The sequence below is a fragment of the Equus asinus genome, chromosome 4 (genome assembly GCF_041296235.1).
Source record: "Equus asinus isolate D_3611 breed Donkey chromosome 4, EquAss-T2T_v2, whole genome shotgun sequence".
Classification (NCBI taxonomy): domain Eukaryota; kingdom Metazoa; phylum Chordata; class Mammalia; order Perissodactyla; family Equidae; genus Equus; species Equus asinus.
In genome coordinates, this window is record NC_091793.1 from 126,961,965 (window position 1) to 127,106,143 (window position 144,179).

The 144,179-nt window shown below is 40.4% G+C and overlaps 1 protein-coding gene and 1 long non-coding RNA gene across 7 annotated transcripts; one reads left to right on the forward strand and one right to left on the reverse strand.

The window, feature by feature from the left end:
* Window positions 1-32,394: 32,394 nt before the first annotated feature.
* On the reverse strand, window positions 32,395-62,116 carry LOC106828802 (uncharacterized). 2 transcript variants are annotated; one of them, XR_011502944.1, is made up of 3 exons: window positions 61,564-61,702; window positions 60,042-61,034; window positions 32,395-47,898 (listed from the first exon to the last, which is right to left on the reverse strand). It is a non-coding gene; the product is annotated as an uncharacterized lncRNA (long non-coding RNA). The 2 variants fall into 2 exon arrangements; XR_011502943.1 differs by lacking the exon at window positions 32,395-47,898 and having other exon boundaries at window positions 50,382-61,034; window positions 61,564-62,116.
* A 122-nt stretch (window positions 62,117-62,238) lies between these two features.
* On the forward strand, window positions 62,239-101,312 carry NAB1 (NGFI-A binding protein 1). 5 transcript variants are annotated; one of them, XM_070508254.1, is made up of 8 exons: window positions 62,239-62,375; window positions 72,461-73,295; window positions 80,969-81,102; window positions 83,471-83,522; window positions 93,239-93,328; window positions 94,941-95,103; window positions 97,100-97,216; window positions 98,754-101,312. In XM_070508254.1, coding segments are annotated over exons 1-8 (1,482 nt in total). In that variant the 5' UTR covers window positions 62,239-62,373; the 3' UTR covers window positions 98,843-101,312. The 5 variants fall into 5 exon arrangements, with proteins under 5 accessions (XP_070364355.1, XP_070364356.1, XP_014693042.1 ...); XM_070508255.1 differs by having other exon boundaries at window positions 62,288-62,375; window positions 94,944-95,103; XM_014837556.3 differs by lacking the exon at window positions 62,239-62,375 and adding an exon at window positions 62,465-62,780 and having other exon boundaries at window positions 94,944-95,103.
* The last annotated feature ends 42,867 nt before the right edge of the window (window positions 101,313-144,179 follow it).

Sequence of the window (144,179 nt, forward strand, 5' to 3'; positions counted from 1 at the left end):
CCAAGATGCACCCAGAGCCTATCAGGTGAATCTCTTCACCAAAAGACTGTGCACCTTTCTTTCTGGTGATTTTAGGTTGCTTTATGAAACAGGTGAATTTGTACATGGGCTCTTTAAGGGCCAGTTCTTTTCCCCTTGTGTCTGATAACTTTTCTGGGGGATATTACCTGTTGTTGTTAATAGCCAGCAAAGCCAGATATTCTGACACTTGTCTCAGTTTTGCTGAGTCCAACAGCTGCTTATAGCAGTAATGTTCCCCTGCTCAGATCTCCCACTCCTTCAGGGAAGGCTGTGTACCTTAGGATTGCTCACGGGAGCAAGGAAGCATGGCAGCTTGGGAAGGTGGCTTTTTTCCTTCCAGAAAGGAATTTCTGCCTCTTCCACCTCAGGCAGCACTGTCCCTTATTGCAAGTGGTTCTTTTTATCCAGTTTTCAGTTCTCTCTCAGGAGTAATTATTCCAAGAGTGGTTGTTAATTTGTTGTGTCTGTGGGAGGAGATGAGTTCAGAGTCCACCTACACTGCCATCATGACACCAATTTCCTATGTTTTTTTTTTTAAATTAACAAGCTCTATCCACAAATGAGTAGTTGATAAAACATTCTTTTATTCTTAGATTATTTTTTCAAAACTCCCTCATACACAATAATTGGATTTTTTATTTTTGAAAACTCTACCAAAATGTATGTATACTTTGAGTGTTGTAACTTTTTTTAAAGGAGCTCAGATTATATGCCACATGGTGTGAGCAGAATCTATTCTGGAATACTACAAATCCATTCTTTAATAGGAAATATGAGCATAAGAGTGGGTTTTTAGGCATGCACAATTTAATTTGTGTTGGTATTTTTTGTTTTGTTCTTGGGCTCTCTCAATATTATAATTGATGTGAACTCCTCAAAGGCAGGCTGGGACCATCTCTCCTCCTCATTTATCTCTCTGAGGTCTAGCATATGCCTGACAAGTAATGGCACTCAGTCCATGAAGGGAAAATTGCTTCCTATCTCTGATAATTTCTCTTATCAGCACTAAGCCTGAGGGCCAGTAGAATTTTATTCTACTTTATACCCACCAGTATTTTGGTCTTTATTTTGAATATAACTATTCTTTCCTTTAAATTTCCACAATACTGGATCTGTTCTCACATATATTTGTCACTTTCTCTCATATCATATTCAATCTTAGAACTCTTCATGGCTCCTAAGGACTTTTAAGTTAGATCTCTAAATGATTTAATTTTATATCCTAACATAAAGAAAGCTCCTTACATAAAAAACTCCTCACATAAAAATATGCAAGCAAGGTGCAAAAAGCAAGAAATAAATACTTCCTAGCCCATACAGTGGTGTTATGATTGCCAACAAGTTTCTGGCTTCTTGCTAAATATAGTAGAATGAACATAGGCATACATCTCCTCTCAGTAGGGACCAGAAGAAGGATTATGAGAAAAATTAAACAAATGTTTGGTGGAAAGAGAATGGAGGAGGGTTAAGTGGCCCAGTGGGAGAGGACGCCAGAATTGAAAGTATGCACTATGGGAGATACTGAAGATAAGATAAGCTACTTGAAGAACCTGAAAGAGGATCAGGACTTGGAGTTACCAGTTAGGCAGAGAGTGGGGGTGAGATGTGGGGTGTAAAGCATAAGATAAGTTGAAAGCTTATATATGGAACAGTCAACCACTCTTGTACCTGCTGGCACAGAGAACCAGCACTCAGGCTGTCCCCTCTCACCCCAGGAGGAGATGGGAGGTTTATTTTCTGGAGACACTCAGTAGGAAAGGCCTAGGCATCAGAGAAACCAGGCCTGATAGAAGACATGCATGAGTCATAGGGATTAAACAGAAAAATGAATTTGAAGTTCTACACTGGGAGTGGTTGGATTATCTGTCCTCTCTCCCCTGCCATAAAGTCAAAGCACTATTCATCAGTCAACTAACCCCTAGGCCAGTGTTTTACAAACTGTGGGTTATGAAATCAGTTATGATTAGCGGATTATGAAATTAGCTTAATGGGTCATAACCAACATTGCCATGGTTTGGGTTCCCCAGGAAGCAGACTGTGAGGTAGAGTTAAGAGTTTAGAATGGTCATTAGGGCACACCTTTGGGATCAACACCTATAGAAGGAAACAGAAGTGCGTGAAGGGAGAAGTGGAGCTTTGATTCAAGGCCCAGTGAACTCTTTGGTCAAGCCCATGGGAGTATTGAAGCTAGAATGGCTCCTCAGGGTTGTCCCCACTCAGGCCAAGATGGCCAGGCTTTTATCCTCTTTATCCTTTATTTGGAGGTAAGGTCTTTGAAGAGGAGATCAAGTTAAAATGAAGCCCTCAGGGTAGAGCCTTAATCCAATGTGACTGGTGTTCCTATAAGAAGAGGAAGAAACACCAGGGGCCACACGCACAGAGAAAAGACCATATGAAGACACAGTGAGGCAGTGGCCATCTGCAGGCTAAGGAGAGAAGCCTCAGGAGAAAACAAATCTGCTGACACCTTCATCTTTGACTTTTAGCCTCCAGAACTCTGAGAAAATAAGTTTCTGTTGTTTAAGTCAACTAGCCTATGGTATTTTGTTAGGGCAGCACTAGAAAATTAATCGCCCTCATTGGATGTAGCCATCCCAGGAAGTATGACCTTGGGCAGCTCTGCAATGAGGCAATCCCTGAGGGGCTGATAGCTGAAGATTGCCCCCCAGCAGCACTCTCAGTGACCGGGGCAACCAGTCCTTCATTGCAGGGGATCTGATGGGTACATCACAAGGCCTGTCATAAACATTAAAGAAAATAAAGTTCAACAGACTAGACTGAAAATATCAGAGTGCATTATATGTAGAAAAAATAAATATTGTTTCATGAAACTTGTGTGGACCTGGATGTGACGGAAAATTACTTCTTACTGTCAAAAATGTTTCAAAGTCACTTCCCTAGACAAGAAATTAGAGGAATGTTTTCTGACAAAGCTAAACCTAGAGAAGAAATTAAATGTTTTATCCGCCATCCAAAAGTGAAGCCCATCACTCTATAACTCCATCCACCCACAGAGAGTTCCTCCTCAGCTTTTTAGCACCCTATTCTTAAATATGAATCAACAACAAAAAAAGACCACCAGGCATGTAAGGCAACCTCTAACCTAAAAGAGAGGATTCAATATAAAAAGCAGAAAATAGACTACAAGAGGAAACTATGGAGAATAGAAAAAATACTATTTATATGCTAATTTATAGCTTCAAAATTTATGAGAAGATTTGTATATACAAAATAAAAGCAGAATGCTATGATAAAAGGGCAATTAAGAAAAAGCAGGAGAGGGCTTTTAGAAATTAAAACTATAATAATAATAACAATAATAATAACTTCAGTAGAAGAATTAGAAGAAAAAATCAAGGAAATTTGCTGAAAATAGAACCAGAAGATGAGTAGATGAACACTAAGAAAGAAAAGATATGAGATTTCAAGATTCAAATCAGTAGGCACAATATCTGACTAGAAAAACTTCCAAAAAGAGGAGAAATGAGGGGAAATTATACAAGAAAAGTTCCCAGAACTAGAAGGCATAAGTCTTAAAACTGAAGGTGTCTATCATGTACTCAGCATGAGAAATTTAAAAAGGCACATCAGTGAGAAGTGTCAGACCACTGGGAATAAGGAAAGACTCTCAAAAGCTTCCAGAAAAGGAAAAATGAGTGAGTCTTATGCTAGAAAGTAAGAATCAGAATGCATCAGAATTCCTAACTACCATATTGGACTTGAGGAAGCAATGGAGCAATACCTTAAGAATTATGAGGGATGATTTTTTTTTAACCTAGAATGCAATACCCAGCCAAACCATCAATGAAGTGTGAGGGCAGAAGAAAGATATTTTCAGACACGGAAGAATTCAAAAAATTTACCTCTCATGTATCTTTTGTAGAAAGCTACTGCAGGATATAATTTAGAAAAATAAGGGGGAAAAACAGGAAAGAGGAAGACATCAGAGCCAAGAAATAGGGGATCCGTGACATTTGAGATGAAAGGGGAATCCTTTTCATCATTGTGAAGGTGATTTGAGCACAGCAGCTCTGCAAGAAGCCTAGAGAGCAACAAGTCCAGATTGATCCAAGAGGACACAGGGCTTCAGGAAGGATGTCCCCCCCAAAATAAATTGATAGAATGCTTCATGAACCTGAATGTGTTGAGAGATGTACATTTCTGGAAGAGAATAGAGGTTAATTTTTGATGGGTACATAACAAGTAAGTCTAAAAATAAAATGAGATAATCATCAATTCCAGGGAAAACAAATTTGTACAAACAAAGGCAATATAATCATAATATATTAATGTCTCCCTCTTAAATAACATTTACATCATCTTAATTATGTAAAAAGTGACTAGTGATCTGAAGAAAACATTGTGATATAACTATTTTGGGAGAATAAGAGGAAGGTGTGAGAGACTAAATGCATATCTTCCATAGAAGAGAGGCGTAGATAAAATCTGGAACTTTGAAAAATCAAGAAGGGGCAGTTAGAAATGTGGAGATACACAGCAGGAGAAAGGGCTGGCAGAGCTGGGAACGGAAGAGGGGCTAGAACTCGCCACACAGCTGTACGGGGAAGGAGCTGCTCTTTTTCTTTCAGACTCTGAAGAGATACTTGTCTTCTTAAACTCTACACTTTTATAACTTATATGAAAATACAAACAATTTTAGAAAGAAAAATGACAATTTGGCGTGTTATTTTTGAGATATGGAGGCAACTGTCTTGAAAGCTAAAGGGAAAAGCTTGAAAGAGGGCTCCTTTGGGGAGCGGGCCTGTGAGCACTATGCAACCATTTGACTTTGTAGACTTGTGAGGACATTACATTGAAGAAAAACTTTAAATACAAAATAGGAGCAATTAACTAGCAGGACTGAATCCGGGCATGCAGACTCTTAGGAATGGCTTTTGATTTTAGCCCTGCTGCTTGCAGCTTCTTGATCTTTAAAATCTTTGACATCTTCCTTTCAAAAAATAAGGAATTCATGAGAAAACACATTTGGAAGGTCCTAGTAGATTGAAAATGTTCAATAAATGTTCCCTTCTTTCCTCCTACAGATAAAACCAGGGCACTAGTTTTCAGTAGTGTGAACTCATTCTTTGAAACCTCTCTCTTTCCCTGAACTCACAAGGGCCCTTCCATTGCACTTTAGATATGAAAGGAATACTCAGTGTACACCTGAATAATGAAGTCATTTAAAAAATATCCTAGGTGAAATAAGAAATGCCCTTTGTATAATCCAACTAGTCTTGCAATAAATCCATTTTTTCAGTTATAACGTGCAATACATGCTTTACTTACTTGACTTTTCCCAAAACTTAATGATCTTTCAAAGGATTCCAGATTCAAATTTTATCTAATGGTAATTAGAACCAACCCACCCATGGTGGAAGGCCATTAAAGCTGGGCTGTGGTGATCCGGTGAGAGTAGGAGATTGCAAAATTGATCCCCACATTTCTTGGGGTAGGCAGATCCTGTGGATCAGTAGCCTCTGACAAAGACTCGCCTGTTTTCCACAGTACAGTTAATATAATTTTTCTTTGAATGCCATGTCATGAAAAAGGTTGGGAAGCACTGCCTTAAATGGGTGCCATAAAAATCCATTATAAGGACTGATGGCCATTTAGGTAAGGTCTTTTTTCAGTGGCTTACTTATTCAATTTATAAGAGATGTAGTTAAATTCGCATGTCTTTAAATATTTTTTTTATGTCCTCCAAATCTGAATGGAAATTAGGTAATATTAGGTTTGTATGTGAGTTTGCATTAAGTTTGCTCCAAGTAACTTCATAGAGACTCCGAGACAGTTGTTTAAGGAAGTAGATTATTACTCTCGCGTGTAACAAGAATTCTGGAGAAAGCTAGCCCAAGGCTAGCACGGTGGCTTTATCACCATCAAAGATCCGGCGGCTTTGAGTTTTTCCTTTTCATGGCTGAGGCATGAGTGTTAGCACAGGGAGCAAGCCAGCACATCCACATCCCAAAAAGCAGGATGCAGGAGGAGAAGGGGGCGTCCATTCCCTGTTAGGGAGATGTCCCAGAAGTCACCATCCTATTTCCATTTAAGTCTCATTGTGAGGAACTTAGTCATGAACACATAGCTGCAAGCATGGTTGCAAATTGTGATCTTTTAGCTAGGTGGCAAAATGTCCAGCTTAAAATAGGAGTTTTATTAGTTAGAGAGAGGAGAATGAGTATTTGGTAGGCAAAGAGCCATCTTCACAATGCTTTAGTGACAGCCATGTAATTCATTTCAAAAAATCTGTCAATCAGTTATTATATATACTGCTAGAAAGGCTGACATAAGCATTAAGGAAGACCAATTCGCAAATTCATTATTTGTAGTCTTTGTTAGATATTTTTGTTGGATTTAATAATTCATTATTAAAGCAGTGTAGTTAGGGGATAAAAACTCAGATTCTGAAGCAGACTGCCTGGCTTCCATTTACCAGTTGTGTGACCTGGGGAAAATGGCTTAAGTGCTTTGTGCCTAGTTTTCTTTTTTGTAAGGTGGAGATAACAATAATAGGACCTATCTAATAGGATTTTGGAGGATTAAATAAGTTAATACATGGAATGTACTTAGAATAGTTTCTGGCATATAGTAAGTGCTCAAGAAATGTTAGCTGTTAACATATCTTTTACTTGAATTAAAACATTTTCCTTTAAAATCACAGGTAGCCTTGACAATCTGATTCTCTAGCAAGAATTCCTGGGTATGCCATATTTTCCTGGTTTTACATTTGTAGATAATATACTTAAACATGTTGATCCCTGGAGTCAAATCATAGGGCTTTACTGAAGTTAATAAATGCCATGTTCCTTTCCCACATTGGGAAAGGAGTTAGGCACTGGAAAATTGAACAATAACTGGTTTGTCTCTTTTCCCTTCCCTTTCTCCCACTCCTTCCTTTTCATAGACTGTGCTGATGATATCACTTCCCTACCCCCGACAGCCTAGCAGTCTCTTGTTGCCCCAGGGCATCCAGATCCTTGGTATCTCTACCCCCAGCATGGCAGCATGCCTCGTCCATCCATAATCTTCCCCAGTCATGCTCCCTGATCATTTCTGTCTGTTTAAAATTATAAGTTGCCCAGATTGGGGCAAAAATGTAATTTCCATGTTTTTCTCTATTATTTTCTGTTTTTCTTTATTCCCAGATTTTCCTCAAATATCTTCACAAATATAAGAGGATCTATTCTTCTTTTAAAAAAGCAATATTTAAGTGAAATGTTGATGATTAACTGCATTAAAAGTATAGCTAAAACACTTTCTCACCTCTTTTAATAATAAAAATTGTATTAAGGAAGTCTTAGAAAAAATTTTAAAAATCATATTTCCATTAACACATGGCTTTCATCTTTGGACCTACAGCAACTGCTTTGGTTGTTGCCATGTCCTTTCTCAAGGAAGGAGGGCGGTAAGGCTTTGAGAACATGCGCCTCATCACTTCTCTGGGCAGAACTGGGAAGTGGCACACATTCGTTCTGCTCATTTTCTCTTGGCAAGAACCTAGTCATACAGCAATACCTGGATTCAAGGGAGGCTGGGGAAAGTGGTCCGTAGCTGGGCATCCTTGTGACCGGCTTAAATTGGAGGTGGGGGTTCTATCACTCAAAGGAGGAAGGGGGAACAACTATGGAGTGTGTGAGCACTCTTGCCACGCAAGTGTATCGCACAGTTGCAATATAGGAAAAACAATTTTATTTTGCTTTTCTACTTAACATTCTATCAAAAGCTTTTTTTCCATGTTACTACATGGTCCTCATAATTGTTAAGCATTAGCTTTATAATAATTTATTCAGTGTATAATCAATAAATTCTTTAACTCTTCCTCATATTGAAAATGTAGATTCTTTCCAGTTCTTCGCTCTTATAAACAATGTCACAATAGATCTTTTCATGAGCATAATTTTTTCATCTTCTTGGGATGCTTCCCTTAGGAGAAATTCCCAGATCTAGGATTACTAGGTCAAAGGGTGTGTGAACAGTTTATGATTCTTAATGTTTTTCTTCCAGATTGGTTTCTGAGAAGGCAGTACCAATTTGTTCCCAAAGGAAATGTGCATATTTTTTCTATGAATATGAGAAGGGAGACATTCACGTATCTTTGTAGGTAGAATATTTTCAGTTTTCAGGGCCTGGCTGGAATGATCAGGAGACCACACAAGACTTGGCTTTAAATTTCTTGTTCTGCCACTTCCTAGCTACACAGGCAAGTACTTATGCACCTGTGCCTCGGATTCCTTATTTCAAAATTGAAGACAAAAATATTTCCCTCAGTTGTGTAGTAATCATTAAGGCTGTTGACAAATATTCTGTTTTATTATCTTTCATGCACAATTGAAAATGTAATTCCCTTCATCCTTGAGGATAGAAATGGCATGTGACTTGTTTTAGCCAATGAAATGGAAGCAAAAGTAACATGTGTCATCTCCAGGCACATGTTTTTAAAGTCTGCATGTGATTTGCTACATTCTTTTTTCTCTTTGCCTTGTGATAGAAAGTATTTTGGGTCATACCAGCTCTTTAAATGAGTCCTAGAGTAAGGATAGCCCAGAGTGGAGCCCTGAGCCAACCTGTGATGGATATATGAATTGAGTAAGAAATAAATCTTTGGGTGTTTTTTTTTAAGCCACTGAGACTTTGGGATTGTCTGTTATTGCAACATAACCTGTCCTGACTGCTACAGGTTTTTTCGGGATTAGTAAAATAATAATGTGAAAGAAGTTGGACCAATGGTAGAGCCTCAGTATATGTCCTTTACGATAATAATGACTGCCATTCATTCAGTGCCCTCAGATGCCAGGCATTTGAGTACATTGTCTCTAATCGTCAGAGCAGCCTTGCATGTTATAAGCCTCCATTTTATGAAGGAGAAAAAACAAAGCTGGGAATGGTTAGTATCTTTTCCTAACATCATCCAGTTACAAAGTTGCAGAGCTGGGATTCAAACCTGGGGTATTTCTTCCCATCTTTATCTTTGTTCTTTGTTCTTTGTCTTTGGAAGTTTATGGCATTATTTGTAAATTATTATTTACACCATTGTGTGAATTTCTTTACAACATTTGTTTATGAACTTCACATGTATTCCTGTAACAAAACCTCTATCTTCTTAAACTCGTTGCATGATAAACAGAAATTGAGTCAAAGGTACAGTGGCTTACTATTCAAGCCCCTGCTTGTTCCCCAGAAAAAAACCTCATGAACTCAAGTACATTTTACATTTTTCTTGGCTTGAATATACTTTAGAGCAGTTAAAATTTATATGCTTATGAAAGGAAAAAATAGTTTCAAAATTGGAGTGGAATGAGTCAGATTAGAAAGAGTTAGGTTAGATTAAATAAATTCTCAAACCCAACATTTACTGATCTGTCTCTCTCTCTTTCTTTTCACAGCTTTATTAAGATATAATTCACATACCCTACAATTCAACTGTTTAAAGTGACAATTGTTGTCACTTTTAACACTTTAAAGTGTTGTCTTTTAGTATATTCACGGAGTTGTGTATCCATCACCCCAATCAATTTTAGAATATTTTCATTACCTCAGAAAGAAATCTCACACCCCATAGCCATCACGCCCAACCTCCTCATCTACCCCCACCCCAACCCCTAGCCCTAGGCAACTGCTGATTTACTTTCTGGACTCTTTTTTTTTTTTACTGTGGCTCCCAGAACGTCAGTTTCCTATCATCCCCACCAAATAGTTCTTCCTCCTTCACACCCCAGCGCTACTCACAACTCTGCGAAGATTTCTCAATTATTTCTAATTCAAAGCTCAAATTCTGAAGCATCTGGTGTAATAAACTAACTTCTTATTTTCTAAAATTTTTTTTACTTGCTCTACGAAACTTAGAATTTCCTTGCAATGTAATACTAAAGGTTAAAAAAAAAGTATGATTTTTTTTAAGCTCTCATCTGTTCATGACCTGATTATCCAGTTTACGAAGCTTTTGAAATCTTTTCCTCTCTTTCATTGTTCTCTTGTGAGCCATTTCACATCTTGTTAGTACCTCGAACTCATTCTATAAAGTGGTCAAACAGATGAGATTAAATTAGAATTGCTCTCTTATATGACTCTGGTTTTTAAAAGGCATTGGTTAGGAGAAAGGCAGAAATTGAAATTAACAGTTAATAAGTGTATTAAGGATCATCTGTGAATTTTAGTGACTATCTTCATAATTACTGTGGAGTTTCTGGTTTACTTTTTATAATGTTCATTGCCATAAAAAATTATTGACAATTTGTTGAGTCAGGTTGTATTTGTTGTCATAGACTTAAATTGTCCTAACCATATGGGTGGAAACAATGATTTCTACAACTAGCACGAGCTTCCAAAGTTTGTTGATGGAAGGTAGTTCTGATTCTAATAAATCTGACTGACATCAAATAAAATAGGAAGCAACAAAATGCAGCTAAGCATTAAGAGGATGAGAGAGATGGGAGAGACGAATTGTTCCCTAAGAGGGAAGAAATTAATGAAACATGTGATAGCTTATACACCCCTGAAAATGACGTTTCTACAGCATAAGGAATTGAGGGTGAATTACCTCGTTTATGGGGGCTCTGCTTCTAGTCTCTACTTGTGCTGTGCTGACTTGTTTCCTGTGTGTTTTGGAAACATGTGGTGATAGCAACCTGTTAGTCTCTGGTAAAACCCAGTTCAAAGATATGTGAAGCCTGGACATGTGAGGTTGGATAAGTACATCCTAGAGCCATGAAACACATTAATGTTGTTGGGCAGTTATGGCAACGGAAAAACAGTGTTGATGAACAAGAATGCTTAAAGGGCGACGTCTTAATATAAGGAAAAAGTGGGCGCTCTATAGGCAAAGAGGACGTATACTTTTTCTTTATTCAGCAAGCTTTGCAAGTCTTAATTCTGCCCTAATTATAACTGCTCTGTTCTCATGAAGCTTACCTTCAGCAAATGTGTGTTCAACAACTACAAAATTATGTATAATTCACTGGGCTAGGAACTGTGAGGGACACAATATAGAAATGACAGGACCCTTGGCCTCAAGGTTGTCTGGGAAAGCGCAGGCTGTGTTTGGGATTCAATGTGTCCAGTGTGTGGAATACGATGTTACTGGGGAGGATGGAAGACAGAGTTGAAAAGGAGTATAGAATCAAATTGGCAGGTTCTTGAATGCCAAACGTACATGTTAGGACTTTACTCTTTGAAAGCAGGCACTCACTGATTTTTTTCCATTTAATGTGAAAACAAAGTGACCCAAGCTGTTTCTGGCTATTTATTCATATATTTTTTTTGTCCCATTGATGTGATCTTTTTTCAAATGGTAAATTTTCAGTGAACAAAACTATATCTATCTTACTTGCTTGTTTAATGTCCGATGCAATGTGGTAGGCTCTGCCTAATGTTTAGTTCATGTAAACAGCAGCTGTTATTAAAAATTAATGTATTCCTAGTATGGAAGTAATAAAGGACCCCCATTGTTCTTAATATTTTTTAGCTGAACTACCATCTGCCTTACCAAGGAAAAATAAGAAACCCAGACAAACTGTGGCAAATCATTTGCCCAAGACCGCTTTTAAATCCTAGTGAAGCTATCAGGTGCTCTGGAGCATGGAAGTGCTATAGACTGACATGTTTTGTATTTTATTGATTCGGCATTTTTTTCAATGTGATGTCTGTAGGTAGATTCCAGTGAATTAGCATATATTTAAATTATCTAAGATTCTGATTAAATATAATCAATCTTAATCCCCTCCTTCATTGTCCTTTATATCCTCTGTGGGGTCTCCCGGCCTGAGTAACTTTTCATAATGGGCAGGATGCGAGGACGCCACCACAGGCACCATGTTGTAAGGCTGTCAGGAAAACTTAGAGTAAGAGGGAATGATGGTTACTTTGTGGAGCCTGTACTGGCTCCTTCAGGAGTTTGAAGAGGGGGAACAAGAGTTTTCGTAGTTTCCAGAAATAGGACTGACTGCCAGCTTCTTTCCATCCTGTCGTAGCCTAGCTGTGAGAGAACAGGCAGGCACATGCAGGCTGACTACTTTCCTGCTTGTGACAGCTCCAGATTACAAATGTGCAGAGCAAGACTACGTACCGTGCCAGCATTCCCAGGCCCAGGGAGCAAAATGGGCTTGGTTGGGATGAGGTGAAAGAAAATCATAGAATAGAGGTGAAGGAGAAGAAGAGGAAGCCGGAATGGTAGACATGGTTTCAAGGCGCTCTGAGAAGGCTGAGTGGAGGAAAGGATGAGGGCAGGAGATAGAAAGCCTTGTGCTGCCTGGATGTGTGTCTGAGAGCCCCGTGGGTGTGTTTGCAGAGGAAGTTGTGGGGGCATGCGTGTGCGCAGAATGTACATTAGGGAGGGGTTTTATTGCTGTAAGAGTGGGAGGGTGTGTGCAGTAGGGTGTGGAGTCCGGGGGTGGAGAGAGAAAAGAGAGTGGAGAAAGGAGGACTTTTATGGAGTGCCAGGAACACCCATTTCACAAAGAAAATTGCCAGCTGCCAGAGTCAAATCTCCTTTGTGGGAACGGATCAGCTCCCCACGGTGGATTCTGGCCACAGATCCTACCCTAGGATATTTGCCAGATGTTTGACCCATGAAGGGAGGGACACAGTTTCTGGATTTTTACCACACCCAGATCCATGATCTTTCTCAGGGTTTGATGTTTTTGCTTATGTATTATCATAGTGTTGGCCACAGAGCAGCATTTCTTGGCAGACAGTCTAGTGAATAGAGCTGTAAATTAGAAAGAAACACGTTTTAGTCTTGGTTTCTTCATGGGCTTTTTGATGGCCTTTGGAACCCCTACTATAATATTTCTGTGTTTTGGTTCCCACTTTTCTAGTAACATGAAAGAATACATCGGCCAGCTAAAGGAAATATGGAGTAACATTAATAACTGTAATGAATAAATAATTATAGAGACAAATTTTAATCCAGTATGAGAAAGAACTTCCAATTAGAATAGTTCAAAACTGGAAGAGATTGATGTAGGAGGAGGTATGTGTCATGTCATGAGAAGTATTCAGAGGGAAGATGACCAGTTGTTGGGTGTTTAGGGGGACTTCCAGCCACAAATAAGAGGTGTACTTAAGACACCTTGAAGAGTTACGCAAAAACTCTGAGATGTTAGGATTCTAGGATTAAGCAGTTCTTTAAGCAATACAGATTTATTTCAAATATCAAAGTGTCTTAGATATGAAATAAGATATTAAATGATCAACCAACAAAGAGTGTCTGTGTGATTAGCACTGTTATTGGACATGTTGTATGTACAGCATATAAATGCAGAGAGAACTTGAGGCCCAAGTCTTCCCTGAAACAGTAACCCTGAAACAAACGAAATATGAAGAAGGCTATGCTGTGTACCAGGGAGAAGTAGTCGATAAAAACAGGCTAGGACTCTTATCCGTCATCCCTGAAGAGCCTCTATCTATTTCTGTGAATGATCCAGTCCAACTTTGTGCAACACTCAAAGAATGCTAGAAGTTTTCTCTTCAGTGGTAAAAACTTTCAGATGTTTGTTGACCGCCAGTTTAGATACACACTAGGTGCTTGTTTGAGAGATGGTGCAGAGGTGGTACCTCGGAGCTTCTTTAGCTTTCTAAGTACCGTTGGTAAGGCTTCTCAATATTAATGTGCATTTCAATCACCTGGGGACCAGTTAAAATTTGTTCTTTTCGCTTCAGACTTTGACCTTAATTAATTGTCTTAATCTCCTCTAAGGAATCAGATGGTAAAGAATTTAAGGTGTGACCTTTCCCAGGAAACTCTTCAAGATTCCAGAATTCCAAGACACAAAAGAATAAAGCTCTATCAGCAAAATGTCAGACCCCGTGACAGATGGAAAAGTATATTTTGATAGGACAGCTTGCTTAAATTGCCTTTTCATTCCTCCACATACTGACCTTACCCAGGATAAAAGAAGTGGGGAGAACTGGCAGTGTTGAGAAGAGTCCTAAAAAGGGTCTCAGTCTTCATTCTGACTCATCGTGATCGAGAAGGTTGTAGGATGAAAGTCTTGGTCCAGAGGAAAGACATTTGAGGACGTGAATTAGCTAAGATTATTAACCATTCTCTGAGTGGTGTTAAAAAACAAAATTAAACTGAGCAAATTTGAAGATCTAACTGGCTTTATTAGGAGACTCATGAATCAGGCAGCATCTCATCTAGCAAGCAGAGGGATACTTTGAGGAGTTGTACAAAACGGAAGGTTTTTATAGGAAGGAGGTGGTGAGGGGGCAAGGAAGCTATTGGCAAAAGAAAAGAAAGGATTATTTTTAGACCAGGACATCTTCTTTTGGCGGGGGGGGAGGGGGAAAGGAGGGGACAAGGGTTTTATAAAAATTGCCTCTTCTTCCTCTGAGAGATGGAGAGGGCTCACATGACAAATTACCTCATTGGTACTGGCCAGAAAATTCCAGACTGGTTGATTAAGACTACATTTCTGGGAGAGGTTGAAACTGCAATTAGGTTAGGTATTAAATCTAAGTTTGGTATTATGAGCTTTAGCATGAGTGACGCCATTTTGGGCTTGTGGTTTTCTCTTTAACAATGGTTACCTATTTATTTTGCATCAGTGAATCAGAAATAATTGGATTCCACCCTGTTCCTCACCTCAAAAGAGACAGTAACTAATATTGTAACATATATTTTAAACTATATTAGAAATGTAAGAATTATTTGCTTCAACCATCCACAACTTAGCTCTGCAGCAGTACAGTCCATCTGGTACACAACTACAAACCAAGAAGTACGCAAAAAGTTCCCTGAGCAGACAAAATAGATGTCATTAAATTCATATGCTAAAGCTTATAAGAGTTAAAGTTCTTAGTATTTATATAATCATCTCCCACTTAACATCGGTAATTCATCACTGAAAATCAGATATTCTACATGAAAAAAAGCTGACATTATTTTAAGGAAAATTAGTTTAAATGACTGATTATTTTAAATGAGAAAAATTGTAATGTGTTACACATCAGTCTCAAGCTCCCAACAAATTTCTTAAAAGGTAATGAAAGTGTAGTAAAATGTGTATCTGTAAGTTAACAAACTACAAGTTATGATGTAAAATGACTAAACAATGCTAAACAATGCTGGCTGATCATCAAAGAATTGACATGGCTGTTAAGAGCTGCTTGGTGTGCTGTGATGTCTCTCTTAGTACCAGCAACAGAGAAAGTTACTTTTGCTGACAATGTATACTTTTTAGAGTATGTGCATATCATTGTGAGTTTCCATAAATTATATTTCTTTTCCCACATATTGCTTTTAAAAATGTTCTATTGAATTTTGAGTATGTAAATATACATTTTTTTCCCAACAATATCAGTCAAAAAGTGATATATTGAGAGATATATGTTCTCTGAAGTTGAGTGTCAGAAACTAAGAGATGTTCTATGAGAAGAATGTTAACTGGAAAGATGTTTGTGGCATATGTCTAGTGGTATGCTGGAGTGCTTATATTAGTCTGCAAAAGCCAATTGTTAAATTTTCAGGAATTTAGAAAGCTGCCTGATGTTACACTGGTAGTTTGAAATTGGCCATGGTGGGAGTATTCATACCACAAAAATAGGCAAATGTTCCAAATCAAGGACTCCTCCCACCCCCTATGAAAGCTGCTTGTTAGGCATCTACCAGCACACCACTGAGTGTGCCTATACTATATTTCATCAAATGTAGGATATCACTGGTATTGGTGGATTATAGTATTACAGTTAGGATATGTTCAACTTATGTTGCAGTAAAAACAGCAGAATGAATCATTTACGTATTCAAACATAAGCAAAGGCCTTGTTCTGAATTGGTGATTTTCAATCAGAGTGACTCTGAGTTGCTAAACATCTCTGTATTACAACTCAACAACAAATGCCTATTCTGTAATCTGCAGGATTGCATCTCTGAACATTGTATTTCCCTTAGGTAAATGTTTATTATCTTCAAAGTGTGAATTTAGACTACAATGTGCCTGAAAGGTATTGTTTATTTATTTGGCGATTTGTGGGCATTCTTGTTCAGAAGTAAAATCTGGAGATTGCATGAAGGATGAGTAGGCAAGATCTGCATCTCACACTAATGGGCGAACCCCACAAAGGAACAGAACTGGACTTGGTAGGGCTCAGCCGGGCCTGAACTGTCAATGTCTGTGGATTATATAAGGTTGAATAATCTAGAATGTATTGATGTTGGACTGTTGTGTTTTGATACATTGTTCTACTGGGAGTCATGGGACAAGTTCATGATTCTGCAGGTCTGTCATCTTAGGAATAGTAAGATGCTAGTACCAATAAATGACCAATGGAGAAGTGGGCCTTGAGCTGAAGAGAGGAAATATCTCTTTCCAATCTCTGGAGCCTGGCAGTGGGTTTGTGCCTGGAGTTGTGGATACCTTTGACCGGCTTCAGGGATTGGATTGAGCTGAACAGGGATGGGAACTAAACAGGTCTATCTGTGGAGGATTCAGAATGAGTCTGAGCCTCCCTGGGTTCACGGGTAAGTGTGTCTGATGGCCAAATCCAGCAGCACTATTACAGTGCACTTTGATTATTCCCCAGCCTTCAGTTAAGCTTTTTAAAAGTGCAGCCTGGTCTCTGAGGGCTGTAGTGAATTAAAGAAGGTCTCTTTTACAGCTGAGATGGCATGACACAGAAGAGAGTGGGGCACTTTCCTCTGAAGTCAAAGAGGTGGGAGCAGTAGGAGTGAAAGGGTTTTTCCTGCAAGCCTACTCATGATAGATAGTGAAAACAGAAGCCTGAGGAACAAAATTTTTATTTAAAGTAAGCACAAATACTGACAGAAATGAAAAGAACAAACCACGATAACTCTGTGGAACCACCTTATAGTCAAATAGTGCCACCTATCTTAGTTGACACCTCGGATCCCGAGATACCACTGTCTTACAGTCCAGTACAATAATGTGTGTTTGTCATGGCAACTCCAAGTTCTCAAGAAAAGATTAAGTTTGGCAAACTCAGTTTAAGATTGCATAAAAGTTCATACCACTATTGAGATAGATTTTTACACAACTGGATAATATAAAGAAAATACTTATGATATAGTAGCTTAACCCTTGGTTATTTGGAAGACATGGTTATCGTGGGTGTTGGTTTCCCTGAGAAACCTGGATAGCCAGGTATCTGCCTGTTTGATTCATGGCCCTGGCACAACAGGACATTTTGAAGACAAACATGGTGTTTTCCCTGGAAGAATTTGGAGACGTTCCCTGTGTGTTTCTAACAATGCTCTGGCAGCTCATATGAATCTAACGAGCATGAATTTATCTAAATCTTTCTTTATCCTATTTATATTTGTGGACTACGCAACATCTTGAGGATAATGAGTTCCATATGTTTACTACCCACTGTATAAAGTAATGCCATCTTTTATTTATCTTTAAACTACTTTCATAGAATTTCAATGGGTGCCCTTGAGTTTTAGCATTCCACGATTTGAGAACGTTCTTCCTCCAGGGCTGCAGCCAGCACAGACGGGGCTTTATGCAGTATTTCTAAACCCTCCCTGGGGACTCGGTTTAGGAATCAGTGCTCCCTCTTTCAGGCAGATGCTGCCATGTGCCAGGTGCCTGGCTCGGTGAGCACAGCAGGGCCAGATTTCAGTCGCAGCTCTGCTCCCTCCCTGCTCCCTTTTCCTCACCGTGCCCTTGGCCAGATTCCCTTGCAGGGTACACCTGGTGCAATGCTATACAGCAGTCCTGGGCCTCACCACACAGGTCCTTCAAAGATTTTACATATTTTGATAATATCTTCTCTCGGGTATCGTCTTCCTAAGGGATCTTAGTCTTCCTATTAATTCTTAATTTGGAGCCTACTAACCCTTCTCTGCTTTTCTTGAAATGGGAGTTTGGGGCAGCTACAAAACAGAAGCCAGAGGAACAAGTCAATAATGGATTCCATTTCCAGGTTTTAAATGATTCAAATAATTCTGAGATGATCATCTTATAATCGTAGTTTAAGTTAAGTTGCCCTAGACTCACTGGCTGCTGGCTGCCCATGCAGAGAGTTATCAGATACATTTCTGTCCATTTTCCAAGCTTGATGAGCATTTTATCTTCATTAGCTCAGAACTGTACCACCTGTACCTGTCACCTTTCAGATTTCGTTCCCTATTTTCTTCCAAAAATATGTTCAAATTCTAAATACAAGAACTAGCAATAATATAAGGACAACACAACTTTTTAAAAAATACTGAAGATCATGAGTTTATTCTCCTGTCTTTAAAGAAAAAATCTTTGGGGCCAGTCCGGCAGTGCAGCAGTTAAGTTTGCACGTTCCACTTCAGTGGCCCGGAGTTCACCGGTTAAGATCCTGGGTGTGGACATGGCACCGCTTGGCAAGCCATGCTGTGGCAGACATCCCACATATAAAGTAGAGGAAGATGGGCACAGGTGTTAGTTCAGGGCCAGTCTTCCTCAGCAAAAAGAGGAGGATTGGGGTCAGGTGTTAGCACAGGGCTAATCTTTCTCAAAAAAATAAAAATACAAAAAATTGTTTAATTAAAAAATTTAAAAAATACATTATAAAGCATTTTAAACATACACATAGAGTGAATAGTAAAAGGAATCCCCAGATATGCATCATCCTGCTTCGAGAGTTTTCAACAGCTCTTCAATTTAATCTAGTTTTTCTTTTTTTAAACATGGCTTGACTTCTATTGTTCCTTCTATGCCTGAAATTCTAGATTCTTCCTCCTTTTGTGGGAATTTCTTTTAACCTGTTGTGGAAGGTTGAAAATGTACATATGTAATCATAAGCTCCCAGCACCTGCAGGTATATTATCCACAGAATGACCTGAGCTGTGGACTCAATTCCTAGTCACGGGGTATTTGAGTGCCATTCCACACTGTTTGTTGCTGGTTATTTCTCGATACCAACGGAGACATTTCTCCATGGGTCTCTCGTGTTTCTGCACACCTTGTGAGGAAAGCACCAACTTGCCCTTTGTTTCTTTAAAAGGACGTTTGTGTAGCAAAAACCTTTGAAAGTGAGAAGTAGTGCCTCTCTCTGGAACAAAGGGCAAGCGTACTTATTGGCCACTATAAAAAGATTCCAGGTCCCTGAGCTCGGGGGTTCTTCTGTAAGGTAACCTACTGCATGAGCGGATGTCACGTGATCCTGTTCTTGTCACGCCGTGGGAATTAGGACTTGAGGAACTGATGTAAAAATTCTGATGCTCTGGCTGTTGCTAGTGCTGTAATAATCTTCACCTCTGACCTAGGAATCTCAGGTTTTCTACTAGCATCCATGAAACTACGGTAGTCTAACTTATTGGTTTGAAAGTAGGGTAAATGTCAGATCCTTCACAGTTCTCGAAAGTTTTGGCAATGGTAGAGGGATGCTGACAAAGACATCGCTTTCTGGAAGAAGGGCAAGTGCCTCACAGGCCAATTCACAGGATATGAGGGAAGTCCATGGGAATCAGTAGTGAGTTGACCACATTTTCTGGCCAACTTGGAAATAAATGTTTTTGGTTTGTTTTTTACTTTATTGTCTGCTAATGAGAAGGAATTGGGAGGGTCATTGCAGACTGAGCATCAGGAAGTAGTGTCAGAGATACTGCCTGACTAGTGTCCTGCTTATTGCTAACTCTCCTTTGGGTGGGGGAACTTCCTCATCAATCGAGGGGTCAACATCAAATCTGCCCCATTGTAACAGCTGGTAAGTACTAAGATTCATCCTGAGTGGGCAGAAGTTTCCACTCTCGTTCAGACAATTTACAGAGACATACATCCACACTGAACAGGAAAGGAAGGAAATTTGCTGCCATTATGGGCAAAACCCAGATGAATCATTAGAGCTTGGGCTGTCACTTGGGAGACGAGAGGGTGAGGTGTGTAATGCTTAGTAAGGAAGAATGGCAACAGTCGGGCTTTCTACAGCTCAACCTCTCCTGTAATCTATAATGCTAACTTTAGATCCATTTGGAGATAGTAAAAGGTCTCAGAATTTTTTGGGCCTTCTTGGGGAGATTTTTCTGAGACAGAAAAACTCCTGTGGGAAACCATAGATGAGGCATTAACTAGGAGCCAGGCTCTTATTACTCTAGATTGGGTTTACAATGTTGATCAATGAGAATGAGAAAATGATTGCTCTCTACCCTCTCTGACCTCAGCCACATTAAGGAGAAACAGTTAGAGGTGGGGGCTGAGATTTCTCTGTCCCCAAGGAGGATCCAAGGCCATACACATCCATCTCAGTAAGCTAGGAAATCTTGGAGTAAATCAAAACTTTTAAGGCTCTGTTGGATACAGGAGCCCAAGTCACTATCCTACCTGGATGTGTGGAAAGAAAAGGCGCGCAGATTCAGCTAATGGAGTTTGGGCAGAGTTCATAGTGGGGAAAGGGAGCTAGTCTGACTTTGTGGGCGAGACCCTTTGAGCCAATTCAATGTGCTGTTGTTGTTGCTTCTACATCTTAATGTCAACAAGAATTGATGCTTGTACTTCCCTGTCCCATAAGTGCCAGAGAGGATTCTCTCCAGTTGAGAAGACTGCATGTAGAGAATACTAATTGCACACATGACCATTTTTAGTGATGTCTAGGGGATTTAGGTACCCCTGGAGGAGCACTAAAAACCTGCTGGAGGCCTTTCCCATGAGAATAGGACTGACCTTGATCTTCAAGTGCCAGTAGTTTGACGTGTCATCAGTCTATAAAATGGATTCAGTTGCAGTCATAGTGTCTGGCACAATTGACGCTATGGGAGCAACAACTGAATTCAGTTGCCAGTGTGTGTGTCAGCATTTCGTGACTACCTCTACCCTCTGATGTCCAAAGCTTTCATTATGTAGATGATGTCTTGCCAATTGGTGAGTTAGAAGCCTCAGTTTAACTCCTCTTCCTGCAGTATTATCACACCTTTATAATCAGAGGAGGCTGATAAACCTGACAAAATTCAGGGGCCTGCTGAACAAGTGAAGTTTCTTGAAACTATGTGGCTAGATTCACAACACTCAATTTCTCTGGCAGTCAAGGAAAACCTGCTGTCTCTTCGACCTCCTACCACCAAAAAGGAGGCCCATATTGGGTACATTGAGTATTGGAGACAGTATGTGCCTCACTTGGGGATTCTGTTTGGATCTTTATATGGGCTAACTTGCAAATCAGCATCCTTTGAGTTGGGCCCAAACCAACAAGCTGTGTCGGAAGCTGTCCAGAAAGTTATAACACAATCTCTAATTTGGGGACTCATAACTATTGACCCCTCTGAGCTAAAAGTCCCTGTGACTGATGATTTTGTTGATTGGAGCCTCTAGCAAAGAAAGGCAGCCTCTACCCAGAGATGCCCCCTTGGGGTTTTGGATTCATTACCTCCCTGATGCAGCTACCACGAACACTCCTTTTGAAAAGTAGTTATTAGCTTGCTACTGTGCTCTTATCAAAGCTGAATGCCTGACCCATGGAAGCCTTGTGATTCTCTGATGTGATATTCCTATTTTTGGCTGAGTCAACTCAGATTCAATGACTAACAAAGGGGGATGGTCCCAAGGAGTTTCACTTGTCAAATGAAAACAGTATATTCAAGAACACCACCAACTTGTCCTTAGCAGCATCTAGGCTTTACATGTAAAAGTGGTACCTGTTCTTTTGGGGAACATTCTATGCCCCACTATGCCAACTGCAGCAAACTCACTAGCTCTCCAGGACCCTCAATTCACAGCAATGGCCCTAAATGTCTGGGCCTGATTATTCTTTTAAGCTGACACTTGGTGGTATTCACTGGGCTGCTGGCTGTTCGCAGGCTGGCTGTTCAACTTCAGTGCCAGTGATGCAAAACCAAAGATGAAAGAAGTTGCTCCCCTCAGTGGGCAGAACTCAAGGCTATTCCCATAGCTCTGGACTATACTATCCTTGAAGAACTTTGTTAGATTTTTTTGCTAACATTTGGGCTATTGCCAATGCTCTAGCTATTTGATCTGCCGCTTAGAAAGACTGGCAGATTGAAGACATCCCTCTCTGGGGCTGCAAACTGTGAGAATAAATTGTGTCTGCTGATAGCACTGTCTGGATCAAGCCCATGCTAAGAGTCCCTTCTCTGATGAGAATGACCAGACTCAAGCTGGTAATTAAGCTGGTACCACCCAGATTTCTACCATCCCTGCCTGGATCCATCACAGTATCAGACATGGAAACACATCCATTATCATAGACTGGGCAGAAAGTCAAGGTCTCTATGTTTCTGATGCAGAGGCTTCTGTTGCATGACTGACTTTGAACTATTACTAAAAGTTGACCATTTATCTTGCAGTAAGGAAGGACACATCACATGGGGCATCACCCCCACCCGTTCCTGGCAGACTGACTCCATTTGACCTTTGATTCCCTCTCAGGGCTGTGCACGGGGCCTCACTGCTGTTGATACTTTTTCAGGTTATGATGTTTCTGTTCCAGTTTGATCAGTCAACTCTGGCCACACTCTTGTGGCCTTTGAAACTAATCTGTGTCAAGTTTTTGGCTGTCTGCACCATTTACTCTCTGACAGTGGTGTGCCTTCTATCGCAAGTCACTCAACAATAGGCTGATAGTCGAGGTATTTGATGAACCTTCCATGCTCCCTGCCATCCACGGGCATCTGGTATTGTTGAGCATTGGAATGGCCTCCTCAATAACTGACTTGACTCCACCTCCCTCACCTCCTCCTGGTCCACACACCCTAGTAAGACAATTTCATCATTGAATGCAACTCTCTCCAGAAGGGGATCATTTTCTCTTAGCTGCTTCCTGGGTAATGATTAGGATGCAAGCGGTAGGGAGTTACACTAGAAAATTTAGGACTCCGCTCTGACCATTCCCAGGTAAGATGCTTTTAGTTTTCTCTTAATGGCAACCCCAGGCCAGCCTGGTTGGTTCACCTACTATTGCCGTGAACGATAAACTGTCCTTTGTCTTTGATTTCTTCTTATTTTCTTATTTCTTCTACCAGAATGCTTGAAACTATGGTAGGCTAACTTATTAGCTTGCAAGTAGAGCACCACATCAGGCTCTTCCTCGTTCTGACACTATCCCCACACCGAACCACAGTCTGGACTGGAAAACAACAATCATGGCAGAGCGCTCTACAGCAGTGATGTCTGCTTTTTACCTTCCTGCCTAGTGCTGTCAAACCGATAGCGAAACTTTGTGACTCATTCTTATGGACTCTGCAAGATTATGCTAAGAACATTTTGACAAAAAATGGAAATGAGTAGGATTCAGGCACTATTTGTTCCCTTTGTATTACCATGCAGGGGAAGAAACTGTGTATTTTCTTTGCTAGTTGCCATCATACTTATAGGGTCCAGGGTGTGATTACCTATGGGAGAGTGTGCCTCTTAATGACCTTTCCTCGGTGGTGACACAATGGATACAACAAAGAATCTGATTAAAGCTAAGATTGTATGCAGCTCAAATCAGGGTTGCCTAATTGAATCTAACACCGTTGCTGATAGCTATGAATGTGGCTAAAGAACTTGTTCTGAAAGCTCCTCTTGTGTTTACTATTGTGCCTCAGCCTCCACGCGGTGAGACCACAGTTCGGGAGGTTCCTGATACTGTAGGGATAATGCTCGCTCGCACTGTGTGTGTGTGTGTGCATGCACACACACTTTTAACACACTCAAACCCAGGCAGAGCAAAAGAGCTGTTTCCTTATTTACTAAGAAAGGCTTCAGTAGTTACGATAAAGCACAACATCAAAAGGTCTTTGTTTATGTTAGTGGGTGATAGTTCTGACATGCAGTGCTTCACACGTCTTCACACATGTGTGACAGCTGCCGCTCATGGAAGGGGCAGCAGGCTTGGAGGCCTGGAGACTTAAGGTAGCTCAAAGACAGACCCGGACATGGTCATGGGCCCCTGGACTATGACACATTACTGCTGTTAGGGAGTTTGTGGAGGGTTCAGTAAACGCTTACCGAGTGTTAACTATCGGCAGACATCGTACCGCACACTAAGAACATGCAGATGCTAAACCATTGGCCCCCGAAAAGCTGTTTGTTAGTCCAGGGGAGGCAACCATAAATAGGCCTGTAAACTAACAGTTATTCTACATGGGGACGTGTATACAAGATGTTGAATGGGAACACAGAGGTGGAAATGATCAACTTCGCCTGGGATTAAAAAAGAAAATTGAGAGAGGAAAGTGGTTTTGGGGTCCACTACTGTGTATGGGAATGTGGCATATAAGCCTGCATTCTGTGCCCCATGAGACTTAGACCTCTCCAGAGGGGCAGGTAGGATGGTGAGATTGGAGTCATACAACCCTGGGTCTGAATTTCAGCTCAATCATTAATAACTACTGATTAGTTATGTAACTGAGTAAGGAATTTAACCTCTGTCAAACCCATTTTCTTCATCAGTAAAATAAGAATGATGGTATCACCACCATGTATTATGAGGATCAAAGGAAATAACCATCTAAAGTACACACATAGTAGTCGCTCCATAAACGTTGGTCTCCCTTTCCTCCTACCCTCTCCTCTCATTCCTGTACTGAGGGATGTAGAAAAGCAAATTACCCGTTAACTGGGTATGATCATTGACTCACTCTTTCAGGAATTCATGGCAGATTTCAGAATATTTTAGAATTTGAAAGCCAAATAACTGAGTGAGTATAGGAAAAGGAGAAACTAACAACAACAACAACAATAATTTTTGCTGGTTGCTTTACATACATTCTCTTTTTGAATCCTCAAAAAAATCTATAAGGGAGATTGTATTTCACCCACATTGAAGATTATTTTCTTATCTACCGTAATAATTAGTATGACTTCGTTTTGCGTGTGTGTTACCCCTCATGACCTTGAGGTAGCCTTTTTTTTTAATTAGTAAGGCTCCCAAATTAAGGTACACTGTAACTGGATGAGAAGTTGGCTGTAGTCACCCGGTACTCATAGAGCAACAAGGCCTTGTACGTAAATGTGCTTGACTGACTTAGAGCTTGGTGTATTTTCCATATTTGTTTAGTATATACATACTTCTTCACTAGGAGTAATTCATTCAAAATGTAAAGTTTCTTAAATAACTGGTAAAGAAAACAAATCTATGGGGGCCAGCCCCGTGGCCGAGTGGCTAAGTTGACGCGCTCTGCTTTGGGGGCTCAGGGTTTCGCTGGTTCCGATCCTGGGCGTGGACACGGCACCACTCATCAGGCCATGCTGAGCAGCATCCCACATGCCACAACTAGAAGGACCCACAACTAAAATATGCAACTATGTACTGGGGGGATTTGGGGAGAAAAAAAAGATTGGCAAGTTGTTAGCTCAGGTGCCAATCTTAAAAAAAAAAAATCTACATTACCTTTCGGTTTCTTTTCTATCAGCATATTACAAACTTAATGTTATACAGAGTTCATGATTGGAATTTTCCTTTATGAGTCACCCTGAATCTCAAGTAGGGGTCAGAGCTCTCCCAAGGCTTGGGTACGGCCAGAGGGCTTTGGAGTAGATTAATATCAAAAGAGCTTTTCTCTCAGTTGGCTGCTCTTTCTTCCTATCTCAGACAAGAGGGCACTGAAGAGAAGACATTCGCTTATCTTTTTAAAACCTCTGATCTTTTGGCTTCTCTAAAGTTTCTCATGCTACTTACAGTATGGGATAAGAAGTTCTAACCAAAAGACTCTAGAATATAGCACAGCTCTAAAAAGAAAGTTTATTTTTCTCACGTGCTATAGATTGAAGGGGAGCATTGAGGCCAGCCAGAGGGTTGTCCCATGGGGTCATTCAGGGAAATAAGTCCCTCCATCTTGTTTTCCACCATGCCCTTGGGTGATGTTCTCATGCCCTGGGGTCAAAGCTGGGTTGATCTTGTGTGAGTTTCAGCCCAAGGGAAGAGTGAAGAAAGTCTTACCAAGTGGCTGTGTCTTTAAGGAGATAATCTAGATGGTACACACATTACTTCATTTCCCCATGGTCTGAATTTAGTCACAAGGTCTCTTCTAGTAGTAAGAGAAGCTGGGAAATGTAGTTCATAACCTACTGGCCAAATGTCCAGCTGGAACTAGGGGAGGTCTGTTGTAAAACTGGAGGAGAAAGGATATTGAGAGAGAGTTAGCAATCTCAGTCACACGCCACAAGGGGGAAGTTGAAAGAGAAGTGTAGCTATGTAATAGAAGAGCAGAACCTCCCCCATTTTTTTTGTATCCCCAATCAGGAGGTATTCTCCCATTATAAAGTTTTTAGTGCCTTTCCTCAACTATCATCCCTATGTGGCAGCTTCCAGTTGCGCCCTCAACAGCACGCCTGGCTGGCCTCCCCGCCTCTGCTCTTGCCTCCCCCAAATCCACGTCGACACTGAAGCCAGCAGGATCTTTATCAAATGAAAACTAGGCAACATCACTTCTCTACTTAGAACTCACCAAAGACCTCTCCTTGCCGCAAGAATCGCGTCTGAACTCGGTACTGTGGCCTGGAAGGCTGTCCTGCTGGCTCTTGCTTCTCCTCCGTCTCTGTATGCTGCCACTGACTTTTGCTATTGTCGTTCCTTGACTATACCACATTGGATCTCATCTCGGGTCTTTCCCTCTTGCTGTTCCTTCTGTGTTGCTCAAGGTCCTGTCTTCACAAAGTTGTTTCCTTCTAATATCCAGGCTTCAACCCAAATGTGACCTCTTCAGTGAGGCCTTCCACAAACACCCCAGCCAAAGCAGCCCCACTCTCCCAGTCACTATCTGCCCATTACCCAAAAATATTTCCTTCATCACGTGCATCGTGACCACTATTATTTATTATTTATTGACATGTTTATGGTGTATAAGCTCCTGGAGAGAGGGACACTGTCTGGTTCACCACTGTGCCCGGGCTCCTAGCAGGCAGCTATGAACATGTGACAGGCCCATAACACCTAACCCTGTGGATACCTGTGAGCCAACAGGCTTGATCTTTTGAAAATAGTAAAACTATCTAACAGCTGTTAGCACAGGGCCTTGCACATAGTAGGTATTCAATATATATTTATCGAATAGAACTAGCTGCAAATTCCAGTGAATAAGAGGACCAAGGGGTGCCATTTGAAAAGAGCTTATTTACATAAACATTTTGTGCTTAATTAATATTTTTCTGGATATTAAAGAAATTAATAAGCTTTGTAAAAAATACAGATAAGTATAAAGAAAAGTCCTACCACTGAAAGAAAACCATTGTTAACATGTTGGTAAACATTCATACAGACTTTTTTCCTATATGTGCACATACACAATTTTTAAAAATTGGTATCCTACCATATATGCAGTTTCAATAGAAAACTTGCCAAGTATACTTGCCAAGAAATAATGCTTATTTTAAAATAAGAAGACAAACATTAAGATAAATTAGATTGTGTTTTATTTAGATATTTCAGGTGGTGATTATAGAAAATAGAGAAAAAGCTTTGCACGGACACATCTGTCAGCAGCCGGCCACATGCTCCATGCCAGGGGCTCTCTGCAGAGCAGAGAAAAAAAGATTGGCTAGAAAATTTTGTCAAGCCTGAGCTGCTGCTTATTTTTATTTAGCTCTGACTCTCTTTCCTTTCCACAGAGAAGCATTGTTTATCTTTTCATCTAGAAAAGGTGGTGAGTATCCCTGGAAGAAAACTGTCAAGACACGTATTTTCACTTTTACCATAAACTTGTATCTAATGCAAACCGCCACGATGGGACGGTCCAGTTACGGCTCTGCTATCAGAATACCAGAATATTTCTGGAACGTGAGGGAAAACAACTAGACCTGGAAATCTGGTGTAGGAATGTATATGAATATACAAATGGCATTTACAGATCCAAATATACCCATCCACCCATGAATATATATAGCTGGCATCTAGTCACTAAAGCATAAAAATGTTGTGGGTATTTACAGCTTTTCTTTTAAAAGGCATTATTTGCCTTAAAGATATGTTTTCTAATTTCCAAAATAGACTGTGTAAAGAGTTGGGAAATTTGGGTTAAAAGATAATGGAGAGAAAAAGAAAGTACTGGAAAAAAATTGGAAAAGTATGCATAAAAATATCACAGTCTTTTGTGTTTTCAGTCTTTTATATATGTGGAAGAATATGAACATTGTGTTGCCAGTCCTGACTTTGCCCAGCTCCTTGTATGAGTTTGGCCATGTCACTTCCCATCCCTGAGGCTTCCTTTCTTCATCACCAAAATAAAAAAGGAGAGAAAAAAAGAAAGAAGCCAGTACTAGGATTCTATGTCACCCATCTAAGCAGTTTAGAATGTCCCATCCAACTCTAGCATTCTATGACTATTACTGTTAAAAAGTATATTAATTGTGTTATTTTGTACAGATTAATTATATGGGTCACTATATGGGTCTCTTGCCTTTTTTGTTTGTTTGAAGGATGTTGGCAGGTAGTTTTGATAAATGGTGCTTTATTTGCTTAAAATTTCTTGTGTGGTATCGACCAACATGACTCCCATTTCTAGTATCTACCAGTTGTACTTTGAAAGCCTCTGATGCTGGTTGAAATTTTAGTTGAGCCAAAACCCTCCTCAAAGGGCTTTACAGTGGATGGTCACTGCTCGTAAAAGAAGGCAGTGAGTTGCCTCTATAGGACTGTGGTAAAGAACACAGTCATTTCAGAGCTGTGGCCAGAGAGACAGGGGACTGGATGTGAAACAGGAGTGTGCTGTATGGTTTTCAGGAGAGAAAAGGTTCTCTCCATAAGTGATCATTTGTATGTGAAAATAAGATTATGACAAAGTCCTCCAAATCTCGTGAATGCTGATAACTCCGTTACTTTCACAAAACAGCTCTCTAGAAAGGAAACACATTACCTGAAAATTTCGTGCCGTCTTGAATGAGAGCTTGTTGGGTGAGAAGAAAAAAACCAACATCCAATCGAAAGGGAGGACATAAAGGATGCCCATGTGTCAGTCATTGTTCAAATATACAGTTAAAACTTTCAGGACAGAAGGAAAAAAACTCATGAAGATGCCCCATACAGGACTTGAGAATCCCAGGCTCAGGTCCAGCCACAACTCTAAAACTTTAGAACAAAATCAACAATCTCTCTGATTGTTTACCACAATGCGTTCTTTAGAGCTTTTACTTGAGGAGCTGGGGCGGAGCAAAGAATAAAAAAATCCTTTCTAAGCTTGTCTCACATCTAGTTTGAAAGTAGAATTTCTTTGCTGGAACTGCTGATCTGTAAGGCCACCAGTTTATGTGGGTTTCAAAAGGCTTTTAGAGTTCAAGTATGGATGTATTCCACTGGTTTGTGCGCCAATGCTGCACGCGTACACACACACACCACATTTATACCCCCAAGCCAGGGCTTCTCAATCTCTGGGCTAGATGATTCTTTGCTGTGGGGCTGTTCTGTGCATTGTAGGATGTTTAGCAGCATCTCTGGCCCCACTCACCGATGCCACTCACCTCTCTCCCCTTACCTCCCCCAACAGATGTGACAACCAAAAATGCTTCCAAACATTGCCAAACATCTCCCAGGGGACAAAATCTCCCTTGGTTGAAAATCACTTCTTTAGGCTGAGATGAGGCCCTTTAGTGAGAGGGGAGAGAAGACTCAAAGATAGTGAGGAAAATGAGACTTTTTGTAGGATTCAGATATTATTCTCAAAGTTATTCTATCTATGAAAGTTATTCGAAGATTCTTATGTGTTTTTAGGAAATGGATTTTATTCCAAGCAAGTCAATATTACAAATATTATTTTAAAATGTAACTTATAGCTACTTTTCTACAGAAGTTCTTAATGGATTCAAGCCTTTGTCCTGGAGAATGCTGGTGGTTCATTCATTGTTTTCATAACTGCGGCACTGCCGGCCTTCCACTTGGAATAGCATTAAGTGGTATCTTGCTTTCTTCCCCAAAACTTTATAAACTGCTTTGATACACTGCTGAAAATACATTTTTAGCAGAATAACTTATTTTTTTTACTGTGATCCTCAAGTTAAAGAACCCACTTTGTCGTCTAGCTAGGAGAGCAACTGTTTTCAATCCGAATGTAACTGAGGCATGATTTTGTAGGTCTATTTTACCATGTGGCCACACAGGCTTGAAATATTTTGCTCCCAGGAAAATTTTAGTTTGCACACAATACTGACATTACCGAATAACCTGATAACTAAACTCCACATCTTAAGAGTGACTAGGAATTAATACACCTTAATCTGAAGCTTAAGAACATACCCTTATTTGGTGTTTACATCTTATCTTGACTTGTATTTTGCTCCTAAATAATAGAAAAACACTATAAATGGTGAGGGGGTTTTTTGGTGTGTGTTTGGTTTTTGGTAGCACACCCCAGGCCCCCTTCTTCAACAATTTATTTTGACGTCATTTATTGAACACTGACTGTGGGCGAGGATTTGTGCCAATTTTATGCAGATTTTATTTTGCAGCAAAATCAGATGCATTTCATTTAAAACTGTGCTGAATCTTTTCTCCATTATTTTGATATTAGTAAGGATTAACTACCACAAAAGTTATTGGTTTCTCCATCTATAAATGTAGGACAGAAATCAAGGAATAGGAGAAAGGGAATCTTCAAAAGGTAGGTTGGGTTTTTGTAAAGCCAAACATCTAGCATTATAAGATTAAAATATGTGGTGAAAATTCTGTTTCCTATCACTTTACTACTTGTGGACAAGTAGACAAAAAAACAGATGCTCTTGGGGTAAACTTTTATTTTTAGCTGGGTAGATGGCAAGCCCAGAAGGACATCATAGGTAAAACTCTTGAAATGTCTATAATTTCCGATGAGTTCTGGAAAAAATATATACTGTCTGGCTTACAAATGGTTCACCATATTTTCCCATATTTGCTACTGATTTATTAGTAATATGTTACATATCAGTAAATAGGGATAGCATAGATATCGCTCCTGCATTTAAGAATTTTAATTTTAACTTTAATTCACTTGCTTTTAGATTCTGTGTCTCTGATGTTACATGCTGGGCCTCTAATCTGGTGTTGATTTACTTGGCTGTGTAGGAGTTACATAAAATTATCCAGCAGATATAAGCCAGGTGCTCACAGCTCTTTACATATCAGGGACAACACTGGAAGCTTTCCAAGAGTAGGTGTCTGTGACCTATAGCAAGCATGACAAAGATGGCATGTGCGCTTATTTTCAGCGTCCCCTAGGCAAGTTGTCTCCACCCCACTCACCAGTCTCCTTGAAGCTCCCCCAACCCCCAATCCCAGTTACATTCCCTCTCTCCAGCCGTCCAAGAAAACTGTCTTTGGCAAGAGTCAGATCTATGGCCCCTTCCTGCACCAATATAGAGGATTTCCAGCAGCACCATGGCCCTCGTGCTCTTCCACTGCCGAACGCCATCCTCACTGCTGCCATGTGTGTCACCTCCTACACCTCTATCTGGTGGGAGTGGTACAAAGCACTTAGAACCTGGGAAAATTACTCTTCGAAGGTTTCTAACCTCAGCTCTATGTGTCACAGAAAACAATACATTTGCCATCTTTAACAAACAGTGTTATTTTAAAAACATTCTCTCTTGCTCTTCCTCTATTCTTTTCTTTTTATGTTGTTTCTAATTCTTGTTTCTTGATTATTCTTTTCAAGCAGGGAGAAGAAATAGGTGTAAACCAACTAGATTTTGGAGAAGGCGAGGAGACTCGCTAAAGGGGGGCACACGGGAGGATTATCAGCCTTAGTCTTGGAACAAGGCTGGTGCTGCCAGAACAGAAATTATTTGGTTGGCGTAGGAATGTGTAGCAGCAATCACAGAGCCACCAAGTGGCCAGAATCTTAGCAAGTGTTCCCTAGCTCTGGCAGCCAGCATTCCTGCCTTCCTGTCATTCACCGCTCTGGCGCCTGTGAAGCTGTGAGGCTGTGAAGGCTGCTGAGGAATGAATTGAGGAAGTACAAACAATTGTTATGGATTGAATTGTGTCCCTCAAATTCATGTGCTGAAGTCCTAACCCTAGTATCTCAGAATACGACCTTATTTGGAAATAGAGTCATTGCAGCCGTAATTAGTTAAAATGAGGTCGTCCTGGAGTAGGATGGGCCTGTAATCCAACATAACTGGTGACCTTATAAAAAGGGAAAATTGGGACACACACACATACACAAGAAGAATACCATGTGAAGACTGGAATTATGCTGCCACAAGCCAAGGAACTGTCAGAAGCTAAGAGAGAGGTTTGAATGATCCTTGCCTAGTGCCTTCAGAGGGATTAAGGCCCTGCCGACACCTTGATCTCGGACCTCTCGTCTCCAGAACTGTGAGACAATAGATTTCTGCTGTTTAAGCCACTCAGTCTGTGGTGCTTTGTTAAGACAAGCCACGTAAACCAATACAACTATGTAGCAATGATGGTGCTGTCCCAGTCTTGACTGGAATCTCCTTGGAGGGGTGCTGGTTCAATGGGGTTGAGAAGTGTGCACAGTCCAATCCAAACACCTAGAATGAAACCAGTGTGTATTGATAATAGACATATACATGTAAGGACATAAATAAAAATACATTTCAACAATTTCTAAGCAATTACATGAAGATAATAATTGCTGAAGCTACTTGCTCTGGTACTTAACGAAATGATAAAAACTTCTGGTTACTCTTGGTCTTCTTAAATGTCAAAGGATCTGTATCACCAGCTACCACGGCAATTCCAGGAGCCGAGCACTCCAGATCACCTCCTTCTATAATTCAGCTCAACCAACATTTACTAACCTGACTACATGCCAAGAATTCTAAGCAATGTCAGAGAATAAAGCAGCAGACACAATCCCAGCCCTTGAGTAGCTTGTTGTATAGTAACAAATAATTCAGGCAAAATTCTGGAGAAACTTTCATTTATTAACCTATACGGGATTCTATCCACTTACACCCAGGAATGTTTAAGACTCTTAGTTACAGGTGATGGAAGCACAACTCAAGCTGGCTTAAACACAAACAAATAGAACCCTGGGTAATTCGAGGGTGAAAAGATGACTCAGGTAGTGTATTAGTCAGGGTTCTCTAGAGAGACAGAATCAGTGGGAAAGAGAAAAGGAGGGAGAGAAGGTGGTAGAGGGAGGGAGGAAGGGGAGGACAGAAAGACAGAGAGAGAGAAGAGAGAAGAGATTTATTTATTTTAAGGCATTTTCTCCCGTGACTGGGAGGGTAATTTGTAGGGCAGGCCGGCAGGCTGGAAATTCGGGTAAGATAGAAGTTGTAGTCTTGAGTCTGAGTTCTGCAGGGCAGCAGGCTGGAAATTCTGGCAGTGTCTCGATGTTGCAGTCTTGAGGAGAATTCCTTCTTGGGAAACCTGTCTTTGCTCTCAAGGCCTTCAACTGATTGGATGAGGCTGCTCACTTCACGGAGGGTAATCTGCTTTATCCAAAGTCTACTGACTTAAATGTTAATCACATCTGAAAAAATACCTTCAGATAAATGTCTAGACTGGTATTTGACCAAACAACTGGGCACCATAGGCTAGGCAGGTCGACACAGAAATTAACCACCACAGGCAGAGGAGAGTCCGAGGAGTGCCCAAAGTCATCAGGAATACCCCCTCCCCATCTTCCTTGGAGGAGGCTTTGACTGACCGATCTTCCAGTCCATGCCCTGGTGAACCAATCAGTGTGGCCGAGGGAATGCATCTCCCTGGCTGCAGTGGAGAATGGGGAGAGAGGCTGCTGTGTTACAAAAGGGATGTTGAGCAGGCATCAGGAGCTGTTCAATGAGAAGGATCCCACCAACCAGGGGTAGGAGTGTAGTTTTGAAGGGAAAGAAAACATTTTGTGCAAATCTAGTGCTTAGGAACTTAAATGCGAGAAGGAGAAGGGAGAAAGGAGAGACTCTTTGGGAGAAACAAAGGGTTCTTGCTGGAATGCCCTATGTCCTCCTGCTGCTGGAGGTGGGGAGTTGTATCAGTGGTCACACCAGAGATCATATGCAACTGATGCACTTATATCTCATTACCTTGATTTAAACTCTCTTTGAATCTCAGGAAATTTTCCTTTGAGGAAAATTTATTTTTTCTCATTGATTTAAAGTCAGTAATTTCTGTCCCTCTCAGCACAGAATTGCTTTTAATTATAAACGCATGACATTTAAAATTATTTAAATACAAATATTTTTACACCAAGCGGTGTGGAATGTGGGGTGTGGGATGTGGGGATGGAAGCACTGAATTTTTTCCTGTGCAGAAACCCTGCTGGAAAAATATTTTCCCTTAGTCATCATTCCGAAAATCATTCCTCTCAGGGATGCTTGTTATTTAAAATTAAATGGAATTGGCATTTGGAGATTTCTGAATAATTTAGCTGGATTTGTTTCAGTGATTACCTAATGATTGCAAGTGGGTCAAGGCCTCAGTCATGTCGGGGAATTGATAAATGTCTTTGTTTATGTGGCCACTGTTCATCTGCCTTCCTCATCCTCATCTTCTGCTTTCACCCCCACAGCTGCTACCCACCTTCTCTCCACACTGGAAGCTCCTTGAGGACAGAGACTACTTGCACTCCTCTTATTCCCCAGCGTGTTCTCTCACTTGTAGTCTACACGCGTCAGTGTGTGTTGAGTTGCCCTGAACATTGATATCTGGGGAGCCTGAGCATTTAGGAAGGTAGAGAGTGCTATGATAGCTCTATGAATTCTCAGCAAACAAAGCTCCTTTAGAACAAAGTCAGCAGCATTATAACAACTACAGCTTTACAAATTTCTAGATGCACAGCTGCCACTGTTGGCAGCTGCATAGAACAAAAATCTTACATGCAGCTAATGTCTTGTGAAATACCGGAAACCAACTCTACCCAAAGTCTGAAGTGTGTTTTCTATATTCCCACTCTTCACCTGTTTTCTTTTAACTTCCCTTTTTTAACAACTCTCTCAACCATCCTTCCCTTTTCTATGTTCAAATCTCCCCTACCCTTTCCATTCCTTCCTCTGATCAAAATAGAAAGAACCTCATTTTAATCATTTTTAGTTGTAAGTTAATCAACTGATTATAATTTGGGATTAATGAATTTCATTTGATTTTTTATTTATTATAAAATGAAAGAATGTGTTACACTCTGAAAGGAAATCCAGGTATGAATAAGCAGGCGGGATGGTCCTTCTGTCCATCTACAGGTGCCTCCTTCCCTTTCTGCTTTCCTTCTTGAGGAGTGGGTGGGAAAGGGGCATAGATAGGGTCACCCTGAAGACCAACCCTAACAAGACAATGATTTTAATCCTTTGAGGGTGACTAGAGGGGATCAAATGGAAAACATGGTCATGGGCTTTTTCCTACCCCAAACACCTACTTCTGGGACCTGAACGGGGCTGTAGATCTTGACAATCCATTTCTCCACCTTGCCTTACTCCAGGCACTTTAAGCAATAGTCTCTTCCTTGGCCTCTTTTTCTTTCTTTTGAACACAGGCCAGTCCCCTCTCCCAACTTTAACCAAACTCTTTCCATCCATGAGCTTTAACAAAACTATCATGTGCCAACTCAGAGCATTGCAAATATTATTGCTAATCTGAACACACCTCTGCAAGATAGGTTAATGTTGTTTCCATTTTACACGAGAGCTTCAGAGAGGCAGGTACCATCTTCCTCCACAACACTAAGTGGCAAAATCAGGAAGCTTGGGTCTCTTCAGCTCCAAAGCCCAGATCTACTCCTGGCTGTGTTTTCATGCTGTCTGGGAGTCTGGCACTCATTTTTTAAAAATTTGATAACATTTTTCTACTGCTGCCGCCCTAACCTGACATCTTGGGCCACATCATTATGCCTCCTACATTATTTCTGCCTCCACCTGAATGTCTCTTGGGTACTTCACATTCCACGGGATGAAGACTGAGCGCAAAACTCAGTCTTTCATTCAATCAAGTCAGTTGCTTAAACTAGAAACATGGGACCCTTGACTTTTCCCTATTTCTCTTTCTCTTTTTAAAAAATTGGCCACCAACTCCTACAGATTCTTTTGCCCACATATACATACATATACGCATACATATATGCACATATGGTGCAGAGCCATGCCCAGACTCTCATTTTTCATTTTGCAAGAGTTCTGTTTTCTCATTCAACCTCCATGTTGCCATCAAAATATTTTTTTCTAAAATACACATTTAATTATGTCACTCTCTTGCTTATAAATTCACAGGATAAAGTGAATTTAACATGGCATAGATGACCCCTCACAATCTGTCCCTATTCCCATCTCAGTATTCCCTACCACAACTCTGACTCCCTGGCCCATCCCCAACCTACTACGTCCTTTGAGTCTATGCTTTTGCACCTGCTGAACTTTCATTTTCTTTTTCCACGTGGCCACCCCCTATTCACACACCAAATTCAAGTTCAAATGTCAGTTCCGCTATAAAACCCTCTCTGACTTCTCTGGAAAACTTGGTCCCTCTGCACTTCCACAGCTGTCGATACATACCTTGATTATAAGAACATGTAACATTGAACTTGAAGTGTCTGTTGATGGTGTACCTCTCGCCCCTACTAGACAGAGAACTCTATATGGGCAAAGATCTCGTATGGTCTCTGCTTGGAACTCAGACATCTTGCGCTGTTTCTGGCACATAACATCCACAATAAATATTGTTGGGCTGGATTTAATTGAGTGTATCTGAGGAACAAGGGTCTCGTAGTGTCCACTTTCCAGCCTTGTGCTTGCCACTTAAATACCTACTCACAATTAAGCTGAGGCCTGAGCAAAATAGGCAAGATTTCAAAGTTTGTGTGTCTGTGAACTCTTCTCTTTTTAGTTCCTTTTTCCTACCAGTAACAGCCCCTCTCCTCCTTTTAGATTCTCAGGAACCTCCCATATTTTTGCTCTGTCCCCTTTCCCAAATCAGAAAGGATCTAGAATCATCACTTGTATCCAAAAGGAAACTTGCAGCTCTGCTGCTGGGATCCTGGGCAGGTTCTTAACCTGTGTGAAACTGTTCCCTCACTTATAACATGGAGATGACAATACCTGCCTCCTAGGGTTGCCATGGAGATTCAATAAGAAACTCTAAGTAAAGCATTAGCACAATCCCAGACACATAATAATGGCCCAATTAGTGTTAAAAGAAAACTGCCTTATTTATACCGAGATGCTAATTCTTCCCAATGTATTTACTTAAACATTGCTACTTAACTGCAGAATGAATTATCTCTTATTAAAGAAACCTATTTGTTTAACTAATATCTCCTGATAACTTCCTTAATGTCTTGCTTCACACCTGGGAACACGGAAAGAAAGACTGGATCCCACCACTTGGGAGCGGGATTTCCCACCTGTGTGATAAGATCAGCACTACAGGGGCTTACATGTGAAGTGTTTCCAGAGTTCAGAGGAAGGCACGTGGCGCAGAGAGGCCCATTAGGGCTGGAGTCAGCCAGAGGACCATATTGTCAGAGGAAACGTGCAGAGACAGAAGTCAGACGGGGTTTGAGAGGATAAATGACAAGTCATTTGGTTCAGCTGTAGCTTGGGTGTGTGTAGGAGAGGGTGAGTCAGAAAGATGAGGCTAGAAAGATAAGCAGGTGGCCAATCCTCAGGGGCAATAGCAAGTGGATGGGGAAGGTGTGGGCTGGGGTTCTTCTAGCCTGGTAAATCTCAACCGTGTTTGCATATGGGGATCATGGGGAGCTTTTAAAAATACCACGGAAGGTAGGTCCCTAGACAATTAGATATAAATCACTATGGGTGGAACTGAAACACCATTTTTTTTTAAAGCTCCCAAAGTGATTCTAATATGCAGCTGAAATTGAGAAGTGCTACAATCTAGAGCCTGAAATCACACCAACCCAAATTTGGCTGCAAAGGTAACTAAATGTAGTCATGGACCTTTAGGATGGGGGAAACTGAAAGCACATCTGATCCTACCCCTGGATTTTCTTAATTAATTAATTTCTTATTTTGGTAAAATATACATAAAATTGGTCATCTTAAACATTTTCAAATGTATATTTCATTGGCATTAAGTACCGTCACATTATTGTGATCATGGCCACCACCCATCTCCAGAACTTTTTTATTATTCCAAAATTAAACTCTATATCTGTTCAACACTAACTCCCCGTCCCTCCTCCTCCCAGCCTCTGGCAACCACCACTCTACTTTTTGTCTCTGTGAATTTGACTACTCTAGGTACCTCATGTAAGTGGCAGTATACAGTATTGTCCTTTGGTGACTGGCTTATTTCAACTAGCATACTGTCCTCTAGGTTCATCCATGTTGTAGCATGTGTCAGAATTTCTTTCCTTTTTAAGGTTGAATAACATTCCATTGTATGTATAAACCACATTTTGATCCATTCATCTGTTCATGGACATTTGGGCTGTTTCCACCTTTTGGCTATTGTGAATAATTCTTCTATGAACATGGGTGTACAAATATCTGTTTGAGTCCCTGTTTTCAATTTGGGTATATACCCAGAAGTAGAATTGCTGGGTCATATGGTAATTCTATTTTAATTATTTGAGGAACTTCCACCATTTTACACTCCCACCAGCAATGCACAAGGGTTCCAATTTCTCCACATCCTCACCAATTCTTGCTATTTTTTTGTTTTTTGGTTTTGTTTTCTTTTATGATAGCCACCCCAATGAGTGTGAAGTGGTATCTCATTGTGGTTTTGATTTCCATTTCCCTAACAATCAGTTGAGCATCTTTTTATGTGTTTATTGGCTATCTGTATACTTTCTTTGGAGAAATGTCTAAGTCATTTGCCCATTTTTTAATTGGGTTGTTTGTTTTTTGTTGTTGAGTTGTAGAAGTTCTTGATATATTCTAGATATTAGTCCTTTATCAGATATATGATTTGCAAATATTTTCTCCCATTCCATGGGTTGCCTTTTCACTCTGTTGATAGTGTCCTGTGATGCACAAAAGTTTTTAATTTTGATGAAGTCCAATTCATCATTTCTTTTTTTGTTGCTTGTGCTTTTGGTGTCATAACCCCTGTGTTTTATAGATGCACAAGCTCAGTCCCGCAGGTTGGGCTCGCCAGGGAGCAGACTAAGATGGAGCCTGGCGCATAGAGTGTACTAGGCAGGGCTCTTACAGCACCACCCGCGGAAAGGAAGGGGAAGAAGCATGGGCAGCGGGAGAAGTTGGGCTGTGATGAAGTCTCAGGGAAAGCCTCAACTGAGCCCCACAGTGAACTCTGAAGCTGAGATGGACCTTCAGAGATGTCCTTTGTCAGGTGAAGGAGATGGCCTTTATATCTGACCAGTCATTGGCTGTGGAGTGCCACAAGAAAGAGCTGTGACTGAGGGGCAGGCAGCTCTCTTCAGCCCGGACAATTCTAAAGAAGGCTGACAACTGAGGGCTGTTGGCCATCAGCATGCCTGGCATCTGGGGGAAAAGACCTTTATTCCTGGAAGGGGATCTGGGTGACATATCACACCATTCACTATAGCTTCAAAAAGGTCTCTTCTTGCTCGCTTTGGTCTCCTGGTGCTGGGATGCCATTGGCACTTTACTATAATTTAGAGAAGAAGCTAAGGTCTCCAGGAATCCCCAGCCTATTCTTGCTGGGCCGACCCCTCCCTTCCCTTCTTCACCCTGCACTTGCCATCCTGGTCTCCCTCTTCCCGATCTACAACACAGTAATGTTACTGTTGCCCTTCTGTGAATGTTTAATGTCATGACCCAGAGTTCCTGCCGCCTCAAGCCTTTCGTCACCCAAGGCACAACGAGTGGAAATGGGAGCAGAAAGCAGTTTCCCAAATCCTGGAGTATGGGCGGATGGGATGAAGCAATAGCAGGGCAATGCCAGGATGAAATACTTCGGCACAGAGAATCCCAGGCCAGGAGCATGGGCTCAGGCACCGAGGGGCAGATGCTGAATCAAATAAGCATGCATATGACGAGAAAGCTAAGAAGGAAGAGGATGATGTTTAAATAGTGCTTGGCATTAGGAACTAATAAACACGGGCCTTAGTTTTAGATGTTGGAGAAATGGCAAAATGAGAAGAAAAAAATACAAAGTTAATATTTATGTCTATGATGCAGCACAATAATTCAGTATATAATAAACTGTGTCAAGACTTTAATGTGTTAAAATGAAATCCTATCTCAAGTTGTAATTGATTAGAACTGTAAACTCTTACACACAAATACGGGGCTTCATAAACTGTGGTTCACGTGGCCCGGCGACCTGCTCACCACCCCAAACCATCAGAGGGAATGCTCACCGCCGGGATGAAGGACTGTACTTCCGGGTCCCTCCGCAGGCCCCTTGGCTCTCACAGATACAGGACCCATGAGCTGACTTCCTAATCTTAACGCTGCGACTTGCTTCTCATAAACATTGCTCCTTAGTAACATTATCTGTGTACTATTACTATGTTTTGTGACTTTTTTCCTAAAAATAATTTTTAGGATATTTGAATAATTGGATTTATGAACACTTCAATTCATAGCCCTTAGGTAGCCCACTTCACTTCAGTTTTAATTAAAGTCCAAGGCTTTTATGTCATCTGAAGCCAGGCTCTATTTGGAGGCTCAGTAATATTTTTTTCTGAGAAGTATTGTTGAGAAAGTATTATCTATTTGGAAATGGTTTGGGGCAATCCAGATGGAACACCAAAAGTGGATTTTATGTTCTTCCTTTCACTTTCTACTCCTGTGGTTTTAAGGATGCCAGAATTGACCTCCACTCCCACCCTACAGCATCCTACCCACACTTGCCCACAACTAACTTACGCCTATCAGAGAGATTAGGAACATACACTGATTGGAAAACATTTCACCTGCACAGAATTCCACTTGACCTTGATTTAATTTGAATGTCATTTCCATTTCTTGCTCTAACCCTATGTGCCCTATCTACATCCTCAGACTAAGAGAACATAATATTTCTCTGGGGAAATTTACTCAGAAGGAACCCCCAAGTGCAAATTGTCTGGAAAATAACAAGACTATACATTTTTTAAAAACAAGTTTTGATGTTTCCTTTAGGCTAGAGTCTCATCTCTCTTAGGATAGCCGTGTGGGAACTCAATGATTTCTTTGGTTGCAGTACAGGCTTCTTTGTCCTCATCACCATGATTATCACTCTTAAGTTTTCAGCCTACATTTTTATGATTCAATCTTGGAAATGGTTTTTAGAGTTTCACGATCATTTCCTTAATTGTTTCAGTTTTCAGGCTTTTTCTATGACATTAGCTATTGTCCTTTCTTTAAACTGCCTGAAAATCAGGACTGAAATTTTATTGTCAAGTAGCTAAATGGAAAATCCCTTTCCTGGGATTTTTAGGGAGGCCACATGAGAAACCTCTGGGAATGTGCTGTTTCATGATAGAGCTAGGTCAGAAGCCCAAGACCCGAGAGCTAGGTCAGAAGCCCAAGACCCAAGCAGGTTCTCCCCTTTGCTCTCAACTTAGTGTGATAACTCATCAGGCTTTAGCAAAATCATCCTGTCTTTCCACTGCTTTGACTCACTGTTTGCTTAGTGTGGCCCAAATTACAAGTCAAGCCTCACCTCCGTTTGTCTATCAGTTCTTTACCCTTTGCCAGGTGTTCTAGGCAGTTCCTTGGTTCTTATCATCAGTTCCTAGCAGTACTTGGAGTCTCCAGGCCAGCATGGAGCACTACAAATATATTTCTCACAGACATCAATGGCACTTCATGAGAGATACCCAAACTCCCGCACTGAGACCCGAGGAAAGTATAGTACTGCTGTGCGTTTTGTGTATCCCAGTCCCTACTTCTTCCATCACCCCTCCTCTCCTCCCTCCCCAAGCAGGAGTTATTAGATAGGGATAAATGACATCATCTTTAGACAAAGGAGGTCATTCCCACTTACCTAACTTCTAACTTACTCTGAGATTGGGCTATAGTTTCATCTAAAAGCAGAGGAAGTTTCTTTGTTCTTTTAAAGTCCTTTTATCCCTACAATTCTTCCAAAAATGTTGGGAGTTGGAGGAATGGGAATAAACAAAGAATCATCTCTCTTCTATCAAAGGTAGCAAAGCCGGTTCTCAAAATTCAAAGGGCAGAATTGGTCTTGCTATTAAGACTCAAGCAACCCATTTGTTACTAGGCTCTGAAAGCACGAGGGCAACTTTAAAGATTTTTTAAATGTATGGTTTGCTTTTTAGAGTGTAATTGTCATACATAAATAATGCAAGGCAGAGTCAAAGCTGAGGTGTGTGCAGGATCAGTTCCAGAAACAGGAGACATGTGGTGTTTCTATTCTGCTAAGGGAGGTTCGTGGGGCAGCCCAGGGCAGTACTGATTGGTCCCCAGACATTACACAGAGCTAAAGGGGAAGTGCAAAAATCTGAGAGTGAGAGATGAACACTGACTACTGGGGAAAATGGCAAGCTAAGAGGCAATAGGAAGTTTGAGAATAGTTAGAAAATAGAAGTTAGAGAATAGCACCAAAGCCATTCAATTAATTCTGCCATACTGTGTCTTCCATGGCTGGGACTGTTTTTATCTGGGTGGCCTGTCCTGTGCTGGCTCTTGGGCCTCAGCTTCTTAAAGGTACCACTTAGCACCTGGCAGCTCGTATACTGTAAACTGATGATGTTGTCTCGTTGTTATCATTATCATCACCACCACCAAATCAGCAATTCTTTTTCCAGGATGTAGAGCAAGTCCTAATTTACCAGATCCCCTGAGAACTAAACTCTCAGTTGGATCTGATAATGTCTTTTCTTCTTAGAAGTTTGTTGAGATGGTTTTCTAGAGTTGACAGCTTTACTAACTTCCTGCAGCTTATTTTATATAATATCCATGGCATATGTGATATTGAAATTTATGTGCAAATGTACTGCATCCTACAAGCTTAAGGATAGTGCAGAAACAAGCTATTATATTTACCTACCACAATCAGTTGATTGCTCTCAAGTGGTGAGAGATAAGGAATGCTTGGGGGATAGGAAAAGAGAGATATAGAAAAGTCCTTCTGCAACATGCAGCCTTTCCCAGAAAAAACGGATAAGCTGTCTCCAGTGGATATTGTTTCCACATATTATTCCAATATGAAAAGGACGTGAAGTCCCAAAAGAACTTTCAGATCTCATTAGTTTTAACAATTCAGCCCTGCTCATCAATGGCGTTTAAAGAGAGCTATACAGGGAACTTCTTGAGCCTGATAAAGTTCATCTACAAAAAACCCACAGCTAACATCATAAATGATGGTGAAAAACTGCTTTCCTTCTAAAGCTAGGAAAAAGACAAAGATATCCACTCTTGTCACTTCTGTTCAATACTGTGCTGGAGGCTCTAGACAGGGCAATTAAGCAAGAAAAAGAAATAGAAGCCATTTAGATTGGAAAGAAAAAAGCAAAACTATCTCTATTTGTAGATGCTATGATCTTGTATATAGAAAATCCTAAGGAATCTAAAAAAATATTAGAATTAATAAACAACGTTGAAGGTTTCAGGATACAAGATCAACATAAAATGTCAATCTATTTCTATATACTAGCAACAAACAATGTGAAAGTGGAATGAAGAAAATAATTTCATTTACAGTAACATCAAAAAGAATAAAATAGGAAAAAATGTAACAAAATAAGTAAAGATTTGTACACTGAAAACATCACTGAAAGAAATTAAAGAAGATCTAAATAAATGGAAAGACACCCAGGTTCATAGATAGGAAGACTCAATATTGTTAAAATGGTGGTACTCCCCAAATTGATCTACAGAGTCAATGTAATACACAGCAAAATTTTAGCTGGCTTTTTTACAGAAATTATCTCACACTTCCCTATTTTAAAACCTACTACAAAGCTACCATAATCTAGACTGTGTGGTAGTGGCATAAGGCTAGACATAGATTAATGGAATAGAATTGGCAGTCCAGAAACAAACCTTTACATTTACGGTCAATTGATTTTCTGTAAGGTAGCCAGTCAAGACAATTCAAGGGGACAATTAGATATCTACCTGCAAAAGAATAGACTTTGCATCATACAGAATAACTGCCTCAAAATGGATCAGAGACCTAAATGTAGGAATTAAATTTACAACACTCTTAGAAGAAAACATAGGGATAAATCTTTGTGACCTTGGATTAGGCAACGGTTTCTTAGATATGACACCAAAAGCACAAGTAACAACAACAAAAGAAGATAAATTGGACATCTTCAAAATCAAAAACTTTTGCGCTTCACTTCAAGAAAGGGAAAAGACAATTTACAGAATGAAACAAAATATCTGTGAATCACATATGTGATAAGGGACTTAGATGAGAAAATATAAAGAATTCTTAAAATTCAACAGTAAAACGGGAAGTAACTCAATAAAAAATAGGCAAAGGACTTGAACAGATATTTCCTCAAAGAAGATATACAAAAGACCAACAGTCACATGAGCAGAGGCTCAAATCATTAGTCATCAGGGAAATGCAAATCAAAACCATAATGAGATCCCACTTCATACCCACTAGAATGGCTACTATAAAAAATTTGGACAATAACAAATATTGACAAGGATATGGAGAAATCTGAACCCTTATTTTTTGTTGGTTGGAATGTAAAATGATGCAGTCACTTGGGAAGACAGTCAGTTCCTCAAAAAGTTAAACACAGAGTTTCCATATGACCTAGCAATTCTAGTTGTGGATATACATCCAAGAGAATTGAAAACATACGTCCCCATAAAAGCTTGTACACTAATAATCATAATGGCATTATTCATAATAGCTAAAAGGTGGAAAAAACCAAATGTCCATCAACTGATGAATGGATAAACAAAATGTGGTATATTCATACAACAGAATATTATTTGGCATAAAAGAGGAATGAAGATGGCGCCAACCCGGTAGCATAGTGGTTAAGTCGCATGCTCTGCTTCGGTAGCCTGGGGTTCGCTGGTTTGGATCCCAGGTGTGGACCTAGGCACCGCTTATCAAGCCATGCTGTGGTAGATGTCCCACATATAAAGTAGAAGAAGATGGGCACAGATGTTAGCTCAGGGCCAATCTTCCTCAAAAAAAAAAAAAAAAAAGGGAATGAAGATGGGTGAACCTTGAAAGCATTATTCTGAGCGAAAGAAGCCAGACACTAAAGGCCACGTATTGTATAATTCCATTTATACAAAATGTTCAGAAGAGGCAAATCCATAGAGATAGAAAGTAGATTAGTGGTTGCCAGGAGCTTGGGAGAGGAGGAATAGGGAGTGCCTCTCAGTGGGTACAGGGCTTCTTTTTGGGGTGATGAAAATGTTGTGGAATTTGGGCTGATGGTTGTATAACTTTGTGAATATACTAAAAACACTGAATTGTACGCTTTAAAAGAGTAAATTTTTTGGTATATGGATTACATCTCAATAAACCTGTTGTTTGAAAAAAAGAAAGAAAGAAAAATAAAGGGAGCTGTACAGAACTAACCTGTGATGGCTCAGGTCACCGGCACCCCTGACAGTTTCAATGCTGTCAGGTATTTACACTTATTAGCTTGTGTTTAGTTGTGCTTTTTTTAAAAAAAAATTTTCAGCTTTAATCCAAGTCATCCAGCCAAATAGATTTTCAAGCATGTGTTTCCAACATATCTGAGTCCATGGCCAAAGGATCCGGATTCAGATAGGAAATCAAGACCAAATTCATTCTAGTCATAGATTAACAGATAGATGGCCTCTAGAAACCCCAATACTTCTCTCTTTCAAACATGGTGACATATCATTATTATACAGATGATAGGTTCCCTTTAGGGCCAGGTTAATATCCTGAAAATAATAATCAGTTTAAAAGTTAGAATGAATAACAAATGGAATGAAGCACATGCAGACATTCAAATGTACCCTGAGGGGTGCCCTTTTATGTTACCATATTAAGAGCATGTACAGAAAAAAGAGCTGTCCCTGTGGGTGTATAATAATTTTGGGTAGTTACACAGCACCCTTCTTTTGAATTGCTCAGAATGCTTTATAGCATCTACTTCAGCAATTGTCACAACATCCTCGTGGGTGGCAGGCATTGTGCTAAAAGTTGTGCTGCAGGTCAGACACCCAAGGGACACACAGTTTTCACTGGAGGCTGGAGCACAGGTAGGCATGAAACCCAGATGGTCCATCTAATAAAGCCTCATCATCCGACCCCAGGCGCATCTTCTTGGACTGATAACCTCTCTAACCAATGATGGTTTTGAGTCCCCATTGTTCTGGATTTTCCAAGTGTGTCTGCCATATCCTAAACAGATGGTCAGTATCACACAATATGACTGTTTTTGACGGTAATAGGATCACATGGCTAACACTTCCTGAAAAAAACTGGATTAGACATTGAAAATTGGACCTCGGGTTTTTTTTTTTTTCATTTCATTTCCTGTTTCATTTCCAGAAAAGCACAGGAATATTGAAAGTTTATAAAGAGTATCTTAAAATGGATTAATATCTACATTTGTAACGTGGCATACAATTTTAGAAGTTTAGAAGAACCTATAAGACAAAAAATGCTTCTTTTAGACAGCAAAAATAGAGAGGCGAAGAACACAGCCAGTGTCACCTATACAATATTTGGGTCTCAGCTTCCTCATTTGTAAAATAAAAGTTTGGATTAACTGACCTCTTGGGTCTTACGCAGCTATTTGATGTGGTGATTTTATGAAATTTTCCCTGATCAACTCAAAGTTTGGGTGGGGACACGCGTGTAGGGACAGCGTCCATCTTATTTACCAGGATATTCCCCGGGTTTACCACAGGGCCTGGCACACAGCATGTGCTCAAAAATACTTTTTAATAAATCAAAGTCTACAGCATCTTATTTTATATGATTTTCTTGACTGTGAGGCCCTACAGTTGAAGTTAAGTTATATAACGACCCCTCCCAGGAAGCTAGCTGTTGTATTGGCAATGTGTTTTTATTTTTCCAGATTTCTTTCATTCCTAATTTACTCTGACCATTCACAAAAGGATATTAAGCTTTGAAGATTTCCAAACACTTCTGGTGCGGGAATTTCTCCAAGCATTCGTACGTTTCTCACTAAATTTTAAAAGGTTATTTATATCTGCAGTATTTCTGGCATTTAACAAATAATAACATTCATAATACATCAACACTTACGTCATTGGTTTTCCCTTAAAAAAAAAAATTTCAACATCTTCCCTGGTTTTATTTCCCTCATCTCCATTAGTTACCAGGGCCGACTCTCTTCTTTTTATTGCCAATATTCCTCCAGAAAACTTAGAGGAGGTGACCTATTTGTCCTTGATTTTTGCTTCCAAAGATGCACCACTGAAGAATAGGAGCTCTTTATAGAATGCACGCGCTTCAGGGGCATCTGTCTCTGTCTTTAACTTGACAAAAATAAGATAATAAAGTTATGTGTTTCCTTCACACATTTAAAAGCCAGAAATAGATTTAGACGTACATTTCTCAATCCGTGTGCCAACCTAATAAGCAGAGCGAAACAGACTGCGCGAGGAGGCCGCCGCCGCCGCCCTCGCTCCTGCTCGCCTCCTCCCGGCCCAGCCCCGCCGGAGCCCCACCAGCTGCTCCCCTGGCAGCTGCACACTCGCCTCTGGGGCTGTCGGCCGCCTCGTGTTCCCGGGTGTCCCTGAAATCACAGCGTGACTTTGGAGTCCTTTGACATCACTGAATTTCCGCAGATTATTTACTCCATTTTAGACTCGTCACACTACACCATCCGGAAGGGCTTGGAGAAGGCGCTGGACCAGCAGACTGTGCTGCGATGTCCTGGGCACCCTCAGTCTCCCCTTAAGGCCGAGGTCAAGAGAAGTGTTCGAGGTGCCCAGAGAGATGGGCCTGATGGGGTACGTCCATCTGTTATGGCTCTTCACTCTTCAAGGAAGGAACCCTCAGAGACTTCTGAGAATATAGAGCCCAACAGTACAACTGGGTTTTAACTAGCAGTGTAGACAGTGCACATTTTTCTGAAGAGTATCCCCCTGGCCCGAGTTAGGCAGATCAGAGTCTTTCTGACAGGACTTTGGAATTGACACAGAAATGCTTATCTCTGTCTGTCCTCGTTACTCTGACAGAAAAGATGTACATTGGGCTGTGGATCAGCAGTGACTGGGGCTATGTGCCTTGAGGGAGCGAAAACATCTGCAGAAAGAGAAAGGGAAAGAAAAATAAATCTACAGAGAGAAGAGCAGAGAAGAGAAAGAGAGAGTGCATGCTTCCTGGCTTCCCACAGTTTTCCTGGCTCTTGGCTCTAGTCCCTCAGGAGACTGGGCTGCCTCTGCCCTCGGCCTGAGGTTCACTTCTCTTATCTGTAATGAAAAGTCTTTCCTAAAGCATTGACTTCGCAAGTTTTCTGACAACAAAGCACAATCATAGTTCTTTTATCAAGTTCAATTATCCAAACTGTCAACATCTGAAGTACAGTGAAGAACCCAGAAGTAATCATATGACATATTCAAGTAGTAGAAGGAATGTTTTGGTCCGAAATGATGCAGAGCATCACTCCCAGCTGTGCCTGACCCTGCCAACCTACCTTCCTCAAAAGACAGTAAGTCACCAGACATCTATTGGGCAGCCACTACATGCTCTGTACCAGGTCAAATGCTGAAGGGTTGAAAGCCATCAAGACACAGCCCTGCCTCCTAGGAGTTTCAAATCTAGTGGGGAAGTTAGATAAGCAGCTGATGTACACTGATGCACTCTGGTGAAAGAATCCAGTCTTCTTTAAGATTGCTCTCAAGGAAAACCTCAGTGTGGATTCAGAAAGGATAATACTACTTTGTGGATTTTATCTGTTTAATATTTCAAGAGGCCAAGCATGAGTTTCCGCTACAAAAATCTGAGGAATTTGTAAAGAATGACTCACTTAGATTCCCCTGAAGATGTTGGATGAGTTTGCAGAGTTCTAGATGAGGAAGAAACAGTGTCTTCCCAGACACTCAGCTACCCAACCAGATGAAGCAGATTACAGACAATTTAACTTCCCTCCGCCGGTTGTGTGGAATGGGTCACACAGCACACCACCAACTTCGATATGATCGTGTTGACTTTTTGACCAGGCTGCCTATGCTCACAGGATAGCAAAGTTCTTTTTGTCAAGGAAACAAACCTTATTTAGACACTTCGAGAGACTAGTGATAATATCAAGAGATTTTATAAGATTAATATATAGAAATCTCTATATCAATATTTTTACTACTTTTATATTGATTATGCATCAAAGATCATACACTCTGTTTTCAAGGTAATTTGGTATATAGGGCTTGTAAAAGTAACTTCTCTTTATAAAATAACACATATTTATTGCAGAATATTTGGGTAATATAGACCATATTGTATGGCCTAATCCACAAAACCATTTTATTCCTATAGTCATAACTTTTATTTTTATAATTCCTTAGATCCTTACTCACCCTATCAGCAGAAAGTCAAATACATACTTTCCCCAAATTGTCTAAAGACTCCAGAGGCTTAGTCCAGAGGAGGACAAGGGTGAGCTGTGTTTCCAATGCCAGGTCTAGAAGGAATTGGTCCAGAGAGAAAGGTCTAGACCCCTTTACTAGAGCACAGCCCATGCTGTGGCAATGCCCATGCCGGTTCTGGCCCTTGCCCAGACATGGTGTGGCCCGACCTAGGGCTCTGCAGTTACAGCGCTCGTGGAGTCCCTCACATACTCCGCCATAGTCACCATTTATTCCTCATGCACAGCACTGGGCCAGGGTGGCTGGTTCTAAGGAGCTTCCAGCTTAGCTGTGTGCTGGGTTTCCTCCACGAATGCCTAGGCCCTTATGTTTATGCCAGGGCACCCACTTAGGTTCGCCCATTCCTAAGGATAATTTTATTTCAGGACCTCATTTCTCTTCTCTGATAATGGGCTTTGGCCAGGCTACTCCGATAAATCTCAAAAAGGGCAGGGTAGAGTATTTGTCTTTGCCTTTCCAGACGGTCAGAGCTCCATACTCAAACTGTCCAGCTATTTCATCAGGGATCAATTTCGTGGTCACTGCAATATGTAGTCATGGCAGAATATGTTGAATATATAGAATGCTACAAAGAAAAAAATCGAAATTACCTATAACCTCAACCGTAGATAGCCACAGCTAATGGTATATAGAAGGATTCTTGTCCTAACTTACCTCCCCAACCCCCTCTTGCACTGCTCTACCATATCCCCCCAGACACAACAATTTGGACAAGTTGCTGCTCTCTGAACACGCCCTACTTTACTTCCCTGTCCATTGTATTTCCCTTCCCTGGAATGCTCTCCTCACTGTTGATATCCACTTCTTTCAAGGCCTAGATGGAACGGCACTTCTCCCTTAGAGGCGTTCTGATCTCATGCTCTGGTGGAAGCTCCACCCACTCTGACCTGCCATAATCTGTCCATCTCTAAAGGCACTTATTTTATGCCCTTGTATTCCTTTTATTCTTGCAGTAGTCTCAACTCCCCAGCTAAACTGCAAGCTTGAGAGTTAATTCTCAATTGAGAGTAAGAATTTTGTTTTGCTCAACTTTTCATTCTTCAAGTGAACTGGTGCAATGCCCTCTTTGCAAATAGTACGTACTCAGCAAATATTTGTTGAAAAATATATGTAGGCACCCGCAATAGAAAGATGACATGTCAATTTAGTTATCCCAGTCAAATTCTTTAACTTTATTAGGATCAAAATGATATGTATCAAGTGCCTGTTACATGTAAGACACCAGGTACTTACTATTTCAAACTTTTCTTAAATTTATTTCAAAAAAGTTCACATGTGAAAAATTATAAAGCATAATATATTAAATACCCATACACCTACCATCCATATTAAGAAACAAAACATTACCAACATAATTAAAGCCCTGTGAAGCCCAGCCTCAACATATCTTTTTCCCTCTCCACCATCGTGAGCCAAAATCCTGTACTTGGGGATTTCTCTTTCCAAGCATTTATTTATATTTTAACCATATTACACATGTATTTATAATGTGTCTTTGCTGAATTATTTAAGGACATCCAACTCTTCTATAGAAAATAAGAGAAATGAATACATAGGGAGAAAAATGAAACTAGGAATCGAAGGAAATAGCCATGAGAGAGGCAAAATTCATGAAATACATTAAATAAGAATAAGCAAGTTAGTAACCTCTGAGACATGTTAGAGAAACATAAAGTAAGTAGAGTATTTGTGTAAGTAACAATTAGAAAGGGACGGAAAGAGCAAGAGACACAATACACTAATATATAACACATATATACATTATAGTCCTAATACACTATATATGAGGCATGAATCATCAAATATTCATGATACCCCGAAGATACATGAGGCATGTGAGTCATTCGCCATTTATAACATTTTAATTTGGCCCACCACTGGCTCCTTACATCCTCTGCAAAATAAAAACCATAGCTGCTCACCAGGCTGAGCGGTAAGCTACAGCTACCGGCCAGATGCATCATGGAGCCTGTAGAGCGAGTGCGTGTTCTAGCCCTGGGCACCTTCTACGTGGTGGGCAACTTTGCTCAAATCTCAGCTCTGGTCCTTGCAAGCATACCCTCCTCGGGGAAGAGAGACACAGGACTCAGGATTCAGGCAGCGGCATCTTTCTATCCTGCCTACACCATATCTTCAATGTGTTAACCTACCCCATCTCTTTCACTTTGTTTTTTGCTGTGTTTTGAATCAACTTAATAAACCATGTGATCTAAGCATCTCGTTTTGGTCTGTAAGCCCTTCTGCTCTGTGATCTCTTGGATAGCTTGCATGTTATTATACTTACAGGCTTCTGTTGCAGCAAGGTAGTTTCTCACACAATAATCATATTTACAAGTTTTTAACCTGGATATAAATGGCATCATATTGTACATATTCATCTGCAACTTGCTTTTATACTTGACATCATATTTGTGAGATTTTTCCATGGAAGCTATGTAGATCTATTTCATTTATTTTCACAGCTATATCCACTGTATGAATATATCACAATTCATTCATGAATTCTTTTGTTGATCTAATGTAGGTTGTTTCCAGTTTTTTCCTATTGCAATCAATGCTGCGGTGAATATTCTTGTATGTTTCTCCTTGGGCACATGTAAGAGAGTTGCTCTGAGAATATACTTAGGGGTGCAATTTCTGGGTCAGAGTATGCACGCCTTTAACTTGACTAAATATTGCCAAATTGCTCTGCAAAGTGCGCCAATTTATACTCTTACCAGAAGTACCTGAGTCCTTACCTTCTTAATCCTAGCCAACACTTTGTCAGACTTTAAAATTTTTGCTGATCTGATAAATGGATGCACTCTGGTTACAAAGAAGTAATAATTGTGGCAAGTAAAAAAACCTTATGGCGTTTCCTCAGAACTTCAATTATGAGGAAAAAAATCTATGCAAATTCTATGTCAGACTTTTGCACTTTTCCATTCTCTGTTTAAGGCCAAGTAAAGTTTCCCTTTTCTTTTTCCATCTCTCTGAACACCAAAGGGAAAACAACTTTGCAACAAAATTTGTCATTTTTTTCCCAAAGGGATTAGGGTTTGGAAGAAAACTATGTTGGTTGCTTTATGTCACAAAAATATCCCTCTGATTATAAGGGACAAGAAAAAGAATTTAGCTGCATCCATGCAAATCAGTCATCGCTAAGCACATGCCATCATGACGGTGGGTCAGTAGCTGAACCACTATTACTCAGAGGCTGGGAATGCAGTCATTTAAAAAATTCTAGAAAGTCGCTCCTAGCCCCAAAACATCTGTCCCAGAGGCTTGTTCCATGCCTAAAATTCATCTATTAGAAATTAATGTACTGGGGTCAATTTTTTTTTTTTACAAATTGGTTTGTTTTATTGTTGTTTTTCTTTCTTTTTTTTTTTAAGATTTTATTTTTTTCCTTTTTTTTTCTTAACATGTAGGGGATCGTGTTTCACATATGATGCAAAAAGTTCCTGTGTCAATACATATAAACCCGTCTTATTATCATTATTATTATTTTTTTAATTTTAAATTTTAAAAATTTTTTAAATTGCAGTAACATTGGATTATAACATTATATAGCTGTTGGATGTACATCATAATATATTTCGAATTCTGTGTAGATTATATCACGTTCACCACCCAAAAACTAATTATAGTCCATCCCCTGACATGTGAGCCTAACCACCCCTTTTGCCCTCCCCCTCCCCCTTCCCCAATGGTAACCACCAATCCAACCTCCATTGCTATGTATTTGTTTGTCATTGTTTTTATCTTCTACTTATGAGTGAGATCATACGGTATTTGACTTTCTCCCTCTGACTAATTTCACTCAGCATAATATGGGGTCAAAATTTTTCAGACATAAGAGAACTTCCAAACAAAACACACCTCAAAAAATACATTTAGTACTGATAAATCATCAGCACCTTATTTGTCACATCTCTTTCAAAAGCTCAAAGGGAATGGGACACAGGACCTGCAAGTGCTGTTGGGTGTAAGATGGAGGCCACCCTCAACTTCCTCCTCTCCCTAATCCAGCACATTCAGACAGGCAAGTCTTTGCTCGTAATTTCTTGCTTAAAACTTTTGGGTGCCTCCCACAATACCCCTTGCAGTGTTCTCCGCATGTGTTTCGGGGTCCCTTTGGGCTTCAGATCCTATAAGGCAATTGTTTAAAAAATGCAGATTCCTGAGTCCTAGCCCAGGCTGACTCAGTCAGAATGTCTGAGTGTGAGGCCCTGGAATCATGTTTTCAACAAGTTACCCAGCTTTATTTTTTTTTAATTTTCTTTTTTTTTTTTTTTTTGCTTTTTGCTGAGGAAGACTCACTTCACCCTGTTGCTAATCTTTCCCTTTTTGTATGTGAGCCGCCTCCACAGGCAGACAAATGGTGTAGGTCTAGGCCTGGGAACCGAATCCGGCTGGGCCCCCAAAGTGCAGCGCCAAACTTAACCACTAGGCCACCAGGGCTGGCCCCCAAATTTTCTTTTTTACAATTGAGAAGTATAACACATATTAAGAAAAGCACTGAAAACGTAAGCATGCAGTTCAATAAATTATTACAAAGTGAACATCCATATAACCATGGCCCAGAACCAGGAAGAGAGCTCTGCCAGCACTTCAGAAGCCCCCCTGGGTCCCACCCAATCACCTCCCTCTTCCCTAATTGCAACTACTATTCTGTTGTCTAACGCTACCAGCCTGATTCTCGCGCTCACCGAAGATGAGAGCTACAGCGACAGGATAAAATCCACGCTGCTCAGTGTGTCACATGAGGACGCTGCACCGTTCGGTCTTTGCGGCCTCATCTTCTGCCTCTGCCCTCTTCACATCTCATTTGGAAGTCATTTGGAACCAGTTATGTTTCATTTTACAATTACTGCCCTAATTCACTGCTCACGCTGCATGCTGTTTCACTGCCTCTGTGCCTCTGTACTCACTGGGGAGTGCCTGTACTTCCTGAGTCTTTCTATTAAATTCATTTTTCAAGACCTGCCCAATTGTCACTTTCTTACAAGCCTCATGACCTTCACCTCCGTGCCCCGTCTAAGGCAGAACCATCACTCTTTCCATGATGTGACTAAGAACATCTCCTAACGTGGAACAACCACTCTATTACATGTCTATTTCCCGTTTTAAGCCGGGAATTAGAGCAGATTTTTTTTTTTTAATTCTCCTGAGCACACAGGCTTAGCGCGTGTCCTTCAGGAGGTGCTAAATTGTTGAACAAACATAATCTCCAGGTATAAACATCTTTGGAAAAGTAGCACACTGCAACATTAACACCTCCGGGTATATCTGGATCAGATCATGTTCTTCCTTGTTAGGAAACAAACTCAGACATCGGGAAGATACTGGGTGCCTGAGAGGGAGGTGAAAGAAAGTGAAGGAAGTAGGACGAAAGGCACAGGGGCTGTGGGAGCTAGAGGGCTCATGCCTGCTGAGCCCTGCAGAGGAAGGAGCAATTGGACTGCTCCAGGCAGCACTGGGGGACCTGCCTCACATGAGCTCTCCCTTCTTTCTCGGACAGGACGCCTAGTTGTCAGACCACTGTGCTGTGTCAGAAGCCTTGACTTCTTCACAACATCTTTTCCTGCCTCCAATTGTCCTCAGACTGCCCATCTGATTCTGAGCATTCATTCTTGCTTGCAAAATGCCACTTTATAAGCAACCTGCCTATTTCTTGACCTTGGCATACAAGGAAGGTGGCGTGTGCACTTAAGAACTCCTACCCATCCACAGTGTGTGTGACTAGGGGTGGAGGGCGACAACGAGACACACAGAGGGGCCCTGTGTAAGTGCCCTGGCAGTCAGAGGATCTGGATGGTAAGCATCTGGGCAGTCTGCCACGGGAACCTTCGCAGCAATGTAAATAGTCCTTACGCAAATGAACCTCAAGTGTTAGGCAAACTGAGAGGCTGGAAGAACAGGAATGAGAAAAATGACTCAAAATTTATATAATCCAGAAAAGATACTGTAAAACCAAATGAAAATCTATCAAAAAGTAGTCTGAAGGGCCGGCCGGGTGGCACAGTGGTTAAGTGAGCACATTCTGCTTCTGTGGCCCGGGGTTTGCCAGTTCAGATCCCCACTGTAGACATGGCACGGGTTGGCAAAAGCCATGCTGTGGTAGGCGTCCCACATATAAAGTAGAGGCAGATGGGCATGGATGTTAGCTCAGGGTCAGTCTTCCTCAGCAAAAAGAGGATTGGCCGTAGTTAGCTCAGGGGTAATCTTCCTCCAAAAAAAAAAAAAGTAGCCTGAAAGAGAGCCGTTGCCAGTGATTGGATCCCTGGGATGAGGGTAGCGGCGGCTTTGAGACTGGAGATGGTCAAGGCAAGCCTGTAGCCAGCACTCTTGGGAGACGGTTGTGTGTGAGAAGAAGGAAGAGCGGAGCCCTGCGAGCTGCAGTCTTGGAGGGAGTGGGCTCCTCTGTTCCACCCCAAAGAACCACAGCTGCCTGCAGAAGGGTCTCGGGCAGCACTGGACCAGCACTGCATTTGGTGGGCCCAGTTTTGGGCAGCCAAACAGGGGCAGTGAGAAACAGTGACATCAGAGGCTGCCCAGAAGCTAATTCCGTCACTGGATGTGGAAGCCCAAGGACTGAACACCACTCTGTGAATTACAAAAGTCCCCAGACTGTGCAAGTCCCTGGCTAGGGACATCCTCAAAAGATACAAGCAGATACATGTCTGAATGCTTAATCAGAAAAACAAAAGAGAAATGACTGGATTTGTAACATCAGATTAAAGCAGTTCAAGCAAGCTTTATCTACATCTCTATCTCTGTCTCTCTATAACTGACACATGGTAGACTCTCAAGGCAAGTAGTTATACAGGACTGATTACGTACCAAGGGCTCAATACATACTTGTTAGATAAGTTGCTATTTTTGTTGCCGTCTTCAAACAAGTAGTTAAATATAGTACAATTTTGATTTAACTTTTATTTCATTGTAAACCACTTTTTTTTGTGTGAGGAAGACTGGCCCTGAGCTAACATCTGTGCCAATCTTCTTCTATTTTGTATGTGGGTCGCTGCCACAGCATGGCTTGATAAGCAGTGTTGTAGGTCCACACCCAGGATCCAAACCTGAGAATCCCAGGCTGGTCCCCATTGTAAACTGCTTTTGAAGCAAGATCTTTGTTAAAAATAACATTTAAATTTTCCCCCTGATTTTCAAAGTAATACATGTTTGTTGTTGAAATTTTTGAAAATTTAAAAAGCATAAAGAAAATAAAAATTGTCTATAATACCCAAAGATAACTACTAAGAACATTTGGTAAATTTTCTGCCAAATTTATTCAGGTAGAGAGATTATAGATTGTTCTGCTCTGTTCTATTTTGACCAGTAATATATCACGAGTATTTCCCAAAATTATTACATATTAATTGAATATGTTCCATCAGATAGATGTGATATAACTTAATTCATTATTTTGGATGTTTTGCTTTTTAAATTTTATAAATGAAGTTGTGATAAATACCTTCTTCTTCAATGTTTATAAATTTAGGTTTATATCCTAGAAGTGAATCTGTTGGATCAAATCATATGAATACTTCAAAACTTTTGGTTGAATTTGCCAAATTGCCCTTCTAAAGGCTGCTTCTCTCTTTTACCAGCACTTGCATAACAGCCCCTAACCTTACCAGCACTAGGATAATTTGGGAAATTTTATTTAAGGAATATGTTTTATATTAGAAAAAACTCTCACTCCGTCACTATTAGAGATTGTTCTTATAGTAGGAAACAAAAAATTAGAGCAATAGATAGAAAATGAAGAGATTAAGGTCATTAAAATTTTGACTGCCGTATATCATTGCCAATCCTGGGCCAGCTGAGGAGCCATGATGCACCAACCTGGGTAAGCACATCAACCTCAGCCAAAGTGCAGAGACGGAACACGGCAATGATATGTGAACAGAACCATGTTTGATTTACTTTTATTTCAATAGTTTTAAACCTCTTACTGTACAATACAAGCATTGTCCTTTCAAAGTGTCTGCTCCTAGAAGGCAGTGTTGAGTAATTTGTTGTGACAATTAGCCCAATTATTACTATTAACATACTCAATTTCTTTATGTCTGAAGCAGCGTGGTCAAAGCACATGGCGCGGAGGATGTTTCTGAACCCGTTCTGCTTTCCTTTCCTTTTCCTGATACCTGCACCTGACACATATATGATCTCTCCCAGTCCAACTAAAAGATAGACACAGGCTCTCAGCGAGCGAAGAGCAGCTTGACCACTGCTTCTCTGTCCCTTCTCCCTGCAGATCTGTCCCAGCTACTCCGTCCCATCACTGCCATCTGCCCCACGTCAAGAGCACACTTCTGTGGCTGGCTTAGAGGAATCTATGTTAGGATGAGCTCTCCTCTGTCTTTTCTCCTCTTCTCTTCAGGAAAGTCATGTACTTGGGAACTTTTTCTTTGACTTTTCATTTCTCCCATAATAGTTGTGTCCACTTTAGTCAGCTTCTCACAGGTGCACATTTACGTTCTTTTCGTCCCTTCCTCTCTCTCCACTTTCTTTCAATTCTTGCCCGTTTACTTCAAGAAAGGCCCTCTTCTTTACATTCTCTCTTCATACTTCCTTGCTCCTTTTATGAACTAGAAAACGCCCCACATCTTGGCTGACAAGTCACACACCTTTGTCAAGGAAACAAACAAAATCTTCCCATCCACCCTCATACGGATGCTTAAAAGGGGTACTCTAGCTGGTGGGTCCCTTGCCTGCAGAGTGCAGACCTGGAAAAAGAGACCAGCTGGGAAAGTGAGCACAGACTTGCCATCAATCTCAGCAAACTGGGTGGAGAAGAGCAAAAGGCAAACATGTGATGGCGAGGAAAAAGAAAGCCCAGAAAGAAGTGTGCAAATGGAAGGTGGTTTGGATAAATTCCAGAGACTGTGAGTGGAGTATTTTTTACCTACTCTCCACCCGCCTTGTGTAGTTAGCTGAGAATTACTAATGGCTAGTGTCTTAGCTGCTATAACAAAAATACTATAGACTGGGTGGCTTAAACAAGAAAATTTATTTCTCACAGTCTGGGGGCTGGGAAGTCCAGGATCAAGGCACCAGCAGATGATTTGGTGTCTGGTGAGGGGCTGCTTCCTGGTTCACAGACGGCCATCTTTTTGCAGTGTCCTCACATGGTGGGAGGGGCAAGAGAGCTCTCAGGGTCTCTCTCGTCTACAAGGGCACTAATCCCATTCACCGGGGCTTCACCCTCATGACCTAATCACCTCCCCAATCCCCACCTCCTAACACCATCACACTGAGGGTTAGGATTTCAACACATGAATTCTGGGGGCACATCAACATTCGGTCCGTAACAGTCAGGAACGAGCGGCCAGCAGCCAGTGTTGCTGAGACCGGAAACAGAGTTACAGGACAGTTAAGTACTCAAGTTCTGCACAGCAGTCGCCAGGGAAAAGGGAAAAGGGGGAAGAGAAGAGAAAGAGTAGCTGAGTTGTGACCACTGCTGCCAGAGAGAGAGGATGGAGGAGGAAGAAAAACAAGGATCTAATCCTTAAAAAATGTCCGGAAATTCTCTTTAGAAAGTCTTTTCAAAAGTTTCTGTTTACATTCTCTTTCGTCTTAAACACAAACTTTTATATTAAAATCCAAGTTACTCTTCATTTAATTAAATATTTGCTTGTATTTACTGCCTAATATTATATTAATATTTTTCTGCTCTTTATATTAGCAATGTTTAGAATAAATTTCCTTATTTGTATAAATCAATTGCATCAGATGATTTCTAAGATTCTACCTAGTGCCCCCAAAGTCCATAATTACGTATTTTCACATGCATTTTATAAGCATTTGTAGCCTATCTTAGGAATCTATCTCATTTCTTTTTCCAACAGGGATTACATTACAAGTTCAAAATAACCAACTTATAAATAAATAAACTATTGGAAAATAAACTGTTGTATGTTGAATTTCTGCAAAGTATTTGAATATCCTTTGACTACATAAAGGAGAGTGAATTAGGTGAACTTTATAATCCTTTATATCTTAAAATTCTATGGTATCTTCTAATAAAATACAGTGTATCAAAATTTCCTTATATTTTAGAAGAGGAGGTATTTTTAAAGTCATGACTCTTGAAATGATCAGTTATTATATATATTCCCATTAGCTTGCCTTTAAGAAACTTGTTTATAATCTCTATATATTTTAAAATATTCAAATCTCCATATATTTAAAAATCTATTTAATCTACAATACACATCCAAAGCTTTACATTTCATATTGCAAAATAAGGGAAATTTTAATTATATTTCTGGTAATACAAATATTGCACATGACTCAGTTAATTGTAGGTCCGCCACCACACAGAGGGGAAAATTTGTTAAGTATAGAATTGTTCTGAGGTAATAACAGGAGAACACGAGGATAGAATTATATTGTATTTCAGATCTTGTAGGTCATAAACCATAATGTTATTCTTTCTCTCCTCAAGAACATTTTAAATTTATTATGCATTCTTTTGTTTTGCATCACTGAAGCATTTTAAAGTAAGAAATCTTTCTGAAATAAATTAATGCTCTTTCAGTGAAATTTTCACTCAAATGTCAGAAATACAACCAACTTTCTACAATACTTTTTTTACTAAAAACTTTCTTTTTAGCTCCATAATGTGGGAATGGTTTTTTTTTTTTTGTCCAAAGGATTCCTTATGTTTAAAAATGCACTTATCACTGAAGTATTTTTAATAATTTTTAAAAAAATTCTATTAAACATATATTTACTGAATTCAAGAGAAGTATAAGACATACTTACAGGAGGAAATGGAATATGGAACAACTAAGACACCAGAATTGTTACCTTACAGGATGGCATGCTTTCTCTTCTCGGACCACCAGGGCCTGGGAGCGGGAGCAGACTGTATATGTTGAGGTGTAGCGTTTCGGTGGCGTAAGGGATGAAAGTGCTGAGGAGCTATACAAGAATCAGTGTTTCTCCATCTGAGTTGTCTCAGACACAGGTGAATGCCTCAGTTCTCTTTTTGAGCAGCCATATTAACTACAGTGTTGTCAGACAGACATACAGAATTGGGTGCCTAAAAACTTAACGTTTTATCTTTCCTTCATTTTCCTTCCTCTCACAATGGGGTCTTTAAGCAAAGCCAAGTGGGCCCCAAATCTCATTCTTAATGTGGGAAGACTATATTACCTAAATGTGCCCAGAAAACAAACAAGAAGCGATTTCAGTGTTTAACTATAGAAATAGCCAGTTACAAGTCAGAAGAAAAGGTACCTGCCTGACACATTTCCTTCTCAGCATCACCTTCAGTGCTGGCCGGACATACACAAGCTCGGGGAGAGGATTTAAAGTCGTTTTTCCAACTCCGGAAACAATTCCACTGGAAGGCTCGACAGTCCAGGGAAGACTACTCATTTCATGACTCGGGAATCACTCTGCATCTTTCTGTAAGTTATTCTCCTCTAGCTGTTAGAACCAACAGTGTTTTCAAAACATCAGGATCTCAGACGGAAATTGGAAGAATTCTGCAGACATCATTGCCTGAAAATTTATTAACCCATGTCTTTCCAAGAAATCGTCTTTCTTTTATTCTAATAACCTAAGTTCACTTTCTCTGGCAGAACAGGGTCCACAGCTGCAAACCCGTGACAATTAGGCTGAGACAAAGTTCCAGCGGTGATTTCTTCAGCCGATGACGAATTCGAGGAAGTAAGCATGCTTATTCATTTGAAACATCAACACAACTACTCCAGACAGAACCTTTCACTAACACTGGAGAAAGAGGTTTAATTATATATATTCCATTGTGGCATGACTCATTCCTATAACATGTTTCTGCAAAAAGAAAAAAGGTTCAGTACTTTAATAAGGTCTTTTTCTTCCAATGTTATCATCCCATCCATTGCTGCTACATAAAGATGTGGTATGAAGAATTTCCCATCTCAAAGAATGCCTTGTATCCCCACTCAGCAAAGTAGGCACACTCCGGGAGGCCAGCCAGGATGTGGGAATGGCTCCTATAACCGGATTTTTATACGTACGTTAAAACGGGATTCTACCTGTATTTGGTAGATTTATACTTAACGCTCTCTACCCTTCAAGAACACAATGCTAAAATTCGGGGACTTCTTTCATTTCTCCACTTTTGCAAAGAAAGGAAAAATAGATTCTAAAATTTCCAATATTTTTGGCAATAGGTTAAGTATATTTCTGGAAGTATTTTAATACTTTCTTTGACTAGAAAAGTTTATGCAAACCAAACTCAAAACATTCTACAGCGTGCCTTGGGAACTGCACGATAACACACCCCAGGATGGTACTAGGGCCGTCGGATTGCTACGCCGTGGAAACAGACAATACTAACCAGTCAAATAACAGGCAGGTTTTCAGCAGGGCTGAGAAGGTTGGCATTAAGTTACCCGGCAAGCAAGACAGTTATCAAAGGTGCACTTCGGTTCGTCGATTCCCATTCCTCCCCTCCTCGCCCACTCCCAATGGCAGGGCGGCGGTGGGGAGGGGGCAAGATGCGCGAGGCAGAGATTCTCTCGGAACCACCAGCTTTTCTTCCAGCGCCGCGCACCTGCCGCCCCCGCCCCGAGCCGTTGCAGCCCACTTCCCGCAGGACTCCGGGGCCCGCGGGCGCGGGGTGGGGGAGCCTGGCCCCCAGCCTCCAGCCCGCGGGGGTGGGGGCGAGCCCGGCGCCCAGATTCGTGGGCTGAGCGCGCTCTCTCTTTACAGGCAGCCTCCCAGGGGATGTCGGATTGGCGGGGTGTGCTCTTTGAAATACTATATTGGGAAGCTCACACATTAAAATAAAAAAAATTTTTTTAATTGCAAACCTTCCCGGTTCACTCTGCAGCTGGCGAGCAGGCCCCAGGCGACGTCCCCTCTCTGCCGCCACCCCCGGGGGCCCTCCTTCCCGCCCCCTCCCCCTGCCCGGAGCGGGACTCGGGGAGCCGCCCCCTGCCGGGCGCCCACTTGGTTCCTCCCAGCTGCCGTGTGAATGGGCCGCCCTCCGGCTCCCGCGGCGGGGGCGGCGGGAAGAGGCCGCGCCGGGCCCCTGCGGCCGCCGCCCCCGCCCCCGCCCTGCGGCGGCCCACGCCGGGATCTGCGTCACTCGGCCGCGCGGGGGCGGGAGCCGGAGCGGCGAATGTAGCAAGAGCGGAATCTCCCAATGTGACAGCGCGCGGGGGGTGGGGGCGGCGGAGGCGGGCGGGGGAGGGGGAGGGTGCAGCGCGCGGGGAGGGGAGGGGAGCGCAGGGAGAGGAGGGGGCAGGGGAGGGAGGACGCGGCGGGGGAGGCGCCGCCGCCGCCCGCGCGCCCGAGCCGGGAGGAGCCGCCGCCGCCACCGCGGCCGAGCGAGCGCCGTCGGGGCTGGCGGGCAGGAAGGAGCGGCGGGCCCGAGCTGGGGGGGAGCCGGGAGAGCGCGCCCACCACCTTCCCTGCCCCCCTCGATGGGAGCGGGGGCGTCCCGGCCGCCGCAGCCGCCGGAGCAGGGAGAGCCGGGGGCCGGCACTTCGGAGTCGGGGCTGAGCCGTCCTCGGGGGAGCGCGCGCCCAGCCCGCTGCAGCCGCCGGCCGAGTACGTACCGCTCGCGGGCCGCCGGGGCGCGCGCCTGCGGCCGCGGGCGAACTTGGAGCGCGGCGTCGCCGGGCAGCGCGGGCACGGGGGGCGGGCGGCCGGGCAGCGGGCCCCGCGCGGCCGCCGCCGGAAGGAGAGGGCAGCTCCGGGCTCGTGTGGGCGATTCCCGGAGAAATTCGGTGCGCAGGGCGGCGAGAGAGGGCGAGCGGGGCGGCGGCCTGGCTTGCGCGTCTCCCCTGGGAAAGCCGGGTGCCGAGTCCGCTCTCCTCCCGTGGCTGGAGCTGCCGCCGGGGCTGGGGTCGGGGCGCGGGGCCGCGGGGCGGGGAGCGCGCGGGGGCCCCGAGGTTTGCAGCCGCCTGCCCCGGAGGCAGAGTCTTTTTGTCGGTGCGTTTACTTTATCAAAGTGCTGCGCTTACAGTCTTCATTTTCGTCCTGGGTATCCTCTCCGGGCGAATGTAGTTTTCTTTTTAAAAGCGGAAGGAGAGTTTTGCTTGGAAGTGGCTTAGAGAAACTTGGCACCGAGGTGCAGGGAAGCGAGAGACTCGTGGTCGCTGAGGCCGAGTGTGGAATTTGCAGACACATGTGGGACATACACGCCTTGCATGCAGAAGTGTGTGACCTTATTCATGGAGAAACTTTGCAAGTGCTATCTGTGTTTATGGTCTGCAGCCTCAAGGTTCACAAGGCTTAAGATGCGAAACGACGCCTTCAGTAAGCCTGAATGTTGTCAGATCCTGGGGAAAAGGATATTTGAATTGGAATATGCATTTGTAGGTTCCGCAGACCAAATTTTGCAGCAGGTGATCAGAGGCATCCTTGACTTGCATATTAGTACTTATCCCTCACTCCCTGAAATCTGAGAGGCATGGAAAATTTTTGAGTAGCTGTCAATTTAAAATTTCATCCGAGAGCGTTGATTTGGAGTAACCTGTCACAACCAGGTGGTTTGCCAGTGACGTGTCTGCAAACTTAAGGAGTGCAAAGATCAGAAGCTAAGAGGGAAATTCTCAGCTCTTGTTTAAAAATATTTTGGCAGTTTTAATAGATAATATTAGATTGCATAGGAACAGAGGAACGGAATTTAAAATAGATTAGTCACGTAGGAAATGCTGGGATGTTTTGTTAGAAAAGTGTGCACGCAGTGAATTACCTTCTTAGATTTTCACTTTTTTGAAAATTTCTCCTTGTAAAACATACCAAATTATGACATGTCATAATTTATGTGGGTTTTAATAAATATTGGAAGAGAGGATGCGCAGGATTTACTTTCTCTATTTTGGGTGGAGGCCGATATTTTCCTGAAGACCTCAAAGAGCTGCTTCTAATCTAAGTGCCAGTAAAAGTGGCTCTTAGATTCGAGGGTATCCTTTTTTCCTCCATTTTTTGATATTATTTGAGATATTTAATATTACCGTTTCATTAAATTTTAAAAATCGTTTTTCTTACAGGCAGTAACATGCATGTAAGGGTTCTCTTGAGAATTTATAGATGTCTGGCAAGGGCAGCCTTCTTCCTGTTTGGGTATTAAATTTTGGAAAATTAGATCTTGAAAGAAAATAATTTCAAGGAACCATTGGGAGATTCCTTGTTTTAATTTTATTATTTTTAGCATCTTGCACAAAAGTTAATATGCCATCCTGGTATTAGAAAAATTTCATTTTCCTTGGCTCTGGTGATTTCCTGTTATGTGTGAATGTATGAATAATAATAATGATAATAAAAACCTTGAGGCATCGTAGACTTTTATTTCGTTCTTCCTGCTAATTATGGATGTAATTAAAATGAGAAAAATCCTTAGGAATACTGCAGCTGATACAGGGAAATTTAGTGAGTTTGTATATCTAATAAATAATTTGATATATTTAGTAAAGACGTCTTATTTCAGAATTATTAATACGATTGAATAATCTAAGTTAAATTAATTTAAAATTTTCCTTTTTTGTGGCTACTAAAAAACATCCACTGCCCTATAGGAAAGTTAATAGATTTTCATTTCTCTTGTTATTTAGAGAATCGGTTAAAGCATTGGATATTTTCTTTTAATCACACTTTAAGAACGTATTGGTTTATTATTAAAGATTTTGAGAGTGCACTCTGGATGCTTTGAAAGAAGAAATGATATGTATTACAAAGTGGAGGAGACCTTTGAAGAATTTATTGAAGTGGGGGAAGAGTTTGAAGAATTTACTTTAAATATGTGAACTTTAAATATTTAAAGTAAAAGACGGTTGGATGGAAACAGAAGTATCTCAGGCTTTTCTGTGTGTTGACCTGGACTCTTTCCTAAGATTTAGGCCTGATCTATTCCATCGTATTAAGTCTGATTGTTTTCGTTGGTGCTATTCATGTGCTCTAATGGAAATGAAAGCTTTGCCTTTAAATTGACCTTAGATGTGAAGCTGTACTCTGGATACCACGGAACTGTGATATATTTTATGTTACTTTCATGGAAATGACCTTTTTATAATATGTTTGGAACAGTTCAAGATCCTGTTAATGTATAATCAACTTGGATATGTGTATTTTGTTGTGGAATTTATTAAATATATTAGGGAATAAATAATACCCATTCCAGTGCAATGTCAGCTTCCTAGCCCCTTTGCTTTGGATTTAGTTTTCTCTTACCTGTTCTTTCATTGTTTTTAGTAGAATGAAGAATAGCACAGTTACTGTATTAAATGCAAATTTCCTTTCTCATCTGACATGTTCAATAACTAGCACAATAGTAGGATATACTCTTTTAAACTTAATATTGGAAGAAGTGGGAAATCAGAGAAGTTGATGTTGGGAAAAAGTAGTAATCCTCATCTTGTCGGAATCCTCATGGCTAAAATATGCCATCAAGCCTTCAAGTAGTTTGTCATTTCTCAATGCATTGTATTTAGGGGGCTGCACGTTAATTTGCACAGTATGTTAATTTAATAATTTTTAAAGAGAAATTTCTGAAAAAGTGGTAAAATTTATATACACTGCATGCATACTGCATGCTCAGAGGGCAGTTAATGTTTGTCGAATGACTTGACCATTAATTGATTGAAGAATTTCCAGCCGTATTATATGAAATGCTAGTACTGGTATTGTAGTTAATGCATAGTTATTCTTTAATAGCGTAATAAATCTGATTTACTTTTTTCTAATTTTAATAAATAAATTTAAGTTGACACATTCGATATTTTCATTAAAAGCTTTAAGGGGTCTGTAAGAATTTTTTTTCCAGCTTCATTCAGAATTCGGAAAAGAATCAATAGGGGAGAACGTTTGAAGTTTCCCGAATTACCATTAATTCATTAGAAGCTAATGTTTAATTTGTAGCTATGGCAGGAGTAAGATTCAAAAATATCTCGACTTAAGCTGCATCACTGAGTGTTTACTAATCAACGCACTGAGGTGAATCGTTTGGCGCTTGAAACACGTACACAGGCGATGGTACTTAGGCCAGCGCTGCAATCTGAAGTAACCCATGATGTAACTGAACTACATTGTTTTAGCTTGAATTCTAGGACTAGCACAAAAGTGAGAAGAAGTCATGTCGTAGGCTTAAGGCCCATCCTTCCTTAAGCCAAATTCTGGCTTTTCATAAACCTTTCCAGTTTCAGCCTGTAGTGTGCCCATTGCACCCTTCTCCCCAGCCTGGCCCATATCCCTTCAAGCTTACACTCTCCCTAACTTGGCGGTGCTTCAGAGGCTGTAAATGCGGCCTCTGCCCTCAGGTTTCCTACTTCCTTCCTTGCCTTTCCCATCCCTATCTTTCATTCTCTTCTTGTGCACCAGAGCTCATCTAGCTGTTAAGAGGAAAACAGTCCGGTGGAACTAATTCACCTCAATCTGTAAATGACTCATGAGCTCTTAACCTTTCCCAAGTTTTTTCACATTTTTTTGTAAGTCTATCAGAGGTTGCTCTTAGCTTAGATAATTTTAAAGTAGAAATTTCAGGCTATGTTGGGAAGAAGGACTTTATAGTTCTCTGCACAAATAAGTCAAATCTTACTGGAATTTTGCCCTTGGTTTCTCCCACTCCTGGAAGAGTCTCTCTTTGGAATGCCATAGACTTCATAAAGTGTGTGTATACATATGTCCTCTATATATGTCCAGACATATTTATGCATTCTTCCTACATCATGAAGAGGAGGATTCAAGAGTAATGATTATGAATCCATTTGAATACAGTGAACATTTATGAGATACATATTTGTTATTTGGGGATAACTTATACTACATTTTAATTCATAGGAACAGAGAGGGGAAAGACCCAGCATCTCTCATGACTGAAACTGACTTCTTAAAATGCTGGTGTTGGGGCTGGACTAACACGTGATGTCTGTTATAACACTAAGCATGCGTGGTTCCTTGTTTGGGAGCGCACCCTTTGATCTCTTGGGAAAATAGCCATGTTACGGGATTCTGCCTGTAAATACAGCCTTATAAGAAAGAGGAAGTGTTGAGGCTGAGAGAATGAAAAGGATTGCAGGTAAAGTAGCAGGGTATGCTGTTACTAGAGTGGTAATTCACTGGGACACCAATTTACACACAGGGTGTCCCTTTTGGAATATGAAAGGAGGCTGCCGATCAGATTCTGACTCAAACGCTGGGTTTCATTCAACAGCAGCCTTTATAGAGATGGTATTCTACCCTGAACACTTTGCTAGGAATACAGGGAGTTAAAAGATGAATGAGACCTAGTCCTTACCCTCAGGTAGCTTGTAACCTGTTCTGCAGAGCCAGGTAAGGCTGCTTCTCTGTGCAGTGGCTCCTTATGTGTAATGCTGCATAGCATTATCACAGTGTTTACGTGTCCGCTTACTTGTCTGTCTCCTCCCTCTTCACTGATTCTCCGTGAAGGACCATCTTTCCTCTGTATCCCTGGGACTGGCTCAGGAACTGGTGTCTTTGAATAAGTCGGGGAAAAGAATGAGAGAGAAAGTATTGTGGGGTTTAGAGAAGGGAGAGACGTCTCCAGCCAGGGAGTATGCGAAAGGCCTTATGGGAAAGGCCATGGAGGTAGCGGGGAGGACGGTGTCTGGCCCAGGGGAAGGGAAGCGGGAGGCGCATTTGAGGATTGCCCAGCATGTCTGTTTGGCAGGAGCACAGGTGCATGTTAGGGACTAGAGAAAAGGCTGGAAGGACAGGTTTGGGTCTGGAGTGCCTATATGAGGAGTTTGGGTTTCCTTTTCTATGCAGTGGGGAAATTTGCCCAGGTGGGTAAAGAGCCATACCTGTACTGTTAGGACAATGAGGTTTGCGCTGCAGTGTGGGACGTGTTGGAGGGGAGAAAGTTGTTTTCATACTTGGGGCAGGAAGCAAGGAAAACTAGAATTAGGTGTGTTTGAGGGGGAGAAAGAAGACGTGTGGTGATGTGGCCTGGCTTAGGAACATGGAGATTTGAGGAAGGAAGAGGAAAACGCAAAGATGGAGTCCCTACGTTTATGAATCCAGGAAAGTGGGAGAAATGAGAGAGTTGGGAAGAATAGGTTTGGGAATCTGGAAGAAGGGAGGAACATGAGATACCATACTTGCTTTTGGACTTATCAAATTTGAGATTTTGAAACCCCCAGGTGGTAGTTGAAATGCTGATTTATCAGAAAAAAAGATTTGGGCTGATGCGTCTCAAACTTTTCAGGTATGGAGATCACTTTTTAAGTAAAAGAACTGCAAATATTCCTTGATAATTTTACTTTTAGTATTTGTTGATTGAGAGTACATATATTGACAAAAACTATGAATTAAGTTAGACTTTTAAATGGCTTTATATTTTATTAAGTCACAAAGTTTTACTTTACTTCCATTTGCAAAGTGGCCGTGTGTGAGAGGCATCTTCTTCACTCGGTAGCCAGTGCTTGCTGTGTGTTTGGATTTAAGAACTGTGTGCAGTAACCGTGTGGCCCCTGGGCCGTTAGCTCCTGATCCAGGCTGCAGAGCGATGTGGAGGTCAGTCTGCCCGAGGTGGTCGCTGAAGCCAGGGAGTAGATGAGCTCATCAAGAGAGAATGTGGAAAAACAATAGAAAAGAGATCCGATATAAACCTTTGGGGAATTCTTGCGCTTAGGATATAAGGGGAGGTGAAGAGCATTTCAAGGAGTGATGTCAAGCTGCAGGAGGTTCAAGAGAGGCCAGTGATACCTGGAGGGTTTTGTGAGGGTCGCAGAGCCAGAAGGCAGGCTGAAGCTTCTTGGAAGAGCTTGAAGCAGGTTTGAAAGAATGGTTCTTTTCCCTCGGGACCATTACAGGCCTCTGACGGACCCTAAATCCCCACATCCCAGCTTGGAGAATGTCAGGGAGGTTGTTTCCCACAGCCGGATTAAGTGCTTCCTTGCGGTTCAAGGAGGAAGCAGGAGTTGACCAGTGAAGCTTTCTGGACCAGACAGGCGCTTATTTCACTTTGCATAGTTTGAATCCAGCAGATGACTGATCCTCCCTAAGGAGCCAAAGTGAGGTTTTTTTTTAAGGCTCTGGAACAAATCATTACCGTTTAAAATAGATCAGTGAATAACAAACAACAACAAATGGCCTTAAACGAATCCATTGTTGTTTAATTCCTCTTCCTCTTGAACGAGGCTGAGGAGCATTCAAGCTGGTGCAAGTGGAGGTTTGCGGCCCGCAGGCTGCAGGCCTTTGGTTTAGCTGAGCACCTGAGAATGAGTGACTGGTTTCTCTTAACAGTGGAATTCATAAAAAGGTCAGACGCAGCGCAGTGGTTCCAGCATTTCTTGAAAAGGCCAGGTAACAGTGGTTTTCAGCTGAGGAGATTTACTGTACTGTCAGCTACCTGGATGTAGCGTTGGGCTAGGATCCTTTTTATATTGACTTCAGATCGGAGAGATGCAGAGAGAAGCTTTCTCGTGACTTAGTTGACCTTCACGTTGAAGCATGAATAGAAACAGAATTTGTAAAAACAGAAAATCTCATCTTAGAAAAATTTTCTTTTAGATCAAGTTAATGTATGAAGTGGTGGGTGTTTAAAGTATCGCAATAGGCTTTTGTGGGAAAATGAAACATTCTCCTAAAGCGAAAGCTTAGGGACAAAGCTCCTTTCCCCCCAGGGAGTGTGGGCCTTCAGAAAGCCCGCGTGGCCTCTGGATAGTTCACCTCTTTATCTTTCATCCGGTGTCTCGCCTTTGGAAACATACACTTGGTCCTGTCAGTCCTGACAGAGATACTATATTCATAACTACTTCTTTCTTACCAGTTCATAAGGGCTTTCTCGTAGGAACGAGGGGGTTTCCTTTCTTTCTGGGTAAAGGTGAGAAAGAATAAAAGTTGAAAATTAATATTTTTTAAAATCATTGCCTTATCTCAGAAGAATAAAATGTAAGGTTGTGTTTAGTTGTCATTTTCTTAAGTTTCTCTTTCATATTTGTGTAACAGTCTTTTTTTCTTATTGCTCATAAAAAGATTCAGACACTATTCATCTAGATTTTCTCTTGTCATCTTCCCTCTATTCCATAATTTGGGGAGTACATGCGGTGAAATAATTGATGACACCATTCTCCTTGCAAGGTTACAGTCCTATAAAAGAGATGGTGTCTGTGTGTACATGTATATTTATATGTGTATATACGTATTTTTTGGTGTACTCTTGAGTTGAAAGCCTGTGGAGTTATTGAATTAGGTGTATGACGGGAAAGTAAGTTTCATTTCTTCCACCTCAGACACTTTCTAGAAGCCCTTTTATTTGGTATAATGTAATTCAATACAGACGTTACCTTGTGTCTGTAACTCCTGAGAGCTGTGTTTTTGTGGGTTAGTGTCCAGCGGGATGATGGCCTCCCTGGAGAGTCCCTCCTGGGGTGGAAGAACCCTCCTGGGGTGATGTTGAAGATGCAGGATGTTTTTATCCAGAACGGAGGTGGCATGAAGATGAAAGTGGACGAGTCAAGAACCAAGATGACCCCAGAACATGTAGGAGTTCGTGGTGCCCAGAGGGTGTGCTAAATAGTGTCTAGTGTCGTTTGCCAGATTTGCCAACTCATGGGAGTCTCCTGGGATGCAGCTCTGGGACCTGGGAAACTGTTTTCCAGAAGCACCTCAGAAGAAGTTACTGGGACCCCAGTTCAATCTTTTGTCTGTCTCTTGGAAGTCACCTGACATTACCCTTGTAAGATAAAGAGCCATAAAATTTGAGGAGGTCACTAGTTGATCAAAGCGGATTGTGGATAATCCAGAGGTTCCAGGAGCTGGGGCTTCCCTGGAGTCAGTCCTTAGGGTGGTGGGGAGATGCATTCTCCTTGGGTGGGATGAATGAGACTAGAATTCTGTGCAGCCTTCTGGTTGATGGCAAAAAGCAAAAGTCCCGGATTTGGTGACCTGGTCTTCAGGAGGTTCCTAAGATTCCTCTGCTTGCATCATCTCCCGGTTAATAATTGCTCCCTGCTAGTTTGAGTTGAGAGTGAAGCTTCCATTTTCCTCTGATGTATGTATTTTTTTGGCCTTCTGTAATTTTCTCGGTAGAGGGCTGCAGGGTCCTTTCAGTCTTAAGAGTGCATTGATTACAACAAGTTTGTTTGTTTCTCTTAAATAGAAGTCCTTGGCCAGCTCCTCTTTATATGTGGGAGGTCTCCAGGCAACTGTGTAATAACTTCTGAAGGCTGCTAAGAGGTCAAGAAGGACTTTGCTGGGTCTTGTTCTGTCTTTTTAAAGGCAGGCCTCTCTGTCTTGCTTGGCTCCTAAAAGTCTCTTTCTTCCTTGCTCTGTCTTTGGCCCTCGGCTGCTGCTTTGGAGGGCTCCCCCACCCTCTCTGGTTTCACCCTGTAGCTCCAGCCCTTACACACTTTGGCTCCAGTCTATTTGGAACACAGGGCAGTTCGACTTAAGCGTTCTGCCTTGCAGTGTGTTCAAGCACTGTGTGTTTGACAGGGAGCCCCATCCTCCTGATTTTTCTGTATCCCCGATGCCTATCACAGTTCTAGACTCTCAAACGTGTAATCCCATAGTCATCGCTAAGTCTTCTCTTCCTGGACCCACAGAAAGTGTCAATAAACGGTAACTCTCTCCTCTCCTCATCTCTTAGACCTAAGTGATGACCAAGTCTTGTCATTTATTTGCTTGAATTTTTCCTGCCTCTTTTTTTCTTGGTTCCTAAATATACCACCTTCTGTCTTCTCACCTCCAATTCATACTGAAATCTATCTTCCTCTGCCTGCCAGACTAATCTTGGCAACTTTTCTGTATAAAATGGGAATAAGTGTACCTATGTCGCAGGGCCTTTGTGAGGATTAGACTTAAAGTGTTTATCATACTGTCTTACACAAAATAAGTGTTCCGCGAATGGTGGCATCGTACATGCCATACCTCCTCCTGAATTTGACTGTCCTTCATGTCACCTGTGTGTGCAAACTGTGGAGGCAGTAAAGGGAATAGTCAAAAATATGGGACCAAGAGTCTTGTGAACCTTGCTGAGTCCCCAGACTCCTGCGTAACTAGTTGTGAGATCTCAGGCAGATCTTCTTTGAGCCTTTATATTTTTCTCTTTAAAATGGATCCAGTTATGCTGACCATTAGGGTTACTGGGAGTGTAAAATGAGATAACACGTGTAGAGAGAGTGCTTCCTTGACACTCTTTTGCTCTGCAAATGCTCCGTGTTTTTGTTCTTCCCACACTGTGTTCTTAAACCCTGTCCTGTCTCACAAACAGGTTTAAGAGGGTTGGAGCCAGTAGATGAGTGTTTCCTGTCTTCTCTTTGCAGGTTAAGCCCATCCACAGTAATGGCCACAGCCTTACCCAGGACCCTGGGGGAGTTGCAGCTGTACAGAATATTACAAAAAGCCAATCTGCTTTCTTATTTTGATGCCTTTATCCAGCAAGGCGGCGATGATGTCCAGCAGCTCTGTGAAGCTGGAGAAGAGGAGTTCTTGGAAATCATGGCACTCGTAGGCATGGCTAGCAAGCCCCTTCATGTTAGAAGGCTCCAGAAGGCTTTGAGAGACTGGGTCACAAACCCTGGCCTTTTCAATCAGCCGCTGACTTCCCTGCCTGTTAGTAGCATTCCCATCTATAAGTTACCTGAGGGATCCCCGACGTGGCTGGGAATAACCTGCAGCAGTTATGAAAGGAATAGCAATGCCCGGGACCCGCACTTAAAACTCCCCAAATGCGCCGCCGCCCCCTGCGTGCAGAGCTTGGCCCAGGGCAAGTCAGACGCGGGGAGCCTGGCGCTGCAGGCCGTGGGCGAGTCCAGACTCTGGCAGAGCCACCACGCCACCGAGAGCGAGCACAGCCTCTCGCCGGCCGACCTGGGCTCCCCCGCGTCCCCGAAGGAAAGCAGCGAGGCGCTGGACGCGGCCGCCGCGCTCTCGGTGGCCGAGTGCGTGGAGCGCATGGCCCCCACGCTCCCCAAAAGTGACTTGAGCGAAGTGAAGGAGCTGCTGAAAACCAACAAGAAGTTGGCCAAAATGATCGGTCACATCTTTGAGATGAGCGATGATGATCCGCACAAAGAGGAGGAGATTCGAAAATACAGTGCCATCTACGGCAGGTTTGACTCGAAGAGGAAGGACGGGAAACACCTCACCCTTCATGAGGTAGGAAGCCCACCTTGGTCTTCGCAGGCGCCGGGCGCCTTGTGTGCCTGAGAGATGTTTGGTAATCGTCTGAGGCAAAGGGGAGGTACACTCCCGCCCAGCAGTGTTGGAGACATTTAGGGGTCGCTCATCAGGCCACCCTGTGGCGGTGTCCCACATACAAAGTAGAGGAAGACTGACACAGATGTCGGCTTAGGGACCATCTTCCTCAAGCAAAAAGAGGAAGATTGGCAACAGATGTTGGCTCAGGACCACTCGTCCTCACCAAAAAAAGAAGAAAGAAAGAAACCCAACATTTAGGTGTTAGCAAAATATAGCTCTTGTGAATAGACCAGATTTATTGTGTTAGGGTATTTTTATGTTGAACTCAAACACATTGAGTTTTGGAACTACAGTGTAGAGTGACTTTGAGAAAAATGTCAGAATTTAAACAGTGAAAGTGTAAAGTCATCCTATTTATAAGGCAGTTTGTTTTTTAATTAAGAAATAAAAGGATTTTAAATGTAACTATTCATTTAAAAAACATTTTAGTAGACTTTTTTTTAAAAAAACCCACTTTGGAGAAATAACCAGAACTTTAATTTTCAGTTAGCATAGAAAACAAAATTATATTAGATAAATGTTGGAAGAATTATTATAGCTTTGGTTTCATTTGGAATTATTTATACTGTTTTGGTTTGACCTTAGGCTTTAAAAAGTCTCATTGTTTTATCTTCATAGCACTCTATCCAGAGATATTCTGCTTAAGTATAAGAATGCATATGTATCTCTTACATTTACTCCCTTTCTGTTTGCATCCATCTGGCCAACTCGTCATCTTTAAGGTTTAGCTCAAGCATAAGCTTAAATCTTTTTTGATATGTTTTCCCCCAAGTAGAGTGACATTTCCTTTCCTTTCTGTTTTTATCCGTACGTACACTAGTGTCAAGGTGACTTCAACACTTTATTGTACTTATGTGTATACCGGTCTGTCCCTCCCAGTATGCTTTGGATTTCTTCAAGGCAGAGATAATGTCGCATTCATTTTCATATCCTCAGAGTCTAATGTGCCCAGTAAATGCTTGGAAAATAAATGCATTTTCAAAAGCTAAAAAGACTATTTCATAGCTAAATTTTTTGTAGCCATTATCCTTTAGAAGAAAGGAATAAATCCTCTGAAAAATTGTTCATTTGAATGCAGTATTTCATATTTCACGTTGGAAACATTATATCATCCCCCCAGACTTGTACTTTAACACGAAAAAGAATGTGTACTTATTGCAAAAGCATGCAGTCGTTACAAAAGAATGTAAAGTAATGGAATCTGTAAACTTTCAGACACTTTTCTTTTTTTCTTTTCTTTCCTTTTTGTGAGGAAGATTGGCCCTGAGTTAACATCTGTTGTCAATCTTCCTCTTTTTGCTTGAGGAAGATTGTCTCTGAGCTAACATCTACGCCAGTCTTACACCACTTTATATATGGGACACTGCCACAGAATGGCCTGAAGAATGATGTGTAGGTCTGTGCCCGCGATCCCAACCTGTGAATCCTGGGCTGCTGAAGCCGAGAGCACAAACCCAACCATTACGCCACTGGACCGGCCCTCAGATGCTTTTCTTTACATATACAAATATGGGATCTATTTTGTACACTGTGCTCCAAATTCCTTTTTTTTAAAAACCTAATGTAACAATATACTATTAGATATCTTTTCAAGTCAGTACACATGGAGCTGCCTTGTTCATTTATGGGTTGCATTGTATTCCATGGTATGAATGTGCTTTTTATCTTAACCACTCACTTTTTGATGTCACTTAGGTTGTTTCCGTTTTTTTGATATTGTACATGGTGGTGTGTGAACATTATACACCCACACCTTTACAGACTTGGGCATGTTTTTCTACAGAATTGTTTCCAACATGTAAAATAACGGCATCAAAAAATATGTAGATTTACTATTTTATAGGTACTGCTTTATTGCCTTATAAAAAAGCTGCAACAGTTGACACTTCCGCTATCATTATATGCAAGTGTCCATTTCTCCAAACTCTTGCTAATATTGCATTTGTCATTATTTTTAGTCTTTGCCAGTCTAATCAATGAAAAATTTTCATTGCCCAAATTTACTTTCCTTAGTGAAGATGAGTATCTTTCCATATGTTTAATAGGCATCCAATTTTATGTTCATATACTTGGTTTTCATGTTGAGGTTGTTTGTCTTACTTTTAAAAAATTAACTGGTAAGAACTTTTTTATTTTTAAGGACATTAACCTTTTGTCTTATGTTGTAAACATTTTCCCAGACTGTCATTTGTCCTTTGACCTTTGAGACTGTTTTGCCCTGAGGAGGTTTAATGTGGAAGTAGTAATATGCATTGATCTTATCCTGTGTGATTTCATTAGTGTGATTCTCTGTTGCTTCACAATATAGAGTTATTTTAGTTACCACAGCTAAATAATCTGTTGTGGTATCTGGAAAGGCACGTGCCCTTTCAATAGTCTTGTTTTGCAGCTTCTGTTTTTTTAGGTAATCTTATGCATTTCTCCTGCCAAATGAAATTTTTAATACATTTGTCAAATTTCCCCAAAATTTTTGTTGGTATTTTGATTAGAAATGCCTTGAAGGTATAGATTAATTTGGAGAAAATTGACATATTTACAATAATGAGACCTCCCATACAGTAATATAGCCTATGTATTTGCTTCTTTAGATCTTTTCTGTCCCTCGGTAATTCTGTAGTTCTTTATTCACATGGGTTTTGCACATTTCTTGTTAAGTCAGATACCATGTATAATATAGTCATGCATTGCTTAATGACTGGGAATCATTCTAAAAAAGGCATCATTAGGTGATTCTGTTGTGCAAACTCATAGAGTGTACTCATGCAAACCTAGACGGTATAGTCTACTGCACACCTGGGCCATATGGTGCTAATCTTACGGGAGCACCATTGTATTTGTGGTCCACTGTTGACCAAGACGGTGTTATGCAGTGCACGACTGTATTTTATGTGCCTATGTTGTATATATATTTATAAAATTTAATTTATTTACTAAATTTGTTTATGTAGGATATAGAAATATATGACATAAAATATATGACAATTGTAAATGAAATTTTTTTCCCACTTTTTAAAATTATCACTGACTGACTTTTGTATATTAATCTTGTTTTCAGCAATTTCACTGTCTGACCTTTTGGAATAAATGATTTTAGATATAAGTGGGTAGTGGAGCTTAAGGTCAGAGAATTGGTCAGCAAAGTTGCTTAACTGCAGTGGGTCTGTGATTTTATCTATTTGGGGCATATCTCTGCAGTCGTTACGTGTTATTGCTGTACAGTAGCTGGCTCACTAGCACTTGTGGGTAGGTCTGGAAAATGCACTTAGCTTTATAATTCAGATACACTTTGAGACTTTCATTGCCTGTGAACCAACAGAGGAATCTACTAAAAGGCTACTATGGTTGTCTTTAGTGGAAAACAGAGGGCATAACATGTTGGCAGTTTTAGTTTCCTGCTTTAACCCGGTGTACATATAATTTTTAAAACATAGTAGATGAAACACAAAGTTGAGTCAGAAGACCTGTATTTTTATCAAAGCAAAAGTATGTTAAAGAGATGGCTTGAATAAACCCAATCAAGTTGACTTTTTAAAAAAAACCCTACCCTGCTTTAAAAAAAATCTAAAATGAATTATTTTACACTTGGCTTTTGCTAAGGGGCTCTTTGCTTCTTTGGAAAAATAGGTACAGATGGTATTTAAGAAATGAGACCGCTGTGGATTTCCCAAAATAAGGGAACACCCAAAATGAATGCTGGCAGGTTGCGATGTGGGGGCGGGGGCTTTGGGAAATGTGGCCTGTGTTTTTGAAACTTAGACCACTTGTTACTTGTAACTCAGGAATGTGAATCTGGTCTGATATAAGCTTTCTTCAGACTAGTATAATTTGTCCTCAATTTCCAAATAAGGAACTCTATGACTTATTCTTAATTCACCTTTGGTAGTATTTCTGAGAATTTTCTTCGTATAAACCGTATGGACTCTGTTCTTTTTAACCTTTCAAGACATACAGCTGTATGGCGGTCACACATGGATGAAAATCAGGAAGTATTTACACCTGAAAAAAATTTTTCAGCTCTCACGAGTACATAAAAATCTCCTTCTGGTATGCATTTTTATACTTGTTTTCACATGTACTGTACATCATACAGTAAAGAATTAGGGAGTGAATCATTGTTTTAAACACTTCTTTTTAAGCTCAAGAATCAGTGATGGTCTTAGGACCTACCTAGGTGTGGCCTGGTTTATAGCAAGTGGAGGAAGTAAGTAAACCAGTCAGAGAGAATATTGTATTTTATGCTTTTAACAAAATTGGAAACTTAGAATTTTTGAAAAGCTACCATGGTGCTGCAGTGAGCGACTACTGTTTTGGAGTATTTGTATCATTTTCTTTTTTAAGTATATCGTAATAGTTATTTAATTATTAGCAACTGAGAACGTGAAATCTAGAAGACACTGACAGAAAATACACTTTGAGGGGGAAGCTTGATGAGTTGGCTTATTACAACCTGGGGCGAGCTGTAGTTTTTTCTCCAGCCTCAGTGTTTCTGCCAGAAGGCTCCCTATGGGCCTGGAGAGTTCAATCTACTCTTTCGGTCTGTTGGAGCCTGAATTCAATAACAAAGAATGTGTTATGTTTGTTTTTCTTGGTTTCTGGTAGGATGATGGAAAGAATACGAGAACATTGTTTTCAGTTTACGTTGAAAAGTTATTTTCTGTGGTTGTGCATAAACTGGTACCTCTGAAATGTTGTCAGTTAAAATATCTCACTGACAATCAGAAATTCTCCATACTAGTTTAGATTTATGAGTACAAAAAAGAAACAGCTACGTGAAAAGCAACTTGAGAAGGGTCTTCAAGGTCACAGTAGCTACTGTTAAGCTGAAATTGAAGTTACTTTATTTAGGAAATCATTCTTTAAAGTATATTTTACTTTTGGCTCCGGTAACATTGTGCCTTTCAAAAGCACTTAGGGAAGAAATTGATCTATTGATCATTCTTTAGCAGGAGGGGAGAAAGTTAAAAATAAATTCCTCCTAGTAGGCTTTCATATTCAGCTGTGGGTTTACATAGGAAGCCTGGGCTTATAACCTTGTTGTCAGTAGCCAAATTATTTGTCTGAGAACAGGCCAATGTAAATTGCAGTCAGAAATCTGGAGAGAAGGAAGTTAGATATCTAATCTATATCACACCATATACTGTAAACCATAACACATTCTAGATGGATTAAATACTTAAGTGGAAAAAGAAAACTCTTAGACTAAATCATAGAAGAACATTTATGTATTATTAGAGTGAGAAGGGAGTTTCTGTGCATGGCACCCAAGACAAAAACTGTAAGACTAATGACAAACTTTAAAAAAAAAACCAAACCACTACATATAGTGAAGAGTTAATGCTCTTAATACAGAAAGAATTCCTAAAGTCTCTAAGAAACAAAGTAGTGCAATAGAAGAAACAAGCAACTGCCATGAGCAAGCAGATTTTAAAATAAGTCAAAAACATAAGAAAAAGGTTGTTTTATAGTCAAAGAACTGCAAATTATAGCCAGATATCATTGAAAACATGTCAAATTAGTAAAGATATTTTAAAAGATAATTAGTGTTGGTCAAGATTCTGGGAAAAGGACTCTCTATGTAATTGTTGGTAGTGTTACGATTTGGAGCAACTTTTCTGGAGAGTAATTTGATGAAATATATAAATCTCTTAAAATTTATTCTGTGAACTAACAAGTCTATTTGTAGGAATTTATTCCAAGGAAATAATTGAATATGCATGCAAAGGTGCACATTTAAGAATGTTCTTTGCAGCTTTCTTTGTAGTACATGAAAAACTGGGGGTAGTTTAATCTCCAGAGTGAGGTTGATGTAAATAATGTATTGTCCTTTCCTGCAATGGAATATTACATGTCTAAATAGTAACAATGGTGTTGTAAAGAATGTTTAAATTCACTTGTCAGTCAGCACATATTTATGGGGCATCCAACCCATGCCAGATCCTGATGTAAACAGGCTAAGTCTCTACCTTCATACGTGATAAAAGTAAAAAGTACAGTGTACTATGTGGAGAAGACATTACAAATCTGTATTCACATATAAGTTTATATGTATATGTACACAGCAAAGTATTAGAATAACATACATGGAAATGTTAATTGTCATTCTGGATGGAAGGATTGCATGCTGCATTTATTTTCTTCCTTTGCTTCTCTGTATTTTCAAAAATTCTAAATAAGAAAAATTATTGTGGGAGGCTGGCCCTGTTACCTAGTGATAAGTTCAGCACAGTCTGCTTTGGCAGCCTGGGTTCAGTTCCCAGGTGTGGACCTACACTACTTGTTGGCGGCCATGCTGAGGCAGTGACCCACATACAAAATAGAGGAAGATTGGCAACAGATGTTAGCGCAGGGCCAATCTTTCTCAGCCAAAAAAAAAAAAAGTGAATATGTTTGTGTATTTACTTTGCCTCACTCCAAAAGAATAAGGAAAGTTGCAGACAATAAATTGGTTTAAAAGAAAAATAATTATGAGTAAAGTGAGATGCCTGGGTTGAGAGAAAGAGTGAATGCCTGTATCCGTATGAGAGGAGAACAGGAGCTCACACTAACAACAGCTTGTGCCAGGTTTGCTCCTCATCCACATCTTGTTAGAGTCCATCAAGGTAGTGATGTTACCCCATTTTGCCTCTGAGAAAACTGAGGCTCCGAGAGATTTTTACACGTCCAGAGTCACACAGCTGGTAAGCGTGAAGCAAGACGCATCTTGGGTCTGTCTGCAGTCAGATCCCATTATCTGGCCCCCCTCAGTCATGCCTTGAATGAGTATGTTTCTTGCTTTTTTAGGAAGTTTGTTTCATAGACTTCTTGGCAGTTTCCTGCATCTATTTAAATTGACGAAATTATGTGAAAAAACATCTTCTAGTTTATGAAACAATTATAGGTTTTGAGTTTAGGATAACTTTCTATTTTAAATTTTAATACAAGGTGTCTGGTCAGCTGGCAACATGATATTGGCCATATTTACCACTTAGATCAAAGAGTAGAATTAAGTGAATCTAAGCGTTATGGTCACTCCAAGACCTTGATTTTCCATTATAACTCTAATTTGTGTAACTCTATTTTTTACTAAGTGGTTTGATAAATATTTAACTAAAATAATTTAATTTTTATTCCTTTCTAAGACTTTTCATGTCCATTCACATTGGGAAAAAAAAAACCAACCTGTCAGACTATGTATACTCACTTTTAGGCACGGGAATATTATCACCATGTCATATAATCAGGTCCCTTAGTTTTTCATTAGAAAAATGAGATGTAGAACATTTTTTACTTTTTATTTTTATTTTGCTTATTTTCCATAAACTCTCATACCTAAGCAAAAATAAATAAAACATATAAATAAATAAAACCCAGATGACTATTTTGATTAGTTTGAGTTCTGAGAGGTGGCAGATGACTTGGTGTTCTTCTGAAATTCAGCATTAGAACTAATTAGGAATAAAGACCATCCTGATTTTTATAAATTATGATTTCATTATATAATTATGTGACGTTTTCGTATTCTTAAGTGACATTTTACATATTAATGGAATAGAAATGTTTAGAATTTTCTAAACTTTGTTTTGCCTATGCAGCTCACAGTTAATGAAGCGGCTGCCCAGCTCTGTGTGAAGGATAACGCCCTGCTGACGAGAAGAGATGAACTGTTTGCCCTGGCCAGGCAGATTTCTCGAGAAGTCACCTATAAATATACTTACAGAGCCACCAAGTAAGTGTTGAACTAATTGGCAGTGTTTTTTGGGTTGCCAGATAGAAGCAGAGCTTGAAACACCATCCGCTGATAGAATATAAGCATTTCTGAGAAAGTAGGAGTGTGCTTGTAGTTCTATAAAATTAAACAGTGAAATGACTTTTCAAAACATGATTGCCAAAGTGGTTTTGTTGTTTTGTTTAATTCTCTTTGGTCTGTCTGTCTCTTGAAAGACAGCTCCCCGCACTGTGACATTGTTCTGGGAGCGGTTTTCGACGTTTCGTCTCTCACTCAGATGCTTTGGTTTTGAGTGTGACGACAGGATTTAGTCAGTCAGCGTTTCGAGACGTATTTGCACACCCACTAATGGCACGAACTTGTTGAACTCTCGGAGGAAGCAAAGTGGTTCCTCTTGCAAGGTGTTTGCAGTCTAATCAGATTAGCTGAATAGATAAAAAGACTCCATGGACCAGGATTTAAGGGAAAATTGGAAGATAATTTTATTACTAGCAAGTAGAGTATGGAACATGCATTGGAAATAAAAAACTTCATGTTGAAAAGCAATGGTGGTTTTAAAATATAATGTAGACACACCGTATTATTCTTCATCTTATCCTCACTTGACCCCTAAGCGTTGTCTACAGGTGTAACGATTTTGATTTTGCTCACTTGGTTCCACATGGGCCCTGATGTCCAGCACACTGTTGGGCGGGCGTGCCGCTGCTTCTCTGAGTGGGTGCCCACGGCAGCTTGCCTTAGAGTAATCGAGTGTGTGTTGAACAGCGACATCCTGCGTGCCCTCCCCAGCCCGAATCAGTCAGTCTCTGGGGATGGAATCTCGAAGTACAAACTTTCCTGAGCATCCCAGGGAACTCTTGGGCACATTCAAGTTTGAAAACCACCATGATAGGCATTTGCTGTCACTCCCATTATTGTCCCCAACGCATAGGAGCTTCCTTTTCTACCCTACCCCCAAAGCCCACATATTTACAAACTGACAAGCAAAATTACGCAGACTAAATGAACAGGGTGAGAAGATGCAGCAGTATTATAGGATTATTTACAGAGGTGGTTTTTTTTGGCTAATCAAGAGCTCATTTAGTGATTTTTTTTGTTTTCTTCACTGTATTATACAAAATTTTATTTAAATATTTTTCTTTGATCAAGGTAATACATGTACATGATTTAAGAAACAGCACACAAGGCTTGTAGTGAAACTCAGCAGTTCCCCTGCTCCCCCACCACACCCCAGAGGCACTGCTTTCAACAATTTTTGGCTATTTCTTGTAGTATTTACTTTTATATTTCTTTTTTAAGTTAAGCATATTTTAAAATACATAACCCTTTTACATAATATAGGAGCCAAAGCTACGTAAATAGGTTGTACAAAAAAGTTACACTCCCATTCCTGCCTCTTTTTACCCTGTTTCTCTCCTCAATGTAAGTAGCTTTATTAGTTTCTTTTTCATCCTTTCAGTGTTTGTTTACGCACACGCAAACAAATATAAATATATTTTCATCTGTTTTTCAAAAGATAATAGGTAGCGTATGTCTACATTATTCTGTATTTTGCTTTGATTTTAACATGTCGTGGAGACCTCGCTGAATTAGGATGTGCACACCTTCCTCATTATTTTTTCCAGCTGTACGGTCTTGCATTGTGGATATACCGTGATTCATTTAACCAGACCCCCACTGATGTTCCCCATTGAGTTGTTTCTAGTCTTTTGTCATTATAAATAATACCACAGTAAATAACATCATACATATCATCTGTTGATTCTGAGATGTACTTTTTTTAATATTTTAACGTCTTTTATGTTGAAGTATAACTTAAAATTGATGGCTTGTCATAGTTCAGTTGGCAGAAGTCTTTCATATCTGTGCAGGTAGCTCTGTGAGATGGATTCCCAGCCAAGGGATCTCTAGGTCAAGGGAAAATGCATCTTTGTGTCGGTAGATAGACAAATGCATTTTAATGTCATGTAGCCTTAAGCATTCATCTTAATTGGCCATTTTGGTCATTTTGTCCAAAATTGTTCCTACTGATCCATAAAGGGATGTCATGGAATAGAGTCCTCCTTGATTTTTTTTTTCCTTTTTCAGTATATGATAATCATTACATACTTATTGGGTACTTTCTGTGTGGGGAGTTCTTAGGTAGTGGCCTTTTAAAATGTATAATATAATTTGTATATTTCCCTGATGTTAATTTAGAAATGATGAAAAGTCTCTTTTTCATGATTTCAGTGTTCATTATAAATGTCTTATTTCTAGTATCAGGCTTTCAGGGTTATATGTTTTGGTGGAAATTTATAGATTGAGATGCCTTTAGAATAAAGTGTGTTACTTTCTCAAGGTTTTCTCTCTCTCCCACTCCCCTCAGGTCAAAATGTGGAGAAAGAGATGAATTATCCCCAAAGAGAATTAAAGTGGAGGTATGATTATGTATTATAATTTCTTATGCTAATAATGTTTGCTTACTAGTTCAAACTGAAACAAAGGATCGTCCCATAAATGAGTGAAAAATGTGAATTGTAGAATCTTAAAAATAATAGAGTTTTGTTGCTTTGAAGTATCTATGGTAACTTGAACTGTGATACTCAGTTCTTAGCAGGAAACCACAATGATGAGATTGATGTTCAGTCGGTTATCAAAGGCCGATTTGTAAATAGGTGTTTCTTACAGATTTAAAACTCTTTACTGGTTAAACTATTCCTTTTGTAATCTTACTTACATCATTAGTCAACTCATTAAATACCTTCAGAGGAGCTAAGGTTTAACTTCTTTATATTAACTCTCTGAGAGAAATGACAATTTATAGCTGCAAGTTACAGAGACTTTCCTGTTCTTAAATCCTCTTTTAGAAGATCACATTGAGGGTGTCCTTGTGATTTTAGACCTGCAAGTGGCAAGGTGAGAATTGAGCAAGAAAATTGTGCTTTTCGTAGGGCTCTCAGAACCGTAGAATGGTTTCAGAACTACTGCTCTTTAATTTAGAGTGAGTACTTTTTTAAAGGCCAGTCAGCAGCAGAGTAGAAATTTGAAGTCAGGTGGTTCCTTCCTTTTTTCCCTGGGCAGGGGATGGGGGTCAGTACTCTCCTAGTCATCCATTATTTAATTTCAAGTTAAAGCAAATAAGCTGTGTTTGACTATCCTAAATTTCCATCATCAAATTAGCCTTACTAAGCCTCTGTATGAAATAATCTTTCATTCGGAGCAAAGCCAGAGTTATCTTTTAAAAACATAAATCCCTTTCTTACTTAAATCTCTCTGATGGCTTTCTACTGTACCTAGAATAAAATCTACACTTTTTCCTAAGACATCTCATACCCTGCGTGATCTGACTCTGGCTTGCATCTCTGACGTCGCCTGCTGCCACGCTTCCCCATTCTTACTGTGTCCCAGCTGCGCTGACCTACTTTTTGTTCCTGAAACGTGCCAAACTCATTTGTGCCTCAGCACTCAATGTTTATTCCCCTTACCTAGATCTTTCTTTCGATCTTCACATGCCTCCAGCTCATAGCTCAGAGGTCCTTCTGACTTCCCCGCTTCCCTTTCTAAAGGGGCACCCTTACCCCAAAATCACATGTAGGCTTATTCTCCTGGTTTGTTCTGCTTGCTTTTATAGATCTGAAACTACTATGTATTTGTTTTTAATTTATTATCAGCCTGCCCCATTAGATGAGAATACAGCACTTATCTGTCTGTCTTCCTACTTTATATTCAGAGTTATAATAGTACCTTGCACTTAATAGGCACTTTATAAAATCTGTTAGATGAACTAATAAATGGGTATGGATAAGCATCATTACTTCTAAAACTTTAGTCTAAAGCACTGGTTCTCAAAGAAAGAAGAATTTTGTCGGAAAAGGGGCATATTTTAAAAAATTATGCTTATATTTGTAATCTGCCTCATTATTAGCTCTGGAGTAATGATTAAAATGCGTTAGCCTCAGATACCACTCGGAAGGTTTATTGAAATTATCTAAAAGGCCATTGAAAGAAGATCTAACTGGTGACATAGTTTTATCCTATTGCACCCCTAAGACAATGAGTAAGAGGATCCCTGTGGGTTTAGCTGTTAGCGACTCTGCCACCGAGAGGGAAAGCAGGTAAACAGAAGCTGCTAAGAAGGCATTGCCTTGGAAGGATTTACAGGAAAGAAAATAGAAAACCCACCCAGTGGCCAGGGGAAGTAGTGGGCTGCTAGGCTGGAGATTATGTCCCCCTCTCTGTCCCGTTAGCCTCCAGGTCATCGTGATTCAGCCAGCTCTCACATCTCAGCCCCACTTTCCTTTGGTCTGGCTTCAGCGATCACTACTGGACATGGAAGGTCGAGATCATGAGGCTCATGGACTGTTTGAGTGATAGTTTTTTCTTGCTAGGCTGTATTGGTAAGTTTTTCTGACCCTCTCAATGGCCCTGGTCTGAAATTTAAGCAAACTGTTTCTTGTCTCCAGTTGCAATGTTTGAGTTTCTTTTCAGTAGCTCAGAGTTGGGTTAGAGCATTAGACGGGACTCTTCTATCCCTCTTAAATATATTCCCCTGGAGATAATCGAAGTATAGTTCTGTAGGGTTAGTTGATTGTTTTACTGGAGTTCACAAAGCCATTTGAACAGTTGTAGATTTAGAATTAAGATCATCAGTGTTTTCTTTTTCTGTGGATAACAGTTCTAACCCTCCCTAAATAGGACAAGGGACCAATCAACCCCATGCTCCTTCAAATGCTCTAATAGACACTAAACTCTTGATTTTGCTTCTGAGAAATAAGTAGGGATTTTAGCTTTGAATTTAGGACAGTAGTTTACCTTTTTTGTTGGTTTGTTTTTAATTTTGTCTTTGCTTAGGCCAAGCACTCATGATTTCCAGGGCTTCAGTCTCTCTTCAGAGCGTGCGCAGTGATGCATGTGCATATGCCTACTCATGTCTATACTGTAATCCTGTGCAAAATAGGCAATATTGGCACAAATCCTTGTCGAAGTTCTCTTGTGGTGCACTCTAAGTCAAATTTGAGATGCTAGAGCTGTTCGTTTGGTTCTGGAAGCTGATAGTGAGGTAGTCAGTATTGGCTGTATAGGGTTACCACTTCCTAAGAAGCCTTCTCACCAAGTATTAGTCCTTTGTCTCTGTCTGCCTTCTGTGTGGCTGCTGGGGAGGGGAGAATTTCTGGCCAGAGAGGAGATGAGGGGAGGCTGGGTTGAGGAGCTCTCATTTGAGCTGGGTTTTAAAAGAAGGGTAGGATTTCAAAAGTAGGGATATGGGGTGGAGGGTGGAGGGGCATTACAAAGATAGACTAGCACGGGCGACGACAAGGGGGTAAGAAAACCCTGCGCGTGTTTAGGGAACAGCGAGACCAGTTTGTCCAGAATACGTGACTGATACATAGGACTTCGTAAGTAAAACTAGAAAGGTTTTACAACTCTTTGAACTTACTGTTTCTCTTATTTCATTTGAATATTTCTTTTGTGATTCTTAGCTTGCTAATTCTCTATTATAAAGAAAGGAATATAAAGATAAGCTTAGCGCATTGTAAAGTATAAGATTCCTAATTATTAGACCCAAATTAATGAGACAATTTTTTCTCTTCCTTCTCATCGTTATGTTTCCAGAATCCTTTACAACCACCAATGAGCGTACGTGCCAGGTTGCTGACTTTTTTCTATCTTAAAGATAATTTTTACAGTGAACAAAAAGAAATGTAATGTCCAGGAGATAAAATAGAGATGACATCAAATAGACGTGTAGGGGAAGAGAAACATTTCCTGGCTTGCCCTCATCAGCATGTTAGGACAGAGGAATAAATCTAGTGCGTTGTTCAAGCTCAGGGAGACGTTTTCTTGTTGCTAAAGGCTGTGTTTTCCTGATCTGTTTGTGATGGTTGTGGGGAATGAAATTGTAAAATCCTTGTCTGATTTTCTCCTCTTCTTAAGTACTAGATTGTTTCCCCTTAAGGATGGTTAGCAGTTTATTTGATTGTTTCATTTTTGTTGTTTAATATCAGTATACGTGCTGTAGCGAAGGACTCAGGATAATCTGTCATCCTGAAATAGTGCTCCTTTCTACAGGGCATGGTAGATGTTAAAAAACATAGATATTTTGAGCTTTATTTCTCTACTTCCTAGAATATATGAGATAGACATGGAGGCAAAGCCCCAGCTTCGCGGGGAGGTCTTAGGGTACCATCATTGGAATGAAGCCTCTAGGGGAAGCCCTTCTTCAGCCTCTGTGTTAGTAAATGAGGTTTGGGAACACTTCTCCTGCCCAGGCTGAATGAATAGCTTGTCCATCTGTAATACAACCCTCTGTGTGAACCTTTCAGCTAAAATAAAGATAAATTATGTTTACTCATTTCTTTTTCATCAAGACCCCAAGTCTAGCTCTGGGGCAGTTGTAAAAATAACTGCTTTTTATTGACTCTGTTACATGCCCGTTCCTGCTAGGCATTTGAAATCCATTATCAACGACCTTCTTGCCTGCCCTGTATGGAGGCTTTATGACTCCCATGTCCAGCCAAGAAGAGACCAGAGAGGCACAGGAACTTGCCCCAGTCGCCCCCTTGCTATTTAGTGGCAGAGCCAGGCCTTCAAATCTAGGTCTGACTCCTAGACTTCAAAGCAGTCCCACCTTCCTGGGTGCTCAGGAGCATCCGCAAAGCACTTAGGTGTGAAAAGCACCGTTGGGATTACACCTCCCCTACTCCTGGTGTGGCATGAAGGGCAAAGTGTGCACTGGCCTGGGAGCCTCTGAAGAAGAGGAAAGAGTGACGGTTATCATCTTGGAATCCAAGGAAGCTTATCCAATAAACAGTTTTTAGTTTTGAGTAGAAGATGTAACAGTATAAATTACAATTACAAAATGTATTTAAATATAAGCCATTACCATTTGACAAACTAATTGTTTAGAATGAGGAAAAACTGTGTGTTGGGAAGATAGAGTAAATCAAGAAAAAGCAGTTTGATTTATTTATACTGTACCTGTGACAGAATGTATTTAAGACAGCTTGACAGCTAGTTAAAGGAGATGAAAAACCAAGAGCCAAAGTCCCTGGCACTCTTGTCGTCCCCTCATTTTTTTGAAACATTAGTTAAAAGTGGATTCAGTTGATAGCCTTTCCTTTTCGTTAAGAACGTGTCACGTCCCATGAACAGGCCCCGTCGTTACCTCCAGTGTCACGAGTGACAGCTCAGAGGAGAGGAAGGATGTGTACAAGAAGCAGTTGGCGCTGGCAATGCAGCTGACTCGATGGGCTGTTACTGCTCAGATCTCATCTGCGAGTTTTCTTCATTCACTGAAATTGCCGGAGACTCGGCAAAGAGATGGGAGGTGACAGCGTTCTTGATCCTGTGTGGGCTGGGAGTGCAAAGCAATCAGAGATAACTGGAGGAGAGAAATAAAGTTTGTTAATAGAGACCAGAAAGCCAGAGAATTGGGATTGGCACTTGCAGAAGAGAGACTTCGGGGAAACAGCTGCTAGCTGTTCCGGGGGCGAGGCAGGGAGTGAGGAAGGGGGAGGGAAGGGGGTCAGAATAGCTACCTACGCTGTTACTAAGCATGTTGAAAAGAAAGCGGGTCTAATTTGACGTAGACCGTTCCCCTCTGGACCAGAAAAACAGAAGCCTTACAGTCTGCTATTCATACAGAAAGTGTGAGTAGGGAAAAGGAAAATGCACGTGTGAGGCTGAGAACATCTGCTGGAACAGGTCATTTTAAAGACAGCTCAACAGTGGCTGTAAAGCAGCTCGCTAGTATTTGGTGGGAAGCTTGAGGAGGAATAGGGGCTGGGGGCCAGTGCGATGAGAGTAATTAGGTCATGAACAGCATCCCACCCTGTATCCTTTATTTTCTCAGTGCTCAGACTCAGGGTCTCGCCAGTAAGGGAACACAGTGATTAATGGCAGCAGCCAAGAATGTGACATGAAGATAAATTGTTCATAGCATGGTACAGCTGGTTCCTGAGAAAAAAGCTGGAGAGACGTATAACAAAAGTCCTGCACCAAACGTAACAGGAAAGAGACCCGTTTCTTGGGAATGTTCTCACTTCAGTTTCTAAGTCATATATTTTGGTTACTTAAAACCTACCATACATGTCATGAAGTGATAACTGCTCAGTCCTGTAGTTTTCCCGTTCACGATGAGCTGTCAGAGACTTGGGGGTGGGGATCAGAGTGACCAACGTACTCAGTTGCAGAGAGACTGCTGATTACCTGGATATCGTTATTGCATGATTTTATTTCTCTTTATTAATGATGGAGCAGTATCCATTTTCCAGAACCTTTCCCATGTAGAATTTGAAGTTCCCCCTTCAAGCTTTTCCATATTCTCATGGTCAAATGGTCCTGTCAGTAGTGCCACCATGTGTTTGTATAGCAATGGGTACTCTTCCAAGGTTTACCGTTTGCCGTGCTTCATTTAATCCCCACAGGTCTCCACTGGCAGATAAAGCAGATGGTTTAATCTCCTTTTAAAAATTGGGAACTCTGGAAATAATGAGGCTAACTTTCTTGCCTGAGGTCACACATCTAGTTCCTAACATAAGAAGACGGCATCACTCTTTTCTCCTTCTGCAAGCCCCGTCTGAACAGTATTGAGATTTGGAGCTCCTGGGGGTTCTGGCCTGGGCGCACTCCACTCAGGGCCTGTTGATGATCCAGTCTGCTTCTCAAGCCCTGATCTTGCCCCGAGCTCTAAAGTCAGGACCTGCCTACTAAGCTGATGGTATTCATGGAGGTCTCGCCAGCAGATCAGAGTTGACATGTCCCCAGCTGAGTCGTCAACTTTCTGCTCCCTCCTCAAACCTCCTGGTCCTGAGTTCCTTATTCTAGTGAATGTTAGCGCTGAACTCCCGGTCACCCGGTGCCGTGTCTCAGGAATTCATCCATTTGTCTGTGGCGTCTGCCATTGTCTGGGGTTAGCCCACTGTTCTGTCTCCACCACAGCCCTCTAACCAATCTCTTAGCATCCCTGACCCCCAGTGCCTTGTCCCCATTGCATTCAGATTGGCCTTTCTAATGCATTTCTGATCAGTCTCTTCCTTAAGACCTTCAATGGCTTCTCTTTGCATTTAAGATAAAATCTAGCATTCTTAACGTGGCTTACTTACAAGGCCTCACAGAATTTGGCCTTGCATAAACAACTTCTCCCACCACTCCCTCTTTCTCAGGGTATTCCCTGTGTTAAATATTTTCCAGCTTCGTAAGAGTATCCTGTTCTTTTTGCCTCCAGGCCTTTATATACGCTGCTCTCTTTCCCTAGAGAACTCTCTTTTTTCAAGTCTCAGCCAAGACGGCAGGCCCTCTGGGAAGCCTTTGCTGACACATGTCCTCCGCTGGGCTCCGGATCTGTGTCCATTTCCCTCTCCAGACTGTATTTGTCAGGGGGGCAGGAGTCATTGTATCCCCAGCATTGAGGAGGGTATAGAACCTGTTAGGCAAACGAGACATTTTTGATGAATGAATAAACAAGTGCTTCCAGATTTCCATTGTTTTTTCACTAAAACACTTCGTCACCATTATAGTCAATATTCTCTTGCTGGTTTTAGAGTTAAATGCCTAGTTCCTGCTCATTCTCTAAAATGTCTGTACTATGTAACTATCCCTAAAGTTTATTTTATTCCCCGTATATCACAGAGATAGTAAGTCAGTTATAGCGTGCTGCTTTTACTCAGATTAAGTCTGGTGGCTTTTTGAGTGAGCTTAATAAATATCGGTAACAAACATTTATTGGGTAATTTCTCTGTGCCATGTACTGTGGTACTGTTGTTATCCCCATTTTGCAGATGAGGAAACAGACAGATGAAACAATCTTTCCAATATTACAGCAAATAAGTGGCAGAAATGGATTTTTAACTCAGTGCAAATCATCGAGTTAAACCAGTTCAGCTTATGAAACAGCCATAAGAGAAATGCCTCTGTTTACTGTGCAAGTTTCATAAAGGTGGTGACTGGGATTTTCTGGCTCAAGCATCTGAAGCTGGTGTTTGTAGCTGTAAAATGAGGGAAACGCAGGATTGTTTGTGTGAGGATTAAATGAGATAAAAATGTAAAATACAGAACATAGGCAGGAACTGATAGATTGTAGGCACCTGAAAATGGTAGCTGCTCTCATTGGTGTTGTTTTCTTCTGCTGGCTTACCTCACTGAACTTAGAACTTAAAGGAGAGTTTGCTAAAGAGAAAGTTCCATTTTTTAGGTCTAAATAAGTTCCTAGGAGAACAATGAAATGACCAAGAAAAAGAACACTTTTCGTTTAGATTTAGAGTATATACACTTGTAGCAAGTTCATTCTAGCTCAGCTAATGATTATATTCTATACATTCCGCTAGGCCACTGGTCCTTGGTCTTGTAGGAGCCTAGAAAGATGGCTGTTTTCAATACTTTAAAAATACTGATTATATCTAGACCCACCATAAAGCTACACATTTTACATCTCAAGATATAAAATTTATTTGCTCTTGACTCTATTTTATTTCCTGTCTTTGAATTTTAGGAGGTGGCAAATTAATCATTACTTAGGAAATGAATTTTGGTAGATAAAGTATTTGAAAACATGAGATCTGCAGTGGAGAAATAATTTTGTGAAAAGACCCTGATGGGGAAAAATTTTTGAACCAGTATCTCATATTTCAAGTAAAGTTAAATATTTTGTTACTATTACATCTTTTTCTGCTATGTTATTGTAAGAACTTTGGTTTTTAATGATTCACTCTTTGCTACAAATGTATAGCTTATCAAACAAAGGGAGAAATGTTCTGGAGGTGAATGACAATTTTTGTGAGAAGCCCTTTAATAGTTTTCGGTAAAGTTACTAAAACTATGCTATCGTGATGTTTGGTAGTTATAAATTTCATGTGGCACTCTCAACAGGCAGGAAAAAAAAACCTTGAAAAAAGTAGTAGATGGGATTGGCAGTAATATATATAAAGTATGAAACAGAAATAGTGTAAGTGGAAGTGTTGTCCAGGTATAGAGTTCCCCCAGTAGGCTCTAATTAAATATGAATTCAGGATGTATTGATATCCCTTCTTCAGCAGTGACCTCATGCTAAAGGCAGTATCTCATTTGCTTTGTCTAGTTGGTCCTTAGAACAACCCTAATGGATAGGTTCTCTTATCCTTATTTTTCATGTGAGGAAGCTAAGGTTCAGAAAGTTTCCGTTACTCATCCAGCGTCACATAGCTAGTAAACGGTGGAATTGGAGCATGTGTACGCATCTGTCTGATTCTAAAGCCCCATTGCCTGTCATGTGATATGGTAACGGAGAAATCACAAGTCAACATGGAAGAATTCTTCACAAATTCAGATTGGGATATTGGGTAGCACTTTAAAGAAAAGTTACTTTGGATCTTTACCACATCCTATGCAACAAAATAAATTCCAAATGGGTTAGAGAGTTAAATCTAAAAAACAAACAACAAAATAAAAACTGGAGGGTAGATTTGAGTACTTATCAAATCTCTAAAGCAGAATGCCTTTCTAAACTTTATAGCAAAAGAAGAAATTGCAAAATAAAATATAAGTATATACAACTACAGTATATAAAATTAAAACGTTTTTTGAATATCAAAACAATATAAATTGGCAAAGATTAAGAAAACAACACCACGCAGTGCTGGCAAGAAATACTGTCATGTATTGCGGATGGTATGATAAACCAATAAAGGCCCTTGGGGAAAGTATGTGAAAGACACAAAAATGTTCATCCCTTTGCAGTAATTCTGCTCCTGGGAATCTATTGGATAGTCTAAACTATGAAAATGCTATTTCCATGGAAATATTTTTGCAGTGTTTTTCATAAAACCAAAAATGAGGAAAACAATCTGTCCAAAATGAGGTTAGTGATTAAATAGTCAAACCGCTAGATGAAATGTTTATAACCATTATTATCAATGATCATGAAGTTTGCGTTCCAGTGAAAACAATATGGCTGTATACTTTATCTTTTTCACTTGTTTTTACTTAGGTTACAACTGTAGAAATAAGATAATTATACCACAAAAGACTGAAATAAAGTATTATACATTAAAATCTTAATCATGATTACTCTGGTAGTAAGATTAAGGTAGTTTTCTTTGCTTTATTTTCTGAGTTTTTGATAATATGGTTATTTTATGTACAAACTCTAAGTGAAAAGGACTTATTCTTTAACCCACAGGATGGGTTTCCAGATTTCCAGGACTCCGTGCAGACGCTTTTCCAGCAGGCTAAAGCCAAGAGTGAAGAACTCGCTGCTCTTAGTTCACAGGTAACTTGAACCATCAGTTAATGTTTCATACTAGTATCTGTAGGTTGAAAAATAAGTGGCTGCTTCAACTAGCTTCAGTTTTGTGTCCCTGGCCTGAATTTATTTCTGGTTGTTTTTAAAATGTCATCTGGTCACAGCTGTCTAAACAAGATAGCAGTAACAAGTTGGTTTGATTTGGGTGATGAACAGAATATGATACAGTGATACTTCTTTATTCTTTGTACTTTTGAAGGAAGTAAGACAGATTGTCTTCGTAAGAAAACTCAAAAGAAGCAATTCGATACCAGGAAAACAGCCCTGTTGACTATGGTTGTGTGTAATACAACTCTGAGATCAAATAGTACTTATTCTCAATAAAATATCAGCAGTCAACATTGTAGCTATTGTTAAATCATTTCAGTTCACGGATAAATGAAAAATTAAGTTAATGTGTAGCTTCAGGTACTTTTGCTATTAAGTGATTAATTGTGTCTGCTGAGATTAAAGTTTTAAAAAGGCATTTCTGCAAACATCACCTTTTAGAAAGCACTGTAAGTCTTATTCCTGTTGGTCTTCTCCCTAGCGACTGCTTTTGGTTAAATTTAGTAGTGCCAAGTTTGGTTTTTTCATGTTAAGAGGATGAAAAATACGTTTCCCCCTCAGAAATCTTACTGAAATTTTATCAATTAATTAATAACACCTTAAGTGAAGTTATGGTTCTTTTTGATGTGGTTTATGTACATTCAGAAAAATAGCATGACCTTCTATTCTGTTGTGTGAATTAGTCTTCTTTCCCTATTGATTTTTACTGCTGTGAGAAGGGATTTTTTGGTACCTAATTTTATATAGCAGCTTCCTTGTACTCCTCTTTTGTAAAGCATGGTAGTGATTCATATCTGCATTTTAACTATTACCTCCTTGGCAAAATATCACAAATCCACTGCTTTGAATATCACATATAAGTAATTTAGAGCCATGCATAGAGAAGGAACTTAAAAACACATTTAGAGATAAATTTATATGTCAGCCGGCTAATCATGTATTTTAAAACACGTCTTTTTATGATTGGTTGGAAAATGCTGCAGTTTCATTCCATGCTAGAGGTGAAGATCTTCGTTGGCACTGATGTTTTTCTGCGTAATTTGCATTGTTTAATTTTAGTGGGAGGTGTGTTTGTCTTGTTCTTCCAGACAGCCGTTTTACACCTTTTTTCCCCCAAACATACTGTCATCGTATCAGAATCTGTGTAGTGCCAAATCCTAAAATAAAAATGCCAAGATTTCATCCTATGTGTTAGAAGCAGTTTATAGCAGATGTTGCTGTTGCTCTGAGGTTCCTTTGAAAAAAAATCTTTTGAAGGACTCAGTACCTTGAAAAACATAGCTAAGGTTATTTTGCTTTTGGGCTGAAATGAAATTCTCTTTATAGGATTGAGCAGAAATTGTTTTTTGTACATTATGTTTTATATGATGTAACATCAATGCATATTTATGGAACATGTACACCACATGAACTGTGAAATAATTTTAATGAATACTAAATATATTTGCTGGAGTCTGAAATTGGCATCTTTAAACCATTAAAAAATCTAGAATGTTTTAGTTCCTGATTTTATTTTTGCTTTACTTACTAGCAGCCTGAAAAGGTGATGGCAAAGCAGATGGAGTTCCTTTGCACCCAGGCTGGCTGTGAGAGGCTGCAGCATGTGGAGAGGAGGCTGTCCGCAGGACTTTACAGGCAAAGCTCCGAGGAGCACAGCCCGAACGGCCTGACTTCTGCTAACGCTGAGGGCCAAGGTACCTCTCTAGGATCTCCTACGCCTTTGGAGCCAGCTGCCACGTGCACTTCAAAGAGAAACAAAAATTTGCTGATTTTTAAATCTTGATATTTTATAGAGATTATTTTATAGGCTCTTTATTAAAATTAATGTTTAAATTGTCCCTTTTTCAAAAAGTGAAAGAATTCATCGTATAGGTTTAATTTGTAAAGTTTTGTTCCTCCTGTTCTTCACCTTATTATCCCTAAACAATAGCTGGCATGTGCAGTTGACGTGGATTTTGTAAAGGGTGGGTGGGAATGGGAGATGTGTAAACAGTACAGATAGTTTACCCAAAGAAACGGATTCCATGAGAGATGTTTATCATTTTTTAAAAGATCAAAACTTCGTATTCTTTTAGACTTCAAAAACAGATTTGTCTGTGAGATTTATAACATTTGGTTCCTAAGAGAGTAGGGTAACTGCTTCTAAAGTATTATGACAAGAGAACAGAGATTTGAGGAGATAGTGTAAGAATGGGAAGACTTGAAGGGATTTTGTCTTCTTTCAGGCTTCACATTGGCCTGCAGGCCCTATGAAAATATTTCGTGTGGTGTATGGTAAACTCTTAGGTTTTCAAAGCTATGATTCATGAATATTTTTACCATTTTAAAAATTATTTCAGTTTTTTGTATTCACATATGAAGAAAATCCCAAGTCATTGTCATTCACTCATTCGACTCAAATTTTTCAGTGTCTCCTGTGTGCCAGGCACACTTGGAGTCACCGAAGATGCAGCAGTGAACAAGATGCAGACCCTTCTCGCCTGGCACTTACCCTCAAGTGGAGGGAGATGTACAGTATATAAGTGTAGAAATATATCCTCTAGTTTCAAAAAGTGATGTGTTTGAAGAAAAACAATAATTTTGTAGGATCCTTTTTTATATATTATTGTTGTACTTTTCTAGAGAGTGGTTACTATTGCCAAGAAAATAAGATTTCTTTCTAAGTAAGAATACCGTCTTAGCCAGCATTCTCCACCTCTAGGGTAAAATATTACCTGTGTCAGCAGATCAGAGTATTGGAGGAGAAGAACGTTCTTCTTTTTTTAAATATTACAGAAACTTTTTAGTTGAGGTCTTGTTTGACTTCTCCAGTCATCCTTGACAGTTAAGACTTAAGAGTTAAGAAGCAGAAGCGTTAGTGAAAGATTCAGTGACTCTGATTGTGACACTGGGATAATTCGGCGTGGGGTGGCAGTTTGCTAAGTGTGATGGATTTAGGTTTATGACAGAGGATAGGATTTGCTGTTAAGCATTTTTTACTGGATGCCTGTTAATTCTGTTTTTTCATGGATTTGCCATAGGTTTCGTTGTTTTTAATAATAGGCAATTGGCTTGAAGCCATCTCTGTCTCTCTAGTATTTGTTATTATGTAGTTAATGACATGCACTGGTAAAATGGTTGCACTAGTAAGAAAATGCCTTACAGGGGGATGTATTGTATGCCAAAGTTGAGTGCTTACTGGAAATCTCAGTTGTTTGTTTAGTTCATGTTTAGCTCTTAAAAATGTCCAGGTAGAATTGTAAACCTTGGGACTAGCATGAATTGCCATTTTCCTTCTAAATGATTGTTTAAAATATTTCTCCAGCTATTTATTTAAATTCTTCAGTGCCTATTGACTTCTCTTACTTCTTTTCTAAGGAGTGTTCAGGCAGTTTGTGAAAACTTGTTTTTTGGTTTTTTTTTTTTAAAGATTTTATTTTTTTCCTTTTTCTCCCCAAAGCCCCCTGGTACATAGTTGTATATTCTTCGTTGTGGTATGTGGGACGCTGCCTCAGCGTGGTGTGATGAGCAGTGCCATGTTCACGCCCAGGATTCTAACCAACGAAACACTGGGCCGCCTGCAGCGGAGCGCGCGAACTTAACCACTCAGCCACGGGGCAAGCCCCCTGAAAACTTGTTTTTAAGAAAAACCATGGTGTGTTTCTAATGTTATTCATGTTTTTTGTTTGTTTGTTTTCTCCTTTTCATTAGGAGAAAGACCTTTGAATCTCCGAATGCCTAATTTACAAAACAGACAGCCCCATCCTTTTGTGGTGGATGGGGAGCTGGGTAGACTTTACTCCGGGGAGGCGAAGTCCCACTCGTCAGGTGAGAATGTGCGATGTGCTTAGAGAGTAACACTGGAATAAAGCAACTTTAGATTCTGTTCTCCTACCTCCTGCTGTCTCCCCCACACAGAAAAGGTCCTTACTAACCATGTTACTCCTCAGTATTTCTCCCCTGGGAAATACTAGATTGCCATCATAATAGCCAGTCTTTATGAACATGGCATTCAAAGAACTGAGAGGGAGAAACTCAGGAAGGTTGAGGTTATTTTAATTAGCGATTACATGCATGGTGACTTTTATACAGAATTTTAAACCAAATAATGAATGACTGGTTTGTCTCTTTCTGGCCTTTCCTGATATGAAATTGATGATTATATTTTTGCTCTCATGGTAAGAAAACCTTGTGTACCCAAATCTAAACTTTTCATGCAGATGCATTTTGGGGATGGTATTCATATCTCAGAAGTAAACGGAACTCCATAAAAGGATAAGCTGTTCCTTATGATATTTAGATGTTTACATATTTTTACCCAAGTAAAGTGAGTTAGACAAAGTTAAAGTATTAGAGACCAACGCCGATTGAAAGAACCTAGTATCATTCAGTCCTGGAGTTAAAGGAACTTTAGGAGTCACTCGAAGTCAGTTGCTGCATCTGTAAAATAGGAATCATTTCGAACTCATAGACTAGTTACGGGGATTGAACAAGATAGTGTGTATGAATGGCCTTGCTGCTAGGAATTCAGTAAATGGTAGCTACTATTTTCGTTCTTCCTCTTATGCTGAATTTAAAGTCCGCTTCGGTATAGAGGGAGTAAATTCAGAAATTGAGTTGCCTAGTTTCAGATAAGCCATTAAGTATTGGTTACTTTTCTAGAATCCTTTTCTAAGTGTGTGTGTGTGTGTGTGTGTGTATATGTATCACCCAGTATTAGCACTTGACGGGAATATTACCTTTTATTGTCATTCTGTAGTGTTTGTAGAGGTTGAAATAACTGCCCACATATAACTCCAAGGAATGATTCCTTACACTAGTAGAGTCTTCATTCTTTCACCCCTGTTTCTCCCACCTTAATGATCCATGGCCAGAGAAACTTTTAAAAATAGTTCCATGTTTAAACATGGAAGATGTCTTTCTGTCCCATTTCTTCACTGATAGTAAATATTTTAGCCAGTAATTTTGTTGTATATGAGCAACCAGTTTTATTTTATGTATTTTACTTGTCGCGTTGGACCAAGCATTAAATAAAAATCGATGTTTTATATCCTAAGTGCTTTATATGTATTTCATGATTTGCCTCTCACGCCATCCTGTGTAGGTACTATCTCCATTTTATAGATGAGGACATTAAGGCTTAGAGAGGGTGTAACTTGCCCAGAGATGTATACAGCTAGTAATTGGCACAGATGGAATTTAAATCCAGAATCGTATAAACATAACATTTTTATATGGAATTGCAGAATCATGAATAGTTGCTGTTTACTCTGGAGTTCAGAGTTTATTTTATAAGTTTGAGTTGGTTTTTTGTGATCCATTGATTTAAAGTGTCAACACACTTTGTGTTTCCATTTTTATGCAGAGAGCCTTGGGATTTTAAAAGACTACCCTCACTCAGCTTTTACTTTAGAAAAGAAAGTCATCAAAACAGAGCCTGAAGATTCAAGATAGCTGTGATTCTCCCACTGTTCTCTGGAAATGGCATCAGATTTAAGGATAATGCTCCATCATAGAAATAAGCCTTAATAACCAATGTTGCCTCATTCAGCTCAAACAGATTTCATAGCCAAAGCATCAGGACTGATCCAGTAGTCTGTGGAAACCAGGAAGACAGAACAACAGCCACGAAAGAGAAAATTGAGAGAATGTTGCAATCTGTAACAGAAATATTGATCCCTTCACATTCCTCTGTAAACCGTTTTATGTGGAAAGGCTTACAAATTAATATTGTAAGCATTCGTTATTTAAGAATGTACAATGTATTTGTGTAATTTATAGAAGCAAAATCTAGATGTTGAGGCCTGTTTGGTCCAATAGATGTGGATACAGTTTATTTTACTTGAAATTTCGTTGTCTACTTTTAAGTGTATTTAGCATAAATATTATTATATGTCAGAGTTTAGAATCTTTGCAGTCATAAAAAAGAACGTTCAAGTGATGTAGTTATTGACAGGGTTGCAATGACTTTGGAAAAATGGAAAGCAAATATTCAATTTAAACGAAGGACAATATTGTGTATTTAATATTTGATAAGACTGATTTTGTTTAATAGGAAATGTGTCATTTTTGGTAGTAAAATGTCATTTTTACTGGCTTAATCAGGCACATTTATACAATTAATAAATAGTGGAGTAAAGTTAAAAAGATGAGCAATAGAGTAGAAAAATCTCTCTTACCTAGTTGACCCAGATTGCATTATATGATAGCTACTTAAGATATAACAAAAATAGGAAGTATAACAAAAAATATTACTTGGGCAGAGAACTTGAAACTAGTAGACTGATGGGTAAAAGCTTGACTTAAACATTGCTGTCTCAGAACGTGTCAAATAGATTAAGACTTAGTAAGTTAACCCTAAATGTGATGAGGACGGTGACTGTTAACAAAGGCTGTAATAATGTAATGGAGTTAGTACCATTTTATCTCCAGAAATTCTTCCCTACATACCAGAGTCAGAGAAACTAGATGGCTCCCTCCAAGGAGTGTCTTCCCACCCTGACCATCACAAGTGTGGACCATCCCTGTATCCACATGTTGCAGGCATATTTCTGGAGGTTTAGTTGACGCCTGTATTCATTATTTATTTTACAATTTCATTTTTTTACACCTTTCAGATTTGTAAATGCAGTTTTTTCTAAAAATTCATTTTAACTTGAAAGTATGTTTTGATTCCCCCTATTTAATCATGGGCTGTGTGCATATATATGGGGGTGTGCTTAAATGTTAATAACATACTTGCATACTTATGTGGATTTCACATTGTAATCCATAGTGGAAAAACAAAACAAATACTACTTATACCAATTTAATTTTTCTGTTGGTTTAAGAAGAGAAGATATTTCACAGCTCTACCTACTTCCTTCCAGATTCCTCTAAACCCAGATATTGCCGAGAAAAGTGTATTGACTTAGAATATGTGTTTTTTTGTTTGCAGTTATGTTCTAGGTCATAACTGTATAAAAAATATTGTCATAATCTGTTATACTAAAATTCATCAGCCAAACATCATATGAAATGTCTGCACTGTAGTCTCTGATCACTGTCACATATGTAATTGCTTTTTCATTTTGGTTTCTAGAATAGCTTTACAGTAGAAACACCAGTAAACAACTTTTATACTATTAAAAGGCTTTTTTCCCTTCCTAAATGTTTTAATTGTACCATAGTGTTTTGCCTACCGAAGAAGCTTTTTATGGACCTTGCAACTTTGTTGCTAGCTTGAGGTTGATTATTGTGGTTGTATTGTTCACTGTGTGTAGAAAATAGTACGAGTACGATTTAAATAGATTCATTCAGTTTTTAATATTAGCCACAGAACTGGTTAGTATCTCAGTAGTTTCATGAAACGTTTCCTGTATTCTAATCTATTTTGAGAAATTTTGTGGGTTTTTTTTAATTGTGTCTTACAGTTCAAGTTTGTAGATTTTAATAAGCAACAATTTTTAAAGATGCAGTAATCTTCCAACTGATATTTATGTGTCTTTCATGGCTCCCACAAACTGCATCTTTAAATCCATCAGTAAGTTTCCTTAAGTATCATACTTTTCTGGTCTTTCAAGCTTAGTGATAAGGCGGAAGCACAAGAAAATTTTCAGTAGAATACAGTTTTTATTTTGTAAACACTAATGTATTAAACTTGCTATACATTGAAACAAATAATATATATTTTTATTTGAATTGTATATATGAATTCGATGTTATAACTTGTTGATTTTTTCGTTGTGTTAGAGGTATTTTCACTGAACAAGGTCAATTGGTTACCTCAGTATTACAGCCAATATAGCCCAAGGGACCATTTCTCCCCGAGTCTGTGTTGTACTTTATTATGTGAAGTCTGCGTTGCTGTGACTCTTAGAGCTGTTGGTGAGGTGGGATGAGTGCACTTGCTTCCTGTGGCAATAAAGGTTTTCTGTGCCTCACACACTGATGTTTATAGAACTTTCTGCCTTGCACTTTCCACGGCAGGTCATGTTAGCCTGCAGGGCCCCCCGCACCCCTCCTGACTGTTTGAGCTGGGCCTGGGTGTCAGGGCCAGGGCTTATGTCTTGAGTCAAGACTAAATATTATTGTCAGCTACCTTTTTTTCAGGAAAGTTGTTTAGCAAATAGGTGTTCAGTTGACTCTGGTCTGTCAGAGACAGTTTGGTTTACATTGTTCTCACTGATGAGAAGTTTACAGAGACATTTAAAAAACTACCCATCATATAACCAACTAAATTAAAAGGAAGAACATCAGGATTTAACTCTTAGGATATACTAATATTTGTAAAGTGTTAATGGGATTTGGCCTCAGTATTGCAGGCTAATCACAAAAAGTTGTCAACCTGTGGTAGAGAATTAGGAAAAGCCTTGCAACGAGGTGTTAATTGATGACTTGGTAGATTGATGCAGAGCTTCAGTGTGTCCAGCACTGTGCTCGGTGCTCGGTGAGGGTGGAGGCCACAGAAGAAATCTAAGACATGACCCCTGCCCTTCAGGAGCCCAGTACCTGGTGGAATGGGAACTAACATCACTCAGATAGGACACAGAGTCTAGTGGGTTACAGACTGGGGATGAGCAGGGAGCCAACATTGAGGCTCAGCCTGTGTCCGGTAGGCGTTATGGGAGGAGGCACCTTAGCAGAGTTAGTGAGACTTGGCTCAGCCAGGATCTCTTACCAGAAAGGTGAGATGTGACACACAGCCATAGTGGGAGTGCCTTTCACTTTAAGGCCACTTAAAAAAAAAATTAGTTTTATTTTGAATACCAGTTAGATCTGCTTGCCAGGATAATAATTCTTTTGACAGTGCCACCGTTGAACTTGTCAAAAGGCAGGGGAAAAATGTTTTTTTTTGTCCCTAATTAGTAAAATCTCTTTGGTAAAAGCTTGAGGATTTGGTGATTATGAGGCTACTAGCACCTAGTGTACCTTTGCAATTACAGCTGATGGTATTTAAGACTTAAAGCCTAAATAAGCATGCAAGGAATTTCCTAACACATGGTCTACTCACTTGGCTGCTCAAACGTTTAAGTATTACTGACATAATACCCATTTTGCTGTGACATCACCTGATACAGCACTGAATCTTCGAAACAACATCAACCGCAGTATTAACCTAATGACACTAGGAGGTCTCTCTCTTATAGGAAATGAATTCAGTCAGTAAATGGCTGAAGTTAGAACCGGGCAAACGTGTTGTGTTTGTAACAGCGTGAAGCATATGACCAAATATGGTAGCTGCTGTTTAACTAAAAACCACCTTATGGTCCAGCTGTGCATGGGTGGTGGGTGTTTCAGGGAATCCAAGCTTATTTATTCATTATTATCTGTGGGTGTCCTCATAAGTGAGATTCTCAAGTGGGCCTCCAAAGTCAAAAGAATGATCCAATGTCCAGAAGTTTATTTTTATTGTAAATATGTTTAATCTGAAAAACCTTACTGTTAACCATTTCCTTAGTGACCCTGTAAGATGATTCATATTTTACATGGAAGTGATCGAAAGCTAAATGCTAGGGTTAGCGTTTTACTTTTTGAGTGTGCAATGGTTAAAGTTTTAAAACCTCTTCTCTGGCTTCTGTTTCTACTGACCTGTGAAAATTAGAAAACAAACCAAAAAAATCACCTCAAAGGTATTTTTTTGTGTGCAGAAAAAGCTAATCAAAAATCTATTTTTTAAGTTTATAATCAACTTACTAAAGTTGGAATCCAAAAACTTTAAGTTTTTAAGTTCAAGTTACAGATCTTTTTCTATCTATAAGGTTAGTAAATTTTAACAATCACTTTTAAAGGAACCATAAACATTGATTGGTTCCATTTGCAAAATTGGTTCATTTAGCTCCATTATTTCTTTATTCTTTCATATTCCTGTCTTTTAAGGGCCACAAAACTTTTAAGTATTAAAACAATATCCTGTTGAATTCTGTGTCTCCTGGTTGTGTCTGACTATTTGGTCACAATTTCGAAGGTTGTTCTTCTGACAGCTACATAATCTCCCTCCCAAGTGGCACTTCAATCATGTTAAAGTCTAGTGTTCACTGGTTTACCTTCAATTAAAGGAAATTTTCGTGACATTTTTGTAGCAATTGGAGAAAACGCTCAAACAAGGAGCATCGGAAATGAATCACATAAAATACTAATCTTAGTTTTATTTCAGCATCCATATGAAATGTTTAGTTATGATTCTTTTTCCATCTTATTGCCTGATTGTAGACACTTAAGTGAGAAATTGCCTGTTTAATTTTTTTTATTTTACCATACAGTTGCTGTCTATTGAAGTTTTCCAATGCAGTGTCTCAAAAGAATTGACTTCACAATCTCAGAGAAATAAAGTGAATGCCGTTATCAAACATAATGTTGCAAAATGCAGATTAATTACATATAACCCTGGTTCAAGATGGTGGTGCACACAAATGTTTAAAATCAACCCAATAATCTTTCTCATCAACTTATTAAGTGTGGCAAATTTTGTGAATTTCCTGGTAGTCCAAACAACTTGGTAATTGCCCAGGCTGGTCTTGCTGTGGGTGAGCACCAGTGACGCTATAAGTTAGACTGTGCTTCGTATTTACACATTCTGAAACCTTGTGAGTCATCTTTGCATTAAAAGTTTGCACCTCATAAATTTATGTTTAAAGTGCCATATTCAACACCCACACACGATCCTAAGCAAGCAAGGCCATTCTCTTATAACTGTCACAGACACCCTCTGCTGACAGGTCACTTAGGCTCAAGTATGTAGGCAGATATTTAAGTAGTGCGCACGTAGGTGGAATCTTACCGGTAACTGGCTCAGCAGAGGCATTTTATAATTTTCTGAGACTCCCTACCTTGCTCAATTGTGAACTGTTAAACCAAGCACCTGTGGCCTAGCCCCATACCCTGTTTATTATCCTTCCCAGAAGACAAAGTGATTTCCTTGGTACAATATTGTAATACTGTAGGCCCTCCAGAGTCTCATCATTTTAGTTATGTTTCAAAAAAATAAAATACACACTTTCAACTCTCAAGTCCCTGACAAAATAATGTAAGGATGTTGTCCATCAGCAGTAAAAATGGACTAGGTCATCCTTTTCCTTTCTGAATCCAGCCAGTGATTCTATCATCAGAACATGCCCATATATTGATTGAATGAATTTCTTTTGCATCCATTGGCTAACTCTCAAATTGGACCACATCTTTTTGATTTTTATTGATAAGAAGACAACAAGGCAGTTTGTATAACGAGAAAGACTTCCCAGATATGGCTAGGTACTTAACTCCAATTCTTAGGCTATTAAAAGGCAATTTACACTTTTTAAAAAATTAACATTTCAAAATGAAATAAATTTGAGGTTACCTAATTTATGCAAAGAGAAGAAAAAATTAACATATTGTAATATTTAAAAGTGAGAAGAGAGAAGGATCTATTTCCCAAGGGTTTAAGTGTGATAGTTAATTTACAGGAGAAATAAGTCACTTTCTTCTATGTTCCCTTGTTAAAAAGACAAGAACTAGCTCTGCTCTGTAACGGAAATGATCTAAAACTGAGGCTTGTACTCTTAATCCAGTGGTAATTGTAGTACGTGGTGCCATATATCATATTTACCGTTTCCTAGCACTGGGCCAACTGCTGTACGTTTAATCCTCTGCAACTCCAGGAGGTAATTATTATCACCCCCATTTTGCAGATGAGAAAACAGAGGGCTTGAGATTAGGTAATTAGTTACCAGATCACAAGTGAGTAGTAACTTGATGCCAAAGTCCACGTGCAACCTGTCCCACCAAATTTCCTTTGAACCAAGTGACTCGCACTGTGTAAACATTTTACACTCTAACACAGTAAACACTTTAAAATGAAGGTAAAGCTTAACTGTATGCACATATAGAAACAACTAGGCTACATGTGAGTATTAATCAGCTGGTTAGTTGCTAGTAGTGTCTAGATTCCAGCAGAAGCTTCTTAAAGGAAGTAAATATCAAGCCATCCTGAAGGCAGATATTTAAGCAGAGAAGTCAGAGAACAGTGCGTTGCTTTGGGATCAGCACTATGAGGGGCCCAGGTGAGGGAGCAGAAAAATCACATTCAGATAGCGTTGGGAAATCTAATGGCCTAGAGCAGAGACTTCAAATTAAAATTAGAGATGAATCATCTAGAAAAGAAAATGCTCACTCAATGGAACTTTTTGAAACTCACTCTAAGTTCTCAATTTGGGAAGCAATGTGAAGCTTTTGAGGAGGAAAGAAAACAATCATTCAATAATTCACTCATTCAGCAAACACTTGTTAAGCCACCTGCTTGCAAATATCCAGGGACAATATTAAGAACTGAGGATACAGAGATCATAAGACGTCATTCCTGCCCTTGAGGGACACTCACCACCTAGTAGAGGAAGACAACGATTGTTGATGATGAAGTGGCAGGACTTGATAATTGACTAAAGTAAAGATCTGGCTCATGAGAAAGGAACATATTGACCAATTGGAATGAAAACTATCCATGCTTGTGACCCTGGGAAAAGGAGGGAATAGTAGCACCACTTTCCAAAAGAGAACTTAGGTAGCAAAGAGAGCCTGGCGTTCAATAATATTTTGTTTCAGACATGTTCAATTTGGGGGTTGTTGGTATATGTGAGTAGGGCTGCCACAGAGGCAGCAAGAAATATTGAACCAAAGATAACGTAGACGGTCCAAGCTGGAGTTGAGGATTTTTGAGAATTTGAAGTCATTTTCCTAGAGAGACTCCACCAAGAGCAAAGTTAGTTACAGATAAACTGATAATCCACAAATAAACCTTAAGTAACCCCATGATTAAAGGTTCAGGGGTGTTTTTAGTGTGTTGTTTAAAGGGAGGAGAGGAATGAGGGATTCAGTGAAGAAAATAAATTAGCTAGATTTTGAACCATGGTTTATTTAACATCATTTGCATCTCCAAATTTCACCCACAAATTATTAATTACAAAGGGAAAAAGCTGATTTTACAATTGTGAAACCTGGTCTATTCTCCTTTCCTGAACTGAGTGGAAAAATTCTAGAAATAGTACCTTCACTTAAAGCTTGCAAGGCTGTCTTTCTCATTACAGTTATGACCTAATTAATCCTTTTCACAAACCAGCAAATTTGGCATTATTTTCTTCGTTTTATGAAAAGAAGAAAACTGCACAAGAGATTTAGGAACTCATTGATCCCGGAGAAGGAATTAGTTTGCAGGTGATAATTGGCTTCTGCTTTGGTTTCTGCCCTTAATGAGGAAGGAAAACAAAGTGTGCATTTAAAAAATAGAGGTTGCCTCCAGCTCCTTTATGTGGGCTCCAACCAGACAACTGGGGAAAAGTTTGAGGCAGGAGCAGCATAGGCACTGGTGGTTGGGATAAATTCAAAACCAAATATAAATATTGTACTTTATCTGTTTCTTAAGTTGAGGGTCTTTTTTAAAGACAGAAATCATGTGTTGTTTTATTAAAACATTTTTTTAAAACTCGAGTTTTCTAAATACAGCAAAAATTATCATAATTAACACTTTTTAGGCATGCCTAAGGACGAGATGACCATAACAAATTAAAGTATGATTCCTGAACTTGAAACATTTATAATATAAAACAGCATTATTCTGGACAAATGCAAAGAATAAGAGAAAGAATTACAAACTGTGCCAACCTCCCAGACCCACGCTCTGCCTTTCACTAAAGGGCGTGAACACCAGGAAATGGGTAACATGGTGGGCTCTCTTGGGGGCTGCCCTCTACAGAGAGGGGGACAAGAGTTCTGTTTGACATGTCGAGTTTGAGAGGCCTTCAGTTTATTGTAGTGGAGCTATTTAGGATTTACTTGGAAACAAAAGTCTGGTGCTTAGGAAAGTCTGGAGCTCATGTCAAGACTGGGGTCATAGATTTGAGAGTTATTGGTGCCTCATGAATGGTGGTTGAAGCCATAGGAGTGAATGAGAAAGGATAAAAATAGAAGATAGTTAAAGATAGAATCCTGGGGAATACTAACTCATGTGGAGCAGGTAGAATGACGAGAAGCACCAAAAATACTAAGAAAGGACAGTCAGAGAGATAGAAAAACTGAGAGACAGAGTGACACCCTGGAAGCCACAGAGTAGAGGACATCAGTAATGTCAAATTAGACAAGAGTCAACTAGGATGAGAACAGGCTATTGGATGTGATTATTAAATAGGTCATTGTTAACCTTTAAGAGAGTGCTACCAAACAGGGTAGTTGGGAAGAATAATTGATGCAATTGTTTAATGCAATTTGCTAAATTAAAACATAACATACTTATAAAAGTAAACAGAAAGAGTATGAAAATTAGTGACAGACTTGATATGAGGCAACTTTTCTTCAAATCTAAGGGTTGCCTATTCCTTGATAAACACCGCACCCCTCCTTCATCACAGAAGATTAGATAGATTTCCTTAAAGCTATTTGACACATCCAAGCTCACTGTGCAAGCTGGAATTCAGTGTACCCAGAACCAATCCCAGCCCCTGTCACAGTTGGCATCTCAAAACGTGGAAGCAGAATCCCGTACAACTGATTGGGACACCAAACCTTACAGCAGAACAGATTTGTGTAAAAGAAAATATTTGGTCTTTTAGTTGTTTGTTTTCTTTCTTTCTCTATACATTTCAGTAAAATGATCTTTCACCTGTAAGATAGTAATGATTCTCGACCCATGATGCTAGGCCACCATCATAAACATCTGGCTGTTTATAATAATCTTGTGTTTCTTTGTTTTAAAACACTACATTTATTTTATCACTGCTTATTTGAATTTTACGCCCTCAAACATAGGTAGTAAAATCAAGAATGAAGAGACTGTTTAGAAGAAAACAGTAACAATTCACCAATAAATACACTTTTTAAAAGATTTGAAATATGTTTAACTGCTAGAATGTACTTGTTCTCCTCATGCTAAGGGCAGCCTTGAGTTATGAATAGAAAATTCTAATGGCTGCAGTTCAGCCTAAACATTTCCTCTCTGATCTCACAAAAATGATGAATTGTGGTGACTTTAATTCTGTGAAAGCAAACTTGATACATCTACCCTTTGCTTCTGCCACCGAAGGGAGTGAAGGGAGGAGTATGTGCCCAACCATATCCTGGCGGCTTGGAAGATAGGACCTACCCAGACTCAAAGAACACTGGAATTGGGAGTAAAAAGCTATAAAAATTAAAATTTTAGTAGCCTACCATCCACTATTCTTGAGCTAAAGTATAATGTAATTAACTTTTATAAAAACCTCTGAGTTAAGGAAATTAGACTATTTAGACATTCTTTGTAATTTGCTGTTTTCGACTTAATAAAAGCAGCTTTTAAAATTCACTTCACTCTCTCAAAATCTCCCCCAAGGTGTCCATTTCGTGTTTGTTTGACTGCAGATGGGGCAGCAGAATTCTAACAAGGTCAATGTTATCACCAGGGTGCTGATACACACGTACAGTTGGAAGAATAGAAGGAATCTTTTCTATTGAGCGTGTAAAATGTGGAGATCACAAGCCAATTCCTGAAAGGGAGCCTGGCCCAGCTGTTAAGTGACTTGTTAAAGGTCTCACAGGCCACAAGGGACAGAGCTAGGGCGAGACCCCGAGCCCTGTCTCTCTAGTCCTGTGTTCTTTCTCCTGCGCCACCCAGCCTCTCCACCAAGTGAGATTTTTAGTATCTCCCCAGACAAACAAACAAATAAACAAAAACCTATTTACTATTAGTGGGTAGAAAAAATTTAGGAAACATGAATTTGAGTCCTGGCTCATCCACCATTTATTTGACTGTCACCAACAAGTCACTTCATATCTCCATGTCTATAGCTGCATTTCCCTTACCCAGAGAATTACACTTTGGCAGTTCAAGGCCATGTGCCTCAGATCAAAGGACTGGCAGTCCACAGGCCTCTGTTTTATAACTGGTTTTATCTTCAGGTGATGAGACTTTTAAGCAAGTCTTTAAAGCTTTTTGACCTTCAGTTTTCTCATTTGTAAGATGTGAATCCTAAGAGATGCTCTCCAGATTCCAGGGTCGTGGTGGGGTTATGGCCTCTGAAAGACACAAAGGTACTCTAAAGGAGTCACGGTCTTTGAGGAGGGACAGACACTGCCTTACCTAGTTGAGCACTCATAACATAATGCCGTGCAGTGAAGGAACCTTGAATAAGGTTCGGGATACCTGGATTCCCGTCCTTGGCTCTGCCCTTGTCTTTGTGTGTGACTTATCAGGTCACATCTTTGCTGTGCCTTAATTTTCTCATATGTAAAAAGCAGCTGGGCTTTTACTGGTTGTTAAGTTTTGTGTCACGTGCCCTTTTGATAACCTGATGAAACATATTGATCCTGTCCTCATAATGCACACAGGCCTCAACCTTTGCTTAAAGTTCGGTGGACTCGCACCTCATCCAATATCTGATGGACTCCAGGTTAAGAAGCCCTAACCTCTAACCTGTTGATCTCCTCTGGCTTTGATCATCTAAGAAAGCTACAACCAAGCTGTCTATATCTATTTTGGACAAAGAGGGCATTCCATATTCAGTTAGCTTTTTTATTCCTTAGAGTTCAACCTGAATCCTACAGATGACAGGAGATTTCTGGCACGAGGTCATCACACAGTTGAAATTTGTGAGGGAAATGATCTAATAGCCTCAATATTATTTGAAATGAGAATTCCTGAATCTGTTATCCCATATTTTAAGCATAGATAAATTTTGTCTCTCACATCTAGGCTTACAACTAAAATACAATGGCACTTCGTAAAACAAGTTTTTATCTCTTTTCACATTAAAAGCAAATTCAAGAAATTGAAATATCCGTCTTTGCTTGAAAAGATACATGGACAGAGAAGAAACAAACTTGGATTTTGTTCTTTTTTTTGATATTGCCTGTTTTGAGAATCAGGTGAATGGGTGACAGGCTACATACTCCATCAATTACATAATGACTGACCCCTACAGTGAGCTTTTGGTTGACTGCAATAGAGCCATCCAAGTCAGTTTAAGCAAACAGGGAAGTTTTTTGGAAGTATGTAAGGTTATCTCAAGGAATCCAGGGCAAGAAGTCAGAGCAGCCTCAGGAAGAGCCAGAAGCCAAGAAGCTGGGAATTCAGAAGGGAAGGTTATTCTCTCCCACTCTCTCAGGGAAGCTAAATGCTTCCTGGTCTCCACTTCCCTCTGCAAGTCTGCCTTATTTGTCAGACAGTATTGTCTGCTTCAGGGTGCTCATGGCTGCCTGGTTCAGCCCGACAATGACTTTCTGCCCAGACCCCACCCAAGACTGCTGACCAGAGTCTCAAAAGCCCAATTCCAAATTCCCTGCATGGAGAATGTGATTGCTCCAGCTTAAGGCAGGAATACATTCCACTGAGCTTGAGAAGGTGAGTCGCATCACTGCCTGCTTAGTAGGAGCCATGGGAGCAAAATTCCCAAGAAGGGGGCTTGCACAGTTTCCCTAAAAAGAGAATGTTGGACAGAGTGAAACTAACACAGAAAGGAAATTACTTTCATTCCCAGCATATGGCAGACCTCAAATTAAGGCGAGGGAGTCAACATCAGGAGCATCTGGTAGCAACTAAGGATGGGGCACGGACGTTTGCTCCCAAGGTCCAGTCTCTTCCTGCTGCTCCTCAACACCCGGAGGGAGCCTTTATTCGGAAAAGAGGTCCACAGCCCAGCAACAACCAGTTAGCATGGGGGAGCTAGTCTATTATCTTGTCCATATCTCTTTCCAGATGGATACCAACATTTAAGATTTCATGTCGCAGCTACACCCTGAAATCTTCATCAAGAAAATGTAATCTACAGAGTTGCAATAAATCATCCAGCTTTTCATAATAAAAGTTATAGGACCCTTTAACCACCTATTAATGTTAATCTTTATAGTGTTTTTTAAAAAGACTGAAAAAATGTAGATTAGCTTTGAAACTATAAAACTATATTCATTAACACTGTTTTGGTTGCTAAATATATAAGTTCACTTGAGCTAGCTTAAGAAAAATTAGAAATTTATTTTAGAAATACAGTGATGTTTAAGGATACGAGGATAAAAAGGCAGCTCTAGTTGGGCAGAAACTGGGAACCTACAAAGTATCAGGAACCTCTGTAGTCCTCTCCCCACTGTCTTCTCTGCTTCTCTTTGTGAGTCTACTTCATTATTATCCTGGCCAGCTGGCTTTTACCTGTTCCCAAATTCACGAGATGGACTATGACAGCCAACAATAGTGGGTCTCCCCACTTAGCAAGGTGATTTCTTGAAGTACGAATTTGTGTGTGTGTTTCTGTTTTGTACTTCCTTCTGCTCTTCCAGAGCCATCCACACTGACCAAAGGAGAATTAGAAAGGTTCCAAGGTTCCAGCCAGTAAGCAAAGATGAAGAAATAGTCAATGTTTGCTTTTTTTTTTTTTTTTTGGATTTATCAAGTAGGGTCTTTCGTAAGAGTCTATCAGGAACAAGAGTTTTGGAAGATATGGCTTATTTTCTTCTAGTAAGCCTTTTTTTAAGAGCAGTTTAAAGTTAATAGCAAAATTTATGGGAAGGTACAGAGATTTCCCATATATTCTCTACTCCCACACACGCATAGAAGCCAAAGCTTTTGACCCGAATGAAGTGGGTTTTGCTGAGAGAAAAAAAGATTGTGATAATTGAAAGGAAAGGCCCAGAAGGAAGCAGGGCATAGAATTTATGTCCTAACAATAATACATTGGAAAGAGGCTGGAAGAAGACCCTGACTATAACTACCCCCTCCCCACAGAGAGGAGAGGGGAGGTCAGCAGAGCCTGAGATAAGGGACAAGGACCTTAGAGGAGCCATGTGGATAGAGGCAGAGGTGGCCTAGAGAGACTGTGAGCACCTTACTCACCAGGCTGGGAGCCAAATGGGGAGCCCATGCAGGCTTGCAGATTGTGGGTCACCACTGGAGTGAGCCCACAGTGACCCTGGTCCTTTGTGCCAAGGAGCCACAATTAGCTGGGCTTTGTTGCTTTGCTACCTGTAGAGGCCCTTCCACTGACAGCTGGAATATCACATCACCTTGGCCCATCCAGCAGAAGGGGGCCTCCTGGACTCAGGAATTTGAGGATCCCCATCTGATCTGCCTACCTGAACAATCAGGCTTTCAACAGAGCAAGACATCCCTAAGCCTTCCACTGCAGAGGGTGGGCCCCCACCCCGGAAGGGGGTAGTAGTAGTGGGGAAAGGATACCACTGCCCCTGTACTTGGACACTACTGGACAGTGGGGAACCTGACCTTGTCACAAGGTCACGTAGATTTTTACTCTCTATCTCCAAGTCCGATTCCAAATTCCCAGGGAAGGGACTCTGCTTGGCTTAGCCTGGGTCAGGTGTTCGTTGTAGTCCAATCAACTGTGGCACAGCGGGTAGAGACTTATCCACCTTAGGAGGGGGGAGACGTGAACTGGGCTTACACTCCAAAGTGCTTTCATATGAAACTCTTACGCAGTTATCATTCATAGTACCGGATCATTACACATGTATTAGCTTTCAGACTTATACAATTTAATCTTTTATGAACTATTCCAGAACCTAGGACTTTTAATATTTCTGCGCCCAGTTTTTTCAGTTAAACTATAAGGACATGGCTAAAAGTATCTCTAAGGTTTCTTATAGCTCTTTATTTAAAATTCTGTGATTCTCTTTATCTCACCATATCTGTAGATGGCTACAGGCTGATCATTCAGAAAACTGGTATTTAAAAATCAAATTCTTCATTCCATTCTTCAGGAGTAAAGTCCCTGTCTTGAAACTGTGATTAGAGAGAGGAAATTTTCTAGGATGGACAGGCTGAGGTGGAGGGGAGAGAAGGCTGGAGAAGGCAGAGTGAAGTCTCTCCTCCAAATCCCGTGGACTGGTTTGGGGTCCCTGTGCAGTGAAGGGCTGGAGGCTGGAGCTGAGTGAGTTAGTCGAGAAGACTGAGATTTTAAGTACAGGCAGAGCTGCTTCAGAACTTGAGATGACAAGAGTGGTTGGGAGCATGGCTGAGACACCCCAAGGACTGGCAGCTGTGGGAGCAGACACTGCACCCTGGACACAGACTCTGGAGATCCCAGAGGCTGGTGGCCACAGTGAGCCTTCTGCCAGCAGCCTTGTGAGGAGCAGAGGTGACAAAGCTGTAGCTGAAGTAAAACAAGAAGAGCCCAGGGTGTGTGTCAGGTAGTGCTAGTGTGGTCTTGGGGACACATTTGGGACTCATCTTTCCTGAGAGGCAGTAGCCTGCACTGACTCAAATAGGAGCTAAAGACTTTTAAGATCCATAAAACTTCATCTCCAGATGTTATGGGGTGAATTGTGTTCCCCTAAAAATTTATATGTTGAAATTCTAACCCCCTAGGACTTGAGAATGTAACCATATTTGGAGACAGGGTCTTTAAAGAAGCAGTTAAATTAAAATGAAGTCTTACGGGTGGGCCCGAATCCAATATGACTGCTGTCCTTATAAGAAGAGGGAATTTAGACACAGAGATATGTACAGAGGGAAGATGATGTGAAGATGCAGGGAGAACACGCCCATCCGCAAGCCAAAGAGAGAGGCCTGGAGCAGAGACTTCCCTCGTAACCCACAGAAGGAACCAACTCTGCTGACACCTGGATCTTGGACTTCTGGCCTCTAGAATAGCGAGAAAATAAATTTCTGTTGTTTAAGCTATTGATTCCGGTACTTTTTTACACCAGCTCTAGAAAATACATCAGAACGTTGTTTTCCAAAGGAAATTTCTTGATGTCTGCGTTTTATGGATTTCCTAATATCACGGACTCTAAGACTTGTTGAATTGTAACTGTGGTTTCTTAGGAACAAGGAGACATTAGTATTATCCATGTAAAGCTAAGCATGTCATTACAGAACAGAAAAAAAGCTATACCTTCAGCCCAGCTAGAGACTGATGGCCTGACAGGTAGCAAAATGGCCACATTTTCAAGTGATTTCATAACAACATTCTCTGAAACAAACCAACTAACTGTTTAATTGTTGAATCCTACAGGATTTCCCACAAAAGGAATTATTTTAAACTCAGAGCTGGTTTATAAGGTAATTAGCTTGCTGACTGTCTTGGGACTCTAGTCTATAGGAATTCACCTGGACACACTGGAACAAATTGGGACTATCGTGCTGATTAATTAAACTCCTTGTATAGTTGACTAAACGTAAATTGTCCTGTTCCTTTGGTGTTCTTAAGTAGAAATATCAAACAGCAATCACTGGCCAGTATCCTGTAATATACAAATGCATGTTGCACACTGCGGTCGTAAGTTGGATACCAACCATGAGATGAGCTGATGGTCTCTTGAAGTCTCAACAGCTAAAATTAGGACACCAAATGTGGTAAGGCATGGTGCTGTTTACTGGGGACAAGCGATTTCTTTCGTTGTCCAGATTTTGAACACTTAATAGAACACCGAAGAAGTTTCCTACTTCAAAAAACTGCAAAATAAGAGAGAGAACTATAGAAAAGGGGCTTTCTTGGCCAAATTTTTTAGTCTTGACTTTGGGTTATAGGAGTAAATACCTAAATGAATGTGTCTTTCTCTTGCTTCAGAAAAAAGTGTTTTGTGCAGAATATATTTAATTTTCTGGTTGTGATATGAAAAAATCAAATAGAACAGTGTGGGATGTCTTCTGGGCCAGATAATTACTTTTAAGATTCTATAACTAAAAGCTGATTGAAATTGGAACAGTGCTCCTTTCCAAATGAAGAAAATTCCAATGAGTTCAGCAAAATAAAATTTGATTGGTGTTATTGACAGGAGTGATGGAAAACTATGAAGAGTGAACATATTATGCTGCATTCAGGTCATATAATAAATAAATTCTTTTGGACATAAAGAAGTATACAACTTTCATTAATAAAAATCAGTTTATCCCCAACCTTATTAAACACATGAGGACAATATTTAAAGAATATTTGCCTTGAATTTATGATGTTTGTTGCATTCTGCTTATATTATCTTCCCTATCTAGTTGGAAGAAATTCATAATTGGGAAAAAGTTTCACTCTTTCTCTTTCTCTGCTCAAATTACCTGCTTCAAATATTTTTAACTTATCGACTTCTACAACATGAGCTGTTTCCACCAAAATATGCTCAGGGAAAACTTGAAGGAGAGATAATAGAAAGGTCAACTACTCTTACTCCTGATTGGTGCCAACATTTTTCTCTTCACTTAAATTTGAGACCTGAGTCATGTTTGAAACTTATCTTTCTCTATTCTTCACATTCAGATACCAAGTCCTGTTGATTCTTCATTATTTTCTCACATATACATCCATTTCTTTGTAGTCTCATCATTACCCTTTAGTTTAGTCCCTTATCATCTCATGCAATTTCAACTTCAATTTTTTCTATCCTCCAATATATTCTGTATATTGTTACCAGAATAATTCCCCTCAAATTGCTTTTCTCATTCATTGCCCTGGTAAGGAAAAGCAAAACACAGCACAACAATTTCGATGACTCTCTATTGCTAATAGAGTAAAATCCAAATTCCCTAGGCAGGCGTTTTTTTAAGGCTAAGTCAGTTCCATTAAACATTTTCTCTCTAACTGATGCCAGTGACTCTGGCTCACTAGAAAAAGCAAAGTAAGTGCTTTGGCTCAGACGATCCTCCTACCGGGCGCTTCAAACCTTCTGTCCTGCGTCTCATCACCAGGTTTCTTCTTGCCTGGCCCCTTCAGATTGATAGTGAGTTTTCATACCTGCTTCGCTTTGGATTGAGCTTCTTCTCAAAGGTGCTTCTGGGATCCAGCTCCATACAGTGTAGCCAATGATGTCGTTTGACTAATTTGACGCAGCTGGGGAGAAACACCCTGGCATTCACCATCCAGAAAGGGAGATCAGACAGCCGTTAATACTCTCTTCAATGTGGCCTCCAGATATATTTTTTGCTTTCTCTCCCTATGCAAATGATTTATTTTAGCAGAGTCCACCTATGGTACCCTAAATCTCTACTCACCTACCCTAAGCCAACCATGAGTGTCCAAAGGAAAATATTCTTTATCAGAGTCCCTATTACATATTACCAGAGAACCATGAGTCCACTCCTGTTTGTTTTTGGATGTTCTCTGCTAACATGAATACAGTCTGGACCATCTCTATGCCTCATCATGTTCTTTGTTTCTGAGGTGGTAAGTCTCCTTAACATTGCCATTAACCAAGTATGGCCACTCTTAGTAAATTAAGTCTTTCAGCTCTGTCTCTGCCTGACCCCTTGGCTTGACCAAACAAATAGAGCCTTAGTGAAAGTATGTGAAGTGTTCTGTTATTATTTTTTTCCCACAGGAGTGTCAGATCTTGGGATGGTAGGTCAGTGTGAGAGAAACACTGGTGTGACTCTGTCCAAGGTATTCCCTTGTCCCATCCAAGGAAAGGCCCTTCCCAACTTGCACTTTAAAGGGAAGATGTCTTCTGGTGATCAAACCTGCTGTCCTGTCTTCCCTCTGGCTCTCCCTGCCCCCATTAGAGGGCACATCCCCTCTCAGGGGAAATTCCTTCCACATGAGGAAGAGGAGGCTCTGTTCAGAGAAACCTCTGGATCTTGAAAACCTGAAGTCCTCAGGCTTGGACAAGGTGTTCTTTGGGGCACTGATGCTGATTCAGTCACCTGTGGAGGGGACAGACAGGCTCCAGGCCCTTGAATGAGGGTGAAAGTGGCTATTCTAATCCCAGTTCAGTTTCCCTGCTGTGAGACCTGCAATCAATTTCCCTGCTGTTGCCCAGCAATCAGTCACACGTCACCAAAGCAGGCACTACTTTTTGTCTAGGACAACCCAGTCTAAGCTCACATCAAAGGAAAGACATTGCTCCTGTTAGTTTTTTCTTACCCTTTTCAGAATAATGGAACCCGCTGTTTTTGTGCCAAGAAACATTTGTTTCTTTATGGGGCCTGGTTGGAAGACTTGAGCCACCACACCAGCTATCCAAGAAAGGTGGCTCAGGCTTTGGTCAGATTCTTGGGATTCCAAGGTTCCCCTTGATAGGATTGGGACAATGAGGAGGATGTTCTAGTTTATCCCATTTCTCAGTATTGTGTTCATATAGCAATTACATAACTTTTTTACAATTTATGTGTAGGAGATACATGTGGACTTTGTGGGGATATACACAGATAAATGAGACAATCTGACTTCCAGGAGTATAGCAGCTAATGGGCAATATAAGTACGTCAGGAACTAGTCATGACATACACAATGAAATAACTACTTTAATAGGCTGTAAGTGAGGATGGAAGGATGCGGATTTTAATCGGGGAGGGTTGATTTTGATCAGAAAAGGTTTCTTGAAAGTGATGTCATTTAATGTCCTTCAATGTGAGTAGGGTTTTGATAAGTGGACAATGGCATTAGGGTCAGATGAAATCACATATAAAGGCCTAGAGTATTAGAGAATATGGAGGTGTTGGGGGACAGTATAGATAAAGCAACAAAAATGCATTTCCGGGTTTGAGAAGAAGAATATTCTCATCCAAATTTTGGTTGAGAAATATAGCTCTACGCCAATTAGAAGGCTGGATTGGAAAGATAGATATCAAACGCTTGATAGGGCTGGCGAGCTTTGCTTGGACATATCATGCTTCCTTAAGGCCATCTGCCGTTGAAGAAATTCAGTCCTACCATTTCTTCTGCTGTTTGAGGGCTTGTATCTCCCCATCAGTGCCATTAACCAGGCTTGATTACTCTTAGTAATCCATAGAGTGGGTCAAAGTCCCTCTTTGTATTATATTACGCTAGAAATACCCTTGAAAGTACATAGTAGAAACATAGGTGACTGTTTACAGACAGAAAAGAAAAACCATTAAAGCAAAGGTATAATGTGCCAATACCACTTTAATATTTACTTTATTATCCATGATGGTCATTATGTATGTTTAAAGATGCATAAAGTTGATTTTCTACCCACTGGGGAATAGATGGGCTATTTAAAACCATCTGCCCACAAACAAATCCCCTGAGGTGCACGGGAGCACATTTCCCTCCTGATAATCGCCCACAATTAGAGCAGTTCTTTCAGATACATAAATTAAAGCAATAAAATGAGATAACTATAAAAAGCCCTGCTTGTTCGCACTGAAGGAATTGAGCTGTAAACTACAAATCCTAGCTCAAAATAACTTCGTTCTGTATTGCAAGCACTGATAAGAATAGGTTATGGAATCACCAGATGGGAAGAAATCCTAGTCTTTTTTTCCAAACTAGATTGGATCAAACCTCCCACAGCGATACGAATCTGTCTGGCTCTGATCATCCCTATCAATGAGTCTCCGCAGATCAGGCTGAAAAAGAATTGAGAGTGCTTATGGGTGCTCCTTACTTGCTGGTCACACCTATATATTATCCCTCCCTTAAGAGGTAAGAATTGGGCAAAGGCTGGCAGATCTCACATGCTGTGGCCAGTGCTCAGAGACTAAGCATCTCTTCTTATCCGTGTTGGGAGGTTTGAGGCCACGTGGCAGTACCTGAGAACTCTGTCTGGAAGAGGCTTCTGAGATACTAAGTCTGAAATTGGGATACCAATCTGGAGGCCCATAGGGAGACCAACGGCCAAGGTATGGAACCAAAATAGGGCAAAGAATCAAAATCAAGGATTCTGAACAGCTTGGTTGGAAGGGCTGGGACCCTTTAAAAGATTTGGAATGAGGTGGACCACATCTCCATTCACGGGTGTTGAGTACACACACTTCTTTCTCAGAGCAAATTTTCTTAACATGAATTGCTTGAAAGACAATTGACTAATTAAAGAACACGTTTTGCATAACACAGATTTCTTTTGATTACAACAATTACAATCAAGAACCAGCACCAAAATAAGAAAAATGAAAATGCTATGGTTCACACAGGCTAGGAATACATTGCTGCTTTTGTGGCTGGCTGATCATTTAACTGCTTTCTTCTGTTTATTGCATACCACTTTTGTATTTTGTTATTGCATTGTAATAACAACGAAGGTGATAATAATTGTGTAATAAGATATTCTCCAGATCCTAACCCCATTTCCCATGGAAATAATTTTTTGATAATGTGAGCTTTCTATAAGAGTATAGTTTATACACTATGGCAGAATAGACATTTTCGTTTACATTTCTTTGCTTTAAATTTAGTACTATTCACTTCAAAAATACGAAAAATGGCAAGAAATGTATCCAGGAAGACACACCCTCAAGGACTTTATAATCCAGTTTAGATAAGACCTGCTCATTTGTCCAGCTATTCAATTAACTACACTTTTCTAAAAAAAAAAAAATTTTTTTAAGTTAACTTTTTTTTTTATCATGTTTTAGAATTATCAAGTCTTAGAGAGGAAAACAAACTCAGAAATCATCTGGTTCCAACTATCTTCTAATTTACCTTTAGAAACCAATGTATGAAATATGTAAAGTCATGAGTAAAGGGAATGCTGAGGCCACTGAAAGCTTGGGCAGGTAGTGCCAATGTTGGGCAGGATTTGGGCCAGGAGACCCTGCAGGGTTTTTCAGAAGTGAAGCCAGAAGCGGGAAGAGCCTCCTTGCTGGTTTCTTCTGGTGCTATAGAGAAGCCAATCTTTATTACACTAAAAATTTAATTGTACCGAAGTTAGGATTCTCAGAAGAAATATTCTCACTAACTTCATGTATAAATGCCATTTCCTTCAATGATGTGTTTTTGCAATCTAAATTATTGTATGTTCCTTTGAGAAATGTGTCAATACAATTCCGATGGCTTAAATATTTGATGAGGAAATACAGCATACAACTGTGCGTAGTACATGCTAAAAGGGTTTTACATCAGCGAACTGTGCTGGAAAATTAGAAGAGCCTGAGATTTTGATCTCAGAATCTCAACTGTAATGAACTCATATTCTTATGTGAGATGGTGGTGCTTTTATGTATATTTCTTTCGATCAAGTGAAGAGGGTTGCAAGACAGAGATTATTTTAGAGGTGAAGACATGGAAGTCTTGAGTGAGTATAATCCATCTGTGGTGAAATATAGCAGACATTGGCTGAGCAAGTGTTTAAACTAGATCTGATCTACTGGATAAACTGGATCTTGATCAAAGTCAAGAAAAAAATTATAGGAGAAATAGTTGTTTCTTCAACTTTTATACTCATTTTAAGAGAAAATCTTTTTATTTACTTTTATTTTTTAAGCTCTTCCGCAGACTCTTCAGGATCCTCAAAATGAAACCCTGGTAAACTAATCTAATCATTCTTTGTAAAATGAAATTCAATATTCCTATTGTCTATCACACAGAGAGTATTTTATATAAAACCCTACAAAGATAGAACATCTACAAAAAAGTAATTTAATCCTTCTTTTAAAAGATAATACTAATTTTATTATTTAACTTTACAACATTTCAAAACATGAATCATCAATTTTTTCATTATAAAAATCGTATACCCACACTACATTTTAAGAATGTAGAAACTAGAGATGAAGGAAATCAACTCTAACCCCACCAGCCTAAAAGGCAATTGCTTGCATGTTAGTGTGACTTTTAAATTTCATAGATTTTTTTCTTATTCATATTTTTTATGCTGAATACATTATGAACACAGAATGTCCCCTTTTCATCTCTCTCCTTTTTTTTGGTGAGGACGATTAGCCCTGAGCTAACTTCTGTGCCAATCTTTCTCTACTTTTGCATGTGAGATGCCTCCACAGCATGGCTGATGAGTGGAGGAGGTCTGCACCCAGGATCCAAACCTGCGAACCCCGGGCCACCAAAGCGGAACATGTGGAACTTTAACCACTCAGCCATGGGGCTGGCCCCCCTGCTTCACCTCTGAAGCTCAATATATAAGAATTGGGAATTTAATCTTGACTCTTCTGTTAAAGATAATAAGACTAGAAAGAGATTAGTATAAAGGAAAAGAACCAAAAGGATGGATAAAAGCTTCCTTTAGCCCTTAATTTGTTAAATTCTAATTTTTTCTGAAGGCCTTATCCCATTCTCAAGTACTGTGTAAATGGGCATAAACATCTTAGTTAGCTCGGGGAGGTATAACAAAATACCATAGAGTGGTTTAAACAACAGACATTTATTTCTCAGCTCTGGAGGCTGGAAGTCCAAGATCAAGTGCCAACAGATTCTGTGTCTGATGAGAGGGCCCACTTCCTGGGTTGCAGATTGCCACCTTCTGGCTGTGTGCTCACATGGCTTTTCTTTGGTGCATGTGCACAGAGTGAGAGCTCTTAGTCTTCCTCTTCTTATAAGGGCACTAATCTTATCATGGGGGCCACACCCTCATAATCTCATCTAAATCTAATTACCTCCCAAAGGCTCCATCTCCAAATACCATCCCTTGAGGGGTTAGGGCTTCAACATATGAATTTTGGGGGCAGGACACAAACATTCAGCCCCAAACAACAGGCAAACCATCATGTAACACACAGTAAAACCTCACCATTATGCTATAAGAAGAGTCTGAAAAGCTCAGTCAGGTAAAAGAGGGCCAGTGTTATTGCAAGGCTGGTGAAACACCAGGGTAACGGGAAACAGTCACTAGTTGTATCATATCTGACCTCGAGTTATCACAGGGCATGTTATCCCTCTGTGTTGATGCCCCCATTTTAAGGACGGTCTAAAAATAGGATCTGAGCTGGTAAAAATGATGCCCCTCATCATCCCTTGTTGGATATTATTACAGCCATTTTCACTGTGAGTTTAAGGCTAATAAGTTTCATTTTCAATGTCAGTTCTAATTGGTTAGTAGTGGCCACCTGGAGCACTGCGTTGAGGAGAATGCCAAGGCCATGTCAGAGGAATCTAGAGCCTAATTGATTAGTTCTGTCCAGAATGATTGAAGGAAGGAAGTATGCAGGTGTGCATAATGCAAATTGGCCTTCCTGGGTTTTAGGCATGTTGGTTTTACTACTAATGAGGACACTCAGAGAGATCCTTCCAGAGAGGCATGGGGGTAAAGCTGCCTGAAATGATGGCCAAAGAGAATCTGAGAGAACCAACAAAGCTGTGACCTGAGTCAGGAAGAACTTGATTATTCCGTGGACTAGTGTAAGCCAACCACTACTGCCGTGAAAATTATTGTAGAACTAGGATCTCTCTCCACATGGAAATTAGTGGGCAGTTCAAGATGCTTGAGATCTACTGTGGTGATTTGTAAGAGCAGACAAGCTTGTGGAATAGAAAACCATCATCAGTGCAACACAGCTGAGGGTGGGACAAGGCTAAGAAGCTGGACTTCACCTAAAGCAGTGATTCTCAGTGCTGGTTGCAACTTCCGTTCACTTGGGGAGCTTTACAACCCTATCTCTGCCTAGGGACCACTCAGACAAATTAAATCATTATCTTCTGGGGGTGAGCCCAGGCATTTTAGTTTAAAAGTTTCCCAGGAGATTGTGGGCCACTAGCCTAAAGGAAGAAGAACCAGTACAGTGGTATTCCCAGTTGGTGAGGAGGATCAGCAAGCCTATTCTGGAAGAGAAGGATCAGAAATGGATCATGGCAAAAATCTGAGAAACCCTCTACCCTCACCTCCAACTAGTAGCCCACTGACCTCCTTCATGGGCTACATCTGAAAGCTCTGAGGCCTAAAGGGTGGACTTCATTCAATACCTTCTCTACCAAGTCTGAAACTGAATGGAGAGGGTGGACAGAAAGTTGGAGCTGGAGGTAGGGGAGGGAGAAGGGAAAGGAAACATGGAGAAATAGCAAGGAAGGCAAGAGCTCTCCCAGTCTTTAAATACGTATGTTCATAAAATATTATGTAGGGTCTGATGCATGAGAGAATCAGGGCAGGGAGATGGAGATGCCTAGCTTGGAGAAAAGAAGCCATAGGGACCATGATAACTGTGTTCAAATGTTTGAATGGAAAGCCACAATTGCCTGACCTCCTAATAAAGCCAGCCACGTGCCAAATTCTAGAGCAATCAATGTCCAAAACTCTTGGCATGTAGAAGGAATTGGACTCCTTTAGTGTGGCTCCAAAGGCAGAATTAGGACTGGAGAATTTAAAGTTCCAAAGATGTAGAATTCAGCTCAACCATAAGAATAACTCTCTCTGAGGGACAGTTTACAAGGGTAGAAGGGCTTTCGAGTCTGAGGCACTGAGTCTAAGTTCTGTATCTACCATTATTAGCTGTATGATCTTGAGAAATGTACTTAAACTCTCTGAGCTACTATTTCCTTACTAACAAAATATAGGTAATAATTTAGGGTTTTGAGGCTCCCATGAGATTATATGTATAAAGGCCCTAATACAATGTCTAGTGTGGGGTAGTGACAACACAGTATTCATGAGAAGTTTTCCTGTTGCTTCAGAATTAACAACTGGAATCCAAAGCTGAGGGCAAAGAAGTGTCAAGGACCAAGCAATAAATAATAAAAGAACAGGGATCAGACTTTCCTTTCAGGGCTTATCAAGAAGTGTCTGAGCTTGCTCTGCTTCCCCAACCTTCATCTCTGCCATCTGCTTCCAATCTATATAAGCAGACAGGAGCCAGGAGGAGAGAATTCTGGCAAGTCATCTGTACCCTTGGAGGGCTGCATTATGATAAGATGCTTTTCCTGCTCCCTCCTCATTCACCAATTGGGTGTCTGCTTGTACCACAGATGGATTGGTCTACCTCTGTCCAATTTGAGAAGCAGAAAAGGGAAGCGGAAGGAGAAGGCAGAGCAGAGAGAAGGGGTGGAGTGCAACATCTTCCATGCCCAACATTTAGCATTTGGTGATGGACATGTAGTTTTACCATGGATCAAAGGGACGCTGTTGAGGCTGTCTCACCAGTATCCCACCCAAGAGAACTGGCTGCTAGGAAAGTGGACCCTGGTACCAGGAAACAGTAAGATGATTCACCAGGGGAAGGAGCAGATGGTGGAGATGGTGAAGTAGGAGGCCCTGTGTGGGGCCCCTGGAAAATTCACGTAAGCACCAGCGAGGGAGCCAGATTTGGATGACTGCCACACAGAGGGGAACCAACAGCCAGCCAGCACTGGCCAGTGAGTCCTTCAACACCCCACGCAGGTAAAAAACACTTGTCTGTCTCTCCTGTCCGTCTTTCCTGTCCCTGCACAGAGAGAAGTACAGACAGTAGAGGAAGGTGTCCAGGAGCAGGTAAGCCCCCCTGTAATTTAAATACCTCTGGTAAGGGGACCAGCCAGGGCTGGGAGAGGGGACATGGTGATTGTATTGAAGTATGATTGAAACTTAAAACTGGACTAGACTGGATTGGACTTTTCATCCCTGCAAGTGAAGGGAACCCTATAGGTCTGCTGGAGGTGTTGTCAGGGGACATAACAGCGAGATCATGAACACTGCAAAGCTGAAGGCTGTGATTGTAGAAAAATAAAATCATTTATGTTTGACCCTCCTATGAACTAGAATTGTTTGATAAACCAGATGCGGTAGCTACTATTTTCATTAACAACAAAATGGCAACAGGCAAGACTGAATGATACAGCTTTGTAGAAATGCACTGGTGATGAATCACTGTGTGATTATGTGGGTGGGGTTTCCCCTGAAGGGGCTGGAACCACTCACTGCCAGCTGTCCTCAGAAGAGGTCAGTGGTGGGGCAGGGAATCGGAACTCTGGGACCCAGAGTCAGTCTGACTAGATCTCCCAGGAAGATGCCTTCTGAGGCCAGAGGTGTTCCCCACAGCACGTGGGCCGCTAGCAATGACCGAAGGTTTCCTCCTGGAGGGGAGGAAGCCTATGCTCAGCACTGTCTCATTCTTTGTCCTCTCTCTCATTCATTGTTCCTGAAACTTTGTTAAGATTGGATCAGTGTCTCACACACTTTGACTCTGATGTCCTGAAGGGAATTAAGGACAAGGGTCCACGACCACACTTAGCTGTACAGAGGAGGGTTGTGACTCCTGTCCTGAGGCTGCAGTAGTGGTGGCAGCAGCCAGCCTTGGGCACTAGCTGAGAAGAGTGACCATCTCACAGCAGCCAATTACATCTGAGGTAGCGGCCAAAATAGGGGTAGTTGAGGGACTGGTTCCTGCATACACACTTCAGGGGACTCTCAGAGAGTTTCAAGATTCTTAATCACAGCAGGGGACACTGGGGGTGGGAGGCTAATTTATGGCAATACAACTAGTGTGAGTTAAACCATATCGTTTGAGTTACACTATAATTAGAGTTACCCAACAATGGAACAAGCTCCTCATCACTACAAGTGTTTAAAGGATAAAATATTTTCCTTTTAGAGAGTCTTCTGAGGGTGTTCTTGTGACATTTATTTATTCAACACGTATTTATCTTGCATTTACTGTATATCAAGCATTGTGCTAAGTGCTTTATATACAATCCCTATTAGTAACCCAGTTTTATAGATGAGGAAACTGAGGCTTAGAAGTTAAATAAGTTGCCTAAGATCTTAACAGCTAATAAGCAGTACCGACAGGGTGTGACAACAGGTTGTCTAACTCTAACCATTACCTTGTACTCACTCCAAAGGTGAGTACACGGTCTAGCGGGGGAGATGAAGCAATTATAGACTGATCCATAGATGCAGATACGCTCAAATTGTTATGGGGCACATGACAGCACAATGGAAGGAGAAGAGTGGAATGTAAGGAATGGTTAAGAGGGGCTTCTTAGAGGATGTGTCTCCAAGATTGTGCCTTAAATGATGTGTAGGAGTTACAAGAAGGAGGCACCACTTGTCCCACGGGGATGGGTGAGAGGAGGCTGACATTCCAGACAGAGGGGCCAGCAAAGTGAGTATAGTTCAATAAATATTTGTTGGGTAGTTGAATGATAGCACAGACAAAGTTACCTAGTCAGGAGACACACAGCTTTTGGGAGACAGCAGTGGGGAAAGTCCAAGCATATCAGCGTGGAATGCAAAGGGCAAGGCAAGGAGTGTAGTGAGGCTGAAGATATCATGGAGGGCCATGAGCCAATGGTGAGGAAAAAAAAAAAAAAAAGCAGCTGTGGGAACAGCGGAAATGTTTGGAGGTTGTTTTCCAAGAGTAGATTTTAGAATCTAAGATTTCTAAGGTGGAGCACTTCCAGATGATGAGAACATGCATGGGGTCACCCTGGGAGGGTTGGCTGAAATGAATAGGTGGGGAAGGTCACTGGAGTTCGAAGAACATCCCAACATTTTGAGGCTAAGCAGATTCCTTACAACTCTATGCATCTATAATTCTATTAATTACCTGGCTTTTCTTGAAATGAATGAGTTTGTAAAATGCTTTAGTATCATTATACAAAAGCTGGTTGCCTATTTTACTCAGCTTTCACAAATATACTGCCAGGGTGTTACGATCGAAGCCTGTGATTTTTGTAATAGTACCCAATTAAGGGTTTCAGTTTTGTGATGTGTGGACAGAGTGTTTATTTGTGCCTCTAACACCCCATAACCTAGCGCAATGAAAACACACAGGTCCAGTTCATTGGTCTGCATGCCACTGACCAAGCTAACGTATGGATTACCGTAAGAAACAAATGGTCTACCTAGGTTTAAGGATTCAGGCAAGCAGCTTAGCTCGAAGGCTTTGAAAGCCTTAGCCACTAAAGACATCTTTGATGTTTGCAGAAATCTTGAGAAACTCCCACCGGTCTTCTCCTTAGACACTGCTCTGGTGTGAGAAGCATAGGTGATGACTGTCAACGTAAAAAGGCACATCTGAACACAGTTGTGTAAACAGCACATCTGAGCACTTTAGTACATTTTTACCTTTGAACAACTGACCTTGTGGAGGTCATGACTTCTTGCTACATGAACCCATATTACATCCTGCTATTCTTTTGTTCAAAAAAGCTAGAAAGATCTCAAAAATGTCTAAGAAACTTGTTTAAGAAGGTTCACCGCCAAATGTAATCATTACAGCTTGAACTTTTGCCTTCTCTGCAATAAGAAGATAACAGGGAAATACAAATAGATCATTTGAGTCAAACTGAGAAGGCTGATTTTGATCATCAGCAAAGGCAATGTGACAGAAATTGGAGAATCTTTGACAACTAAATTGGGGACAGTCTTTGTCAACTGCTACCTGCTTCTCCACAGCTCCAGGACTTGTGGGGAAAAGATTGTTCTGGGTTCTACAGAATCTCTATAATTTTCTGTATGTTCTGGGTGAAACTCAGAAAGATGGCCCTTATAGGACACAATCCCTACTCAGTTTCAGTCTTGGAGACAGAACCCTTCACTGTGCTGTGTGTCTCCCAGCCACTCTCCTTCCATCATGCTCCCTGGGAAAGGTCACAGTGATCTCAACTCTTATCATTTGAGAAAAACTGTTCCCAGCCTTAAAAACAAAAATGGCCTCAAGTTTGAACTTGTGGTGAATTTCTACGGTTGACTTACAAAGGGCTAAAGACTGAGGGGTAACATGAGAGGTTTAGAATGGAAACGCTGACTGCTTTCTGACTTTACTGGTGCTGACAAGCATCTACTCCACTCAAATCTCACGGATGCAAACACGAATCTTGCACTTCTGAGTTTCTTGTGGGGTTATCGATGAGGGAGACAGCAGATGTGCTGACTTCACTGGAAATTCCCTGGTAAAAAGACCCTTACTAACACTTTGAAAATTGGGTCTCCAGCTCTGATACCTCTCATTGCGCTCCTAACCAACGTAACCTGTGAGAACAAAGAGAAATGAATCTTCTCCCTTAACTGCCAGACCACTTGGGAGGAAGAAGCCCCTGCCAATGCGTAGGAGCTTCTCAAATGGTCGCCCAGTGTTTAAGAGGAAGGGTCCAGCCCTGACCAGGGCACGGCACAGGCCCCTCACATGGCCTGGTGTTCCCAAGTGCCTTCTGCTTTTAGACATTTCTGGGAAACTTGGAATGAAAAGCTTCCATTATTTTGCTCTTTCAGGAAATGATTCACAGTATTTCCAAAACCAACAGAAACTTTCTCATACAGCAGAATATTTGAATTCCCAAAGCAGGAATTGCTCTTTGCAGACCTCCACAATCTCCGTGTTCATTAAGTTTATGTCTGTTAGTCTCTCATTTGCTAGTGATTCTAGTAATTCGGCCCCGAATAAAACAGTCAAATTTTTTTTAGTGTTAATGTTTTTCAATTAAAAGAGAAATTCCCGGTCTCCCTGAAGTGCGTCCAGGGCTCTGGTTCTGTCTTCTAGGAGAGGGATTGGACAGTGAGGCGGAGGAGACATGTGTAGGGTAGTGGAAAGAATACCAGAGACCAGACTCATCAGATCTCAGGTCTGCATCTGTTACTGGCAGCAGAACTCTGGGCTTATCCTGTAAGCCCTAAGCCTCAATTTCCTCAGTCATCAGAATTGTAACACCGCCTGCCGAAGTTTACGTGAGATCAGAAGACCTAATATTTGTAAAGAGATGTGAAAACCAAGATGTCAAGCAAAATGATGTCTGAAAATCATTGTGAGTGTTATTGCTTGGAAACTGGGCACTTTCATTCTCATTTAAAAGATAGGATGCTACCTGTATCTGCCAGTGGGCAGAGCCCTTGGTGCTGGGCAAAGCATTCCAGTACAGAATTCCTCTAACAGCTGGTGGAGGTGGTAATAGGATTTAGGCAGAGGTCAGTGCCTGTTCAGTAAAGCTTCCCATATATTCTTCTGGAGAAAAGTCAGGGCTGTTCTGGGGGCCCTTAGGTGCCAGATGCTTTAGAGATAGTCTGTCCTATATAAGCTATATACCCTTACAATTTGTCTTATATACCTATACACGCTTACTGCTTGAATTTAGACCCCCTGGAACTCAAATTTCTGCTATTAAAATTCCAACATCTTTCAAGTGGTTGGATCCCATTGGCAAAGAAGCAATGATGCCATTTATACAACCAACAGCACTCAATTCATCATGCCCTCTGAGGTGGCTGGGGGGTGTGCCAACCACAGGACTGAAACACTCATTGATCCAAATTTCTGGGAGGTTGCCTACAGAGGGCTTAATTCTTTCCTTCCTTCCCTAGGAATTGCTCTCAGCTGAAGGGAATTCAGTGTCAGGGTTGCAAGGTCTGACCCCGTGCTTGACTTACGACATCTTTGAAGACCTATCCAGTTCCAGAGCTCTCTGTGGGATTCGCTAAGGCCTTTGTTGCAACTTCTTCATGGTTCAACTTTTCCGTCTGCCCAGTCCTGCTTCCCCTCCTTCTACACAGGTGATAGCCCACCTATGCAGAAAAGAGTTAGCATAGCAGCCTGAGATTGCTATCCTTCAAACACTTGCTTAGAAGTTTGGCCTTTGGCTGACACCTGGGAACTTGGGTTTCAGTAGGGTTTATTCCATTCCCCAACCTGATAAGAGCAGCTTGCTGTGCCTGAACTGTTTGTAAAAGCAATGTGGTTTATGCTAAACAACTGCTTTCCTTCTGGAGTCTGGAATTTTTGTATGTCCTAGGTCAAGGATACCTATGTGATCAGCATCCTATGTGACTCAGCCTGGGTACTGAGTCTCTAACGAGCTTCCCTGGGAGACAACATTTCATGCGTGTTGTCACACGAGTCCTATGTGACTCCACTGGGAGAGGACTCTTGGAAACTCGCTCCAGATTTTCTCCAGACTTTGTCACACACCTTTTTCCTTTTGCTGATTTTTCTTTGTATCTTTTTGCTGTAGTAAATTATCTGTGAGTACGAGTACATGCTGAGTCCTTTCAGTCATTCTAGCAGATCACCAAACTCCCCAACAAGCTTCCTGCATGCAAATCTCCATCATCTCAGAAAAGCCGACCTAAGTCACTCCTCTCTTCACTGCTAATTCAAGACCTATTCTTCTCTGCAGCTCTATTTCAGTTAACCGTACCACCATCCTTCCAGTCTCCTAATTTTACAACGCTCCCATCCGACTGGCTGGTAGTCCTTCCAAACATATCTGTGCAACATTTCCTGAATGTCTTCTGCATTCTCAGCACCATCATCGCTGTACCTTAAGCCTTCATACTTTCCATCTGAACAATTGCATCAGTTTCCTGATTGTCCTCTTCCCAGTCACACTGATACACAGTGCTGCCAAGTTAATCTTCGTCATGTAAATCTTGGAATAAGTGAGTTTCCAGCTTTAAAACCAAACCAAACCGAAACAACTTCAGTTTTTTCTCACTGATTTCAGCATAAGGTTAAACTTCTTAGCAAGGCATTCAAGGCCTCCTTGAACTGCCTCAGTCATGATGTCAATCTTTTTCCCTTCCATTCACCATACTATACCTTTTAGCCATTTGGAATCTGATGCTGCTCCCTGAACAAGCCTTGTATTTTTGCCTCCTTTTTCCTTTGTTTATGCTATCGATTACTTCTCAAAAGGTCCCTTCCCATCTTCTCTTATCAAGTCTCTTATCACCCTTTTCAATGCGAAACTTCTTTTGAGAAGCCTCTTCCATAAAATCTTCCTATTCTGCTTCCTCAAGGCAGAATTAAAGTCTTGTCTTCTGCTCTTTGACAGCGAAAATAGATTACTACGTTGCCTACCTCCTTTGATGTATGTTTCTGAAAATAATAACAGGCTTCCCCTCCTTTCTGCTTCGAGCTGGATCAATAGATTTGGCTAAACAAGAGCAAGAGGAAATTCTTGAGCAAGGGTTTTTATTCCTTATGGGACTGAGAACCATCCATAGTTTATACTGTGTGCTCAGGGCCAGCGGTCCCAAAATGTTCTGGAGTATGTACCCCAAAACAAATTTGAACATGTATCTTTAATTTGATATGTACTTGTATATTTATTATATACATGTACGTTATACTGACATTTTCTGTACATCACAGAACATACATATAAAGAGTAATGTTCAAAGAATGAGATAAAAGATAGACGTAGAACATTCTAATATTTTCATCCCGTGCTTCAGTGAGTCCCCTCACACTGAGGTGTGTGCATTCCTTTCTGGAGAGCCCTGCTGGCCACTCCCAGAACTATGTGCTTTGTTTCCCCTTTGTGACCTCCCTGCTTCAAATGGAAGTCGTGCTCTGAGCAAAGCTAGGAAACGTTAACTTTTTTGTTTGTGGCCAGAGAGCAAAAAAGGTCATCTTTCCCAAGGGAAAGGTGAATTTCACCAACAGCTCAAGGTCCTGGTGGTTTAGCTGCCCCTCTGTAGCCAGAGATTGTCCAAAGGGAATCAGTCTTATTTTTATTAAAGAAGGCAGCATATGCAGACAGTCTCTCAAGACTTGTTGTTGTTGGGTGGTTGCGTGTTCAAACCACACCTTTGGATGGGCTGTATGATTAGAGAGACTTTTCAAAGTCTGGGCTGGGCTGCAGGCAGGTTGAAGCAAAATATTTTCCCCCAAGTAATGACAGATCCAGCTTGATAATGCAGAACTTTAAGTTGCAGTGACCTTAAAAATGTGAACCTCTCAGCTCACTTCTGTCACAGCAGACTCTTGGGCAATCTGAGCAGAAGAACAAGAGTACAAGGGAGGAGGTGGTAGCATAAAAATAACTATAGAAACGTTTTGGGGATATATGATCAAATGCATACTAGCATCAAGCATAAACTTGAGAATATGACACAGAGTGAGGCCCAAAAAGAAAGCATATTTCAAAAGAACATTTACACAGCTTTGGATTAAATAAGATCTTTGAACTTGAGTTATTAATAAAAGAGAGCCCAGAAAGACAGAAAATTGCTGCTGTACAATAAATCTTTGGGCTAGTATTCTGGAACACTTTCCCTACATAACTTTAATGTGATTGCATTAAGATTAACAATTGAGACCTTTGTATTTATGGACCCCGTTTCTACTTCTGCAAACAAGCCTTACTGGAAACCACTACATCGAAAGTCATTAAAAACATATAGTTACCACAATGACTCCAAAAGACAAGCGGCGCATCATTAATTGCAATTTCACACACATCCCACACACCCCACACAACAGAAGTAAGATAGGCTGCAATTCACATTCTGGCTCTGAGTATCATGTTTCAAATCCAATCACCAGTCCACTACTAGTAATGGACTCTTTGGGGTTTAAAGCAAAATGCACCTTTCTTTCCCCAGGGAAATTTCATTTCAATGAAAGTCAAAATAAATGAGGCAGAATGGGTATATAATTAATTCCTTTCTTCTCCTCAGCCATTCTGGTATATTTTATGCCTACTCAGCGTCCCCAGGCATAAGGCTTTGCCTTGCACACTATTCCATTCTCACAAGGCTCCAGGGGAGGTAGAGGCAGAGAGAAAGGGGAGAAAAGCCCATCATACTCTCTGACAATCACTCTGGTGCATTACAAAGCAGATGCAGACCCTGAGGCTGCAGTTTGAGGCTCATGTCTTGTGGTGTTCTTGCACAGCAAAGTGTAGGTGCACATAAGCAAATGTAGTCAAGTTGTACAAGTAATTAGTATAGGTGTATTTGCCTTTTTTGGAAGTATTTGAGGAATTTAAGAGTGAAATATAATTGACGTGATATTTTATCCAATAGTTGACATTTCTGGAAATGCAAGATATCTTGGAATGCAACTAGTCAGTTAATAAAAAAAGAATCTAAAAAAGAAGTGATTTTTATGTCTCTCTAGAGTTATAGTGTGTATTTTAAAATCTATTCTGTTGATCTTAGATCCAATAAGGAAGAAGAAAGCACCTCACTTACTCAATAGCTGGTGAGCCAAGATGAGGGATACACCAAAATTTATGTTTTTCTCTAATTCTAGGGAAACAGTAATGTTTGATGCAATTCAAGCTATCTGGATAAATGGATTCAACATGCTGTTCAGATGTAGTAATTTTCTAATGGGATGCAAAACTGCTAATAATACCAAGTAAGAAAATACCAAAGAGAAGTATAGATTATAACTGAGATATGAGATTACAACTAAGAGAGATCAGCAATACAAGAATATTTTTTCTGACATCAAGGTAAATTTTGAAGAAGGAGCCCTCATCCAGCCAATCAAGACTTGCCTGTGGCTTTTAAGGTCCCACTCAGTGAATCTGTAAGCTGTTTGCTGCAACTGTGCTTCTTTCCTCATCCACTGTCAGTTCTCAATGCCCTCTCTCCACGCTTTAGGAAAGAGGACAACCTGGAGGGACACCTCTTCAAATATTCCCCATGGACCTGGATTAACGGAACCCAATTGTCACATCTTCTTTCTCAGGGGTTGTCAGGGCCTTTCAGAATAGAAAAGTAATTCCTTCTCACATAAAACTCAATATACTATTCTGGATTCAGTCAGGAAAACAGAAACCATGATAGGTATTTCAAACATGAGGGATTTAATACAGGCAATTCTTTACAAAGTATTGGAAGGGCTGAAGGAACAAAAAGAAGAAGGGGTGATACACAGAGATCTGAAAGCTCCTGATCCTTCTAGGTTGGCACCCGTGAGGCTGCCCCTGCCACTGGGCAGCTATGGATGCTGCCACTTCAGGGACTGGAACTGTCAAAATTGTCCCTCCATGGCTAGGGCTGTAATCAACAGAGATTCTGCTGCTGCCTGCCTGCTGGTGACTGTAGCTGCACCGCCCCTCTGCTGCTACAGTAGCTATTATGGAATTTAGAAGTAGAATGCTTCTCGCTTCCTTCAACCTTCTGATCTTTCCCAATGCCTGCCATCAGCAGATACTAACAGGAAGCCACTGGCAAGGAGTCTGAAAAACATAATTTGCAGACTTCCAGCCCTAAGCAATATAGAGCAGATTATAAAAGGTTAAGTATAAAGCTGAAAAATAACAGATAAATAATCAACACAGGCAGGCAATTTGCTCTAAAGCAAAGCACCCTAAGCTTTTTTTTTAAGGTATAGCATATATCAAAATTAGGATAAACTGGAGAAGATTTGGGGATCTCTATGTGATGCTCAGTAAAACTATCTATTAAATTATATTTGTATTATAGTTATGATGAAAAATTACAATACAAAGTATAAGGAAAAATATTAGATATTGAATTGTCTGAAATTTCCAAGTAAAATATTTTGAAATTTTAATGATAAACTTGCACTTGCTTCCATAAACATGACATTTTATGTTGTGATTTATACTTGAAATGGCTACATATAATTCTTATTAATGCTCCTTAGTGAAGAGTTCTTCAAATTCTTGATAGTCACTATGATGAGAAACTATTCACAAATGGGTGACAGAAAAAGTCAAAACTTTTTAATAGCAATTCAAAAATTCACTGCTATTGAAAATATATTTAAAGACTAATAGCTCTTCCTCTTCTTCATTGACAAACGTACTGCAGACATTTCTTATAATAATATAAATGGCTTCTGAATTCTATCAAAAAATTTCAGATCCACTTAATGTGTTCCTATCATGCATGCATTATCAGTGTAGTTACCCTGATGCTAGCTTATATGTCCCTAAAAGGACACATTGGCTGCAAATAGACGGGAGCATTGAATACATGTGAAAATAGAGATTAGGGCTAACACTGAGTCAGGAGCTACGCTGGTCAGAAGCCCCTGCCCAAGCTCCCCAGTCCCACTCTTTCTGCACCTGGGGCACATAGAGCACAAAATCCCCCAGCAGAACTACAGCCTCCTCGTTCATGTTGAGTCCATGTTGGCGTTCTCTAAGTGGCCTGCTGAAGGATGTGCCAGGTGGTAAAGCACCTCATTGACTGCAATCCTTGCCTCTTGGCAGAGTAGGGGTAAAGGACATTGTTCGCTTGCCATCAGCAGGAATCTTGGGGCACACTGTCACATCCCACTCCACAAAGGAATCAGTATCTAGAATACAATCACATCCACTTGTGGCATACAAATTGGGCAGCTCTACCCTCAAGACCAGAAAGAACCACATGGTTTTCCCTGCTGTTGATTTCAAAAGCTTATTTGGGTCTAGTTCTGCTTGGAACTCCTTTCACTGATTTATGAAAGCCTACATCTATCCCCGATATACAGAGACATATGTTGACAAAGATTCTGAACAGATTTCTGTATCTTTGTAGCAGAACGTTGCCTTGCAGCCTTGAAATAAGAATGCTGGAAAACTAACCTTTGGCTAGTGTGGTTGGCAGCTCTAAGACTGCTTCTGATGATCCTTCCTCCTGGTATTCACAACCCCGAGTGTGGGTTGGACCTAGCGATTTGCTCTAATGAATACAACATGACAATAGCGATGGGATGCTGCTGCTAAGATTAGACAGCAAAAGGACACTGGCTTGCATCTCGCTTATCTTCTCTTGGTCTCTCACTTGCTCGCTCTAATTGAAGCCAGTTGCCATGTTACGAACTGCACCATGGGGAGGCCCTCATGGCAAGAAACTGAGAGAGGTCTCCAGCCAACAGCTGGAGAAGAACTGAGGCTCTTAGTCAAACAGCCTGGAGGAACGGAATCCTGACAACAATCATGTGTGTGAGTTTGGAAGCAGATCTTCCCCAGCTGAACCGTGAAATGACTATTGTTTATCACATTGCAGTCTTAGTCAACATCTCGATTGCAGCTTTGTAGGAAACTCTGAGCCAAAGGACTTTAGTTAAGCTGCACCCAGATTTCCGACCACAGAAATTGTGAAATAATGTTTGTTGCTTTAATTTGCTAAGTTTGGGGCTAATTTGTCTCTCAGTGATAGGTAACTAATATAGTCACGTATCTTCAGTGGGAAGAATGAAATTCATAAAATATTTGATAGCCTTTCATAGTAGATCAGGAGCTCACTAACTGACAAATAATGAGATCATTTGAAGAATACCAAATTTTTGAAAGTTAAGAGGGAAGCCAGCAGTAACTTACAGCATGATTCTTCTAATTCATTCATAGATTTAGGATTGTGTTTGATAATTCATAAATACAAATACCTTGCAATAGATTTGGTGACAAATAACCAAACAAATGTAGTCTTACAAAATTCTCAGACCCTTCATATTGGTTTGCTGCAAAAAAGATATCTAGATTTTATCTTAGAATATTCTCTTATTGAAAAGGAGCTAATAATTTTAAAATATGGTTTAAAGCATCTGCTTACTAAAAACAAAAGTTACACATTTATTATTAAAACACTGGAAAAGACAGAAGAGCACAAAAGAGAAAATTAAAATTTCCAATTATCCCACCCTCTAAAGAAAATGGCAATCAAGATTTTGGTGTATATTTCCAGTCTTTTTTCCCCCTATGTGTATGTATGTGTGTGTAAAACACCTTTGTAACATATAATATACATTTGTGACCTATTCTTTTGAAAATAGGATTATATTGTAGATTTTATTTTGGAAGGTGATTTTTTGTTCGCTTCCTATAAGATGAATATTTTATTTGTCATTAAATGTATTTCTCCAAATATTTGTGGCTACATAATGTTCCATTGTATGGATGGACTATGATTTATTTAGCTGCTTTTGTTGTTTATTACATTCTATTCATTTTTGTATATTGTGAAAAAGAGAAAGAGAATGAATAGTTTCTTTTTCCTTATTGCTTATGGGTCAAAAGCAAATATAGGGATGACTAAGTTGTAGTTAGCTGTGAGAGTACACAAAAGAGGTCCATGAGAGAGTCTGCTTTTTACTCACTATCCCTTCCTATATTCTTTCTTACTCCCAGAACCCTGGTTTTATTGGGGTAGCAATATTCCCAGCTTATAAAAAAAACCAGCAAAACCCCCTTGATTTCTCATAGGTAGAGTGATGTGATCCGTTCCAGGCAGTGAGAAGTCTGCAGAGTTGTTGGGAGGGACATCTAGGAAGACACCTTTTTGAGGGGGAAGGGTAAAATCAGTTGGTAGGCGTACCTTTTCTCTTTGCCTTTTCCCTTGTTACTGGCTGAAAAGTATGCAGACCTGAAGGCTAGAGCTCTGGTAACCATCTCAAGAGCACAAGATGAAGGTCTCATTGTAAGGATGGCATGAAAGCCATTTCTCATACCATGATCACTCCAGTGCCCAGGCATATGGAGTAGAATGGAGAGCAGAATCATCCTCACTGTGTAAACTGTTCTTTCTCTCTCTCATGTATAACTAAATTTGTATAAGTTAAATGAGCAGATTATATACCCATTCTGTATTTACATCTGTCCTAATCTATCCAACACCACTTCAGAAAGCCAACAGTTTCTATTGTATACCTACATGACCAAAGACTTCTTTAAAAGGGTTAAAAATTTCCAAAGGCCAATGATAATTTGCACGATAGACCTAAGAGTTAAGGACATTTTTTTGCATTTTATGTAGCATGTGTGCTTACGTATGCTGGGTGGTGAAAGATAGGAGGGGAGAGGGGTTGCATTACTACCAGTCGCTCTATCCATCCTTGAATTTCTTAACTATCGACTTAGATCCATTGAGTTTGTCAGGTCAGTTCAACTGTGATGATGTGACCCAACCACTAGGTGAGCCAGATTGCCCGAGTACATCCTGACACCTAGAATAAATTCAGGAGGTACAGAAAGTTATTTAAGCAAAAGAGGACTGTTTGGGTGGGGCAAGCAATAGTTCCTGAAGCATCAGACTATGAGGAAAGATGACCCAGTCTTGGGTCAAATTTGGGATAGAGCCACACAATGTTAGAACTCAAAGGCATCACAGAGAGAGAGAGCATCCAGTCCAGAAGTGAGCAAACTTTACTTGCCAATTCAAGGAAATAAAAGTATTTATAGGTTTCAGTTTTCCCCCTCCCAAACTGAAAATAGCTGTTTTTAGGTTTCATGGAGAAAGATAAAGTCTTAAAACTTATGTCACCCAATTCATTGAATTGAAAAACGTCAATGAGAGAGTGACATTGATTTTAGCCACTAAAATGTTAATATATGGGCGTATTTGTGAAGCAGTTCACTAAAGGAAGCTTTATAATTTTTAATCTTGAAATTATGTTTCAAGCTGTATTGCAAAGTTAGGTGATGACTCCTGGATAGGGATTGATTATCATTGATCATTGTCATTTTACAAGTAGAAAAACTGAGGACAAGGATGGTACAGGGATTTGCCAACAGTCACAGTACCAATGATGTCTCTAGGCCTGGAACCCAAGTCTCTTGACTCCTAATTTGGAGCTTCCTTGAACCATTTTAAGAAATTCAGGAGGGGCAGAGGGTGGAAGATAGGGGGGTTTGGTACTTGAGTGACTATTATTTGCATATGAAATGTTTTATATTGGACACTGTTTTTACTTAATTCTTACAGCAACTACTATTACTTCCCTTTTTAGAAGTTAAGTTAAAATTAATAAAGTTGGTTTGGATTTGCTAGATTTTAATCTCTACAGTGAGTTCCTTTTTAAATAACCATTAAACTCTGGATATTTTGAGGAACATATCATTCCAATACTGTCCTATCAAAATAACATCACTTTGTATTGCTTTTTCCCCTTTCAGTCAAAGCTGGCAGTGTTTTAGCAGATAAAACTCTCTCAAAAACTTCGTGGGCCTCTTGTGGATCTCACTACAGTTCACTCCATTAGACAAACTCCACACCTGCAAAATCCTTCTCTACCTGTGTTCCTGCAGAGACTGCTCAGGGACAAGTTCTTAAGCTTTTTGGAGGCCCTAATGTTTAATTAAAAGGTTCTGTAAGGCACACTCTTAATCTTTTTAAAGGGCCCATTGTGTAACTGAGTAGTACTCTGAGGAACCACTTTTGATCTTCGAAGATCTTTTTCTCCCCAAATCCCCCCAGTACATAGTTGTGTATTTTAGTCGTGGGTCCTTCTAGTTGTGGCATGTGGGATGCCACCTCAACACGGCCTGACGAGTGGTGCCATGTCTGCACCCAGGATCCGAACCGGTGAAATCCTGGGCCACTGCAGCGGAGCATGCAAACTTAACCACTTGGCCACGGGGCTGGCCCCATGATCTTCGAAGATCTTAACAAAAGGATTTTTACAGTCTCACTCTTGGCTTCAAGTTTAGACCTTTTCTCCTGGCAGTGCCTTGGATTTGAACTTTACTCAAAGCCATTTCTTAATTTATCAAATTTTGCTGCCTGGAGAGGCTGAGAATTTAGCTTAATAGTCCTCAATTTATCTCTTTCCTTTCACATCTTACTGTAAGCAGGCTGTACCTTCAACACTTTGATTGGAAAGCTCCTTAAGAAAGCTCAAGTTCATTAGGCATATTCTCTGCTTTCCACATAACTGAAGACAAGCGTTGCTAAGATTTCTGCCACTTCATAACAAGGATCTCTGTTCCTACAGTGCTCCTCACTTCCTTTTGAGTCTTCACCACCAGCAACCTCAAAGTTCAGACTTCTACTAACAGTCTATTCAAAGAAATTTAGGTTTTCTCTAACATGCTTCTCAAGCTCCTTTTAGCTGCCACCCAATGCATGATTCCAAAGTCACATTTTTAGGCATTTCTCATAGCAGTACTCTACTCTCAGCACAGGGTTCAATCAGAGAAGAGCTACTAAGGTGTATATACATATGTATATATACACAGGGATTTGATCTTTCTGAATTGTGGGGGCTGGTTAAGCAGTCTCTGTAAGGCTGTCGTCTTCTCATCTGAACCTGGAGCTTGACATCCGAACCAGGCAGGCAAAATCTGGAAGGAATGACGAAGATCAAGAAGAACAAGCCCAAATCCACAAGCACGAGGTTAGAGCCCCATGAGGACAGACTGAAACTCATGCCAATTCTCATTGTCTCTAACCTTAGTGGTGTGAGTATCCTGCAGAAGCCAGGGCTCATTGTCATCATAGAGCTAAGCACACACACCTGGCCCGGGAATCAAACGTTGAAGGAGAATCCAGGGGAAGATGGAGGAGCTGCTTCCTCACACCCAGCTGCTGCCTCACATCAATGAGGTGAGTCAGCAGCTCAGCTGACAAGATGTGAGAGCTACAAAATGGCTGAAGCTGTCTAGATCTCCCACAAGACTCCCTGTGGCCTGCCTTAAATGGAAACACACAGTAAAGGGAATTCTGGGGAAAGCAGTTCAGACTGGCTAAATTGACACATTCTAAATCACCATAATCCATCGTATCTGCAGTCCAGCTAGTGGGAAGGAGGAAGGAAATGGAGAAGAATCCATCTTCCTCCATTTAAGGACAATGCATCAAAAGGATATCTAACCCTATAGGCTAAAACCTAGTCAGTTGTCTAAGCCACAAAGGAGATGGGAAATGTAGTCTTCATTCCAGTGGTGATGGGCCCAGGAATTCTGATGCTGGGGAAAGAAGAAGGAAGGATATTGAAGACAACTCACAGTTTCTGCCACAACACCCTTGGCTCTGCCTGGCATACCTTTTCCTCCTCTGCTTGGCAAACTCTAGTAGTTCACCCCTATAAGCTTAGCTCAATTATCATCCTTCCTGCAAAGCCTTCACTCTGTTTTCCCATTGGGCTTTATAAGTCCCTCCATCTTGGCACTTTCTTGTTTATTCATTTAGCAAGTTTTAAGTTCCTTCATACATCAGGCATTGTTTCTGGAAGTGGAGATTTAGCAGTGTAGGGGAAGAAGACATTTCCTCTACCCACTGTACGTTCTTTTGACCAGAGAACAAATTAAATTCACATGAGACAGAATAACAGGAGAAAATTAAACAAATCTTTATAACATGTATACATGGGAGAGGCTCAGGCAATCTGAGCAACTCACGAAAATGGCTGAAGCCACCACCTTAAATATCATCTCCAGCAAAGGACAAAGGAGGATGTTGGGGGTGGGGGAAGTCAGTTACAGGAGGTTACCAGACAAGTACAGTAATTGGGAGTAAGATTATTATGCAGATTTAAGTCCTTGCCTTCCACACTGATGACAGTTTCTAGAGATAAGGTCATCCCTCCTTGCTGGTACAGAGAGGGGGACACCTTTACAGATGGAGATTTCCTTTACAATGTAAATGTCTCTTAACAAAGGGTAAGTAAATTCCACTATTCAGAATCTCTTTCCTGTCTGCAGTTTTCAAAAGTAACCAGCTCAAAATAATCCTCATGCCAAAGAGACATATCTTGGGGTGGCCAATTCCAATCCCCCACAGTAGTGACCAAAATAAAGTCCTTTCCTTTGCAAAATTTATTGCATCACAATTATTTAGTATCCTTTATACTCAAAGGCTGTCTCAAATTGAGACAAGAAGGGCAAGATTCATGGATAACTTCAAGCCTTTTTTATTCCCAACTAAACGTATGAACCTGCTGTCCAGGATTAAGATTAAATAATTGGGTAAGGCTTCAAAAGTACTTCATATTCTTTCCTATTAAGGTAATATTAATCACAAAGGTAGTATTTGTGATTTATAAGTCATGTCTCTTTTAGGGAGTCATGGACCTGGAGAGGACCTTGGAGATTACCTGATGAAAGCACCTCAGTTTATAGGAGAAGTCTCAGTCTTGGATCACGAGATTATTTGCTCAGGATTATATGCCAAATTAGTGTGAGGGCTAGAAATAGAATGCAAGAATATTGATTCTTACACAGATGCCCTTGATGTACTGCATTTTTGTGAAAAAAAAAATCACAGTAAAAAATATACTTATGTTGGGCTAGCCCCGTGGCAGAGTGGTTAAGTTCGTGTACTCTGCTGCAGGCGGCCCAGTGTTTCGTTGGTTTGAATCCTGAGCGCAGACATGGTACTGCTCACTGAGCCACGCTGAGGTGGCATCCCACATGCCACAACTAGCGTGGACCCACAACTAAGAATATACAACTATGTACAGGGGGGATGGGAAGAAAAAGGAAAAAAATAAAATCTTTAAAAATATATATATATATACTTATGTTTATAAAATCAGTATTTCCAAAAATTATAGAAACAAAATTAGGGTTAAAAAAACCCCCAAAAGAATTGGGATATGTTGGTATGTGTATATGTGTGATAGTATTGAGGACATTTTCCAGTTCCAATATGGGAAAAAAAGAGCTATAAATAATTTGAATTTAAACACTAGAGAGTGGTAATATAGAATTGTAAAATGTCAGGTTATATTGAAGATGTTGAAGATGACAGATTACATTTCACATCAAGGTCCATGTAGCCCTTTCCTAAAATTTCATGGATTCTATTAGAGATCTGCTTTATGTTAATCTGAGATCTACACTAGTACACACAAACACTTAAAAACCAAAAATCACAGTTTTAATTGAAAACCGATACAAGAAATAAAGCCATTAAGCACAGTTTTGAGCAGCCATTGAATTCTTGCTCTTTGAACCTTTGCTCCCACACACCAACAGGTGCAGTGTAAAACACACGCCCCCACATCCACACCTACACATTCGGCCACTCACCCGCCCCTGGCACACTGTTCTGACACATTTGTTCCACCTTCTTCACCTCCGGGAGACAGCGTGAAGGAGAACGAAAGTCAGGAGCACAGATGTATGACACATAAATGTGTGTACTACACAAAGCCTCTGGAAAAAAGCTTTCAGGAAAATAAACAGTATTAATTTATTTCAGAAAAATTAACTTTCAGTAGAATCAATGAAAATATAGCCAGCTCCTCTAGGCCGAATTCATGAGACCAGAAGCGAAGATTGTGATTCAGAGTTTAATCCAATCCATTTTTGATAATATATCTGAAAAAATATAATAAATTGATGGTCTCCTGAGAACAGGGTTTAAAACAGAACTATTAAATTAGCTCTACTAGTCCTAAAAATAAGAAAATAGTAGTTTTAGTTTTACTGATGGTGGAGGAAGACTTTCAATTTAACTCACTAGGGCTTTTGCCCTGGAATCTGAAATCTTTCTGATTCTGCTCTATGTTTAGATTTAGGGGGATACAATTAGATTAAATATTAGATTTTGAAAAGTGCACGAATATGGAAAATCATCAATGCTACTGCTAGAAATACGAAATCCCGGAACTGTGGCAAATCCCAAATTATCACGTAAGATAGATGGCCATTGACTGTGCATTACTGTTGCTGACAAAGCATCTTATATTTTACATAATAAATTTTTGTTTATTGAGAATCTTGGAGGTTTTGGCAAGCAATAAAATAATAAAAAACAGAATAGAAAGATGCACACTTTTTCCACAAATGAGTAGAGAGAGCTCACCTTTGGCATAGGCTGACTCTAAGGAATGAGTGCAATTTTTGGTTACAAGTGGTAGAAAACCTGACCCACATTGGCTTAAAAGAATTATTATTACATATACCTGAAAAGCCCAAGCGTAGGTCCCAGGCATCCAGCACAGCTGGATTCAGGCTAGAACAATTTGCCCGTGCTTGGTTGCTCTCCATCCTTTAACCCTGCCTTCTGAGTGCTTTCTGTATCATGTACCTCATGGTGATGCTCCAGTCCTTCCATCCTCTCAGGCTCAAGACCAAAAGGCAAAAGCAACTTGGCTTTCCCAAGAACTTATGGTTACTGACTTGAGTTTCCTGCTCATCCCTGAGGCCAATCACCATGGCTACGGGAACGTGATGCACTGACTGGCTTAGGCTCAAGGAGTATGTTCACTTCTGAGTGAGGACAGAGATGTAGTCTTGCTCAAGCACATGGATCAAAGTAGGGGAGAAAGAAGAAAGAGTGAAACTTAATATGAAAATTGGGAGCTGTTGCTGGAAGATGGAGAACAGGTGAAATTCTGGAATACAAACCATACAGGCCTATTACAGGGGAATCTCAACTGTGGCTGTGGATATATGGTCTTACCGGCTCTATCAGGACCAATTAACAAGCAATCTTAGATCAAGGGTAAGGATAAAAATGCTTAGTGAATCTACCATTTATAAGGCAGATATGTCACTGGATCATCAGTTTTCTTGGCTGTACAAGGACAATTATACCACTTACAACTCAATTTTTTCAATGAGTATTAAAAAACCAATGCATGTGAAAGCATAGGTGGCTAATAAGTGTCAATTACCTTCTCATTTCCCTTTGAGTTAAATTTTCCTTTCTTAGATTGGGAGTTTTTCAGAATAGAAATTATGTCTGATTTGTTTTTTTAAATCTCTAGAACCTAGGACAATACCTAATACATGGTAGAAATTTAATGTGTGCTGAACAAACAGTTGTTAAGTATATTAGTTAGGTTATAGGATAAGCTGCTATAACAAAGAGACTCCAATATATGATGGCTCAAACAAGATACGTGCTCATTTTTCTCTCATGGAACGGTCTG

Excerpts from the sequence above, each read along its gene's own strand:
- NAB1 (XM_070508254.1), top strand. Across the intron at positions 93,329-94,940 it reads TCGCTGCTCTTAGTTCACAG|CAGCCTGAAAAGGTGATGGC; the intron begins GTAACTTGAACC and ends TTTACTTACTAG. Across the intron at positions 97,217-98,753 it reads GGCGAAGTCCCACTCGTCAG|AGAGCCTTGGGATTTTAAAA; the intron begins GTGAGAATGTGC and ends ATTTTTATGCAG.